The sequence below is a fragment of the Cervus elaphus genome, chromosome 10 (genome assembly GCF_910594005.1).
Source record: "Cervus elaphus chromosome 10, mCerEla1.1, whole genome shotgun sequence".
Classification (NCBI taxonomy): Eukaryota; Metazoa; Chordata; class Mammalia; order Artiodactyla; family Cervidae; genus Cervus; species Cervus elaphus.
This window is the reverse complement of record NC_057824.1, coordinates 28,107,086-28,228,981: the sequence shown is the minus strand read 5'-3', so window position 1 is coordinate 28,228,981 and position 121,896 is coordinate 28,107,086. Positions and strand designations below refer to the sequence as shown.

Sequence of the window (121,896 nt, the reverse complement as noted above, 5' to 3'; positions counted from 1 at the left end):
GGGTAGGGGAGACATAGGATGAGTTTTTCCTGACATCTAGGGGAAGCTGCTCCCCGCCGCAGCAAGAACCTAGAAGCAAAATTCTTTCCTCCTGTAATGTCTCTCCGGCGCCCTCTACTGACAAAATGTAACATAACATTGTGCCAAGTTGTCAAAGGAGACATATTTATAAAGGGCCCAGATCCATCTTTGCAAACCAGGCAAAAAGAATTGATTTGGAGCAAGGAGACTATAAATTAACAAGTAGCACAAATATTTGGGTCCTCATAGCTCAGTCGGTAAGGAATCTGCCTTCAATGCAGGAGACCAGGGTTCGATTCCTGGGTCGGAAGACCCTCTGGAGAAGGAAATGGCAACCCAATCCTGTATTCTTGTCTGGAGAATTCCCTGGACAGAGAAGCCTGGCGGGCTACAGTCCACGAGATCGAAAGAGTCGGACACAACTTAGCGACTAAACCACCACCAACAGCACACGTACTATTTAATGTTCTCCTTTTAAGTGACTGTACAACATGTGTGGAAAACAAATTGAATTAAGAAAATCAACATTCCACAGCTAAGCAGTTTCCAATTTTAATTATTTTTAATAACCTTTTCCATGTATTCATATGTTCCTGCTGTTGCTTAGTTGCTAAGTCATGTCCAAGTCTTTTTCAACCCCATGGACTGTAGACCACCAGGCTCCTCTGTCCATGGGATTTCCCGGGCAAGAATCCTGGAGTGGGTTGCCATCTCCTTCTCCAGGGGATCTGCACAAGCCAGGGACCGAACCCACATCTCTTACGTCTCCTGCATCGGCAAGTGGGTTTTTTACCACTGAGCCACCAGGGAAGCCCATGTATTCATATACTTTTCCTTAAAAAAAAATAGGTTTATGATATATATGATATTTTCTTAGATATCTTTTTGAGTCAACATATCATCTCTTCATGTCAATAAGTAGGTTATCTACATCATTGTTTGGAAAGGTGTGTTTCGACCAAGTTTACCACAATGACCAATTTTTCATTATATTACCGAATATGTAAATCATTTAAAATATTTCATTATAAACAATGCTGATATGACATTCTTATAGTTAAACCTTTAACTTAATGATTTTTTTAGTTTAAATTTCTGGGAGCAGAATTTTGGGGACAAAAGATATGTATATTTTAGGTTTTTCTATTGTTATTACTGAATTGCAAACTGCACTCCATTGAATGTAACTGAAATCTATAAAAGGTGTCATAACAATTTTTTTTTCCATTTATTTTTATTCGTTGGAGGCTAATTACTTTACAATATTGTAGTGGTTTTTGCCATACATTGACATGAATCAGCCATGGATTTACATGTGTTCCCCATCCCGATCCTGGTGTCATAACAATTTGAAATTCAACCAGTAATGCATGAGAGTATTTCTTCTACTCTAAGTAACAGCAGATTAACATTATTAGCAAAAAAAAAAAAACAAAAACAAAAAACCCACACTTAATTTGACAGGCAAAAATCTCACTTGATTTTTGCACTTTTTAATCACTAGTAATGTTGACACTTTTTCATGTGTATCATCGTCTGCACACATTTTTCTTTTTTTATATTGTCTGTTAATGTCATTGTTCATTTTTCTTTTGGGGTATACAACGAAAGAGTCAGACATGACTTAGCGGCTGAAAACAACAACAAATGTTAGAGGATGCTGAATTCTTTCATAAAATATAAATCTGAGACACATGAAAGGTAAAATTACCATTTTATGCTATTTCACCTCTTTACAATGTCACCTAAAATTTCAATATACTCTAAAATCCTACTTAGAACATCTTAACAAAAAGAAAAGAACAATTTAAACATACATTAAATCATAGTTTGAAATCTTAGTAAAGGGACGTCCCTGGTGGTCCAGTGGCTAAAACTCCATGCTCCCAACGCAGGGGACCCAGGTTGGATCCCTGATCAGGGAACTAGACCCCACATGCTGCAATTAAAGAGTTCATATGCTGCAACTGAAGACCCCAAGTGCTGCAACCAAGACCCAGCATAGTCAAAATAAATAAATAAATATTTTAAAAAAAGATTAAATACAATGCTAGTAAATTTTTTTTTCTTATGGATGCATCAGTGTTAAAATATCTGCTTCACATTTTCTAAGACTTCATGCCCAATGCTTCTCCAGTGATGACTAGCTGATGGTCAAATGTGAATTTCTAGAGATGCTCAAACATCAAAGAAAAGTCCTTTAAGCAACAGAAATGCCTGGAAACGTCTTCCTCAGGGTCTTAACTATTAGTAAACTGTTGGTAGTAGTAAGTTGGTTTTGCTTAATTTTCTTCTATTTCCAGCTAGTTATCACTGAATAGATATTTCCAATGTTTTAGAACAAAGATTTCAAATTTACAGCCTGAGGCGTGAATTCATTCATAATTTACTTTCTTTTATGATATCTAAAACAAATATATTATAGAGCCACTTGTTACTATCCCATTTCTAAAGAATGTTAAGATCCCCAAAAGCAGAGGCTTAATCTCTTTTAAGGACTTCCTGGTGGTACAGTGAATAAGAATCTACCCACCACTGCAGGGGACACGGGTTTGATCCCTGGTCCAGGAAGACTCCACATGCCCCAGAACAACTACACCTGTGCCCCACAACTACAAAGCCCGAGAGCTGCAACTACGGAAGCCCCTGTGCCTGGAGCCTGTACTCCACAAGAGCAGCCCCCGCTTGCTGCAACTAGAGAAAGGCTTCTCACAGCAACGAAGACCAAGTGCAACCAAAAATAAATAAATACATTAAAAAAAATCTCTTTCAATCACTGTATTCCTGATTCCTGGAATACTGCCTGGCATACAGTGGACTCTCAGAAAATATTTGTTGAATCAAGGCATTCAGTAACTACTCATTGAACTTCATCCTAGACATTGGCCTGCTCAGACTTGGGAGGTAAAAATCGCCGCTTGGAAGATGAAGTGTCTTTAAGCTCCAGGGGACAGTGAAGGACAGGGAAGCCTGGCATGCTGCAGTCCACGGGGTGCAAAGAGTCAGACACAACTTAGCAACTGAGCAATAAATAAACCCATTAAAACCAGACTGAAAATAATGGAAATGTTTAGAAATAAAATCTGCACATTGTGCCAGTATGTAGATTCATCATTCACTCATCCATTCCTTCCACAATATTTTTTTAGAGCTTACCTGCTAGTCCTTGTGGACAAAATAAGATTAAGACAGACTCCATCTTTACAGAAATTGCATTCGTAGTCTATCAGGGGAGACAGGCATTAAATAACTAATTAATTACAGTTATGCTAAGTACATTGAAGGAGACACATAGATGCCTATAAGTACAGATGACATTGCCCAAAGAATGACAGCCGAGACCAGAGGTTGAAAAGGGTAATACCATACCTATGGGTCATGTGAAGGACACACGCTTTATTCTAGCAGCAAGGAAGGCTTATAAGCAGAGGATCCAGTTTCTCTGTTTAACAGAGAACAGAGTTGTTAACAGAGAGCTTGCATTATTACTGATGGCAAGTTTGAGTACCTGCTGCATGGTAAGGCCAAATAAACATCAATTTCAGAGTTTACATCAGAGAAAAGCCTATTGCAGGGCCAAGCTTGGAGACCGGGTGGCTCATGTCCTCCCTCAAAACCTGAGCTCCCCAAAGGGTTTCAGGGAAGCCGCTACTCCTACGCCCCTCAACCCCCCACCCCACCCCACCCCACCTCACCTCACCCAACACCATTCAGCTTGCCAGATCTTAAGTTTTCAGATCAAGGATTGAACCCTGGCCCTCAGCAGTGCAAGTGTGGAGTCCTAACCACTAGACCAACAGGAAAATTCCTTAGTGAAGCCTTTTCAAAGGCAAACTGAGGACTCCCCTGGTGGCCCATAGGCTAAGACGCCTCACTACCAATGCAGGGGCCCAGGGTTTGATCTCTGGTCAGAGAACTAGATCCTGAATGCCACACTAACGATCCTGCAAGCTGCAAGTAAAAATATTCAGCATGCTGCAAGTGAAAATATTTGGAGTGTTGCAACTAATACCTGGCACAGCCAAATACATAAATATTTTTTAAAAATACAGAACATTTCTATCACCCTCAAAAGTCCCTTAGTACCCCCATGCACTCAATTCCCTTTGACCCCTTGTTGTTATTTAGTTGCTCAGTCGTGTCTGACTCTTTTGTGACCCCATGGACTTAACCCCCCAGGTTCCTCTGTCCATGGGATTTCCCAGGCAAGAATACTGGAGTGGGTTGCCATTTCCTTCTCCAGAGGATTTTCCTGACCCAGGGATCAAACCTGAGTCTCCTGCATTGGCAGGCAGATTCTTTGACCCCTGAGCCACTGGGGAAACCCTTTGACCTCTGGCCCCAGGCTTTCTGTCATTATAGATGAGTCTGCATTGTCTAGAATTTCATATCAATGAAATCACAACGTATATATGCAGTCTGCATTAATTTGTGTTTGGCTTCTTTCACTCAGTTTAATGTTTCTGAGGTTCATCTATGACAGTGACCAGCAAACTATAGCCTATGGGCCAAATCTTGCCTACTGCCTGTTTATTTAAAGACCCAAGAGCTAAGAATGGCTTTATATGTTCAAACGACTTTAACAAATCAGAATAAGAATATGTCATGATATTAAAATTATATCAAATTCAAAATTCAGTGCCTATAAATAAAGTTTTATTGGGACACTGTCATGACTCATTTCTTTATGTACTATCTGTGGCTACATTCATGCTACATAGAGCTGAGTATCTGCAACAGACAAATGGTCCACAAAGCCTAGAATACTTTCTCTCTGGCACCTGACAGAAAAGTTTGCTAATCCCTACTCTATGCTATTCCATATATCAGTGCTTTATTCCTTTTTACTGTTGTATAATATTCCACTCCATTGTATGGCTGGACCACAATCTATTTCTGTTGATGGACATTTGGAGTTTCTCCTAACTATCCTTATTCCATATACCACGTGTTCTGATCTTTTTTATTCCACTTGATTTTTTAAAAATTGCTAGATATGACCCAGTAAACTGATTTCACAACCCATTAATGAGGTGACTCTCAGTTTGAAAAACAAGATGTTGAGATGATAAGTGAATAATGGAGGATGAGAATGTATAGAATAAGGAAAGGACTTTAGGGATGAATGCTGAGGAAATCCAACGATTATATGTTAGGTAGAGGAAGAAAGACTGAGAAAGGGCAGAGAGGAGAGGACAACCAAGAGAGTTTGATACTTTAGGAAGCAAGAAAAGTCTCAATTGCAAAAGGAGGGTGATTATCTGGATCCCATGTAGCTGAGACATCAGGTAAAATGGATTGAGAAGATTCTATGGATGGACAAGATTCGCTTGGGCGAAGGCAGCTAGAACTAGATTGAAATGAGTTGGTCTGACTTCCCTGGTGGCCCAGTGTTTAAGAATCCATCTGCCAATGCAGGTGACATGGGTTCCATCCCTGGTGCAGGAAGATTCCACATGCTGCAGGGCAAATAAGCCCATAGGCCACAACCATTGAGTCCATGCTCCAGAGCTCACAAGTCACAACAAGAGAAGCCACCGCAATGAGAAGCCCACGCACCTCAATTAAAGCCCATGCAGCAACATAAGATCCCATGCAGCCAAAAATAAAGAAACAAACAAAAAAAGAAATGAGTTGGTGGTGCTTGTATCATGAAAACTGAGACCACGAGAGCAACTGGAAGGGATGGGGGTCCAAGGAGGAGTTCTTGTTGATGTGCTTCTTTGATGAAAAAAAAAAAAGCATACAAATGTATGCTAAAGCATACTGAAAGGTTACGTATAACCTGGATTTTACAGATCAGTAAACCAAAACAGCATGAGCTTAAGCAACTTGTCCAAGGAGCTTTCACTTGCATAGCTTTAAGACCCTAGATTGACTTGGGTCTAGAATCTGAGCTATGAAAATATGCTACAGAACTAACCAAGGAAAAGCTGGTCTGGGCATAATTCAATATTTACACCTTTGATTTAAAAGTCTACCATTGAAAGGATAGTTTATAATCTTTTGCAAGCTTCTGGGGAAGAAAATATGATTATTCATTACCTGAGATTTGTGAATAATAAGACATTAATCTATTTTTATGTCAGGTGAGGCTCTGGACATTTGTATGAAGAAAATCACTATGCATTTGAAATATCAACATAAGGACCTTCTAAAAGTAGATGGAAACCTCACATTGATGGACATTCTGCAAAGTTATCTGACCTGTACCCTTCGCTGTTGTGAAACACAAGGTTGGAAGAACTATTCTAGAATGCCTTATTCTAGACTTCTGCCTCCCTGGACTTCACTGGGACAATTGTCAAGATCTGAACAGAGTTTATTGATTAAAGAATATTGTAGTATCAATGTTAATTTCCCAATTTTGGTGCTTGTATGGTTGTGAAGGAGGATGTCCTTCACAAGTATACATTAAATTGTTGAGAAACCAAGGGAGTAGCATCTGCAACTGACTATGAAATGATTCAGGAAAAAAAAATGTGTGGGTTTATTTAAGAAAGAGAGAACAATGAAGCAAGTACGGTAAAATGTTAACATTTGGGGAATTTGGGTGAAGAGTTTTCAAAAATTCTTTGTACTCTTCTTGTACACAAGTCTGAAGCTATGTCAAAACAAACATGACAGACTTCCCTGGTGGTCCAGAGGTTAAGAATTCACCTGCCAATGCAGGGGACACAGTTCGATCCCTGTTCCAGGAAGACCCCACATTTCTCAGGGCAACTAACCTCAGGCACCACAAGTCCTGAGCCTGTACTCTAGAGCTGGAGAAGTCCCCCAGCAAGCAAAGTCTTCACCCGACAACTAGAGCCGTCCCAGCTTGCTGCAACTACAGAAAGCCCACGTATAGCAATGAAGACCCAGTGCAGCCAAAAAATTAAATAAAATTTTAAAATAAAACCAAAAGACAAGAATCTTAAAAATGGAAAGTATGGTGATATGAAATCATAGTTTGGATTTATACTCTTGAAAAACCTTCCTCAGATTTAAAAATGTATATGGTATTTTCAAAATTCACAGCTCTTCCCATTGAGGTCAGAATTAATGTAAGTTAAAGAATTTTAGCTTCCCTGGTGGCTTAGGCAGTAAAAACGTCTGCTTGCAATACGGGAAACCCTGATTCGATCCCTGGGTTAGGACGATCCCCTGGAGAAGGAAACGGCAGTACTCTTGCCTGGAAAATTCTCGTAGGCTACAGTCCATGGGGTCACAAAGAGTCGGACACGACTGAGCGAATACAAAAAGACAGAAAACCAGATACTGAGTGCCTCTTGGTGAAGAGAACACCATCTTTGAATTCTTTTCGGCAGACTTCAAATCTGAATCTGATTAAACCTAGATTCAAACAGCCAAGCTGCAGGAAATACACCAAACAGAGGAAAATCCAGACTAAGGAAAATCTGGAACAATAATCTGGTGTCTTCAACAATTAAATTGCAACGGAGGAAAAATATATAGAAAACCTGTAGATTAAAAGAGATAAAAAGATACGGATATGAATAGGTGTTTTTTGTTTTTGTTTTTAAAGATGAAGCTAAACTGTAATGTTTAGGGGTGCATCTTTGGGTGATAAAACTGCAAAGAAGATGTAAGTGAATGATTACTATAATATGGGAAAGTGGCTCATTTTTCTTGGGCGGGAACTAGGATTGTTTGAGAAGGTGTGATTGTTTACAGGGTGTCTGAAAAGGCTCCTTTCATGGGGGGTGAAGCTTACAGGGTATTAGTCAATGACAATTCATTTCCTTTAAGCTGTTTTCTATATTTTAACAGTAAGATGTTTTAAAGAAAAACTTTGTTAGTGAACTTGGTGTAACTAAGGAAGTAACTTAGGATACAAATTGTCTCAGGGTCGCCACCTGAAGTCGCCTTTAGGGACTGCAGACTTCTCCCTTAAATTTTTAAAGTAGTAAAAATGATTCGAATCTATTTTTTACAGGCAATTTCAGTTCAGTTCAGTTCAGTCAGTCATGTCTGACTCTTTGCGACCCCATGGACTGCCACATGCTGGGCTTCCCTGTCCATCACCAACTCCCGGAGTTTACTCAAACTCATGCCCATCAAGTCGGTGATGCCAAACAACCATCTCATCCTCTGTCATCCCCTTCTCCTCCTGTCTTCAATCTTGCCCAGCATCAGGGACTTTTCCAATGAGTCAGTTCTTCACATCAGGTGGACAAAGGATTGGAGCTTCAGCTTCAACATCGTCCTTCCAATGAATGTTCAGGACGGATTTCCTTTAGGATTGACTGGTTGGATCTCCTTGCAGTCCAAGGGACTCTCAAGAGTCTTCTCCAACACCACAGTTCAAAAGCATCAGTTCTTTGGCACTCAGCTTTCTTTATAGTCCAACTCTCACATCCATACATGACTATTGGAAAAGACATAGCTTTGACTAGGCGGAACTTTGTCGGCAAACTAATGTCTCTGCTTTTTAATGTGCTGTCTAGGTTTGTCATAGCTTTTCTTCCAAGGAGCAAGCATCTTCTAATTTCATGGCTGCAGTCACCATCTACAGTGATTTTGGAGCCCAAGAAAATAAAGTCTGTCAGTGTTTCCATTGTTTCCCCGTCTATTTTCCATGAAGTTACGGGACTGGATGCCATGATCTTAGTTTATGAGTGTTGAGTTTTAAGCCTACATTTTCACTCTCCTCTTTCACTTTCATTAAGAGGCTCTTTAGTTCTTCTTCGCTTTCAGCCATAACGGTGGTGTCATCTGCGTATCTGAGGTTATTGATATCTCTCCCAGCAATCTTGATTCCAGACTGTGCTTCATCCAGCCTGGAATTTTGCATGATATACTCTGCATGTAAGTTAAATAATCAGGGTGACAATATACAGCCTTGACCTACTCCTTTCCCTATTTGGAACCAGTCTGTTGTTCCATGTCCATGTCCAGTTCTAACTGTTGCTTCTGGCATAAGCCCTCTTGGAGGAGGTCATCATTAACCCCACCATAAAGCCACCAAGCAGACAACCCACAAACTGCAGAATAATTATATCAAATAAATTCTCGCACTGTTAAGAAAGTTCTAGGACCCACAACAGATTTTCCAACCTGGGAATCTGACAAAGGGACTGAGAACCCCCAGTGAATTTCACTTTGGAGGCCAGTGGGATTTGATTACAGGCAATTTAATACAAATTTTTTTCATTCATAAGAGAAAACGCACGCAAGTGATAAAAATTCAAAAACTGAAAAAGAATAGAAAATGGAATATTGCCATTTCTTTTCTCTCATCTCTAAACTCCTAGTCCCATTCCTCAGAAGCCTTTACCTTCTACTTTGTAAAAAATATCCTTCTATTTGTTTCTTAATTCAGAAAGAATCTATTTACACCTTACTATTAAATGAGAAATTTATTGCTGTTTGCATCTGCTTTTCTTTCTTCTCTAACTTCTGATTTTTCTTACTTTTATTTCTTCTAGAGGTGGTGTGTGTTTGTGCTCACTTAGTAGTGTCCGACTGTTTGCAACCTTATGGACTCCTCCGTCCATGGGATTCTCCAGGCAAGAATATTGAAATGGGTTGCCATTTTTTACTCCAGGAAGATTGGGATCTTCCTGATCCAGGGTTTTAACTTGCATCTCCTGTGTCATCTCCTACATTGGCAGGCGGATTCTTTACCACTGTGCCACCTGGGAAGCCTCTAGATGCTCCTTTCTGTCTTTAAATATTGTAGTTAAAACTTTGAATCTTGATTTAGCTCTTTTAGAGAGTATCTACTTACTCTCTGGAATGAAGCTGAGGACATTAGTGAGTCCACTTATGTTCCTATTCACCTCACCTCTTCCTGCCCAATTTTTGGTAATTTATTATTTTTACATTGCCATGGTGAATAATGTAAAAGTAGGAAGTCAAAAGATACCTGGAGTAACAGGCAAGTTTGGCCTTGGAGTGACAAATGAAGCAGGGCGAAGGCTAACAGAGTTATGTCAAGATAATGCACTGGTCATAGCAAACACCCTCTTCCAACAACACAAGAGACGACTCTACACATGGACATCACCAGATGATCAATGCCAGAATTAGATTGATTATATTCTTTGCAGCTGAAGATGGAGAAGCTCTATATAGTCAGCAAAAACAAGCCTGAGAAGTGACTGTGGCTCTTGAGCTCCTTATTGCAAAATTCAGGCTTAAATTGAAAAAAGTAGGGAAAATCAATAGGCCATTCTGTTCAGTCGCTCAGTTGTGTCCAACTCTTTGTGACCCCATGGACTGCAGCACGCCAGGCTTCCCTGTTCGTGGAGCCTATTCAAACTCATGTCCATTGAGTCAGTGATGCCATCCAACCATCTCATCCTCTGTCGTCCCCTTCTCCTCCTGCCTTAAATTCCTAGGCCATTCAGGTATGACCTAAATCAAATCCCTTATGATTATACAGTGGAAGCAACAAATAGACTCAAGGGATTAGATCTGAAAGACAGAGTGCCTAAAGAACTATGGATGGAGGTTTTGTAACATGTACAGGAGGCAGTGACCAAAACCATCTCCAAGAAAAAGAAATGCAACAAGGCAAAATGGTTGTTTGCGGAGGCCTCACAAATAGCTGAGAAAAGAAGAGAAGCTAAAGGAAAAGAAGAAAAGAAAAGATATACTCATCTGAATGCAGAGTTCCAAAGAATAACAAGGAGCAATAAGAAAGTCTTCATAAGTGAACAGTGCAAAGAAATAGAGGAAAACAATAGGATGGAAAAGACTAGAGAGCTCTTCAAGAAAATTAGAGATACCAAGGGAACATTTCATGCAAAGATGGGCACAATAAAGGACAGAAACAGTATGGACCTAACAGAAGCAGAAGATATTAAGAGGTGGCGGGAATACACAGAAGAACTATACAAAAAAGGTCTTAATAACCTGAATAACCATGGTGGTGTGATCACTCACATAGAGCCAGACACTCTAGAGTGTGAAGTCAAGTGGGCCTTAGGAAGCATCACTATGAACAAAGCTAGTGAAGGTGATGGAATTCCAGCTGAGCTATTTCAAATCCCAAAAGATGATGCTGTGAAAGTGCTGCACTCAATATGCCAGAAAAATTTGGAAAATTAGCCACTTAGCAGTGGCCAAAGGACTGAAAAAGATCAGTTTTCATTTCAATCCCAAAGAAGGGCAATGCCAAAGAATGTTCACATTACTGTAAAATTGCACTCACTTCATATGCTAGGAAGGTAATGCTAAAGGTCCTTCAAGACAGGCTTCAACAGTATGTCAACTGAGAACTTCCAGATGTACAAGCTGTATTTAGAGAAGGCAGAGGAACCAGAGATCAAATTGCCAACAGCCGCTGGATCATAGAAAAAGCAAGGGAAATCCAGAAAAACATCTACTTCTGCTTCATTGCCTAGACTAAAGCCTTTGACTGTGTGGATCACAACAAGCTGTGGAAAATTCTTCAAGTGGTGGGAACACCAGACCATCTTACCTGCCTCCTGAGAAACCCCGTATGCAGGTCAGGAAGCAATAGTTGGAACTGGATATGGAACAAAAGACTGGTTCCAAATTGGGAAAGAAGTACGTCAAGGCTGTATATTGTCACCCTGATTATTTAACTTATATGCAGAGTACATCATGCAAAATGCCAGGCTAGATGAAGCACAAGCTGGAATCAAGATTTCCGGGAGAAATATCAACAACCTCAGAGACGCAGATGACAGCACCCTAATGGCAGAAAGCAAAGAGGAACTAAGAGCCTCTTGATGAAGGTGAAAGAGGAGAGTGAAAAAGTTGGCTTAAAACTTAACATTCAGAAAACAAAGATCATGGCATCCGGTCCCATAACTACATGGCAAACAGATGAAGAAACAATGGAAACAGTGACAGACTTTATTTTCTTGGGCTCCAAAATCACTGCAGATGCTGACTGCAGCCATGAAATTAAAAGTTGCTTTCTCCTTGGAAGAAAAGCTATGACCAACCTAGACAGCATATTAAAAAGCAGAGATGTCATTTTTACAACAAAGGTCTAAGGAAAAAAGTCTATAGACAAAGGTCTATGACTTTTGACATAGTCAAAGCTATGGTTTTACCAGTAGTCATGTATGGATGTGAGAGTTGGACCATAAAGAAGGCTAAGCTCTGAAGAATTGATGCTTCCAAACTATGGTGCTGAAGAAGACTCTTGAGAGTCCCTTGGATTGCAAGGAGACCAAACCAGTCAATCCTAAACAAAATCAACCCTGAATGTTTATTGGAAGGACTGATGCTGAAGCTGAAGCTCCAATACTTTGGCCACCTGATGGGAAAAGCTGACTCACTGGAAAAGACCCTGATGCTGGGCAAGACTCAAGACAGGAGAAGGGAGTGACAGGGGATGATATGGTTGGATAGCTTCAACGACTCAATGGACATGAGTTTGAGCAAACTCCAGGAGATGGTGAAGGACAGGGAAGTTTGGAGTGCTGCAGTCCATGGGGTCACAAAGAGTCAGACATGACTGAGCAACTGAACAACAGTGATGAATAATAAGTGTATATTCCATATATGAAACTTGGTTGATTCTAAAACTTAAAGACTTAAAAACTACAGTATAATGTGTGTGTGTTAGCTGCTCAGTCATTTCTGACTATTTGCAACCCTTTGCAAATAGTCGTGGACTTTATTGACAGTCATGGACCTGTCAGGCTCCTCTGTCCATGGAATTCTCCAGGCAATAATACTGGAGTGGTTAGCCATTCCCTTCTCCAGGGGATCTTCCCAACCCAGGGACTGAACCCAAGTCTCCTGTGTTGCAGGCAGATTCTTTATCATCTGAGCCACCAGTGAAGCCCATATTGTGGGTATGTAAATATTATTCAGGATATAACAAAAACCATGTGAATGGACCCAAAGGGAAAAATAATCAGAAACTTCCTTTATTTGGTTTGCTTTTTGTCTATTAATCAGGAAAAGTCTATATCAGAACATATAAGCTCAGTTTTCCACACAGTGAGTGGTTTCATGTTCCAACTTCCTACAATATTTTTATCATTGTACCCTCTCTTCGTACTAGCCCATAGAATGCTGTATTATAATTTATCTGTCTATCTATAGGCTAAATGGCTTTGTTTTTCCAGAAGAGTGTATGTGTGTGTGTGTGTGACATGAGTATAAAATGAAAGCTATGCTCATTCTCTCCAGAAAAATGCACTCCTGCAAAATTTGGGGCATAGTTTCAGGAGTTTCACAGACCTCCTCCTAGGTCCCAAAGTAAAAACCTCTACCTTAGTATTTTTTTAACAGAAGGATCTTGGCTTATTCTAGTCAGGGGTAGTCTAGCCCCTGACTGTCCAAGATGGTAGTCAATAAGTATTTGGGTAAATATTGAATGAACCAATTATTATCACTTTTTCATGTTGAGTTTTAAAGTCTACTTTTAAAATAGATAATGTATCAATAAATTTCACATCTCTAGTATTTGTTTTGTAGAATCTACTTTTTAATATAATCCAGATACTTGGAGGTGGCTTTAAAAATTAGGAGTTTTTAATGATACCCAAAGGATGGGGTGTTAAAGGGTGAAATGTATTGAGGTCTGCAACTCTGGAATGTATCACAACATAAAACGTACTGAGGGATAGAAAGATGGATTGCTTACTTCAGACTGAGACAGAGGTCAGCCAGGCTCATCTATCTGTCCATGGGATTCTCCAGGCAAGAATACTGGAGTGGGTTGCCATGCTCTCCTCCAGGGGATCTTCCCAACCCAGGGATCACTCCCATCTCCTGTGTCTCTGACATTGCAGGCAGATTCTTTACCACTGAGGCACTGGAGAAGCCCCAGATAGATGGATACTGATGTAAATACAATATTTATAAAGCCAATATAGATAAATGTTCACTGTAGAATAGGTATATGTGTTCATGGTATAACAACTTTTCTAACTGACAACATGTTTGAAAAGGAGAGTTGTTTAGCTCAAGCAGAGGTACATTTTAAATCTTGGAAGACAGAAATCTATCATTTTTTTGTTTGCAGAGCTGTCTAGAGAACCTTAATGGTTCCCCCTGTACACTCTTTAAATCTACACACAAGGCTTCTTTTGGTAGAACATAATTTTATTAACGTAACTGGGCAATTTATCTAATACAAGTTAGAGAGCTCAAACAATGTAATTACTACACTGAAATGCGATCGTCATTTACACATGCAGAAGAGGTGCACAAAACGAGAGAAAATGAGTTTCTGTGGTCGTAATGTCATCGGTTTTCTAGTGGTGAATTGTTTTACGAACTGCAACTGCGATAGACTAGTTCATTTCAGTTTCTCTCGTTTAGAGGGAAAAATAAGGACATTTAAGTCCTCCCTCATTCCCTGGAAACACCTTATGATTATCCAGCAGGGGTGAAAGCGGTTATAGAGGCAGTACGTGTGGCATACAGGCGCTGGGATCTTACCTAGATTGGCACTGTGAAACGGGGAAAATGATGATCTCTACATCACAAGGCTGATGTAGCATAAAATGGAAGAGCAGCCACTGATCTATTATTATCATTATTATCTATAATTGCGGCCCGACATGAAGAAATAGACTGTGCCGGTTGTATCAAAAGTCGTTCCAGTCTAAAATTCTGCGGCAAGATCTGAGACAAATTCCTCAGCTCCGACCTGCGCCTTTACAGAGCAGCCGGCACTCTCGATGGAGTCCGATACTCGAAACCCTCTGAAGTTCGAAACATTCCTTAGCACCTAGGAAACCACCGACGCGGCGCCCATCTGTGGGGAATGGCCTGTTCCATTCCTGCGGGATGTTGATAGTGGGGGAGCTTGGAAGACTAAGCCCGGAAGTGCCGGTGAGTTACTAGCATCTCCAGCATTTCACTTCATGACGATATCTTGTAATTATCACACTTCTACCCTGACGCCCGCGACAGGCTTTTTGAGGAGCGTTTGGAACGGTATCCCCGACTCTCACCTGGGACCATTTGGGCTGGCCGGCGTGAAGGCCAGAAACAGAAGCCTGGAGGGTCCCGCCCCCACGCAGGCCCCGCCCCTCCGCGCCGCGCACCGCCACCACGCGGGCCCCGCCCCCTCCGCACCTCGCACCGCCCCACAGGCCCCGCCCCTCTTCGCCGCGCCCCGCCCCCCATCCCGAGACCCGCATTACCCTCCCGGCGGCGCTGCCGGGCAGCCCCACCTCATCTCGGCCCTGCCCGCCGCGGGCGCGCTGGACGTCAGCGCTGCCAGCGTGGAAACGGCGGCGGGGCGCGGGAGGCGGAAGTAGCGCCTGGGACTGCCGGGCCTCCTTCGGGCTCCACCGGCCGCCTCAGCCATGGACGCGTCCTTGGAGAAGAAGGTCCGTAGCTTGGGGTGGACGCGGCGCGGCGGCCCGAGAGCCCCCTCCTCCGGGACGACTGTTTGCCGCTCGGGAGCTGCCATTGTGACCCGGGAGGAGGCCGGGGGCTAACGGGCCCGCCTGAGGAGGCCTGGCTGCGAGGGCGTCCGTCTCGGCCCTCGCGGCTGGGGCCTGGTCACGTCACGGGGCCCGGGGGTCTCTAGGGTCCCCGTGGTCCAGGAGGGGTCGTCGGGGCCGGGTTCTGTTCGGGGCTGCGAGCGACCCGGAGCCCAGTCGGGGGCCTCGGGGCCGACCGTGGGGCCTGCCTCCGCTCGGCTCGCCCTCTCGAATGACAGAGCCAGCAGTCTGCGGCCCCAGAAGCGCCTGGAATGAAGCCCCAGTTGTTTCGGAGCCAACTGCAAACCTGTAGGTTTCTGCGGTCTCCGAGTTTGCCTTCTTCAGCGTGCCTAGGAGTCACCTGAGGCCCTTGCTTTAAAAAAAAAAAAAAAAAAAATCCAGATTTTCAGCCTTGAAGTCCGAACCTCAGGGGGGCGGGACTGGGATTTGTGGGTTAAACAAGGTCCCCACGTGATTCTGATGCAGTAGTTTAAAGACCCCTGAGGTCCCGAAAGGGGCGGGGCTTCTGCAGATGGTGAATTTCGTTTGGGGCGATGCTGCTGCAGCACAACTTTCTGGCTCCCCCTTTTTGTGGCGAAGGGAGGCCCTGGGGTCAGTCGGAAATCCACTGGTAGGAGCGTTTTCCTCTGGTCTTCTCTTGGGAGAACAGCAGCGTGGTGTACCTCGCTGACCGCTCTGGCATGTGAAATGGATTCTAATTGTCCCGGATTTAGGGCGGGTAAACGAGAACCAGAGCTTGGGTTTCTTCACGGATCCCTACCTTCAGACCTTGACTTTCTGCCCACCTCCGAACTCCTTCTGTCTACTAAGCTTGGGAGTCTGCTTGTCCAGACCCGGTTTTTCAGTTATGTGGGGTTCAGGAGCAATGGTAGTGTTTTAAGACAGCTTTATTTTAATTTTGAACTGGTAAATATATTTGGTCGTTGTTTTCAATGCAGCAGCTGCTGTAGATTTGTTCACTTGTCACTGGTGAGTTGAAGGGAGTTAACTACAAGTTGAGCCAGAGGTCTTCATGTGCCCACTGTGATTTAGCCTATACGTTGGTTATTTCTCATAAATTGGTTGGAAGGAATCAAGAAAGGGCAAAGATAGTATGTTTTTCTTCCACTGCCTCTGGGATGAATGTTTCTGGCTAGGCACAGTTTTCCTAGGCTTTTGATGAGCACAGTGTCTACCTTTTTTGGAGTTTCAGTCTAAATCAGTGTTTCTCAACCACCAGGCAGTTTTCCCCTCCCCGGGGGATGTTTGGTCAACGTTTGGATACATATTTTGGTTGTCACAACCAGGAATTAGGGAGGGGCTGTTGGTTCCTAGTGAGTAGGCCAGGGATTCCACTAACACTCGGCATTGCTTCAGGACAGACACCATGCCAGAGATTATCAGTAGTGCCAAGACTGAGAACCCGGGTCTACAACATATGTGGACCAGTAGTTGAATACAAACGCCAGTGGTTGAATACAAAAGGATGCTAACAATGTCCCCTCAGTGTTGTTTCCTTTCCAATTTCCTAAAGAAGATGGGAGCAGCTTTGTGTCATTTCAGTTAGAAACCGAAAGAACTGGAGTGTTTTTTTCCTCCAGGAATAGTTCATTACAGGCAAATCTAGGAAAAAGTGGGTTGGAATCCTGTTTTACATACTATTTTTTTGGTATTTGATTAGTATATTGCAGTGTTTGCTCCCTAAGTGTTAATTGATGATAAAAGATCTAAACTCTTCAAATGAAGATCTGAAGAGGTACTGAAACGCCAGCATGCTTAAGCCTGGCGCATTCACAAAAATTACAGTGATCTTTTAGGAATTCAGAATGTGTGGGCTGGAAGTCTCTGCCTTTGGCCAGTGTGGAAGTTCTGAATGTAAGTTTTTCAGAACTAGTACTGTGTCTTATTTTTATATTCCTTGAAGTGATAGAGGGCTTTCCTTGTAATGAACAGTTTCTCTTGGTGCTAAGTGGGCAGAAAAGAAAAAGCATTGCTGTAATATGAATGTTGAGGATTTTGTGTTCTGAAAAATAGTTTGCATCAAAGTAAAACATTGCATTGTGCCCATTATTCTGGTTGCTTTGAGGAATAGACTATTCTGTGTTAAATTCTACATTGCTAGTATGTATAAATTTAAGAACTGTTTGAGCAGTTCTGAATGATCCCATTTAAACTGATCCCTGCATAATTAATACTAGCTACAGAAACCCCAATGTTATTTAATACCCATCCTCTAAAATTTCAAGTAATCTCTCACTCTACACTGTACTGTGCTATCATCGTTTAATAGGATCAGTCAGTACATTGCCTTTGGTCCAAATGTAATTTTGTACCCTTGCTTTTTAAGTAATATTCAGACTGTAAACCTGTGATGACAGAGCCTTTTCCTTGCCTTGATTTTTCTTTCACAATATATCAGTTGTCTTTTTGTATTCGAAATTATCGATGTTCGGAAAAACTAGAGATAGGTTAATTAAAGTGAAAGTGAAAGCCGCTTAGTCGTGTCCAACTCTTTGCGACCCCATGGACTGTACAGTCCATGGAATTCTCCAGGCCAGAATACTGGAGTGGTTAGTCCTTCCCTTCTCCAGGGGATCTTCCCAACCCAAGATCAAACCCAGGTCTCCCACATTGCAGGTGGATTCCTTACCCGCTGAGTTACAAGGGAAACGCAGTGTAATTCAAGGGGCAAGAAATTCAAAACTAGAAGAGGAGGAGCCTCAAACCCTCAATACTGTTAATGTCCGACTCGTAAGGAACGAGGCTCACGGTGTTTACTTATGTTTAATTGTTGATCCAAGTTTAAAAAATGCCACAGGAAGTAATAACACTGATGCTGAAGATCTTAATGAGGTATTCAGCACACCTACATGCACCTGTTAGTAAAAACCTGCTACTTTAAGCTTGTAGAACAGCCCAGACCTTTTCCTGTTGCTTGGAAAAAAAGTCTCATTCTTCCTGGGTATTATGTTTAGACAAGGTGTATTGCAATTTGTTTTGCATTTACTTAAATTCCAGCCTTGAGTAAACTTAGAGCAGATGTCTCCTCCTTGACACCCCTGACGTTGGGCTGGGTCATTCTTTGCTGTGGGGGCCGTCCTGTGCCCTGTAGGGTGTTTAGCTGCATCCCTGACCTCCACCCGCTCGATGCCAGTAGCATCCCCTTCCCCCCAGTGTGGCAACCAAAGCCATCTCAGATTGAGGCAGTTGTCCCCTGGGGATGAGAGGATCCCCTCTGGTTGAGAACCGCTGACTTAGAGAACCTAGAGCTGCATCATCCATCAGCCATATTTGGCTGTTTGAATTTAAATCTAATTAATTAAAATTGAGTAAGTTTAAAATTCAGTTCCTCAGTCACACAAGCCACATTTCAAGCGTTCAGCGGTCACAACGTGGTTTGTAGCTATGGTCCAGGGCAGCGCAGATAATAGCACATTTCCATTGCCACAGAAAGTTCTGTTGGACAGTGATGCAGAGCGGGCCCAATTTATTTATTGTATAGCTAACTCTTGGTTCTAAGAGAGGCAACTTGGAGCCTGTTTCTAACCTGAATGATTACTACCAAGCCCATTTTTGCTCGTTGTACTCATCTTGAACTAAGTGTCCGCTACCCCTTGGACTTGACTTTGGAAAATTCTGTTTCCCACCTCACGGTTTATGAGGAGCAGTAGGAGCTGCATGGTGGGAACATTGCTGATCATTACTGATAAGAACTATCAGAATTTTTATCCCTGCTCTTTACTTAAATGCTCACAGAAGGAACCCTCCATGAGCCAAACTTGAAATGAGCAGTTTCTGTTATATGCCTTTGTGGATCCTACTCTTACAGAGAAAAGGAAGACTTCCATGAAGAGATGATCACTTATAATGTTCATTTAAAGCTGACCTCTGCATTATTGTGATGGAGGGTTTTGCAGATAGGTGCATGGTGCCTAGGGCAGTAAATGATTATTAAATGCTGGGTGTCAGGGAAACATGGCACAGAGTTCCTGATCCTAAACATTTATGACATCTATGGTTCTTGGTTTATTCAAGATTCCAGATGCAATTTATTCAAGATGTGCAGTAGTTAACAGTAGAGCTATTGGTGATCCCCAGGCCTGGGTGTTCCACCTTATCTAGGATTTTGAGTTATAATTATAGATAGCAGTTGCTTGAGCTCAGTGTCATCTGTTTTCACCCAGAGCAGAAACCTACTTTGACTTAAAATTTTTTATTGCTGGTCATCTATGGTCAAAGCCCTGTGCTGAGTTCAGAAAGAGACACAAGATGCCTAAGATATGATCTCTGGAAGAGGTTATAGTAAGGGGCATACAAGTTTAGGCAAAGCCGTATATAGCAAGTGAAAGTTCGCTCAGTCATGTCTGACTCTTTGTGACCCCATGGACTTTACACAGTCCATGGAATTCTCCAGGCCAGAATACTGGAGTGGGTAGCCTTTCCCCTCTCCAGGGGATCGTCCCAACCCAGGGATCGAACCCAGATCTCCCACACAGCAGGCAGATTCTTTACCAGCTGAGCCATAAGGGGAAGCCCAAGAATCGTGGAGTGAGTAGCCTATCCCTTCTCTGGGGGATCTTCCTGACCCAGGAATTGAACCGTGGTCTCCTGCGTTGCAGGCAGATTCTTTATCAACTGATTTATCAGGGAAGTGCTTTGTATAGCAAAGAGGGATAAAAAGAAGCACAGGAATTAAGAGACAAAGGGCATCGAGTGAGTGGCCAGGAAAGTTTATGTGGAAGAGATTCTTTAGGTAGAATACTTAGTTCAGAATCACGACTTTTCTAGGTTTGTTCTAAATGTAAATATAATGCATCTTTTTACTTTATATTTGTGCCTAATGTTACTGCTTAAGTGTGTTAGTCACTCAGTTGTGTCTGACTCTTTGCAGTCCCACGGACTGTAGTCTGCCAGACTCTGTTCATGGAATTCTCCAGGCAAGAATACTGGAGTGGGTTGCCATTTCCTTCTCCAGGGGATCTTCCTCACCCAGGGATTGAACCCGGGTCTCCTGCATTGCAGGCAAATTCTTTACCAGGGAACCTCCTAGTGTTACTGCTGGTAGAACATAAATTAAGAGAAAAGAAGCCATGTTGTCTCTTGACGTTAAATCAGATATTAAAAGATATATATATTTATATGCCTCCAATCACATTGAAAATATCCAAAACTTCCTTTCAGAAATTTAATTTATCTAGCTTAAATCGAATCCATTCTCTCCAAACAATATTTAAGGACTATAAAATTATTCTGAGTGTAATATTTGTTTAATTTCTGTTGTTATCACAATAGTTTTTGTTTTTGTTGTTTCCTCTGTGGCAAATGTTAAGTGTTTAACTGCCTTAATGTTAGATACTTCTTGAGTCCAGCCTGGGGCCCTATCTACTTTTTAAAAAATGTTTTCTAATGCCTGTGGAAAAACCATTGAGTTTCAAATGACTGAGGGGCAGTAAACTTTTCTAAGATCTTTTTGCTATATGCATAAAAAGTAGAAACAGCAAAATAAAGCCTTCAATTTGAAGGTGCAGCTCAGTGACACTGAACATGTTGCTGCTATAAGGCTTTCAGTGACCTAGTGAGACTGAATTGCTTATTAGACTGGACATTGTATTGGGTGGAGTCCTATGAAACTGCTGGTTTTGGCCCCTGGAAATAGCTGAATATTGGCAGAGTCACAGAGTCACAGTTTTACTCAATAAAGGCCTAAAGATACATAGAGGCTTCAAGAATTGATGGTTTCCTTTCCTCAGAATTCTTGTTAAGATAAGGTTGACCACATTAAATCTGCATAATTCCAATTCAGTTTTGGAAATAATTGTATTGATAAGGGCAATGGATATCTTTATCTTTCTGAATTGATCCCCCCACCAAGTCCTAGGAAACACCTTCTTTTTATTTATTTATTTATTTTATGTTACAACATTGTATTGGTTTTGCCATACATTGACTTGAATCCACCACGGGTGTACATGTGTGCCCCATCCTGAACCCCCCTCCAACCTCCTTCCCCATCCCATCCCTCTGGGTCATCCCAGTGCACCAGCCCCAAGCATCCTGTATCATGCATCGAACCTGGACTGGCGATTCATTTCACATATGATAATTTACATGAGGAAACACCTTCTTAAAGAAGCATATCAAAAAAAAAAAAAAAAAAAGAAGCATATCTCAGTGACTTATTTTTTCCAGTGACTATAGCATGCTTTTCTTTAAGCAGTTTTCTTTTTTGTTCCAGAGTAAGTATGTGATTCTATGTGATTCCAAATAAACTAGTAAACTTTTTAGAGCTAGAGCTTGCTTGTTGTGGTATTTTTCCTTTCTTGTAGTTATTGGCACTCATGATAAAATGTCTAAGTGAATTGATTCTCCAGAAGTAGTAGTCTCTTGGAATGCAGTTTTTGAAATTTTTGGATCCCTGGTCTTCCCAGCATGTATGTTTAAAAAATTTTTTTTAAATTTAGTTATGTATTTATTTTTGGCTCTGCTGGGTCTTCTTGCTGAGCGGGCTTTTCTCTAGTTGCGCCAACAGGGGGCTACTCTCTAGTTGTACTGAGTGGGCTTCCTATCTCAGCAGCTTCTGTTGTTGCAGAGCATGGGCCCTTGGTGCACAGGCTCAGTGGCTCATGGCCTTAGTTGCTCTGTGGCATGTGGGATCTTCCCAGACCAGGGATCGAACCAGTGTATTCTGCATTAGCTGGAAGATTCTTTACCATTGAACCACCAGGGAAGCCTGCCCAGCATGTATCTTATGGCAGTGAATTGAATGGCCCTTTTTCCTTCTGTATACATCTGTTGATGCCAGATTTCATCTGGTGTCACTGTGTTTCATCCTTACTGATAGCAGATTTTTTTCCCCTCTTATTATTCCCTTCTTTTTCCTGTCTGTTCTTTTCTGCCTCTTTTCTTGAGGGATTTGTAAGGTTACATACTAACACCTTATGCACCATTTGTATATCCCTTTTCAACTAAAATATTTTGCTTAATGAGCCAGTAAGTACAGGATATCTTCATGTTCTCACACACTCAAGCATAGAGCCCATGATAGTTAAAAATAAAAGATTTTCCAAGAGTGTCTAATTCTTAAAAGACAAACAGACGAAAGTTCCTGGTTCTTAATTAAATTTTTTCCTGTTGGAACTACACAAAAGTATTTAGAAATATAGAAACTGAGGCCCCAGTGAGAAAGTCCGGTTTGCAGGGTGCTCTGTCCTCTTGGAGGGTCCCTGGCATCTTCACTCATGGTTAACCTGTGCTAGACAGCAGGCATTCTCTATGTTTATATCTCTTATGTTTTCACCTGGGAGGAAAATGTATGGTTTTTGGAAACTTGATACATGCATGATTATCACTGTCCAGGATTAAACCTGCTTAGAAAGCTGTGGAAGGCCAAAGAGTAGGTGGAATGTTAAAAACATCAATTCAGAGCTTTATCTGATTGCCTTGAGAAGTAGAAGAAAGGTAGTGATTTGTTTGTTTGTTTGTTTTTAATTGAAGTATAGTAGATTTGGGCTTCCCTGGTGGCTCAGCAATAAAGAATCGGCCTGCAATGCACGAAACCCAGGTTTGATCTCTGTGTCAAGAAGATCCCCTGGAGAAGGGATTGACTACCCACTTCAGTATTCTTGCTTGGAGAATTTCATGGACAGGGGAGCCTGGCGGGCTATAGTCCATGGGATTGCGAGAGTTGGACATGACTGAGTGACTAAACCACCACCACCATACTGGACTTACAATGTTGTGGTAATGTCTGTGTAGTGATTTTTTTATGTCTAATGCAAATATTGGAAACTAGCATTTGATAGTATCAAGGCCTTCTATTTGGTACAATCAGTTGGTGTTCTCATAGGCTTTAGTTTTTCTTCTGTCAGTAGTTCTAGAAATCTCCCAAATGAACATTCCTACCCTGAAAAAAAGTTGATTGAAACTGCAGTATTGTATGCTTCTATTGTTAATGAATGTTATGATTTATATATTTTTAAATTACATTTAGACTTTACCTTTCCGGGGCATTGCTTCTTTTTAGAGGTTTAGCTCTGCATTTTTAAAATAGCTGTTACTCATATACCGTTTGTGAACTTTGTCACATCACTTTACCACTTGTATTGTTATTTGCTGAATATTTCTTTTCAGTTGACTCAATCAGTTTGCCCTCCTTTTTTAAAAATTAAGGAACAATTTATTTACAATAAAAACACACACTTTAATTACACAGTTTGAGTTTTGGCAGTTGTGTATAGTCACATCAGTTCAGTTCAGTCACGCCGTCATGTCTGATTCTTTGCAACCCCATGGATTGCAGCACGCCAGGCCTCCCTGTCCATCACCAACTCCCAGAGCTTACTCCAACTCATGTCCATTGAGTCAGTGATGCCATCCAACCATCTTATCCTCTGTCATCCCCTTCTCCTCCTGCCTTCAGTCTTTCTCAGCATCAGGGGCTTTTCAAATGAGTCAGTTCTTCACATCAAGTGGACAAAGAATTGGAGTTTCAGCTTCAGCATCAGTCCTTCCAATGAATAGTCAGGACTGATTTCCTTTAGGATGGACTGGTTGGATCTCCTTGCAGTCCAAGGGACTCTCAAGAGTCTCCTCCAACACCACAGTTCAAAGGCATCAGTTTTTCAGCGCTCAGCTTTCTTTATAGTCCAACTCTCACATCCATACATGACTACTGGAAAAGCCATAATTTTGGCTAGGCAGACCTTTGTCGGCAAAGTAATGTCTCTGCTTTTTAATATGCCATCTAGGTTGGTCATAGTGTTTCTTCCAAGGAGCAGGCATCTTTTAATTTCATGACTGCAGTCACCATCTGCAGTGATTTTGGAGCCCAAGAAAATAAAGTCTGTCACTGTTTCCACTGTTTCCCCATCTATTTGCCATAAAGTGATAGGACTGCATGCCATGATCTTACTTTTCTGAATGTTGAGTTTTAAGCCAACTTTTTCACTCTTCTCTTTCACTTTCATTAAGAGGCTCTTCTTTGCTTTTTGCCATAAGGGTGATGTCATCTGCATATTTGAGGTTATTGATATTTCTCCCAGAAATCTTGATTCCAGCTTCTGCTTCATCCAGCCTGGCATTTTGCATGATGTACTCTGCATATAAGTTAAATAAGCAGGGTGACAATATACAGCTTTGACGTACTCCTTTCCCGATTTGGAACCAGTCTGTTGTTCCATGTCCAGTTCTAACTGTTCCTTCTTGACTTGCATACGGATTTCTCAGGAGGCAGGTAAGGTGGTGTGGTATTCCCATCTCTTTCAGAATTTTCCACAGTTTATTGTGATCCACATAGTCAAAGGCTTTGGCATAGTCAATAAGGCAGAATAGAACTGCCTTATTTTCTGGAACTCTCTTGCTTTTTCGATGATCCATCGGATGCTGGCAATTTGATTTCTGGTTCCTCTGCCTTTCTAAATCCAGCTTGAACATCTGGAAGTTCACAGTTCACATACTGTTGGAGCCTGGCTTGAAGAATTTTGAGCATTACTTTGTTAGCATGTGAGATGAGTGCAGTTGTGTGGTAGTTTGAACATTCTTTGGTATTGCCTTTCTTTGGGATTGGAGTGAAAACTGACCTTTAAGCCTTGTGGCCACTGCTGAGTTTTCCAAATTTGCTGGGATGTTGAGTGCAGCACTTTCACAGCATCATCTTTTAGGATTTGAAATAGCTCAGGTGGAATTCCATCACCTCCACTATTTTTGTTCATAGTGATGCTTCCTAAGACCCACTTGACTTTGGACTCCAGGATGTCTGGCTCTAGGCGAGTGATCACACCATCTTGATCATCTGGGTCATTAAGATCTTTTTTGTATAGTTCTTCTGTGTATTCTTCTGCTTCTGTTAAGTCCATATCGTTTCTGTCCTATGTTTCTGTCCTTCATGTGAAAGTGAATAATATAATTTCGGGTCACACTTTGGTGGGCCGGTTTCATTGAAGAAAATGCGTTCAAGGCTCATTAAGCACCTTGGAAGCTGAAAGAATTTTAAGTGTGTGTAGAGCTGGCTGTGCTGTGCTTAGTCGCTCAGCCGTGTCTGGCTCTTTGCAACTCCATGGACTGTAGCCCCCCAGGCTCCTCTGTCCATGAGGATTCTCCAGGCAAGAACACTGGAGTGGCTGCCACGCCCTCCTCCAGGGGATCTTCCCAACCCAGGGATCGAACCCACGTCTCCCACATTGCAGGCAGATTCTTTACCGTCTGAGCCACCAGGGAAGCCCTGGAGAGCAGTGGTTCCCAAATCTTTGGCCCTGGGATTTTATTCTGCTGCTGCTGTAGTGTCCATTTTTGAAAGGTTATTACAAACAACCTCTCAGTTAATAAAACTTGTCTATTAACAAATGATTGTTTATTCAGTTACTAATAACTGGATATGAATTTTCAGTGACATCCATTAAAATGGTGTGAGTCTCCATCCCCTAAACTGCAGGTTACATCCTATATATGAGATGTCAGATCAATTTAGCAGATCATGACCAGCAGTTTTTCAGAAGAATGAAATAGAGTAAAATGATAAATATAACATATTTCAAATAATAGGAGTATTACCTCATAACTGAGGTGATATAATTCTAGCCAAAGGCAAAAATAAGTATTTTTTTTAGTTAATTCAAACAATTTATTTTCCAAATAAATTTAGTTTCCTACAACTTTGAAAAGTTGAGTGTTACTTTTAGACCTCCTTTGCTATTTTACCTTGCATTTGACTTTCAATTTTTTTTCTTCTAACATTTAAATTGTGAGAATTTTAGTGGTATTTTAACATTACATATATGCTATTTCTTCTTTTGATAGTGGCAGAATATTTTAATATCCCACACTGAAAGTGATGGAAATCCACTAGTATAAAAGTCATTGTTAAAAAATGCTTATAAAAGAGTGAATGGAAAAAAAAAAAAAAAAAGAGTGAATGGCAGGGCTTGTTTTACAAAATGAGCTGTCTAGTTCTCTGACAGTCACCATATGAGCAATTAAATGGTTCTCCTTAGGAGCTTTGAAATTGCATTAAGCCATGCATCTCTGTTAGACATAATTGAAGCAAAAATATGGAATCCACTTCATTACACAGAATCAGCCGTAGCTGAAATATAATTTACAAATTTGCAGCCTAATGGCTAACAGTTTAATAATGGATTCTGAATTTTCAGTAGTGTACATGTGGTGGTTTTGTAATTAGAAAGTGAACCAGTGGGTATACACACTCTGTATATGCTTTGTTGCACATTTGCGCTCTGTTTTTAAACAGTATAATTGCTCCAAGCCTCTTGAGGGCTGAAGGACCCCAGTTGAGTGGAGACCCTAGGAGTCCAATGCAGAAGAGTGTGTTGGCTCAGGGCCCTTTCCTAGAAAAGCATCTTGAAACACCATGTTCGTGTTGAGCCTGGGTTTTCTTGCTTCAAGACAGCAGAAAAGATGATGGAAGGGAAACAGACTAAACGCCAACTGACTTCAAAAGGGGTGGTTAGATAGTCCATGGGGGTCACAAAGAGTTGGACACGACTGAGAGACTTCATTTTCACTTTCATGTATGGATGTGAGAGTTGGACTGTAAAGAAAGCCGAGCCCCAAATAATTGGTTCTTTTGAATTGTGGTGCTGTATAAGGCTCTTGCCCTGGAGAAGGAAATGGCAACCCACTTCAGTATTCTTGCCTGGAGAATCCCCATGGACAGAGGAACCTGGCAGGCTACAGTCCATGGGGTCGCAAGAGTTGGACACGACTTAGCGACTAAACCACCACTCCCACCCTAAGACTCTTGAGAGTCCCTTTGACAGCAAACCAGTCAGTCCTAAGGGAAATCAACCCTGAATATTCTTTGTAAGTACTGATGCTGAAGCTCCAATACTTTGGCCACCTGATGTGAAACGCTGACTCATTGGAAAAAACCCTGATGTTGGATAAGATCAAAGGCAGGAGAAGGGGATGATGGAGGTTGAGATAGTTGGATGGCATCACTGACTTGACGGTCACGAGTTTGAACAAACACATGAGTTTGAGAGAGTGAAGGACGGGGAAGCCTGGAGTGCTGCATGCAGTCCATGGGTCGCAAAGAGTCTGACATGACTGAGCAACTGAACAACAACGAGTCTGAAAAACCTCAAGTGTCTTCTTGCCTACTCACCTCCTTCATCCTGAACTGTCTTGGAGACAAAGATATCCCTATCTTGTCCAGTAAATTCATCTACGCAATAAACTTTTGGAGGAAGCAGCCCCTTTGTGTTAAAAAAAAGGGGGGGGGGATGGTTAGACTCTGTTGCTTTTTTTTGTTAATAAAGGGGCCTTTTTTCAGGAATTGTTTCTAGTTGGCCCCCAATTTTTAATCAGGTCCCTGTACTCAAGATTTCAATGAGGGAAAGTATGTTGTTTATAGGTAGGAAAAGGTGTCTCTCGTAACAGTACCGTGCGATCTTGAGCATTGAGGAAAGCGCCATGGGCAGTGCCTGCCCCGCAGTGCACTCCTTTTGAATTGTGTGCTGTCTTTGGTTTTACCTTACCACTCATGAACAGCCAGCACTGCAAACATTTGCCTGGCCTTCGCTCGGTGCAGTACTGATTTAAGATAGGAAGTAAACACTGGAGTGAAGGCTGGGGTGACTGTACATCCTGCTTTGCCCAGGACTGTCCCGGTTTGTACCTGTCGTCCTGGCTTAATTATTAACAGTGCTGCCTTGACTCGTAAATATGCTCTGGTTTGGGTAATAAGTTTATGATCATCTAGTTGAGGCTGTTGTAGAATAGAAATCTTATCCATACGAAGAGTCTTCTGATAAACTAACATTTATCTAGGTGAAAACATCAGTCAAACAAGGATTACCTTTAAAATGAGACCTCACTTAGCTCTAATTATGATTTGGAGACAAGAACTTTTTCAAAGTGTAAGTTGCTTTGTTTTCTTATTTGATGAAATTGAAGGGCAGTATTGCCTAGTGGCTGAGGGCACTGGTTCTAGAGTAATTCAGACCTTGTTTTATTTAAAAAAAAAATTTTTTTTTTTTTTTTGGCCACACCTCAGGGCACGTGGGATCTTAGATCCCTGACCAGGGATCAAATCTGCACCTCCTGCATCGGACGCTTGGAGTCTTAACCACTGGACTGCCAGGGAAATCCCCAGACCTTGTTTTAAATTCTGGCTCTGAAGCCTACTAACTCTGTGCCTTTGAGTTTGCTAGGAAGTAATGTATGTAATCACTTCATGGCAAGTCGATGGAGAAAAAGTGGAAGCAGTGGCAGATTTTAATTTCTTGGGCTCCAAAATCACTGCATATGGTAACTTCAGCCATGAAATTAAAAGATGCTTGCTCCTTGGAAGGCAAGCCATGACAAACCTAGACAGCATGTTGAAAAGCAGAGACATCCCTTTGCTAATGATTGTCCGTACAGTCAATGATAAATGGTTTTCCCAGTAGTTGTATATGGATGTCAAGACCATATGTGGGCCATGAAGACTGAGTGCTGAAGAACTGACGCTTCTGAACTGTGGTGCTGGAGAAGACTCTTGAGAGTCCCTCTCAAGGGACAGCAAGGAGGTCAAACCAGTCCATCCGAAAGGAAATCAACTCTGTATATTCATTGGGAGGACTGATGCTGAAGCTTCAATACTTTGGCCACCTGATGCAAAGAGCTGAGTCATTGGATAAGACCCTGATGCTGGGAAAGATTGAAGGCAGGAGGAGAAGGGGACGACAGAGGATGAGATGGTTGAATGACATCACCAACTCAATGGACATGAGTTTGAGCAAACTCTGGGAGATAGTGATGTACACAAAAGCCTGGTGTGCTGCAGTTCATAGGGTCACAAAGAGTCAAACTGACTTAGCGAATAAACAACAACAATGTGTATAAAGGTGTTAATTAGATGATGCCTAGAGTATAGAGAGCAATTGAGTAAATTAAGGATCACAAATCTCATTGAGTCCTTTTTCTGTGCCAGACCCTGTATTAGGTGCTAAGGGTTGAAAAATGTGACATTTTCCCCAGGAACCTGACATAGAATATTAGTTTTTTCTTCCCTGACTAGTGTAAAACAGGCTTCTTCTAAATACTGAATGATGGACATCTTTATTCAACTTAATTCTTCGCTCATTTTGGTTTGTGTCTAGCTGTTGCCCTGCTATTGTTTCTTAACATTTATCACACATGTCCCTTGTCTGGCCCTGTAACAGGTATTGAGGTTGGGGAATGTGAAGAAGAAAGTAGTCACTGTCCTCAGCAGAAGTGTATGGAGGCATGGCTTTTAGTTTTAAGTAACCAATTGATAAATATTTTTCTTAGAGCATTCTTTGACTTAAGGCCTGATATCCTGCAGCTGGGTAACGTTTTATATTTTGGATTATCCTGTTAACAGAACAAGCCCATGCGGGTCTATAGCCTTGGAGTCACATTCTATTCACATTTAACTAAACGTGCTATTTTCCTTACCCATCCACTACCCCACCCCCTGCCCCCACTTCACTCCCTAAAAGAGAGTAGGAGCAAGAACAATTTAAATGTCAGCCTTTCCACTCAATGAATGTGTGCTCTTGAGAGAGAGAGAGACTCAGATGGGGAAATATGAAGCTGCACTTCCCTCCTGCCTCTTTCAGTGTCAGCGTCTTGTCATCACATGTGATTCTGATGTTTAAAAATAAGTATTATCATATGAAGCAGCTTCTTAAGTCAACTACTTTGTCTATTCTTAACTGAAAAATCTGTTCAGTCTTAATAGGAAAAGTTAGCTGTGTTGAACTTAGAGCCAATATGTTGATATCCAATATGCTGTGCCTTCCTGAGGGGTTTCAGAGGCAATATGGCAATCCAAGACTCAGGCTGACTTTAGACATTTTAGGCCTATTGTTGTTTAGCTGCTGAGTTGTGTCTGACTCTTGCAACCTCATGGACTTTAGCCCTCCAGGCTCCTTTATCCATGGGATTCTCCAGGCAAGGATACTGGAGTGGGTTGCCATTTCCTTCTCCACTGGATCTTCCTCACCCTGGGATAAGATCTGCATCTCCTGCCTTGCAGACAGATTCTTTACCAGTGAGCGACCAGGGAAGCCCTTTAGGCCTATAAGAGAAGGCAAAATCAGTGGGAGTCTGAATAGCTGCCTTCAAGAAGCACGTGATCTTGCTGGGGAGAATACCTGTCCTGGGCAGACCACCTGTAGCACAGCTCCCAGTGAGGGGTGTGAGAGATTGGGCAGGTACATGCGAGAATGGCCCCAGGCTCAAGCCTTCCGTCCTGCTGTCCCTGTAAATGTTAGTACAGTCGTTTGTCAGGCAGTGAGTCCAGATGTTTGATTTAGGAAAAAATGGTATCGACATCATTAGAGGGGATGTGAAAAAGTGAAAGGGATTTTATCCATAAGGGTTTCTTGAAAGTGGTGGATCCTGATTTAATAGGTGGTTCAGTTCAGTTCAGTCGCTCAGTCGTGTCCGACTCTTTGCGACCCCATGAATCGCAGCACGCCAGAAATAGGTGGTCAGCAGTAGATAAAAGGCACAGGGACGTTTCAGACGGCACAGATGTTATGAGCATGAAACAGGGAAGAGTAACTAATCAAGCGAACTGCTTGTCTTTGCATTTGGCCAGATGCTCAGAGGTTGGAGTGTCACAGGAGATGTGGGTGTAAGGACCTTGACCAGCAGACCGGGGAGCAAGATCACTTCTCTTGACCGTTATCTTGTTCCTTGTCCTACTCAGAATTGTTAAGGAAGAACAAGGAGACCTTTTAGATTGCTCTCTCACCCACCTTGTGGTTATATTTAAATTGTGATTTTTATTGGAAACGCCTGTTGTTTTTTAAGTGATTTTTCTATCTTTTATAAAAAATCAGGTTGGATGTGGCTACGTGATTCTTTTCTAACCTCTTGTAGAATCAGTGTGATGTAATAGAGGCAGAAACAGATCAGGAAACCAGGATTCTGGCAGCTCTCCGTCTTTTATTAGTTCCATGAGCCTAGGCAAGTCACTGTCTTTCTCTAAGTCTTAGTTTCCTCTCTGAAATGTGACACCACAACTTCCCTGGCCTGGCGGTCCAGTAGTTAGGACTCTGTACTTCCACTGCAGGGGCCACTGGTTCCACCCTTGGTTGGGGAACTAAGATCCCACTTGCCTTGCAGTGCGGGCAAAAATAAGTGAGTTTTATAAATAATTAAAATGTTAGACTGGAAACAGAGGCTTTCATGCTATACTTTTGCTTTTTTGGAAACTTGACTCAAAACCCTGTTGTTAAAAACAGCTGATCTCCTTAAAGGGGAGCAGAGCTGGAAGCTCCAGGCTGCTGCCAAGCCCCTTCTCCCTAAAGTTCTTCCCAAGAGTCTTAAGGCTCAAAAGAATGCAGATTGGCAATTCCTAGACTAGACCCCTAAGGTCCCTTCTTGATTTGACATTTTCTGATACTTACAGTGGGGCTTCCCTGGTGCCTCAGACGGTAAGGAATCCGCCTGCAGTGTGGGAGATGCAGGTTTGATCCGTAGATGGGGAAAACCCCCTGGAGAAGGGAATGACTACCCACTCCAGTATTCTCACACTGGTAAACAGTAGAATTTCTTTAAGAAAAAGAACACAATTTTGAGGAGGTAATGCAATACTGGAGGTAATACTCATTGCACATCTACATAAGATAAACTATTGCTAGGCACAGTAGACAATAGGAAGAAAATGCAGATAAACGCACTTGAAGTACACTTGATTAAGAGGCGACCAAAAGAGAGCTTCTATAATTGTTTATAACTCAACTCATACTACATAGAGATTCAAGGCAACAAGGCTGTCTCCCTAAAAATTGTTTTAGAGATGTTAAGAAAGAGTGAATGTTTTATTTCTGCGAGAATTTAAAAAATTTAGTTCCGTCTATGTTTTGAATGGGAGGTAGATGTACACTTGGTACTAAAATCCAAAAGGACGTGAATGATAAAGACTCCCTCTGAATCTTTGAAGACGTCACTATTACCAGTTTGGGTGAGTGTCCGGAGGTTTTAGAAGCACTTGCAAATTCTTGACTGTAGGAGTTTCATGTGATTGCTGTAACCTGTTAGCACAAACTGGGTAGCTCAGAACAACAGAAATATATTCTCTCTCAGTTCTGGAGGGCAGAAGTTTGAAATCATTGTCGTTGAACTGAAATCAAGGGATGGCAGGGCGCACTCCCTCCAAAGGTGTGTCCCTTGCTTTCTTGTTCCAGCTTATGTTGCTTGCCAACCACCCTGCCTTTATTGGGGGTCCCATCACTCCAGTTTTAAGGGCAACATCTTCAAACCTCCCTCTGTACTGTCTACACATCTCCTGCTCTCTGTGGTCACGTGTGGTCTCCTTCCTGTTCTGTCCTGTTGGTTCATGCTGTTGCACTTAGGGCTCACCTGGATGATCCATAGTTTAATCACATCTGCACAGACTTTGTCACATAAGGGACACACATTCACAAGTTCTAGGGACTAGGATATGAACATCTTTTGGGGGGCTAGTTTTCAGCTCGGTGGTGGTGGTTTAGTCGCTAAGCAGTATCCGACTCTTTGCGACCCCATGGACTATAGCCCTCCAGGCTCCTCTGTCCATGGGATTTCCCAGGCAAGAACACTGGCGTGGGTTGCCATTTCCTTCTCCAGGGGATCTTCCCAACCCAGGGATCGAACCCACATCTCCTGCATTGCAAGCAGATTGTTACCACTGGTCCACCAGGGAAGCCCCATTTTTCAGCCTACTACAGCTGTAAAACAAATAGTGTGCTATTCGAACTTTCCTGGATCTTCTTCTAATAGTGGAAAACTCAAGTAACCTAAAAGGTCCATTAATTCAGGACTGTTAAATAAACTATAATACATCCCTCACATGCAAAAAGGTATAACCGCTAAGGAGAATGAAGTGGACCCACTGATGTGGAACCGTATTCACTGTAAAACAGAAAAAAAGCAATGTGGAGAAGCGCACATGAGTAAAGGGAGTCTTGGAGAGATAGATGTCAAAAGTGGCCTCCCCGGGGGAGTGGGACTTTTTCATGTTATACCTTTAATTGTTGGAATTTTGAAATCAAGCATGTGCTTAATAACCCGAGTATATTATAATAAATCCAGAAGAAAATGGACTTATAGTTTTTTTCTTGGTGAACTCTGTTGTGGAAGTAATAGAAGGTTGTTAACATTTAACCTTTTGAAAAATTTTTTTCCAGATAGCAGACCCTACTCTAGCTGAAATGGGAAAAAACTTGAAGGAAGCCATGAAGATGCTCGAGGACAGTCAGAGGTGAGCCTGTGGAACAGACGTGACCCCATTAAACATGTTCAACCTGCTGCGAAACTGGTGGCACTGGTTTCCTGCTGTTAAAGACACCTCTTGCTTTCAGAACATCATGCTTAGCTGCAGCTGACTTTAAAACTGGTGTTTGTCTTGAGTGGAAGGTGCTTTATCATTAAAGGATTTTGAAATTGAGGGGCAGGACTTATAATTTTCAGTTCTGCCTATTAAAAGTTTACTTAATATATTAACTTGACTCTATAAATACTTCTTACTGTATATTCAGGTCATATAGCACATCAAGTAAACAAGAAATGGGTTGAAGTATTATTATTTTTTTTTTAGTATTCTTTTCCTGAAATTAAACTATACCCCAGCCTGGGGGGGCTGAGATGGGTGGGGGTGGGGGGAATGTGTGTTTCAAATCCCACATCAGTTACTAGAGCTTATGAGCAACATTATCACATGTTCATGCTCCAGTGTTAGAAATATAACAATTTTTTATTTCCCTTAAATTAGAAGAACAGAGGAGGAAAATGGAAAGAAGCTCCCATCAGGGGATATTCCAGGGCCACTGCAAGGCAGGTAGGTGGCAAGGGAGAGAAGCACTTTTCCCACTGTTGAGCAGAGGGAACCTCAGCTCAGTGTTACGGGAGGGGAGTTTGGGGCAGAGTGGATACGTGTGTATGTATGGCTGAGCCCCTTTGCTGTCCACCTGAAGTTATCACAACATTGTTAATCAGCTGTACTCCAGTATTAAATAAAAAGTTAAAAAAAAAAGATAAGCACCTTTACGTGGGGTGTACATTTTCTTTAAACCAAGATTTTACCGTCACTGATTTACAATTCTAATGAACACAAAGCAAATTGAGAGTTCTATGCAATGTGTCATCAGAAAACTGAAATGCTGTTGGCTGGTTGGTGATGATGCTGTACCTACTGTTTCTCCCCCTTCCCCATTCAGAGTTTAACACAACCTCTTAGAAGCATATTCAGACTCACAATATAACTCAACTATCATACTTGTTTCATCCTTGAAAACAGCAATCTATTTGGTAGACTGAGCTTTATTGTGAGAGTTATTTTAACTTGATAAAATTTACCACTGTATTATATAGTAAGGAAAGGAAAATGAAAGGAAAATATCAGCTCATTTATTAGTAGAGTGATTTATTTTTTGGTAGCTAAACGAAATCTGTCACATGTTTGTGGTTTGAAGTGGCAGGGAAAATATCAGGAAAATAGTTATCCAGTCAACAGTTTTTACAGGATGTTAGCACTTAATTTGGAGTTTAAGTCCTGGCCCAGTTTCCTTCGGACAAACTTATTTTTTTTTTTATAACCAGGAAACTGTACATAGGTAAATAGTACAACTCCCTTAAGTTGTCCTTTGACCCGAATATAAACATGTACAAGATTGCAAAAGAACAGAAGAAGGATCCCAGTGGATGGAGGATACTGACTGGAGGTCTTCAATGGGTGAAGTTCATTTTCCAGCTGAGAACAGGAACCAGATCTTATAAGTCTCCTCATTCTGGGCCCTCTGAAGGGAATTGTAGCGTTCTACTCATCTTGCAGAAGTTTCCCTAGAAGAGATACTGCCAGGAACATCTGTAATTCTCAGAATGGGAATGCATTAATGACACATGTCCAGGGTGTTCACACTAATAATGTTAATAGCCACATCTGAGAGCCCACTTCCCAGGCACAGAGCTCAGTGTTTTTCATGATCGAATGGCGTCCTCATAGTTTTGTAATGTAGGGTTTCCTGAAGGTCACCTGGCCTCATCTCTACATAAAGTCTAAGGACCAGAGTCTCTCACATGTGAAGGTCAGAACTGTGAGGAAGATGGGTTTGGGGACATTGTTTTTCAAAAGGGAGAACTTTTTATGTCACCTCATTGATAGAGTGGTAGCATTTTGACATCACATGTTTTGCGAGTCACCTTGCCATTGCTAACAACTGCACCCCTCACGTTCTTCTCATGTTTCCACCTCCTCACGTAATGAGCATTTAAAAACGTATCTTGGACAGAAGTAAGTCTGTTTATACTCCAAGGAAATCTCCAGTTTCTCCAGTTTGGGGAAGAGGTGGTAATAAGCGATGCCTGCGTTTCATGTTTAACTCTATTAGAACAAACAGACAGGAATCCCGCATGGAGGGAACTTAGATACACCAGTGGTGTCTACAGCCATACCACCCTGAACGCGCCCGATTTCGTCTGATCTCGGAAGCTAAGCAGGGTCGGGCCTGGTTAGTACTTGGATGGGAGATACACCAGTGGTATTGGAGTACTCTTGCTGCTTTTGTGATTTTCCAGCAGCTTAGAAGGACTATTTTTGCCCTTATAACATGCTTACTAAGCAGTGTCCAAGACTCAAATGAACTGGTAGAGAAATACTGCTAAAGCTAGTGAAATTTTTAAAAATCAAATTTACATTCAGGTAGAAGATTTAATTAATCACAAGTAAGGGGCTTCCATGGTGGCTCAGATGATCAAGAATCTGCCTCAATGCAGTAGACCCAGGTTCAATCCCAGGGTTGGGAAGATCTCCTGGAGAAGGGAATGGCTACCCACTCCAGTATTCCTGCCTGGAGAATTCCATGGACAGAGGAGCCTGGAGAGCTACAGTCCATGGGGTCGCAAAGAGTCGGACACAACTAAGCAACTAATACTTTAGTATATATGCTGCTGAAGCGAGCAGTGCAACTAATACTTTAATGTACATGTGGTTATATTCAGAATTCAGTTGATAACTTAAGGTTTATTTTTAAAAAACAAGATGGTGTATACTGTATCTCAAAAAACATTATTTCTGTTGTAACAAGACGATATCAAAGCTAGTTTAGACAAGAGAAATAGTGAGAGACTGGTGGTGAGGGGAGCGGGTGGCATGTGTTTTTCCCCTGTCTGTCAACTGTTTTTCTGTTCCGCAGTGGACAAGACATGGTGAGCATCCTCCAGTTAGTTCAGAATCTGATGCACGGAGATGAAGACGAGGAGCCCCAGAGCACCCGGTAATGGAGAACGGTTGGCAACTTCTCTTTGAAAGTATATGTGTTCTTGATTTTGATAATGATTACATTCATACAAGTTGCTGCAATAATAAGCCTTATTTCATTCCAGATTATATATGAAGTTACAACAACATTCACTTCCTTCAGGGAGACTTTGACATGTTTTAGATAATGTATTTTGTAAAAGGAAATCATTTACTAAAACTAAAACCTTGTCATTTTTATGGTCTTGTGTCTTAGGGAGGGGCTGGCGCAGGGGCCAGAGGGTAGCTGCTGTGTGCTTCTCTATTTCTGGCTGCTTCTGTTTCTGGGCTTTTGATTATTGAGAAGTACTGCAGCTGAATTCATTGGTGGCAGGACACGCCATCTGTGAATCATCTGTTTATCTTATTTCCATTTATGCATCTATCAAGCAATTTATCTAGTTTTATTTTCTCTTTAATTGTTTTAAATACAATGTTTTTTAGAATAAGTAATGCATTCTTTGGGTTCAGATTTCAAAAGATAGAAAAGGTATATATGCAAAGGCAGTATTCCTTCTTACCTCTCCCTCCCTAGCTTGTTCTACTTGCTAGAGATAAGTTGCTAGTTTCTTGTGTATTCTTCAGAGATACTTCATGTACACGTAACGTACACCCAAGCCAGATGTCTATGCTTACTGCTTCCAGGACCAAAATACTCTGCACGTTGTTCTGTGTCTTGCTTTTTTCATTAATGTCTTAAAGTTCCTGGAATAGCAGTCCACAAGGAGCTTTCTCCTTTAAGAGCTGTTTAATGTTGCTCTGGGGCTCCCCTGATAGTTCAGCAGTAACGACTCCACCTGCAGTGCAGGGTACGTGGGTTTGACCCCTGGGTCGGGAAGACCCCCTGGAGGAGAAAGTGGCAACCCACTCCAGCACTCTTGCCTGGAAAACCCCATGGACAGAGGAGCCTGGTGGGCTGCGGTCCTCGGGGTTGCAAAGAGTCGGACACGACTGAACATGTACACAGTGTTACTCAGTGGGTGAGCCATATTTTATTTAACTAGTCTCCGATTCATGTTTTACTCTTACAAACATTCCTGCAGCTAGTAACTTTGCACATGTGTCATTTCCTCAAAGTAGTGTTTCTGGAGATTAAAGTCCTAGAAGTGGGATTGCTAGACCGAATAAGTTTGTGTATTTGTAAATTTGACAGATACTGCCACATTTCCCTTCATGGAATTGTGCCCATTCACATGCCCATTCTGTGTGTGTGAGAGTTTTCCCCCCACACCTTTACCTACAAGGGTATTAGCAAACTTAAGGACTGTTGCCAGTCTGATAGGTAAGAAATGATATTTTAGCATAGCTTTAGTTTGCATTTTTCTTAAGAATCAGGTTAAGTGTCTTTTTTGTATGTTTTAAGACCCATTTATATTTCCTTTTCTATGAACTGTCTCTGCTCAGAATCCTGTTGATTTTTTTGTCATTTTCATTATTATATTTATTCTTTATAAGAGAAATTAGTCCATCCTCTTTAATTATATGCAAAACAATACCTAGTTCCCCTTGAATTTGGTGAATTGTTATAAATAGCTATTTAATGCAGGGAATTTATCTTCATCCATTGATTCTTAAATTGTTTTCTGCACATTTTATCTCAGCTCTACTCTCCATAATTCTTACAGCTAGTCTTTAATTTAAGAAACTTTTTTGGAGAAAATTATTTAAAAACAGTTTGTGTAGTTAGTTGGTATTCAATAAAAAGGATATTTATCTCCTAGGACTTGAATTCAGAAAGAAAATTTCTCCCTAAGCTATTAATACCTTATTACACATTGAATTTTCTAAATTTATCTCAATTTCTGCCTTCTAGGCCATTAAGTGCATTTCAAATGTGACAGAAATTTTTGTGGAATACTGTGTCTCTAAGTTTTATTTATTTATGCTTAGACTAATACCTTTTTTAAAATCTAATATATTTTGATTAACAGAATTCAGAATATTGGAGAACAAGGTCATATATCTTTGTTGGGGCATAGTCTGGGAGCTTACATTTCAACTCTGGATAAAGAGAAGCTGAGAAAACTTACTACCAGGATACTTTCAGACACTACCTTATGGCTCTGCAGAATTTTCAGGTAATAAGTTTTTAGTTTCCGGTAAAGGCATTTATGAGTTGGATATGCACTGTGAGAAGTCTCTCTTCTGGAGCTGTGCTGCCTAGAATCAGATCTGCCTCTTCCCTTTCCTTTTGGAAGAATTACTTAACCACTCCATGCCTCAGTTTACTTATCTGTGCAATGGAGATAGCCTTAATATCAGCTGATGACATTGTTGTGAGGATTAAATGAACCAATGAATTAATACGTGTGAAGAGCTAAGAACATGAGCCTGTACTGTTGAATAATGTCCACAGTTTCTTATTTGTTACTATATATAGTAGAACTCTATGTAACCTTACTCTGTATTTTCTAAGTCTCCTATAAATGTGTTATCATACTTCCATGATTTTAAAAAAATAAAAATAAAGAAAAAGAAGATTCCTAGTTGGCACATGTTGATAGAAGATGTAGCAGTGAAATGGAGACAAGTTTTGGGGAGTTTTTCTCTTTTTTTTGCCATGCTGTGTGGCATGCTGGATCTTAGTTCCTCGAGCAGGGATTGAACCCATGCCCCCATTCTTAACTACTGGACCACCAGGGAAGTCCCTGGATTCGAGCATTTTTATTTAAAGTATTAGCTGTGTTTTAGTAGAAAGGAAATGCTGTTATAAGGAAGACGAGTATGTGTTGTGAAATTGATTTGCTTTATACAGTGATAAATACTGTCATTATTAAGGAATTCTAGCAAAGTATGTAGTTGGTAGAAGATACAAGACCAGTGGTATTTTGTGTTTATTTATGCTGTTACTTCTATGGAAAAGGAATGTTTACCTAACGTTGGAACGTTTAATAACTTGGGAGACTCATTTTCAGATGGTGGAAAAGAGCTTGGCCTGGCAAAAGTATGAGTTTGCCTATGTGGCAAAGGAGAAATTTTCTTCTAATAAAAATCCAACACCTGTAATTGAAATTCTCTTTCTCTTTAGAGTTGGAGAAGAATAAAAGGTTCCAAGCAGATAATAGTGAAAGCAAAACTTAGCCTGACTAGCGTTATTGACAGTTTTACTTACTTTGGATGTTTTAGGGCTGACACTACTAAAAACCATGCCTACATTATCCAGTGCCGACTTCCTGGTGAAGTAAGCTGATCCATGACCTTCAGCCTTTTTGTACCTGAGGCATTCCTGTTTCCTACTGGTTTTCCTTAGTTCCTACTGTTCCTGGAGCTCAGTGTGGATGAAGGGTCGTTGCCTTTGTTCTTTATAACCTCCGGCTGCCGTGAGTTGTCAGCCGTCTGAGATGAGGGTGATTCCTATCTCCTTTGACTGGTCTGGGTGACAGTTTCTAGGCTGAGAAAAGATTTACTTCCATGGTTATAAGACTGGGACTTATAAAATCAGAGGTAAGAACATACTGACATATGAGTGTCTCTTAACAGGTATGAAAATGGCTGTGCTTATTTCCACGAAGAAGAAAGAGAAGGACTCGCAAAGATCTGTAGGCTTGCCATCCATTCCCGTTACGAAGACTTCGTAGTGGATGGGTTCAACGTGTTATATAACAGGAAGCCTGTGATCTATCTAAGTGCTGCTGCTAGGCCTGGCCTGGGCCAGTACCTCTGTAATCAGGTAATGTGGCATAAGGGCAGTCGTTTCAAGAAATGATGCTTTGTTCTGTCCTAGGAGTTTTTGACCCATTTCTTTAGCCACTTTTTTTTTCAAGTGAAAAGAAAAATGATTTTCTTACATGTGTGTTATGTCATTTTTATATATGAATGTGTATTAATAAGTTTAGAGAGATATATATGTATTTTTTAGTTACCCAAAGGCAGCCACAGTCAACATTTTACTTTATTTATTTTCAGACTTTGATCAGTCAGAGGGCATGTATGTTTTTACATGGCTATACATGGCTTTTTTCACTTACCGTTGTAATAGGCGCATATCATGTTTTATCAGTTCTTCAGAGTAAAGTATATTTTTAATGACTTCATGATATTCCTTCAAGTGAGTGTATAGTATTTTAACTTTTTTTTTTTTCCTTTTGGGCAATTAGAGTGTTTGTATTCTTTAGCTTTTTATGACCATTTTTGGGAAATTCTCTTGGTTTAGTGCTGTTATGGACATCTTTGTGCATCAAGCTTTTTCTATACTTGGGGTTATATTTCTCAGATGGATTTTCAGAGCCAGTCTGGAATTATTAGATCAAAGAGCATTATCCTTTTCTAGAATTTATGAAAGCTTGATTAGGGTGCTACCTTGAGTCAAGAACTTGTTAAGCCTCTTGGCCAAGAACATTTTAAAGCAAAACCCATAGGATTGGAGGGATTGTCTTCTGTAAGATGGAGGAGTCCCAGGAGATACACAGGGGAAACTCGGGAGTTGAGTTGATTCTGAGCCTTGGTCACTGGTGGCAAGAAATTGTGTCCTCTTCTTCTCTGGAGGAGGGCATGGCAACCCACTCCAGTATTCTTGCCTGGAGAATTCCGTCAACAAAGGAGCCTGATGGGGTACAGTCCCTGGGATTGAAAAAGAGTTAGACACAACTTGGTGACTAATCAGCAACAACAAATATTAACCTAAATGGACTAAATCAGGTCAGCAATACAGAGTATTTTTACCCATTTTCACATCAAAAAAAAAGAAATCCTGCCCTCTTCTTAAGGGTATACAAAATGAGGAATTTTATAATACCTCTGTAGAAACATGAAACAAATTACTTATTGAGTACCTGCTGTGAGCCAGGCTCTTAGGTCTCAGAGCTGTCTTGGGAGAGCAATCGAGTCTTCAAAAGATGTGTGAGGATGTTAAGTGGGAAAGGCAGTGGCAGGTGTTCATGTTTTTAAAAAGATTTACATGCTAATGTGCATTTTTTTATACCTGGAAAAATATATTTGTATACATACATTGTATTTTTGCCTATAAAATATCTGGAAAGTTCTGTACTAACCTGTTAATGGGGTAATGTTAGTCGCTCAGTCGTGTACAAGTCTGTGACTGTGGACTGTAGCCTGCCAGTCTCCTCCGTCCATGGGATTCCCCAGGCAAGATTACTGGAGTCGGTAGCCATTCCCTTCTCCAGGGGATCATCCCAACCCAGAGGTTGAACCCGGGTCTCCTGCATTGCAGGCGAGTCTTTCCCGTCTGAGCCACCAGGGAAGCCCGACAGTGACACATTGGTGGCTGAGTTGAGGGGTCTGCGGGGTGGGGAGAATGGGAAGACATTTTCATTTTTAATTTCTGTATTTATTTATTGTGTGTTTTACTTGGGTTTCACGTTCATAATTTAGAACGAAGATTCTTTACAGGAAAAAAATGTGAATAAAGTGCTTGTTAAATTTTTGGTCTGTAAATGCTTACAGGCCTTAGTTATATAGAGCAGTATGCTCAAGTGTTAAAAAATTCCTGAAACATAATCTCCTTAAGGATTTGGAAGCTAAAAATTAAGAATATAAAATTTATCTGACAATTACCATCTCCATATCTCTGACTTCATTTCTCTTGAGATGTGTACATCTGTTAGTCCATATTTATTGCTTTTTAGGAATGGGTGGGCCCACAAATACATGTTGTTCTTTGAATGTCTTTAGGAGGTGTTATTTACCACTAATCCTTGGAGGGAGGATCCTAAATTACCCCCCAAAACGCTAAAGGCTCAGCTTGTTTCTCCATTTGGAAAAGTTTTTTTGGCATATTCTAAAATACAACAAAGATTAGGTACTCATTTAGAAGATGAGTTGATAGTTACTCATTTAGTTGACTCATTTAGAAAATTTTACATTGTCTTTATCCTCTTAAAAGACAGCTCCTGGAAATTTACCTCCCCCCCAGTTGTTTTCTTTTTTTTGGCTTGACTTTCTAGATACACTTTAACATCTGTATGTTTATATATTAAGTGTTCCTAAGGGAGGGATTGTTTTAAAAGAATGCTGTGACTTAGAACCACAGTCTCTGGGGACGTGAGGGGATGGAGACAAAGGTCCTTCTTGTGAAACTGCACGTTTCTTCCTGCAGCTTGGCTTGCCTTTCCCCTGCTTGTGCCGGGTGCCCTGTAACACTGTGTTTGGATCCCAGCATCAGATGGTAAGTTCTGATGGTGACGTTTACAATGGTAAAATATAGAGATAAGCTCTGATGGTAAGTTCATAAAATAAGAAAGAATTGTGTTTTGAAACTGTATCTTCCTTTCAATTGTGGTTCTGTTCACTGGCCTCAAGATAGTTATTAGATTATTCATGGGTGGCTTAGATCTTCCCATTGTTTCCAGGTTTGAACGTCCGCACAGGTTGACTGGCATTAAGGTGAGCAGCACCTGGCTCTTAAGGAGTCTTATAATCACTGTATCACCTGCTTTAAGTAGAAACATGGAGTTCAGTTAAGCACCAGAAATTCCTTCTAAAGCTTATCCCTTTCAAATGCTTATCACTGTTACCTGGATTTATGAATGGGCAGATTTTGAAAGTGAGGTTGTTTATCATAATCCTTGGGATTGGATTCTGCTTATTTTCAGACATACTGAAGCAAAAGGGATAGGTTTTAGGATTCTGCATTTCTTTTTCAAGGTAGTTAGGTTTTCTGATTTAGATACATCATTGAATAACATTCAGCTCAGTTCATTCGCTCAGTTGCAGTCTTATCCGACTCTGCAGCCCCATGGACTGCAGCACGCCAAGCCTCCCTGTCCATCACCAACTCCCAGAGCTTGCTGAAACTCATGTTCATCAAGTCAGTGATGCCACCCAACCATCTCATCCTCTGTCAGCCCTTTCTCCTGTTGCCTTCGATCTTTCCTAGCATCAGGGTCTTTTCCAGTGATTCACACCAGGTGGACAAAGTATTGGAGCTTCAGCATCAGTCCTTCCAATGAACATTCAGGACTGATATCCTTTAGGATTGACTGGTTTGATCTTCTTGCAGTCCAAGGGACTCTCAAGAGTCTTCTTCAACACCACAGTTCAAAAGCATCAATTCTTTGGCACTTAGCTTTCTTCATGGTCCAGCTCTCACATCCATACATGACTAACTGGAAAAACCACAGCTTTGACTAGATGCACCTTTGTTGGCATGACATTAGAGATACATTTTTGACTGTTTTTGTGGTGGCAGGGAGGCCAGTTTAAGAGAATTTTTTAAATCATAAATGTTTTAAAGTAGAGAAATGTTGGTTTTGTGTATGTAGTTTCTAACTTTAATCTCATTTAACTGAGTTTTCTAGTTAATCTTCAAGTAAAATGATTTTGTTTTCTCATCAATAATTAGAAGGATTGAAAAGGAAAATTGTCAAGAGAAAAACTGATTTGATCAATTTTGAGAGTATCTGCTTCATTCAGAAGTCATCATTTTTCCTTGTATAGCTTTTATGCTGGTTGTCTCATGTTTTTGTGGTTTGTCTTTCAATCCCAGGATGTTGCCTTCCTGGAGAAACTGATTAAAGATGACATAGAACGAGGAAAACTGCCCCTGCTGCTTGTTGCAAATGCTGGTAGGTGTCATGAACCAGAATCTTTCATTTTGGACATACAAGATAGAGGATCGGGAAAAAAAAAGAAGATTGGTCCTTAGCCTAAAAGAGGTCAAGTCTTAAGAATGTAAAATGTCGGTTTGTTTTGGGAGTTCTTGTTTGTGTGTATATACTTTTTCATTTAGGATGTAAGTGCTTTTCTACTCCATCATGTGCTTTCTTTCTAAATTGAATTTTTAAATGTCACACTTTAAATCTCCACTTTTGAGACAGCAAGTTAACTTAGACCGCTTTCTGCTGTGCTCACCAAATTGTATTCAGCATTGTACTTGAAGCTCTAGACAGTGCAGTAAGGCAAGAAAAATAATTACATGCCATACAGATTAGAGAGGAAAAATAAAACTGTCTTTATTTACAGATGGCATCATCGTATAGATAGAAAGTCCTAAGGAAACCACAAAGAACAGTCATTGGAACTAATAAGCAGATCTATCAAGGTTGCAATGAACAATTGAAATTGGATTTTAAAGGCCATTCATAATGACATCAAAAAATCCTTCATGGATAAATGTAACAAAATAATACAAGAAGTATACACTGAAAACTACAAAATGTTGCTGAGGGAAATTCAAGAAAACCCAAATAATGGAACAGTGTGCCATCAACATGGATTGAATAAATTGGCATTATTAAGTCAGATCTCTCCAAAATTAATCTATATATTCAACTCAATCCATACCAAAATCTTAGCACCTTCCAATTTCTTATAGAAATGGATAAGCTGATTCTAAAATTTATATGGTCGTAAAATGGTCTAAGATGAGTGAAAATCATTGTGAAGAAGAACAGCATTGGAAGACCTATCTTGTCTGACTTTTAGAGTTACTATACAACTACATATAAGAGAGCGTGAGCTTAACTGAAGAAAATAGAGTTCAGAAATAGACTCACCCATAGAAATATGGTCACTTGGGGGTTTTTTTTACAAAGATGCCAAAGGTAATTTAGAAGGAAAAGGATAGTCTTATCCATCAGTGGTTTTGGAACAATTGGATATCAATATAGAAAAAATTGAACCTCAACCTTTACCTCATTCTACATGAAGATGTTAATTGTAAATAGTTCATAAACCTGAACATAAAAGCCAAAGCAGTAAGATTTCTAGAAGAACATATAGAAAACCTCTGTGACCTTGGCTGAGGACAGATTTCTTGGGACACAAAGGCAGAACCATAAATTGGGCTTTATCAAAAATTAAAACCTTGGCTGCCCAGGGAACTATATTCAGTATCTTGTAATAACCTTAATGGAAGAATCTGAAAAAGAGTGACTTTGCTGTCAGGTGGCTGAGTGGTAAAGAATGCCAAGCAGGAGACACAGATTTGATCCCTGGGTCAGGAAGATCCCCTGGAGAAGGAAATGGCAACCCACTCCAGGCTTTTGCTATTCAAAAGACCATGTTGAAAAAATGGAAAGGCAAGTAACAGACTAGGAGAAAATATTTTTTTTTTTTTAAACATTTATTTATTTATTTGGCTCTGCCGAGTCTTAACTGCAGCATGTGGGAGCTAGTTCCCTGACCAGGGATCAAACCCAGGACCCCTGAACTGAGAGCATGGTGTCTTTGCCACTGGGCCACCAGGGAAATCCCTAGGAGAAAATATTGACAAAACATTTTCTTGACAAAGGACTCTATCCAAAATATATAAGGAGGTTTTATAATTCAGTATTACGGATATAAATAATACAGTGTTTAAAGTGAACAAGCGATTTGAGTAGAGACTTCACCAAAGAAATACATGAATATATAAGCACTGAAAAAATGCTTAACATCGTTAGTCATTAAAGAAATGCAAATTAAAACAACAGTGAGCTACTACTATATATCTGTTAGAATGGAGAATATAAAAAAATTCAGTGCCAAACACTAGTACAGATGTGCAGTAACTGAAACCTTTAGGCTGCTGTAGAGATCCAATGTTCGTACCTGAAAACAACCCAGATTCCCCTCCCCTGGTGAATGAATAAATTGTAGTATAAACAAATCATGGGTTACTATAGCAATAAATGGAAATAACTACTGAAACACATATCAACATGGATGAATTTCAGAAGCATGCTAATTAAGGGCCAAAGACATAAGACATAAAGGGCCAAAAAGACAAAAGAAGTTACATAGTGTTTGATCCATTTATATGAAATTCTAAGAAGGTAAGACTACAGCAGAGAAAACATATCACAGTTGTCTGGGGCCAATGAGGAGTGAAGAGAAGAGTGAAACTTCAGGGGGTAGTGAGGGAACTTTAGGGGTGATGCTGGTTACACACTGTATACATTTGTCAAAATTCATTGAATTGACTGAAGCGACTAAGCATGCAGCACACACATAAATGAGTGGATTTTATTGTACATAAATTATACTTCAATCAGTAAAGTTGATTATTAAAAAACAATAATAAACAGAAAAAGCATCCATCCATCTTGTTGCCACCAGAAAAACTGTCTCTTCTGCCTGATTTAGTGTATATGTATTTAAATAGAAACAGAACCAGTGTACTATCAATCACTTAACAAATGGGAGGGGCTTCAGTTTACATGTGGTTGAGTGATTTACCAGTGTGACCACGCTGCCGTCAGCAGACTCCGCATCCCAGTGGTGAGCCAGCTGACACTGCCACAGGGTGAAGAGAATCCGAGTGTGGCCTCCGGTCGCTTAAACACAGCATGTGCTTTATGTTTTGATGGCTCATGTCACACAACCCATGCCTTGGCTTTTGATCTTGTTTTGGCTAAACTAAATGTGTCATTTAAGATTTTTTTTTTTTAATTTGAGATGGATTTGGGTTTGGGAGATGGCATTTTCAGCCTTTTCCCTGGCACAGCCCCTACAAGAGAAGCAGTTGTCTTAGTTGTGTTCATTGAATTAGTTGGTGAAGATCTGAAATCTTACTAGGTGGCTTCTGCTAACTGGAAATTTCGGACAGTTGGGAGCATGCTGACTCTTCATTTTACTCATGTTCTATGAGGAGGGTCTTCCCAGCAAAGCCTGCCATGTAAATGTCACCAAGGGGGTGGGTCAGCGTGTGTAATGTGTTTAAGCTGACTTCAGAATGCTTTCTAAATTTAAACACCACCTCATATTGGGTTAAAAAAAATTCATATTATTTTTTATAGAAAGTGAAAGAAAATGAAAGTTGCTCAGTTGTGTCCAACTCTTTGCGACCCTGTGGACTATAGCCTGCCAGGCTCCTCTGTCCATGAAATTCTCCAGGCAAGAATACTGGAGTGGGTTGCCATTCCCTTCTCCAGAGGATCTTCCCAACCCAGGGATTGAACCGAAGTCTCCCTCTATTTTTTATAGAGGACACATCTAAATAAAAATAACCCAGAAAGTGACAAAAAGTAAGGGATATCTCGAGCGAGGGCTTTCCAGGTGGCGCAGCAGTAAAGAATCTGCCAGCCAATGTGGGAGACACAAGAGACGAGTGTTCGATCCCTGAGTCGGGAAGATGCTCTGGAGTAGGAAATAGCAACCCACTCCAGTAATCTTGCCCGGAAAATTCCATAAACAGAGAGGAGCCTGGCGGACTACAGTCCTTTGGGTCAGAATCAGACACAACTGAGTACACATACACATCTTGGACAAATGCTGACGGAACAAAAGTACTACAGCAGGGTTGCTATGAGATAAAATAGACTTCATAGTAATGATTCATGGCATCTACTCAGATATAATACATATAAATGCTTATGAACATAACGTTGAAATATATAAAGGAAAAGTTGATAGAATACTGGTATAAATTGACAAACCCACAGTCTGGGTGGGAAACTTGAATATATTCTGAAACAACAGATCAAGTACATAGAAAATTAGTGTATATAGATATACATAGAGAGGATTTAAATTGACAGCAAGCTTGATTTTTTATTTTTCAAAACTTGAATAATCCTTGAATAATCAGCTTGTAGTGGTTGATTTTAAGCCAGTTTACAAGGTAAATCTCAACAAAACAGATATATTACTTCTCTCAAAGGGAGATAATGTATATAGAAGCTTTTATGCTGTAAAGACTCAGAAAATATTTATGTCCTTTCTTGTGTGTTTTATGCTAGGAACTGCAGCAGTGGGGCACACAGATAAGATTGGGCGTTTGAAAGAGCTCTGTGAGCAATATGGCATATGGCTGCACGTGGAGGGGTGAGTGGAGGGGAGTTTGGTTCCACGGTGGGCCTGCAGAGTGCCTGGGAAGAGCTCACTCTGTCGTCACGTTTGTCTCTAAGGACTCTTTGGTGAAGTGAAAGTGAAGGTGAAAGTCGCTCAATCATGTTCGACTCTTTGTGATCCCATGGTCTGTACAGTCCATGGAATTCTCCAGGCCAGAATACTTGAGTAGGTAGCTGTTGCTTTCTCCAGGGGATCTTCCCAACCCAGGGATTGAACCCAGGTCTCCCGCCTTGCAGGCAGATTCTTTACCAGCTGAGCCACCAGGGAAGCCCAAGGACTCTTTGGGTTGCAGATAATAAAGAGATCTTACTGGCTCCCTTAACTCAGACCGGTGTTAGGATCGGCGGGAGGCACCACGTCAGCCAGGTCCCTTGGCTGAACTTACCCCGCGGTGGCTCCGTCTGGAGGTCGATAGCCTTTCCTGTTCTGGTGCTGAGTAGCTGCAGCAACTCCAGCCGCCTTTCCAGCCTTGTGTCCGGAGGGTCAGAAATCCTGCCAGGAGTCTCATGCTGAGCCAGTCGCTGTGGCCAGGGAAATGTAATTCTCTGATAGTTTAGGTGATTGCGAGGCTGAGGTCTCTCAGAGGAGGTGGGGGTGGATTCCCAGAAGGCCGCTGGAGTGCTGCAAAGAGAAGTGGCAGGGGAGGATGTGGGGCAGCCCTGGGGGTCCATTTCCAGCACATCATACATACATGGTGTGTTGCTTCTTAATATTGTCCCTCTGGGAAGCGTGATGAGATGGATATAATACCTACCAAGTTAGAAAGTAAGACACTTATTACACAGATAAGTAGAAGACATCCCCTGAAACATTTTAATTAAAATGAATTTTCCAGGTTTTCCTGAAATTTGTATAATATGTACCACACTTTATGTTGCTGTTGCAAATGCTACCAACACAGTTGAAAGACATGTAAATGTCAGCATGGAACAGCACAGTCCTGTTTTGTTTTTTTGGCGGCGGGGGGAGTACATACTTAGCGAATAAGCAGCAGTAAATAATTAGTTCTCAGGTCTGTGTTTTTTCTTCCAGTGTGAATCTGGCAACCTTGGCTCTAGGTTATGTCTCCTCTTCAGTGCTGGTATGTTGTTGATTTACTAAATACCGTGTTTTTAAGAAGGACTTTAAAATCGCTTCATCCCTGATGGTTTTTATGAATGGAAAGGGGTGTTGGGTTGACTGGATCCTGATGTCTAACAGGAAGTTGTTCTCTCCGTGGCAGGCTGCAACCAAATGTGACAGCATGGTGCTGACGCCGGGCCCGTGGCTGGGTTTGCCAGCTGTTCCGGCCGTGACCCTCTATAAGCATGACGATCCTGCCTTGGTAAACTTCCTCTCACCAGGAGGGGGTAGGGAGTGGCTAGTAATCATTGCGTCTGGGGGCAAAAGCAGAAAAAGGAAAAAGTATATCTTTTCCTTAATGCTACATCTGTGATTTTTCATTTAAAAAAATTTTTTTTTACATAAGGGAAACTGTGCCATATATATTTTTTCTGTTTATTCTCCCCATACTTCCCCATGTGTATGAAAAACTTTTATCACTGTATAATACTCCCATCATTTAAGTACCACAGTCATCCTCCATTTGTGAACTTGTAGGCTGTTTTCAAATTTTTGTTACTGAAATAATGAGCATCACTCGTGTTTCAAATTACTCCTTAGACTGAATTCCCACAGTGGAATTAATAATTAAGATTATTTTAAGTCTCTTGATCCTCCACATTGTCTAAAAAGTTGTAACATGATGTAGTTCTTAAAACCATAGTGATGGTTCTTGTTCGTGAACCAGTTAGTGATAGGCAACTGCGAAATAAGTTTTCAATGGTTCTTAAACAGTTAAGCCTTGCTCATGTGTTTCTGGCCAAGTATTTGAGGATGCTCAGAACAGCCTTGGAAAGGGGCTACCTCTTGAGTGGCTAAGAGCTCCAGCTCTGGGATGAACCTGTCTGGATTCTCATCCCGGCTTTGCCACATCTTAGCCACAAACCCTTGGAAAAAGCAAAGTCTCTGAGCCAAGTCGCCTAGAATACTTTGCTCATGGAGTTGCTTGATGATCAAATAAATAATGCAAGCTAAGTGCCTGCATAGCATCTGACACAAACTAAGTGCATAGTAAATGGAAAGTGGTTAGTTCTGCTATGTGATTTCATTGACTTTAAGCAATAACCTATATTGACTTTTTTAGACTTTAGTTTCCGGTCTTACATCAAATAAGCCAGCAGACAAGCTCCGTGCCCTGCCACTGTGGTTGTCTTTACAGTACTTGGGACTCGATGGGATTGTGGAGAGGATCAAGCATGCCTGTCAGCTGGTGAGTGGAAACCTGAAGTTCACACAAGTCACAGATACTCCATGGCAGAAACAGACAGAAAAGTCCTTCACTGATTTACCGTGCCTTCAATTCCTCATTGTCTGGATTTCCCTTCTCATAAGCAAGCAGACTCATTGCCCTGCATATATAGGTTTCTTGTTCAAAGTTCTGGGAGAGACTGCTGGGGCTGTCCCAGCATTTGTGTGCAAATGAAATCCGATTAAAATGAATGCCGGTGTCAGCATGGGGGAGAAAAGAAGTCCTGGTGACAGCCAAGGAGTGGAGGAGGATGCGGAGGCCGGGATAAGCGTTCCACTTGACCGACCGACTCTTGAGGGTAAAAGAATATGTTGGCTGGGGGGAGTAAGGCTGGCATGGATATTTTTAACACCCGCTGGCTTGGGCTCCCAAATTGCAAGGCTTTAGGGACAATTCTAATTCTCTGTTTGAGGTGTTCTAATTGTGAAAACTACATAATTATGTTGTAGTTCAGAAAACAAAAAAATGCCTTATGTACGCAGTTTTTGAGAGCTGAGTTCTCCCTAAGTCTACAGCATGATGTCACCTTTCTGTCCCTCTGATTTCCCACCTGTAAAATAGAGGTGATGATGTAATGAAAGATTGTCATGAAGACTTAGTGAGTTCATACATGTAAAGCTCTTACAGTAGGGCCTAATCATATGGTAAGGTATGCAGATAGTTTTAAAAATAAATCTTTGTTTTCCCTGGTTGAGGAGCTAAGATCCTGCATGCTGCATGGGTGCAGCCAAAAACAAGAAAAAAATAAATCTTTGTTTTAAATATATTCTTGGAATTCGTACATCCTTGTGTCATTTTTATATTTAAGAAAAATTAGTATTTCCATATTACTGTAATAGGGGTCCTGTTATAATATGATATTTTAACATGAGTTTCTAATGAAATACGAACATTCTAAATTGAGTAGTTTCATTTTTACATGAAGTAATATTAAGATTCATGCTCATGATGTTTACAGAAGCACATTTTAAAAACATTTTCTCCTGGGGCTCTTGGCTCTCATCTTGAGGTTTGGTTCTTTGGAAGGAGAAGCCTTCATTGCCATGGTAACTTAGTTTGGGGACGCTTGGGGCACCCCAGGGAGAGGTGTTCAGCTCCCTTTGGTTTACAGAGTACAAGAGAATAATGATGACATTAGCCACCAGACACTTGAGGTCCCTGCACTCTGGCATCTACCTGCCGGCAGACACCACGGTGGATCGCAAACCCTCCTGAGGACTGGCCTCTGCTGCTACTCACGCTGCTAAACGCACATGTGAAAAGCCCACAGAGGTTTAGCAGGTGTGGTCTCCCATGTCCCGTCCTGCCTTGTAGTCCACACCAGGCCTCACGTTCCCAGAGAGCAAAAATCAGTGTCCTCCTCCTCTCTTTCTTCCTTTTTCTCCTCTTCATCTTCATGAGAAGCAGTTCCAGAGCATTAAACTCAGTGCCTAGCACTGTGTGCCCCATGGATGCAGGCTCTCATTTGGTCTCTGCAGCTCCCCCAAAATATAAGGTCCAGTGATAGCATATTAAGAATTAGTTTCCAGGACTTCCCTGGCGGTCTGGTGGTTAAGATTCTGCGCTTCCACTGCAGGGGCCTCAGTTTTGATCCCTGGTCAGGGAACTAAGATCCCGCATGCCACTCAGCATGGCCAAAAAAAAAAAAGTTACTACAGTAATATTGACTGTATTCCCCGTGACTTATTTTTTAATAATTGCAAGTTTGTACTTTTTACCTTTTGAGTCCCTTCACCGACCTCCCCCAGCCACCACCTCTAGCAGAGACCAGTCTTCTCTGTAACTATCAGCTTTGTTTTGTTTTAGACTTCACATGTGAGATCACATGGTATTTGTCTTTGTTTGAATTAATTTCACCTGGAGTAATGCCCTTAAGGCCCACCCATGTGTGCATGCTAAGACGCTCATCTGTGCCTGACTCTTTGTGAGCCCTTCAAGGCTCCATGGGATTCTCCAGGCAAGAATGCAGCAGTGGGTTGTCATGCCCTCCTCCAGGCAATCTTTCCGACTCAGGGATCGAACCCTTGTCTTTATGTCTCCTGCATTAGCTGGTGGGTCCTTTATCACTGGCACCATCTGGGAAGCCCAAAGGTCCACCCATGTTGTTGCAAATGACAAGATTTTATTCTTTTTTTATGGTTGGTTATTTTCCATTGTGTGTGTGTGTGTATTATTATATGACCTAACATCTTAACTCATTCATCCTTTGATGGACACTTAGGTTGTTTTCGTATCTTGGCTATTGTAAATAATGCTGAAGTGAACATACCTTGTCAAATTAGTATTTCCCTGTTCTTCAGTGCAGATAACCCACGTGGAATTGCTGGATCATATGGTGGTTCTATTTTTAATTTTTTGCGGAAGCTCCATATGTTTTCCACAGTGGCTGCACCAATTTACATTCCAACAAAGAGTGCACAAGGGTTCCTTTTCTCCACGTTCTTGTGAACACTTGTCGTTTCTTGTCTTTTTGATGACAGCCATTCTCCCAGGTGTGTGGTGACATCTCGTGGTTTTGATTTGTGTTTCCCTGATGATCAGTGATGTTGAGCATCTTTACATGTGCCTATTGTCTGGAAAAATGTCTATTCAGACCTTCTGCCCATTTTTTAATTGGATTGTTTGGGTTTTTTCTATTGAGTTGTATGAGTTCTTCATATACTTTGGATTTTAATGCCTTATTAAATAAATGATTTGCAAATATTTTCTCCTGTTCCATAGGTTGCCTTTTCATTTGTTGATGACTTCCTTTGCTGTGCAGAAGCTTTTTAGTCTGATGTAGTCTGCTTGTTTAATTTTGCTTTTGTTGCCTTGCACTCAGTATTTTTTGAATGAATGAATGACCTCTATGTTGCGAACATAACAAATTCACGTATGTCTCATTAGAAAAAGCTTTTTTGGAATCACTAAATGTAATTGTAACTGGCATATTGGGGAATATATGCAGATGTTGAAATGCAAAAATTGGCAGCCAAATTTAGAAATCATCAAGTTGCAGATGACTTTATCTGCCCAAGATCCTTGTTTGCAGACTTGCAAAGACCCTTATGAAAACTACTTAATATGAAATTACATGAAACTGTTTTTTTGTCATTTGCAGAGTCAGCGATTGCAAGAAAGTTTGAAGAAAGTGAACCACATCAAAATCTTGGTATAGTATATAATTTGATCTGTTTCTTAAAGTCAGTAACTTTTACCTTCAGTAACTTAGCATGATTTTCTCCAAATTTGGTGCATGTCCATGGAATTGTGGCAGCTCCAGTTAACCACCATTCTTTGGGAAAGTCATACATGTCCTGATGACCTAATTCTGCAGTTAGCAGAAAGCCTAGAAATTTGCCCCATACACTGTTTGAACACCTACAGTACTTTTCAAATAATCCATTCACAGTTTTTGTTCTATTAAAATTTAAAATTGCACAAAGATGTAATAAGCACCATTGATTTCACCTGTCCAGGGATTTTTAGAACACCCAGCTTCCTCAAGTGGAAAATTGTTTTGTCTCTCAGAGTACTTTGGGCCACCCTTTGTGAAGCCCTCTGATCCCAGAGAGCATTTGCATGAAGGAGCACTTCTTTGACAATTCTACAGGATATAGTTAACTTTAAAACTAACATTTGAGTTTATTTGGGGTTCAAGTGAGTGTAATTTGTGTCCACTTTAGTACATGGTTCGGCTTAAGTGCCTGATCAGGGGCTGCTCCCTCACTGCCTTCTGAGTAGGAGCTGGGAGCTACTCACTTGACCTGAGGTGACTCCACTCCCAGCTTGGAAGGGGACAGTGGCCCCACCGGAGAAACAGAGGATCCATGTAAGTCAGGAGACTTGGGTTCCAATTTCAGCTCTGCCACGGGGACCCTGTGACACTGACTCATTCTGTTAACCTCCCAAGCCTGTGAGCTCAGCTGTCGGTGAAGGTATGTTGGTTGGACACTCTTTGTTGCAAACAGAGACTAAATTATGGACTGGAATGAGCACGCTGGTGAGGTACAGGCAGTGCTGGGCCTGTGTATTTCCTGTCGCTCCCTTGCTGAGCCCTCTCGGGCTCCTCCTCACACCTCTCCTTCCGCATTCTCCTGCAAACCAGGGGGAGCTGATGTTGCTCCTTAATCGCCAGCTGGTTTGGACTTCTTTGTAAGGCCACATAGAGCCCAGGCGTAACCCTGCTCCCTCCCTCCTTCCAGTGGCTGCTTTACTCAGTAGAGCGGACAGTCACTGGCAGACACCGTGAGGCACTGTGGCCTGTCGGTAATCCATCAACGCCGTCGTCATCATCTTCCTGTCAGTAACCCACCATCATCATCGTCACTGTCACCACGGCAGCTGCTGTTTGTGACGTGCTTGCTGTGTCGCACGCGTGATACTAAGTCCCCCTTCCATGCCTGTTTCATTTAACTGTTACAAGTCTCCTTTGTACATGCTGTTCCCCATACCTGGAAGCACTGTTCCCCTTAATTCTTCTCATTACCCGTTTCTTATCCTTCAGATCTTAGTTTCCACATATCACGTCTTCAGAGAGGCCTTCCCTGAGCCCCAGCCCCACCGGAGTAACACCCACCATCCATCACTCTCTCTGCTCTGAGTTTTTTCCTTCATCATTATCACTGCCTGAAATTGTGGTCTGTATTTGTTCCTTGTCTGTTTTGTCTGGAGAAGCCTTGTAAAGGCAAAGACTTTTGTCTGTTCATGATTTTATATCCTACGCCCAGTGTGGTACCTGGCATACAGTAGGTGTTCAAGTGTGAATAAATACACAGAGTCTGTGAGTTGGATACAGTGGTTATTCCTTTTTTCTTTTACTGGGGAGGAAGCTAAGGCACAGACAGGATAAGGAACTTAGGATAAGGAAGTGGCGAGGCATTGTAGAGCTGGGATGTACTCTTAAAGCCTGAGTCCTCCGCCCATGGACCCTCTATCTCAGGGTAGTTACAGGAGAATGGATTCGTCTGCCTTGGTGGCTCGTTAGGAGGGGCGTATCAGCTAACGTGTGGGAAGGCAGAATGAAGACCGTCAGGCCCCATAAAGTGGAAGCAGTCGTTTATTGTCTTTTGCTCCTTGCTATAGCCTTTATCTGGTGCTGTTATCGGTGCTGACTCGTGAATCATCACAGTAAGCCTCTGGGGTTGAGCGGAAGCATCTCTGTTCTGTGGCTCAGATGAGCTGTGTGTCCGGAGTCCCAGAACTAGTATGTGGCAAAGCCAGGACTTGACCCCAGCGTATCTCAGAAAAGCTTCTCTGCTGCATAGCCGCTCCCTTCTCCCAGCGCCTGTGACCTTCTTCCTTCCCACCTGGAGGGCCCTTTGGAGCCTCGCCCATTGCAGAGACACAGACCCACTTCCCCAGGTCAGCACCCTCAGTGCCAGGGCCAGGGGTGGCACTCGAGACCCGCTTTCTCAGGGTGCTAGTTCAGTCTCCTCGGCAACTGCGCTCTGATGAGGCTGTTGTTTTACTGGGCTCTTATCAAGCACTTGGAGTGGATTCTAAAGTCGGCCTGTGAGGGGAAACTCTAACAGTGTCACCGTTACACCTGAGAATTCCAGAATGCCTCCGTGGGACAGTGAACATGGTTTCATGTTTATGTCTGCTGCCTTTTAAGATTTTCTTGGTCCTTAGTGTTCTGCCACTTTGACCATGATACCTCTAAGTGAGGAATTTTTTTTTCAATCCTGTTTGGGACTTGTGCTGATTTAACATGAGGATTCTTCTTTTTTTTTTTAATTCTGTAAAGTTAACTTTTTCAGATATGTCATCCCTTCAAGAACACAGCGAGCTGCATACTGAACCTGTCATTCCGCCCTCCATCAGTTTCTTGGACGCCTCCATCTCTTTCTCTCTCTGCTGCCTTCTAGTGCCTCCCTTCAGATCCTTCTTTGAGTTCAGTCATTTATTCTTGAGCAGCATCTTATCTGCTGTTTAACCCATTCACTGCGCTTTTTACTTCCAATGACCACTTTCATTCTGCGATATTCTCTTCAGTCCTTTTTCAAGTTATTCTGTTTTTTAATAATCTTTTTAAAACAAGGATTTCTGGTCCTTTGTCTCTCTGTTTAAACACAGTGATCGTCATGTGTTCCCAATGGTTGTTTCAGTCTCAGTTTTTGGGGCCACAAATCGTCCTCTCGATTGTGTCTGCTGACTCTTGCTTCCTGTGTTACATAATTTTTCTGTTATAAGCGAGATTTTTTTCTCTTCTGTGATTGGCCTGGGTGCATTTATTTATGCTGGTTTCCCAGCTTTAGGAGTCCCACAGAGGATGTCATACACAGGTGCAGAGCACACCTGATGTTTTCATTTCTCATGAAAGAATTTTTTTTCTCTCTCTGAAGAGCCTTAGGCAGAGTTAAGTTTTCTTACTGATCAGTGGATGAAGTTTTTCACCTTTTTTGTGAGCCTAACAATGATTTGAACTTCTTTTGGTTATTGATTACATTTAATCAAGCATTTCAGGTATTTAGAATTGATGACTTCAGTGTTAGCTTGGTCTACCATGTGGCCAGAACCAGAATTCTACATATATAGCCCTGTGCGGTATTTCTTATGCACACTGACATTTGCAACACTGGGCTCAAAGAAGTAAGAAACAGAAGACTATAGAAGTGTTGGCACTCAAGTTCTACCTTGTTGTAACTGAGAATAGGAATGTAGAGTTTTGTTACTTTGTTACCATTTACTTTTTATGCTTACTCCATTCTATATAAATGTTAAACCACTCTGACTATAAAGATAACTAATAGATTTATTTGTTTATGTGAAAGTTAAAAGAGATAGTAGATACGAAAGCACGAGAATTGACTCCATAAATAATTGGCAGATTCAAATCTACCTGTTGCTTAATCGGACTCACACACATTTGTTCCTTTGAACAGCTTAGAGGGGAAGATCCTGGGCCTGTCTCCCCAGTTTGCATGCCCTAGTGTAGCCCTACCAGTGCCTTGGGAAATAGGTTTTAAGACTAGAATTGTAGTGCTGGAGTTGTTGAATGCTTGGAGAACCCCTCTGCCTCTACCCCCCACCCCCTTCTCCAACACCACCGCCTGTGGAGGGCATTGCCACTCCCTCTGTCCTGACCCTGAGGGGAAGCTGACGGCTGACTGTATGTACATTTGTTCAGTGGAGAACATGAAACTCGGGCTGGGCAGTCTTAATGCAGTGGCTGTCTTCATCTGTTAGGAAATCTGTTAGTGAAGATGGTTGTCTGATGCCTGTCCTGAATGTTAGTACTGCTTCGGTGATTTAGAGAAACATAGCCTCAGTTCTGGACTGTGGTTATCCACACACCAGCAGGACTTGCCTTCTGCTTAGCGAGTTGCACACGATGAGTAGAAAAGGCTCCAGTCAGTCCTGGTTGCAGTGGCCTCACTTCTGGATTCTTGAAAGCTTGGACTCTCAACACTAATTCTAGTGCCACTTTTTTCTTGTCTTTTATGATCTTTCATGTTGGACCCATGTTTATTCATAACTATCAAAATTTCCTTCTGCTTCTCAATGTACCAGTGTCAGATATTATAATGCATTCTCAGGACTGGCTTATAATTACCTCTAAGAATTTTACTAAACCCTTGATTTTTGTTTCCCTAGCAACTGAAATTAGCCTTTGAACTTGATGTGGTTTTTGGTGGTGGTGGTGGTTGGGTTTTGTGGTTTGTTTGTTTTCTTGGTTTTGGTTTTTTTCCTGTTGCACAGCTTGTGGTGTCTTAGTCCCCTGATCAGAGGCTGAACCCAGGCCCTGGCAGCGGGAGCACTGATTCCTAACCACTGGACCACCAGGGAATTCTCTTTATGTGTTTACTAAGGGCAACATCTGCAGCCTGGTTTCCAAGCTCGCCGTTTGATTTTGTAGGTGTTTGGAATTTACTGTCATGTGGTAATAATTGGATTCCATGTTTCAGGTGGAAGATGAGCTTAGTTCCCCAGTGGTGGTATTCAGATTTTTCCAGGAACTCCCAGGCTCTGGTAGGTGATTTTTAAATGACGGTTATTTTTCTGTGTGTAAGGGCTTTGAGTGTTAAACCACTTCAAGTTAACTAGGTAGCCCAAAATATTTTGATTGCTAAAATCTTGTCATCATTGCAAAAAAGATGTATTAAGGTTCCAGGCCTATTTGCCTTAGCACTGTACTGACAGTTTGCTGTGATTAAACCAGTGGTTTCCAAACACCAGTCCCTGGACTACTGCTGGAATGAATGAGAGTCCCTTGAAAACAGAGTTGGGGGCCCCGCTTCCTACGCGTTGTGACTCAGTAAGCGGATTCAAGAATCTCTCTTTGTGAATAATGTCCCAAAGGCGCCCTGCTTAGCCCAGGGTGCTCTCATGTTTCACCGACAGCCATGGACCCCATTCCAGACTGTTCTCCACATCCTGTCCCTCCCCTGCCCGTAGCCTGCGTGTCTTCCCGTGCTCGATGGATGAGGTCAAGGCTCTGGACCAGGCCTCACGCAGCCTGCGAGTCCAAACCCTCCCCTTCCCCCTGCCTTCCTCCTCTTGCTCACTGCGCTTCAGTCAGACTGGTCCTCTCTGAGGTCCTGGAGCAGGACCTCTGCGCGGCCGACCCCCTCATCCTCCCGGCTCCTGCTCAGCCTTCGGGTCCCCGCAGTGCCCACCCCCTCGTGGAGCCTTCCCTGCCTGTCCTGTCTGAGGTGACCGACTCCCTCATATCGTTTCAGAGCCTCACCTTCTTTCAAGGCCCTGACAGCAGTATTTGGTGATTTCATTTCTTTATGCTGTTTTTCCCATAGAACGTAAGCGCCAACCTGACAAAAACCTTGTCTGCCTCATATCCTAACCCCATGCCTAGTGCAGCGCCTGGCACGAGCGGGCACCTCGGCAGTTGATCGCAGGAGGCCGGTTGTATTGTGAGGCCTGGCGTGCTGCTGGGCCGAGTCCCCTGCACAGGGCTCGGTGCTTGTAGACTAGTTGGTGAACTTATAATTTTATGCTTGGATTTCTGCTCAGAATTCCTTGAGAGAAAAATTTTTTAATGAAATTAAGAATTACATTTGTGTGAATAGATGTAAGTGTATTAATCTTCATAATATTTGAGGCTTTTCTCTCAGGTTCACATTGGGCGCTAAGTGAGACGGGTTGGGGGGGTTGCTGTAGTTGGCTGTGTTTCTGGGAGGCAAACCCCCTCTGTGTTCTGTGTCAGATCCAGGACTTAATGCCACCCCAGCGCCCAGCGCGGCCCCCTCAGCTGTCGGCCGGGAGAGGCACTCCTGTGATGCCCTGAACCGCTGGGTAAGAACGCTGTCACGTGCCCTTCCTGCCACGTCTGGATGGTTGGGATAATGCATGGTCACCTCTGGGAAGACAGAAACTCACGGGGGAGCCCCCGTGAAGCATGGGGCTTTGTCCTGGGCTTCTTAAGCAAAAGCCACAGCCCCAGAGGCTGCACGAGTTCCGGCAGGCCCTCTCAGCACTGTTCCCACAGGCTCTTCACAGAACCGTTTCTGTCCGGCCCTATAAGGCTGAATGACAACAAGCAAAATGTGGCCTGTGGTACAGGCACTGTGGAGCTCTGCTGATCCCAGAAGGCACATGGACCCTCCCCTGCATGCCTTTGGTGGAGGGGCCCTTTGCTTTGGCTGTCTTTTGTCACTGAAATCATGGCATGATTTCAATATAAAGAATATTCTAAACAATGTAAAGGTGTTCACCAGAGCAGCACCAACCCTAGCAAAACCTTGGACATGCCCCCAGTGGTTAGGACTCAAGAGCTTCCACTGCACAGGGCCTAGGTTCAATCCCTGGATAGGGAGCTAAGATCCTGCATGCCGCAAAGTGTAGCCTAAAAAAAAAATAATAATTGGACATGCTTAACCTAGGTGTTTGAGTGAATAAGGTACACCCATGCAGTGAAGTTCAAAACAGGCAGTATAAACCATGTAGCTGCGTGTTCATGGCAGAAGGGAAATGGTCACTGTGAATTGCATGAAGAAATGCAGCTTACTACGCAGCGTGTAGTACATCCTATTTCACAACAGCAACGGGAGAAACACACATAGACACGCGCAGAAGGTGGGGGTTACACCACATGTCAGCAGTCAGGAGGTGTTTCTCAGTGGTGTATTGTGGGTCAGTTTTGGTTTGGTTTGGTTTATCTGTATTGCCTAGATTTTTCTATAGCAAACATTTTTTTAGTAAGAAAAAATGTAAAGTTTATGATTTTTAAAATGAAGGTGCCATAAGTATTCAAAGAAAATCACAGATGAAAGGAAACTCGCCTCCAGAAGCCTCCTGGGTCTGGGCTGAGTGGACGAGGAGACACGGGTGCCCTCCTTGCAGAGTGCGTTCATTCTGCCCCTTTCCCTGCAGCTGGGAGAACAGCTGAAGCAGCTGGTGCCCGTGAGCGGCCTCACGGTCATGGATCTGGAGGTTGAGGGCACATGCATGCGGTTCAGCCCTCTGATGACGGCGGCAGGTAAGCGGTCTCCATGGGGCACCCTGGTGCTGTTCGGAGGGCACCAGTGCCAGGTGGTCAGAGTCTGGGCTGTGGACAGATCGCTTTGCTCTATGAGGCTGTCTTCTCTCCCTGGGGAGGCTTTTCCTTTTCATTTAAGTGCGTTTAGGTAGACAAGGCCCTTTCCAGGGTGCCTCCTCACAAAGAGAGATCTGTGAAGTCACTCCAGTGCCTGTGTGTTGATGTCCTGTGGCCCTTTGTTTTGTGTTCAGGGGTTCTCAGTCCAGAGTGACTTTGGAATCCCTGCAGAGCCCTGAAAAGCCCCAGCGCCCAGCCCCACCTGCAGAGATTCTGGTTGACTGAGTGTACTTGGAATGGAGCCTGGGCGCCAAACAGGCCAGTGAAGGTCGAGGTCACTGTCGTAGGCCTCTTAGAGAGCAACAGAGCTGAAAGCACGTGGACGTTTATGACAGAAAGTCCTGGGGCTTCTTGTCCCCCTCGGCCACTTCATACCTGTGGGGCCTGGAGCGAGTTTCTTGTCTCCAGACCTGTTCCCCACCACCTCGCAGTGGTGATATGAAGATCAAACTGTAAGACGGTGAACATGCGGTGGCTTGGGTGGTGCTTGGCATATTTTATAATAGGCACTTAAAAATAAGCTGCATAGAGATGCATCAGAAGTCTAATTGCGCTTTTTTCTGAGATGATCTAAATATGTTCAGAAAATGCTTGATGGTTTTTCATGAGGAGTTTTCGGCATTTTCGGAAAGGTATTTTCCCACAGACTTCAAAGTAGGGAAGTGCAGGCACCTGTCCCGCACGTCGTGACTGTGGCCAGAGGCCTCGGGACATTCTGGGAGCCTTTGGTCCTGCTGATCAGGGGGTCTGGGCTTAGCCTCACGCACTGGAAAAAGTAACTGTGGACACCTCAGGCTGCACATATTGAGGCTTAGATCACATAAGCTTTTGAATCAGTGGAAGCAGGGGCATAGTGATGTCACCAAGCCTGTTGGATCCCTGAACCCTGCGACTCTCAGGCTCTGACCTTCAGAAGTACTTGGTACTGTCGCCATCAGCACCCTGCCCTGCTGCCCCTCCCCCACACCTCCTAAAACCTCTCTCTTCCCTCTATGTTAATGGAGAGTGAGAACTGTGTGGTTGTCTTCTTGTTTCCAACCTGATGAAATGTTTATCACTTGACCTAAGCAATCTTTCTTCAAGAAAAATCTGATTTCTATGGTAGGATTTCACTGTGTGTTAAATCATAGGGGCTAATGCTATCTTCTGTGTAAGAATAAAATGTGTCTATACCTAGGACGTCAGCTATGTGAATTTTTAACACCTGCTTCTTCCATATCTGGGTTTGTAGTTCAGTCGTGTCCGACTCTCTGTGACCCCATGGACTGCAGCATACCAGGCTTCCCTGTCCTTCACTATCTCCCAGAGTTTGTGCCAACTCATGTCCATTGAGTCGGTGATGCCACCCAACTGTCTCATCCTCTGTTGCCCCCTTCTCTTCTTGCCCTCAATCTTTCCCAGCATCAGGGTCTTTTCCAGTGAGTCAACTCTTCACGTCAGGTGGCCAGAGTATTGGAGCTTCAGCATCAGTCTTCAAATGAATATTCAGGGTTGATTTTCTTTAGGATGGACTGGTTGGATCTCCTTGCAGTCCAAGGGACTCTAAGAGTCTTCTCCAACGTCACAGTTCAAAAGCATCAATTCTTTGGCACTTAGCCTTCTTTATGGTCTGACTCTCACATCCATATGTATCTCATGTATCTCATATCCTCACGTATCTGGGTTTAGTGGCTTTTTTTTTTTTTTTTTTTGACTCCTCAACTGCAGCTGATTGGCTGTACTGAGAACTGCCGATGTTCTGATGGCGGAAGTGAGAGCACAGCTGCCTCATCTCCAGCCATTCCTTAAGCGCTTCCCTGACATTCTGTGCACGTGTCCAGTTTTAGGGACTCGGGGAGAGGATGTGGATCAGCTGGTGGCCTGTGTCCAGAGCAAGCTGCCGGTCCTGACCTGTACACTGCAGCTGCGAGAGGAGTTCAAGCAGGAGGTGATGGCAACGGCAGGCCTCTTATACGTTGATGACCCCAACTGGCCAGGAATAGGAGTTGTCAGGTACGGTAAGACCGTGGGTGTGAACCAGCTTAAAACCTAAGGTGAATATGTGTAGTCACAGCACTAGTGCCTGATGCAAGTTCACCTAGACCTGGGCATTTCAAAGAGCACACCGCACGCGGCCCAGCACGCACTCCTGAAGCAGGAGCTGCCGTGTGTTCTTTCTGCGCCAACTTGGAAGTTACTAGTGCGCCACTGACGCGTGAACAGAGCGCTACACTCACCCAGGAGAGCCACTTCCCAGTGGGGGCAAACCCTGCAGCCTCTGACTCAGTGGGCGTCTGAGTCCCTTCATTCCCTCTCGGGATGAGCGAAGCCTCCTGTTCCCCTTACGAGCGATGGGGCTTCCAGACTACACCCCTCCTTGGACATTTCATGCACCTGGAGACGGGCTCCCCTGGGACATTCTTAAGGTTTGATCCTGAGACCCTCTGAGTGGCTCCTTTGCCCTGTGTCTCCTTCCACACTCTTAGTAACTTCCATCAGCTTCTACCCCACCTGTCATCCTGTGTCTGGAGGGACACTTATTTTAGATTACTGAAGTGCTGTTATGTGATATTGTTTATAGGTATGAACACGCTAATGATGACAAGAGCAGTTTGAAATTGGATCCAGAAGGGGAAAAAATCCATGCTGGGCTCCTGAAAAAGTTAAACGAACTGGAATCTGACCTTACATTTAAAATGGGTAATTACTGCTATAAGCCAGCTGTGGACTTTGGAAGTCATTTTCTAACTGGTTTAAAGGGAGTTGGGCTTTCTTAATTGGTGTAGCTCTTCACAGCATGAGAGAGCTTCCTGCCCCTTCCACAGCCTTGCTGGGTCCCGAATCCGCAGTCGATCCATGTCCTCACCCCCTCGGGGAGGCTGCCCGGTGCCTGGCCATAAGGTGTGCAGGGAATGGCCCGTGTCTGACTCGTGACAGCGGACTTGGGAACCAAGTTGGTCTGTTGTTTCTGCCCACAGGCCCTGAGTATAAAAGCATGAAGAGCTGTATTTACATTGGCATGGCAAGTGATGACATCGATGTTTCCGAACTAGTGGAGACCATCGCAGTCACAGCCCGAGAAATCGAGGAGAACTCAAGGGTCCGTAAATCTGTGCCTCATTCCTTTTTTGGGTTTTCCCTGGGCAACTAGCTGGAGTCATGAAGGAAGAAGCTTCCCTCGGCAATGTCTGTCCATTCATTCTTTCCCCAAGTGTTTAAAGGCCGCCTGTGAGCCAGGCGTTGAGCAGGTACCAGGGCAGTCCCTGCCCTCAGTGAACTCATGAGCCAGCCCGGGGAAGACGCATATGCGCAAGTGAGGTGGTAAATGTGCATTCAAGGAAGATGCGTTCATATCACCTCCGCCCCGCAAGGCCAGGCGGGAGCTGGTCAGAGCTGGTCCTGGGGCTGGATGGGATGGTGCTTCGGATAACAGAACTTCCCGCCAGTAATAGACCTGCTGCTCTCGGCCAGTTGGCACAGAGGACCAGGCTGTTAGGCCTACGGGACACTCTCCACAGCAGATGTGTGAGTCGTTAGCAATCCCTCAAAGGGAGGTTAAAGGGACCAGCAGGAGGCTGGCCTGAGAGGAGGCGGACACCTGTGTCATGTGACTCACGTTTGGTAGGAGGGATGCGAAGAAAAGGGGTTTGAAATGGAGCCTAGGAGCCAACTTTATTCGTTCACGGGTGGGCTTCTTAAAGTTTTTTCTAACCCCGCCTATATCACCTTTGCCTCTGTTTCCACGAATGTTGAGCACCGTGTCTTATTTTTTCCTTCTGCACTGGGTCCTCCTGCAGTGCCGGCTCTCCAGTTGTGGCACGCAGGTTTAGTTGTTCTAAGACATGTGGGATCTTAGTTCCCAGACCAGGGATGGAACTCGTGTCCCCTGCATTGGAAGGCAGATTCTTAACCACTGGACCACCAGGGAAGCCCCTGTTGTGTCCGTTTCCTGTTGGTAGGACGTTCAGATCATAGGGGAAGTTCTTTCTTTTCCCTGGCAAATGAGGCCAGTCACCACGGCACCTAGCACTAGCCCTCCTTTAGCATTTTGACCTCTTCTATTTGATTTTCTGCTATATTTTCACACTGACATGTGAAAGTACCGGTTACTAACACACTTTTGAAAAATGTCCCCAGTGCTGTGTTTATAGTTCTAGAACCCCAGCAAGCAGCTTGAACAGATAATGCCTTTCTTGGTCTTAACACAGCTTCTGGAAAACATGACAGAAGTGGTTCGGAAAGGAATCCAAGAAGCTCAGGTTCAGCTGCAGAAGGCAAATGAGGAGCGGCTTCTGGAAGAGGTGAGGCTCCAGGCTGGGCCCCCGGCTGGACTCAGGCTGGGAGCTGGCCTCCGGACGATGGCCTTGAGCAACGGTTGTGTTTGCAGGGGGTGTTACGGCAGATCCCTGTGGTCGGATCCGTGCTGAACTGGTTTTCTCCAGTACAGGCGTCACAAAAAGGAAGGACGTTCAACCTGACGGCAGGTAGGCCTACCTTCCTCCCGCTCTCTCGCATCTTGGGTGTTTGGCCAGGTGTCCCGGGATGAGGAGCCATGTCTGCGTCCCAGGCTTCACACCAGGCGCTGGGCCGGGACCTGAGAGGAGGCGAGGTTTGTCTGCCTGGGACTCTCATCCTCCTCTCCTGTCCCGGCGGCTGGAGCAGCACAGAGGCACATGCCCGTGCCCCCGCAGACTCCGCTTCCTGGGGTCCGAGCCCACGCAGCGGTCCGTTCAGATCAGCGTTAACATTCTTTGCAGCTCTCATTAGTGTTTCGCCCCCGTCGAGGGCTGCTTTTGCACGGGGCAGGTGAAAGGCTGCAGTCTGAGCCATTTCAGTTCAAACAGCGAGTATTCCCAGCTGCTGCGGTGTGGGGGAGAGGACACTGAACTGCAGGCTCCTCCTCCCCTGCTCTCAGTGGAGTAGGCTCTCGAAACCTGGGCCCTTCCCCAAGAAATGACGGCTACACGGTCACAGGGCAGCAGGGGACAATCTGACTCTCAACCCGCCAGGCCTCAGCCTTCAGCCGAGAGGCGTCCGCTCCTTGTTGCTAAAGGACATTTCCCACCAGGGCCTGGCTCTCCAGGCACGCTCGGGCCACCCAGCAGGGTGGCTGCTTTCACACGCACACAGGATGGCTGGGGGGACAAGGCTGGAACACCCCACGGGGCCAACGCTCATGGCCCAGCCGCCAGCAGCTGGCTCAGGGGAGCTGGAGCCTCGGCAGGAAGCTCGTGGGAACGAGGCTGATGGGCCTCCGCCTGCGCTGGGCGCTCACCCCACACCTCCCTCGCCTTCCTGCAGGCTCCCTGGAGTCCACGGAACACACGTACGTCTACAAAGTGCAAGGCTCGGGGGTCACACCACCTCAGACCCCGACAGGCACTCGCACTAAACAGAGGCTTCCAGGTATGTCAGTCCCCATGCCTGAGTTCACTGCCACTGAAGAAAGGTGTTGGTATTTCCCTGGGGAAAAGACCCTGGCCTCCCATAATGCTTTTATGACCTGCATTCTTCTGTCTTCTTGGTTCTTCAACCAGAAGTTCTATTTTTCTCCATCTAAGAACAGCGGTCCCTGCCCCTGGGCTTCCCAGGTGGCGCTAGTGGTAAAGAACCCACTTGCCAATGCAGGAGACTTAAGAGACATGGGTTCGATCCCTGGGTCAGGAAGGTCCCCTGGAGGAGGGAATGGCAACCCACTCCAGTGTTCTTGCCTGGGAAATTCCAAGGACAGAGGAGCCTGGCGGCCTACAGTCCATGGGGTCGCCGAGTCAGACCCGACTGAAGTGACTGAGTGCACACGCACGCCTCTGCCCCTTGGGCCACTTCTGAGCCTTGGGGAGCCACCTGTGGAGCGTCACGTTCCACCTGTGTCCACTCCTCTGAGTTTCTCCCATCCGGGGTTCCCTCAAAGTCCCTGGCGCTGGGGGCATGTTAGTGTCACATCAGCGCTCATTTCTCGCCTCATCACTTAATGCTTCAGAGCCAGGGACCCCTGGGATTTCTGCTGATTAAATACAGATCCTTAGAGCACAGCTGGCTCCTGCCGCAGGGGTGCCCTTTCCTGAGCCGTGAGTGCTGTTCATTGATCTCCTCTAGGTCAAAAGCCTTTTAGAAGGTCCCTGCGTGGTTCGGATGCCATCAGCGAGACCAGCTCAGTCAGTCACATCGAAGACTTAGAGAAGATGGAGCAACTGTCGGGGGGGCAAGAGGCCTCAGAAGCTAACAGCCCCAAGCGGCACCCAGGGGCGCCCGCCCCTCTGGAAGCCGAGCCGCCTGGAGCCCCCCAGGACGGGGCCCAGGGCCTGCAAGGTGACCACCCGCAGGTAGAAGAGCCAGAGAGCTTAAGATAAAACTCAGTGTTTGCTTGGAGACTGTACTGAATATTGTTTCAGGGAAGATGAAGTTATTCTGAAAATGTGAACCGTGCCACATGCTGATATGAGAGAAATTACTGTTATTTGTGCTTAACTGGGATGGTTGCACAAAAATGTGCCTGAGAGTCAGGCCTCTGGGATGGCAGTTGATGTGTCTGATTTTGTGGGTGTTGTAGAACAACCAACAACTACTGTTTCTGTCTACCCAACTGTAGTAATACCATTTCCCCCACCCCCGTTACCTTAAACATTTTTTATTCACAGAAACATTAGAATTTCAAGTGCCTGCCACTTGAAATACTTGCGCTTCTCTTTCTAAACAGACACATGTAAGACGTTACTAGGTTGTACATAGTACGTTCTTGTGAGACAGCTTTCTAGAACTCTCTGGGTTCCCTGGGGCCCTGCTGCAGACAGACGGCGATCTCTGCCATCTGTCTTGGTGTTTAGTTGGATCAGGTCGCAGTATGCAGCTGGATTGTCCGGCTTCAGGAGCGGGCGCAGCGGGGTTGTAAACAGGAGCGTCCGAAGCCCCCTCCGGCACCCCTACTGCTGCTGCCCCCGAGGCGTCGGTCAGGGCCGTGTCCGCTCACGCGGCGGCAGGTCAGGTTGGACCCAGCACTGCTTCTGTCTGACGCGCTCTGCCGCCAGTCTGCGTCTCCCTTTATATGCTATTTGTAAACAAATTAAAGGACTCCTCTATTCAGAGTAACTGTAAAGACTCTTCTCAACCATATTATATATATATATATATGTATATTTTTAAATACTGGTAAAGCTTTTAAATTGGCACAGAAGTACAGACTGTACTCATTTCTATTTCTACGTTTAATATCTGAAAACTCCACAGATGCTGCTCTTAAGAGCCTCATATTAAATATGCTGTGTAGCACCTCGTTATGTTGAAATTCTAAATTTAAGTCCACCTCTGACCTGTTCTCACGGGAGCTTCTGGAGCATCTGTTCATAGCAGCTCAGCCCTTTGGGCCCAACTCAGAAACAAAATCCAGAGGGGCAGTCTTAGGCTGATCAAGCCAGACGACTGCTGAAGTAACTGAAGTAACCCCTGAACTACTGCCCGTCTCTAAGTACTGCGTCACTTCCTTTATCATCGGCAGCGGCCCCTGTGCCTTTGAAGTCCAGCAGTCAAGCTATGGGAGACCTTAAGATGGTGGCATTCACATGGGGTTGGGGACTGTCGACTTGAAAGCCTTAGTTACGCCATATTAAGCCTATAACTACACTCTGATTTGATGTGATTTCTGACATTTGGCACTTGTCAAAGCACACTTTTCCTTTCCTTTTTTCCTGGTGCGAATGATTAAATAAGTCTTCCCTGTTTCTTTGGTGCGATGAAGTATAGCAGATAAAACGGGGGAAGGGGAAATTATCACCTTTAACAAGATTAATTTTTAAATGTTTTTATATATATTTGAAATTGTTAAATTGGTTTTGCTGAAACAGAATTTCACCCTTGAGATACTATTTGAATGTTGGTTTCAATAAAGGTTCTTGAAATTGTTCCCAGTAGCTCACTTCATAAATCTGAGCATTAATTGGGCATGGTAACGTTACCTTTTGGATAGCAACTTCAAAAGAATAAAGGTTTCTAAAAATACATAATATCAGGTTTGATTTGATGCTTCTAAAGTATTTTGAGGTTAAGAAAAATCTGAGATATATAAATTCTCGCCGAATTTTACTGCATTTTAAACAGACTGACAATTTTTCCTTTATTCACTAATTTAGCAGAATTACAAAGACTTCCCAAGTATCTGAAATAGCTGCTTATAGAACAGTGAGAAAGCCAGCTTCTCCTCAGGCCTCTTAATACTAACCAAGAAGAAAACCTAAACAAATGCCTTTGCCAAAATAAGATTTTATTTTAAAGTCATCTGAAAAACACTGAGTAAGGAGAGATACCTAAGACTCAACAGATAAAGATTCCAAGTTCACATTCTTCCCTGCCCCCCCCCCCGCCAGTGGTCTTTTGTTGTGTCAGAGAGGTGCTTTCTTTGGTAATTCCTATTTTTAGCTTCCGGGGGAAGAGATCTTTTCCCATAAGCCATCTTCATTTTTTTTGTAGAGTAGAGCCTTGTTCCCAGGAAACAGTGTGTTAGCTGGAGAAGGGTGTTTCTTTAAAAACATCAAGGTAGATCTAATATGTTCAACAAAGTGGGGGGGCTCAGCCAGGGGTGACGTGGAAAGGTTCTGGAAAAACAAGATTTGGGGTGAGAGGAGAACCTGCTCTGTTCCCTACTTTGACAAAGCTCTCGAGAGTGTCTCTGTGCTCATTACACATTCATCAGGCTGTTCTCAGATCACTGTATAAATATATATAATTTGTAAAGTTACATAAGACACAGGTGTCCTGGGTTAACGAGAACAAAGCAGATGGCTGCCTGTTGCTCTGCTGTGTAGACATCTACCCAGGATCCACTCACCCCCGACTGACGTCAGGAGCAGCTCAGCAGGGTCTGTGGGTGGCGCCCTCCACAGACACAGTAGGGAAAGCTGCTGCTATCTCGTCTACACGCTCTTCCACAGAGAGGGAACCAGGGGCCAGAGAGGTGCCCAGCCTGTAGGCGCTCACCTCTAGTATCTGCTTATCCTCTTGCTGCAACCAGAAATCCACGTGGGGAAACGGTGTCCAGGAATACGGTCCTATACGAAGTTGCTCTGTCTTTGCATCGTAAATGCTAATCATCTAAAAAAAGAACATTTCAGGGGCAGAATTTAAGGAGTGTTATCAGCAGAAACACCGCCTTTAATGCAAGCTCCCGTGTCGTCTTGAACTTAAGGCATTTATCTGGTAGAGAAGCTTCTTTCAGGTTTTGTCTCACCAAAACAAGCTGCCACTTAACTACTTCCCACCGGTCTGGTCCTGCACTTTGTGGGCAACGGACATCATTTTGTTTAGTTCTGACAACAATCCGGCAGGAAGGTGGTGGTTTTCCATTTTGGTTGGAGACGTGAGGCTCAGACAGATGGGCCTGCTGCCCAAAGTCACCTGTCTGTAAGCGTCAGGGCTGGGCTGCAGACCCCGCATGTCTGACCCAAGGCCATGCCCCTCGCTGCATCCTTGTTCACACCCACAGTCATCTTGGAGCTTAAAACCACACATGCCTGTTGTCCCCTCAAAAGAAGGGAAAAGCCAATTGGTAAAAATCTGCCAAATGATCAATTCCCTGAATTCTCAAATGTGCCAATGGTAGTTTCCAGCTTAACCAGCAATGTTTAGTTTTGGTTACTGAGACTAAAATATGTCCTGAATCTTAGCTAAATCAAGACTCTTCTGCTCCCTGAGAGATTGAGAAAGGAGACGTAACAATGTCAAAGGGCTGGCAAAACAGCCCTCTGGGTCCAGACGTTTCCAGTGAAAATGGCAGCTTTTCCTAAGCAAGCAGACTTCTTTTGGGTGCTCTGATGCGATTTGTTTTTTTCACACTACACGTTTTTAAACGATTTTTTCACTCGTTCCTCAAACAGTGTGTAAGTCTTATTTTTTTTTCCCTAACTTTTAAAATGAAGGTGTTTGTTAGTTAACTAAAAAGACCCAAAGGCAATCAGACTTTTTAACTGATCTGATTATTCTTTGGGGTCATCAACTCATCCCAGCAAACTGCTTTCCAGTGACCTCGTCTGGGGACAACGTGACCTGCAGAACAGAAGAGAGAAACCTCTTCTCCCCGCTTAGCTCTCCTTTCTTTGCAGTAACTTCACTGGTAAGGTTCTTACAAGGTACAAGGGGCTCATTTTGTTTGGATCTGGATGTGGGGGGGGATTCACATACATCCCCAACATCTTCAGGGCAGAGAACCGGGGTCTTGCAATTCTAACCTGAAACATTCCTCTTCTCTACGTGCTGTGAATGTGTGGTGGTTCCTGATCACGGGCAGCTTTCCAGAAGCCATCAGAAACTTTTCATTTCCAAGGTGGATAAAGCTCAAGGCTTTAGAGTTTGATGCCCCCCGTTTCCCTTCACCCTGTAACACAAGATGCTGTCGGACTTACTGGTCCTCCTGTTAAAGCTCGGGCGGCCCGCAGCTCCTCCTCCGGACCTCGGTCTTGGAAGGAGGCTCTGTAGATCTCCGCAGTTTTGACATTGACAGCTGTTGAGGGACGACAGGACGACTCCAATTGGCAAAAGCCACAGGGGCTGGTAAGTCTCACACTCATACCATCACCCGTGATGGGACTGAACAAAGTTACGTGTCAGTAGTCTCTCCCTTTCTGGGAAGGGAGAATGCAACCCTTTGGCCAGGCATCTCCCTGAGAAGTGCCGAGGCCCGAGCTGGACTCGGTAAGAGCTGGTTCCAGACCAAGGGCCGCCCCCACCCGGGAGACGCGCCATCTCTTCAGGCAGCCCGTGGCAAGGCCTCCCTGCTCTGCCCTGTGACAAGGAAGACAAGCCTTGACAAGACAAGGCTGCAAACGTGGCCTGGGATCGGCGCCAAGGTTGGTGGCATGTGTTGGTTATGACTATTTCTGACATACAAAGTACAGAGAATAAAGCAGTGAACACCCTGCCAGATAAACCGAATGTTGTGGATATGGCAGAAGCCCTCCGTAGACACAGCCAGTCTCAGGACTTCCCTGGCGGTACAGTGGTTAAGAATCTGCCTTCCAATGCAGGGCACTTGGGCTCAATCCCTGGTCAGGGAACCAAGACCCACACGCAGCAGGGCAGTGAGGCCCGCAGCGGAAGTGCTGAGCTCAGGTGCCTCAACTAGAGAGGAGCCCAGGCACCGCAGGAAAACTCCTGCGTGCCACCACTGAGACCCAATGCGGCCAAATAAATCCTTACAGTAAAGACAGACAGCCAGTCCCAGCCTGCTAAGGCCTCGGGAGTCCCTGGGGCTGTCACAGGAGGAAGGACACTCTGGGTTTTCTTTAGCCTGATGGTTTCACTTTGCTTTGTAGGCTCTTTGCTCTCCATCAGAACCGTAATTAGTTCCCTGAGTATAAGAAGATTCAAATCACCCCATTCCAGCCCCCAGAGCTCTGGCTCGAGGAAAAAAGCAGAGGGGCCTCTCGGGGGAGCAGAGACCACTGACATTGTGCTGTCCCCTAACTGGGCGAAGCCCGAGCTTTATATTTGCTACCTTGTTCCCCTTCAGTCTAGGATGTGGACATTTTTTCTCTCATAGACATAAGGTCAGAGAAGGTAAGCTCCCTGCCCAGGCTCGCCCAGCAGATCCAGAGAGGAGTCAGGACCTGGGCCCAAGGCGCTGCCACACTCACAGCCGCGGGCCCACCAGCTGCAGAGTCGGCCTTTAACCAGAGGAGAGCACAGACCCTCCACCCAACGCGCTACTTACCAATGCCGTAAATTACTGGGAAGTGGCTTTCATTTTCCTCCCGGTCATTTAATTCTAACACATTAAAAAAAAAGGAATTTTAAGATCTAGTTTTTAAAAAATACTAAATAATTGTTTTCATTTTCTATAAACAGAGGCCAAGAAGGAGCCCTCCCTGCCTGCAAAGGCGGGGGATCAGAACATGAAAGGGCTTGTGTCCCCATTTCCCAGCTGAGCCCCGGGGCGGTCAGCTTATTGGAACAAACTGCCCCTCCAGAGTCCGAGCCGCCGGCCACCCACACGCGTGGCGGCAGCTCTTCTCCCAGGAAATGAAAGAGGCTGCTGAGAATCCCGAGGAGGTCAGAGGAGAGCCCTCAGGGGTGGGGGGTCAGGATCTCAGTGGAGGCTGCGCGGGGTCTGGATGTGGAGGGCAGCGAAGGCCATGCCAGCAGATATGAGAAGAGCTGGGAGAGGGCAGCAAGCCAACGACACGTGCTGACTGCGACTGAGGCACAGACGCTGGGCCTGCCTTCAGGGTGAGGGCAGAACGTCCCCCAAAGCTACAGCTTTGCTCCGGGGAGGACGGCGGGGCTCACCTGTCACACACAGTGTCACCAAATGAATGTCGTCTTCCTGTCTGTCAAATTCACCTACAATGAGAATTTTAAAACTGATGTCAAAAAGTTCCCTTAAGCAGCAGAGCACACACTGAGCAAGTCAAGAGGGGGATGGAGCGTGGGAACCACCACCCTTAGACCACAGCCTGGCCTGTCCATCGGAGGCGGAGACCAATGAGTGGACGCCCAGCACCCTGCCTGCCGAGGGCCAGACGTGCTCCCAGCATCAGGCCCAGAGAAAACTTCCTCCGAGACTTTCCTTTCTTCTCCCTATTCTGAGAGGCTGGCAGGACAAACTGAGTCATAAGATTTTAACCTTTTCCTAAAGAACATTTTTTCCTGATTATGGGTCATAAAAAAAATTTGACCATTATGAAACATTTGGAAAATACAGATGGGTATAAGGAGTATGTGGGTTTTGAAGGTGTAAGTGCGTGGGCTTTTCCTGCTGATAATCCTAGCACTTAACAGTGTATGTCTTGCCATGTTTGCCCGTGCACAGCTGAGCTCAGACACCGTGTAGACAATTTCACATCCTGATTGTTTGTACGTGTTATTTTCCCACGCAATTCAAACCTCTTCGTTAAATATTTTTTAATGGCATGAATAACTATGCCTCTACTAATGGACATTAGATTATTTCCTGTTGTAAATAATCTTATACTGCCCACCTTCGGGTGTAAGTCTCTACGCACATTTCAGATTAATTTTCTGAGAAAAGATTCTCCAAAGAGAAATTACTGGGTCTGTGATGGATCATGATGCCAAAAGGCTTTCCTGACAGGTTCCACCAAAGGTTCCACCAAAGTACTGCAGGGACACGCCCACCTTGCTGCTTCATGGTTAATTACAGAACAACGTCGTTTTTTCTCATGGTAGTATTTGCTAATTTAACAAAGAAAAGATAGGGTTTTTATCTTTGGATAAAATAATAAGGATAATAAAACCCTTATTATCAGGGTTTTAACTTTCTGCAGATTAACATGAACATTTCTGCAGGAGGGTGGTTTTTTTCACACAATTCACAGGCTTACTGTGAGGCATCACCTGCTGTTTTGAGGGGAACCTTGTCCCCATCCCGTGAGCTCTAAACGTTTAGCTCTCCACCCTCCGGTGTTTATGGAAGATTCCGAGCTGAGCAGTTTGGGTGGCTCCCAGCAGGTGCGCCCCTCGTACGTTCTGTACTAATTGGGATTTTCATTTAAGCAAAAATAGGTACACATTTTTATCAGATCTGAGGAGAAACGTGAACTTACTAAGGAGCTGATGAGTCAGTTTCTGTGACAACTGCCTGTCGTCATTGAAGCCTCCCACAAGGTGCGCTTCCAGCCTGGCAAAGAGACGGGAGGGGGTGCTCAGAGGGGGACGGCTCGGCCCGGCAGGCCTGGCTCTGCCCTGAGCCTCAGCTCCCGGCTCCCGGCCCCGTTCACGCCATGGCGCACGCACTGGGGCTCTGCCCGGGGGCCCAGGGGTGCTGTGTCTCAAACACGATGCCACCAGAAGGCAAGAGTAAGAAAGCCTGGTCTGGAAGGTGACGATCACGTCACACTACTCACCCGCCCTGAGCGGGACGCGTCAGAAGCCTCTTAAAAGTCTCGGCCTGACAGGGTGACCCCTGAGGACCCGGGGTGCAGGGCCGGGGAGGGACGGGACTGATCGGGCCCCGCGCGGGCGCACCTCCACCACCAGGAGGCCAGCATCTTGGAGAGACGGGGGTCTCATCGCCGTCTTACAGAGAAGGAAACTGGGTTGGTGTCTGAAGCACATGCTTATCTATGACACCAGCTTTTTCCTCCGAGCGTCCCCCTGAACACTGGCCACACGAGACAGAAAAGTGTTCTTGGGGTTAAATAAGTTTGGGAGGCCTCGCCCACTCCCAGGGGAGCCACCACGCAGAGCAGCAGAGCAAAGCTCCAGGAAACCCTGTAGCTGGAAAAACCGCATCACCTCTGTTAACCCTGTGTTTCCCACGCTCGCTTCTCTGCTAACCCGTCCTCGGCCTGTGACAACCTGGGGACCCGCGCTCAACAGAGTGCGGCCACCTTTCACACTCCCTCAGCTGAGGCAGCACGCTCCCGAGGAAGGCCCCAGAACCTTGCGCGTCAGCAGCTGAGCGCGCGCGTCTGGTGGCCTCGACTCCCCTCTCTCACACCGTGTGCTGAGAACCACGGCCCGGGGCACGGGTCCAGCCACATAACCTGCCAGACTCAGCGTCCTGACAGCACACAAGGTCGAGGCCGGCCCAGCCCGTCACAGACCCTGCAGGGGGAGAGTCAAACTTAAAAAACGGATCTGTGTTCCACTAGGAAACCGCGACGGCGAGGAGGCCTTCCTTAAATCCCTGGGATTTGAAGAACATGTGTATGACTAGACTAGTTCATCCCAGTGAACTGCTGCCCCAGACTTCGAATAAGATGAGAGCCATGTCTGCCAGGCCGGGCGATGGGAGAGAAAGGGGAGGCGACAGCCGGGCTGGGGTCACGGGCACGCCCTTAAGGAGCCACATGGCTCCTGAGAGCCCACCCCGGGGCCGCACCCGGGAAGCAGGTGAGCACGCTCTCCGTCACTGTGAGCAGGCGGGCGCCAGCTCTCGCACACAGTCTGAACACTGACCCTCTTCGTCCCCAGCTTCCTTCTCCTCACAGCCCACCCGCTCCTTTACATCCCGTCCTGCTGACGTCTCCTCCCCGTGGACTGTGAGCCCCCGGGAGGCAGGGCTTTGCCTCCTCCATTCACAGGCCCCTGGCACCTGTAAGCAGTTCTGGTTCACAGGAAACGGTCAACAAACAACTCCTGAGGAAAGGGGGAGAGTCCGCTGCTGGGCTGTCACAGGCATCGGCTGACACACAGGCCTCGAGAACGTCAGAGACACAACTGCAAGGTCAGCGTCAGACCCCCCTTCCAGGACCGGCCCGAGTCCGGGCGCCCGCTCTCCCCGAGCAGCGGCTGAGGCGACGGCGGGCACACGGCAGCGTCCTCCGCACGACGGGGCCAAGCTCCCCACATCACGCGACGCAGGAGTGGGGCGCTCACCTTCCACATCGAGTGTGGTCGGAAAAGGATTTTATGGCGTTCATGATCAAGGGGACCTCAGCTTTGGTGTCGCTTCCGTCACAGTGGGTCAAGCAGGTAGCCCCATTACCTGAAGAACAAGGGTGAAACGACTCATGTTATTCCCGATGAGAACTCGGGGCGCAGCCCAGGTCTACGCCTGTCCACTCGGACCGCCTCATCTTTGAACAGCCTGCAAGAAGGAAAAACAGAGACGTCTGGGCTGCCCAGCCAACCCATCTGACCAGGGCCTCGGGGAGGGGCCATGCAGATGGAAGAGAGGTGAGCGGAGCCAGGAAACGCAAATCGAGACGCTCATGGGCCCACACGGTGGGTCCAGGTGAGGAACCGTTTCCTGCGTGTCTCTCGTCATACCTGTGTGCCTCAGGACCACAATGTGACAAGTGGTGGCATCATCAGAACCCAGAATGGAGATGGAGCCTGTTTAAAAAAGAAATAAAATAAAATATCCACTAGCCTTTGGGGAGAAGGCCCAATTCACTGGTTCCTAACCTACCATCCTTTGGGGAGGTCACTGCAAGCTCTCTTTGCTGAACATACAGAAGGCCCTGGGGTCCCACTTGTTGAACAGACTGACCTCTGAGAAGTCTGGCTCTTTCCTGTTTAATTAAAAAAAAAAAATAAAAAATAGTGATGGAAATTAGTGAGGCTTGAGTAACTAGATAGGTGGAGAGAGCCAAAGTGTGCCCTGGGTGGAAACACACCCTCGTGAGGTCTGAGGTGTGTGTATTATCTGACAGAAAGGCTAAAATAAAAGCGCAGTGGGATAAATAAAAACACTACCATGTAGAACAATGAAGAAAGCCAGGAAGTTCTGGGGGTTTTTCGCCCTAGAGAACAACATTCTAAAACCTATGAAATAAGATGCAAAGATCCTTTTCCACAATTCTTTGCAACTATAAAGAGAATCGGATCAGATGGACTAGTGGAGTGAGTAGTTCAGAAATTACAGCCCTTCTTTACTTTCTTTAAAGATGAGGATGGGTCCAAGCCTTCCCTATGCCCCAACCTAGTAACCCCCTCTCTGGAAACCTGTACTGTGGAAATAACCTCAAATGCCAACGCGCTTATCCCTGTGTTACTGAGAATGTCATGAAGCTGGGGACGACAACAGAAAAGGTAAGCAAATTATGCAGAACCAGCTCACAACTGTTAACTGCACAGTCACAAAAAGTGAAGACTACAGGAAAGGAGTTTTGAGAAATGTAAAACTGAAGAGCGAGACACAAGAGTGGGGAAAAAAAAATTTAAGCTGTAAATATGCTATTAGTACGACAATGCTAAAAATGTAACTACATATAGGGGAAAATACTGGAAGGAAAGCCAGCAATATAACCACGATGGTGCTGGAACAAGGCCAACGCCCGTCATTTAACTGTCCCAGCTGTCCTTCCTCTATTCTCCAAATGCCCCATGAGGTAATTATGCTATTAAAGTAGAAACCAGGGGACTTTCCTGGTGGCCCAGTGTTAGGACGCTGAGCATCCCATGTGGGGGCACGGGTTTGATCTCTGGTTAGGGAACTTAAGATTCTACAAGCCACATGGCACGGCCGAAAAAAAAAAAAAGCTGAAGTAGAAAACCGAAAAGGAGAACTCAAAAATAAGCAAATTAACGAAAAGGTAGGGTAATATTAGGTGTCTACTGAGTTTCTATAAATTCTTATGTAGTAAATCTGGAGCAGGGAAAACTCAGGTGGCCAGTTAATTCTTCGCTCAGTCACATCTGACTTTGCAATCCCGCAACTGTACTCCACCAGGCTCCTCTGTCCATGGGATTTCCCAGGCAAAAATACTGGAGTGGGTTGCCATTCCCTTCTCCAGGGATCTTCCTGACCCAGAGATCAAACCTGGATCGCCTGCATTGCAGGCAGATTCTTTACTGTCTGAGCCACCAGAGAAGCCCAATTAATTCTTTAATGAGAATTAAATTTTTCTTTTTAAAAAATGTCAAATGGATGCATCACTAAAATGTATCCTAATTTCCTTCTTACTTACAACAAGTAAACTCCTCAATAAACAATTTCCTAACCACGTGTACAAATACCGAGCATGTAGGTACTTGTCTAGACCGGGAACATTTTTATAGACTTACACTGGCTGCTGGCCATTCCTCACAGCTGGGGCTAATTTCGGTTAGTGCTGGCTTACTGAACAAAATAAAGAGATAGAAGAGAACATGACAATCCATTCGATGAGTTATAGAGAGTTCTCTTCTAATAAACTTCCACTAATTAGAAGCAAGGCAGCAGTTACAGTGAGGAACGACAGTGAGAAATAGTGAGGAACCACTTCAGACAGGATTAAATTGCGGATTAGCAGATGCAAACTATTACATACAGAATGGATAAACAATAAGGTCCTAATTGTATGTAGCACAGGGAACCAGTCAATATCCTGTAATAAACGATAATGGAAAAGAATATGAGAAAGAGTATAAATACATAAAACTGAATCACTGCAATACAGCAGAAATTAACACATCGCAAATTAACTATACGTCAATTTAAAATATTTTTCTAAAAAAAGAGGAACTAAGGACTGAATGAAGTGCAGGGTGCGATCCGATGGCCGAGTCAGGGAGAAAGAAATGCAGCCGATTGTGCAAAAACTCACCACACCTCAAAGCAGTGAGCGCTCTTCCTTTTCATACCACTTCTCACCTCAATGCAAGGTAAGATAAAGGAGATTGCAGAATTTCCTTTTTTTTTTTTAAAATCATTCCTTGAAGACTCACCTCTTGATTCGTCTCAGGGAGAGGGAGGGAGGAGTCAAGGCAAATTTTTACCGCTCCCTTTCACAACTGGGTCACCACCCAAAAGCAAAGCTATTTCTGAGAAATGAATTATCGCTTGTGTAGCTAAGAACCCCAAATCACAACATCCCTGATCGACACAGCTCCTACTGTTTGCCAGAGAAACAGAAGCGCACGTGACCGGGAGAGAGGACGGCCTGAAAGGGGAAACAGCTACGCTGCTTTGGTCCGTCACTTTCAAAAAGGAAAAGATCAGCTAAAGTTCTCCTCTGAGCAAAAACACACAGTCCTACTACATGAACTCGTATCCTTTCTGAAATAAAAGCAGCATCAGGCTTCTCAAGTGTTTTTTTAATGTTCTGAACACTCAGATTCACACACACACACAAACAAACCCAAACCTTTTCCCTCAGTCTCCACTGCTACTGCTCATCCTCATTTCCCAATTCCTGTCTGAGGGCACTGTCCTCTCATCCCCGGGGTCAGTGTACTTGTTTCAGAAAAGGGCCAGACGGTAAATAGCTTAGCAGACCATGCGGTCTCAGTGCCTCAGTGTGAAATCAACAAAGAACACGTGACAAGTGGCCGTATCCACAGAAAATATTTATGAGTGACACTGAACACTGAATTTCACGAGACTTCATATGTCACGAAGTGACTTCATATTTCACGTGTCAGGAAGCATTCTTTTCTTTCCCCCAATCGTTTAAAAATGTAAAAACCACTCTGGGCTGGTGGGTCATCCACCAACAGAACGCGGCCCGTGGCTGTAGCTGACTGATCCCTGGGTTCACCCATCGCTGAGGTGCACCCCAGAGGACGACCAAGTCCCCTCACCCCTCTGCCAGACTCTGTCCGTTCTTCCTTCAAAAGCGGGAAAGCGAGTAGGAAAGCACTGCCCAGCCCAGCCCTGGGCCTGAGCCTTCCTCCCACCACAGGCCCTACCTCACCTCCGTCCCGTCTTCCTCACACCTGCTGTTGTGGTTGTTTACTCCCTCAGTCTGACGCGCTTTGCGACCCCATGCACTGAAGCCCTCCAGGCTCCCCTGTCCGTGGGGTTTCCCAGGCAAGGATACTGGAGCGGGTAGCCACTTCCTCCTCCCGGGGATCTTCCTGAGCCAGGGATCGAACCCACATCTCCTGCATTCACAGGTGGCGTCTTTACTGCTGAGCCACATGGGAAGCCCAAGAAACGGGAGCACGATGATCCTGCGGCCAAGAACAGGGCCCGGGGTCTCCTGTGTGCGAGGTGAGAATTCTACCCCTGGACCCCATGCCCCTCTCACCTCAATTCCTGCAACTCGTGCCCCCAGCGAAAGGTACAAAGTATGACAATGCTGGGGGGCGGGGGGCGCCCTCTCTGTCCTGGAGTGAGTGACCTGGGCAGAGCCTGAGCCCCTGTGCTTCATCCCGTCCTCTGGGAAACCAGGCCACTGCTTAGGCTTGGGAGGATTAACTGGGAGCAGGCCTGCAGGGAGTGGCTGTCCCTACTCTCCACCTCTGCTCCCCAATCCTGACCCCCAGGCCTGCCCTACCCACTCGATCCTCCCGATGGCTGCCTGCATCCTTGCTTCAAAACACTGGTTCCGTTACAGGGCTTTTCTGCTCAAAAAGCCCTTCCATGGGATAATTACAGGGATTCAGCTCTGTGAATGTTCCTAAAGGGGAAAGAGCAGAAATGTCTCACATGCTTAAAAGCAGGAACTACGTGATGCGGAATTCCACGGGACCATTAAGTCTTAAGACGCTGCGGAACCGGATTCTGAGCATCCAGAGACTGGTAAGAGCGGAGGCTCCGGGCCGCACCGTGCGAAGGCGCTCTCTGCGGGGACGGCAGCATCTGCACCTGCCCTGCATCATCCTGCAGCCCTGTCACTCATGATGTCGAGCACTTGAAACATGGCTACTGTGACTGCGTGTGTGCTCATGTCACTTCAGCTGTGTCCGACTCTTTGCGACCCCATGGACTGTAGCCCGCCAGGCTCCTCTGTACACAGGATTCTCCAGGCCAGAATACTGGGGTGGGTTGCCATGCCATCCTCCTCCAGGGGATCTTCCCGACCCAGCAGTCGAACCCGCATCTCCTGCGTCTCCTGCACTGCAGGCGGATTCTTTAACCACTGAGCCACTTGGGAAGCCCAGTGTGACTGAGGAGCTGATTTTTCAATTTTATCGAATTTTAAATGTAAACTACCACCTGTGGCCAATGGCTACCGTACTGAGCAGCGCTGCTCTAGAGGCAAAGGCAAACCCGCCAGGGTTCACCTCCCGCAGCATGCGAAACCTTGGGCAACTTACTCCACCCTCAGAGTCCCCAGCTATAAAACGGAAACAGCAGTAGCACCTGCCTCCTAGGGCTGGGATGCCTGGCGAGCTCCACAGCACTGCTATTACCGTTGCTGCTGTTATTATTATCCTATGTTAAACATAGATGTGGACGGGCTAGTAACTGCTGCTACTGCATACTCACAACCTACTGCCGCAGGAAAAAAGACCCCTTATAGAACAGGACACACAGCACTCCATCATGTACGTCATATACAAAGAAAAACCTCTGTAAGGATAGTCACCAAAGTGTGAAGCATGGTTGTGGTCACAGATTTCTTTTTTCTTCTTTTTGAGACGTCTATTTTCTTACCAAGGGGATACTACTTACTATTAAACAAATAATAATTAAACCTTTCATTTCTCTAAACTGTGTGTCAGCTGAACGACCCATCTAAACCTCTGCAGCCTAAGTATGACCGACCTCTCCCGGCTTACCTCCCATTCTGCCCTCCTGCCCTCTGTGCCAGGGAAACCAGCCAGGTCACCCGCCCTCGGAGCCCCTCCTGCCCCGCCCCGGGGTCAGGGGGCACAGTCCAGTTGGTCCAGCGGGAATGCCTCCCCTCTCCCCTTAGGCCGCTGCATGTGGAAGGGACCGCCCACCCCAGCCACATTCCTGTGAGGCACACGGGTCCCCACTGCACAGCCTTTCTGGGCCGAGTCTCCCCAGAAGCCAAACCTCCCTTCTAGGGGTTCCTGGTATCTCAGCTCATTCCCCTTCTCTCCACACTCAGGGTGCTGCCCTGGACTAACTTTCATAGAAACTTTCTAACAGACATAAAAATAGTGTCACTACGTTCTTTAGGCAGCTGCCGCTTTTCCCCTCCGTGAGTCCCAGTCCCAACTTCCGCCGTTAATGGTGTGGCAGGGACACAGCATGAGGAAGGAACGTGCTTGATACGATGACTAGTGTCTGCTGGGTGCCCAGTACGTGCTGGCTGATATTACTACGGCTTTCCTGAAATGGAAGTTGAGAATCACACAGAGCTGTCCCCTCTTCCCTGGTCAGGAACATCGCCTCCTCTTTCAGGGGTCATTCTGCTCACTCGTTTGTGAAACACATACTTACAAAGCACAGATTCACTGCCAGGGTCTGCCCTAGGCTCTGAGGATACAAAAGGAAGACACATACTCTGCCTTCAGGAAGCTTACATTCTCGTGGGGGGAGGCGGAGATCAAGGGAAAATAAACAAAACAAGCCTGCTGGACAAAATCATTACACACCACCCAACTGGTACAGAAGAAACCTTGAGAATATCTTTCCTAAGCCCACAGACTTGGCCAGGTTCCTGGGCTTCACTTTGCAGAGTGAAAAGGGGCATATTCCCCTGTATGGCACTTAATGAACAGTTATGGTGTTTGAGCCACTCTGTGGCTAAAAGCCATAAAAACCATCCCCGCCCTATACACATACCCTGACTGTAAGGAAAGAGGCAAAAGCCATAACCAAGGCACATGAGGGGCTCAGCGGGCATTTCTTAAATTCATGAAATGGGTTGAACTGGATCTTGGGCAAGTTTTGGTTCTGGTTTTTTGTTTGTTTTTTTTTTAACAGTAAGAACCGTTTTCCAAACAGTCTCTGCTCTTGCATGGAATAAGGGTTCACAGGTCTATCTAAGGACAAAAGCAGGAAACAAAACAAAAAAACCTTCCATAGGGTGTGGTCTTCAACACAGCCCAGCGGGGCAAAAACACGTAGGGCCCTTTCTTCCGTCTAAAAATACCCGGGAGCCCCAGACCCCGGGGCGAGAAGCCCAGGGGACCCGCCGGGATGCCCCTGCCCACACCCGGAACAACCTCCGGCTTCCTGAAAACCCCAGGACCGTGCTGCGCTCACCGGGGGTGGGGATGCGCGGCGAGGAAGCGACCCAGGGCGCTGCCCAGATTCGCCTAAACGGGTCAAAATCCGGACTGGGGGACTGGGACCGCCCTATCTGTGAAGAAGGGGTCCCGGCGTGTCCTCCAGCCGCGGTGCTGGGCGACCTTGGGCAAGTCACCTAACCTCTCTGGGTCTCCGTCCCCTCCCCTGGAAAAAGAGGGGGGCCTCCGCAGATGTCCTGTGAAGTCCAAAGAAGGTAAAAGCTCCACAGACGCCTCAAGCCCGGGCTCCGGCTGTGCCGACAGCACCTCAGCTGCGCCAAGTTTCGAACCTGACTCCGGGGAGAGCTGGTGGTGGCGGCGGCGGCGGGCTGAGGAGGGTTTTGGCCCGCCTGCGGGTTCCCTCGGGCCCGCCTCGAAGCCCCCCGCCCAGGCCCTGCTCACCTCCAGAAGCGGGTGGGCTCGGACCAGGTCCCCGGCGGACTGCGGCAGCCGCACTCGCCGCCCGTCCACGAGCAGCGGCATCGCGGAGGCGGCCAGCCCGGCAGGCCCAGGGAGGCAGCGGCCTCCCCACCCCCGGGCCGCCCTCCGCCCCCAGCCTCGGGCCGCCCCGCCCCGCCCCGCCCCGCCCCGCTCCGCTCTGCCCCGCCCCCGCGCCGCCGCGCGTGCCTCCGGGAAATGGAGTCCTACGGAGGCGCAGTCCCAAGAGGCTAAGGAAATCTAGAGCGGGGTCGCAGGGCCCCGTGGGAAACGTAGTACAAACCGGAGGGAGCCCGCCTCTTCCGCAAGGGGCGCTGGGAAATGTAGTTCTGAAAGCGTGGAAAGACACGCAGGATGGGGAGGAGCCGCGCTTCTCCAGAGGGCCTTTGCCCTCAGCTCCAGGCTCACAATTCAGCCAACCTGGCCTGAGTTTGGGCACTGGGGTCGCCTGCCTAAGTTCATCAGTGACCTAGAGCAAGTCTGCGAATCTGCCTTGTTGCTTCAAAGGGCTGTATTTAATGATAAACATAAACTGTTTTAAGATGAAAAAATGGAGCCTGAAGTTTGCTAACCCCACACATTTAGAGATCACTAATAATGATCTCTTTCAGATCATGGCTTCCCAGGCAACGCAGGAGACTAAAAAGCAGCGAGTTTGATCCCTGGGTGGGGAAGATCTCCTGGAGGAGGAAAGGGCAACCCACTCCATGACTCCTGCCTGGAGAATTCAATGGACAGAGAGCCTGGTGGGCTACAGTCCATAGGATCTGTAGAGTCAGACGCGACTGAAGCGACTTAGGGGCGCAAGTACGCACAATAATGCTTGGTGCTTGACATTTAATAGGCACTCAGAGATGGGCTAAGAGCCCTGGGAGTAAAGATCAGCAAAATGCCCTACAGACCCTACTGAGGACAGGTACACTGGTGTAAGTCTTCTCACTTTGGAGCCAATACTATTCAAATAGATCCGACTCCACAATGAACAAAACAATTTTAGAAAAGTCATAATAGTGAGATGATCAAGGGGGATTCACTTCACACAGAGCAGAAATTATTAGAATGTCTCTAGGATGCTGCAGTAAGCATTGCCTAGCAGGCAGAGCCTTCTGGCCCTTCTCCTCCAGTTGAGGTTGCTTAGTTCAGTTCAGTTCAGTCGCTCAGTCGTGTCCAACTCTTTGCGACCCCATGAATCGCAGCACGCCAGGCCTCCCTGTCCATCACAAACTCCCGGAGTTTACTCAAACTCATGCCCATCGAGTCGGTGATGCCATCCAGACATCTCATCCTCTGTCGTCCCCTTCTCCTCCTGCCTCCAATCCCTCCCAGCATCAGGGTCTTTTCCAGTGAGTCAACTCTTCGCATGAGGTGGCCCAAGTATTGGAGTTTTAGCTTCAGCATCAGTCCTTCCAGTGAACACCCAGGACTGATCTACTTTAGGATGGACTGGTTGGATCTCCTTGCAGTCCAAGGGACTCTCAAGAGTCTTCTCCAACACCATAGTTCGCTTTCTTCACAGTCCAACTCTCACATCCATACATGACCACTAGAAAAACCATAGCTTTGACCAGACGGACCTTTGTTGGCAAAGTAATGTCTCTGCTTTTTAAATATGCTGTCTAGGTTGGGCATAACTTTCCTTCCAAGGAGTAAGCGTCTTTTAATTTCATGGCTGCAATCACCATCTGCAGTGATTTTGGAGCCCAAAAACAAGTCTGACACTGTTTCCACTGTCTCCCCATCTATTTCCCATGAGGTGATAGGACCAGATGCCATGATGTTAGTTTTCTGAATGTTAAGCTTTAAGCCAACTTTTTCACTCTTCTCTTTCATCAAGAGGCTTTTTAGTTCCTCTTCACTTTCTGCCATAAGGGTGGTGTCATCTGCATATCTGAGGTTGTTGATATTTCTCCCGGCAATCTTGATTCCAGCTTGTGCTTCTTCCAGCCCAGCGTTACTCATGATGTACTCTGCATATAAATTAAATAAGCAGGGTGACAATATACAGCCTTGATGTATTCCTTTTCCTATTTGGAACCAGTCTGTTGTTCCAGGTTGCTTAAGTTGGTACCAAATAGGTAAACATGGGAGAAATGGAAGTTATCTTCACCTTGAAAAGACTTTTCTGTGCTTCCTACGTAACTTTCTCCCAAGGTGGTGAAACAACTAACTTTACATGAACGTTCATCAAATCCTCACAACCATGAAGTAGTTATTAGTAATTTCCACTTCTGTTTTCAAAGTGGAGCTCAGAGAGGCTAGGTAACTTGCTCAGGGTCACATAGTTCCTCAGAAAGAAGACAGGTCTGACACCCTCGACACTTTATAAGTCTTTTCACATCTGTAAGAATTAGCCACTTCTCATTAAAGAAGGCCTGCCCGTAGCAGGCAGACAAAATGATGGACCCTGGGAATCCTACTCCACTGAAAGCCTGATTTTGAGTAAGAGGGATAGAAAAATTCTTTGTTTTCACATAATTCCAAAGGAGATTAAACAACTTTTTTTTTCACAGATGTTCCTTAAAAATCTGTAACTTTTGGGAAGTGTTTGTTCTCCTTGGACCGGTTGGTTGGGATGCCCTCTAGGTGCACCCGGAAGTGATCCTCATCACCAATATGCAACTATTTCTGAGGACTTGCAACCTGGCCTTTCCTGGTGCCCCAGAGGTAAAGAATCCGCCTGCCAATGCAGAAAACGTGGGTTTGATCCCTGGGTTGGGAAGATCCCCTCGAGAAGGAAACGGCAATCCACTCCAGTATTCTTGCCTGGGAAACCTCATGGACAGAGAAGCCTGGTGGGCTACAGCCCATGGGGTTGCAAAAGAGTCAAACACAACTTAGTGACTAAACAATAACTTGCAGACACACTGACAGTTATTTTTGCCTCTTTAATAAAATATCAGTTTAGTAAAGTCTAAATTTCAGTTTTCTATTGCAAAATGGTGCTTTAATACAGTAGATCAATTGAGAAAAAAAACACAGAAATCAAAAGAACATTTGTGTGACAAGCCTCTTTATCGGGGTATCTCTCTTTACCCAAGGTGGCGAAACAACCAACTTTACATGAATGTTCATCAAATCCTCACAACCATGAAGTAGTTATTAACTTCCACTTTGATTTTCAAAATGGAGCTCAGAGAGTGTAAGAAAAAAAGTTCCAAGTTAACCACGTCACTGTTTTATTCTCACAACAGATTTTTTTTTCCAACTCCTCTGAAACTTTAGATTTCTATATAAATATATCCTTCTACATTAAAACTACTCCCCAACCCACAAAGACTCCACTCACCATTAATTTCTATGGACACGTTTCCAATCACTCATTTTATGCACTATACAAAAATCCCATCTTTTTGTCAGCAGTTAAAAAGAGAACCTAAAGGCCCTCAAAGGACTTTCCACCAAGTCACCAAAAGAAAATCACCAATATCCAAACCTTTTTAAAACAATAAAAATTTGTTTTTCAAAAACATATTTACAGACTGAAACTGCAAAGTCTACATTGCCATCAATGTAATATACAAGAGCATACAAAGCCCTAGGAAAGAGAAAAGTATTTCATTATAAAATATTTGTGATCAAGAAAATATCACTTAACTTTAAATAAAGAATAGGAAAAGTGACGGAAAAATAAATATATTTAAAGATGTCCATTTTCACAAATAACAAAAAAGTACACAGATAACAAATGAAGCTAAAATATGCAGGAGCTTCAAAATGACTCTAGCAGCGCTTGCGTAAGTCTGTTATGCAGCAATGTTGTTTAGCCTCCTCTCTCTCAGTGTTTGGTTATAAAAATACAAAAATAGACTCAAGAGAGGAAGATTTCAGTGAGCTGGAATTCATGATACGATGAATAGCCAGTAGACAGGGACTGCGTTGTAACCCTGGTCTCCTGTTGCTAGCAAAACCATTCCATCAAATAACCTAAAATCCCCTCTCTTCCCCCACTTTTGGACAAAGGAATTCTCAGTGACCAACATAACATTCCACTACGAACAAGTAGTTCCAGTTCTAACAGCACTCTTGGGAGCCTCAAGATAAAATACTGTGTTTTATAAAAGTTTAACCCGTCTCTTAGTCAATGTGAATTACATTAACCCAGAACTCCTTTTTTCCTCTTAAATCCATTTTTACACTCACAAATGTACAATCTGTCTGATTCTGCTTCTCTAAATCCTCTCTCTCTTCCCTCCAGGCGTCTATTGGTTTCTGAAGTCCTTGGAGATCTCCTTCAGCGCCAGCTCCAACCTGTAGCATCCAGGACCAGCCCTGGCCACCTCCCCCATCTGTCCTCCTATGTTCCCTGCACCTCACTGAAACTCCAGAACACAAATGCAATTAAGCAGAGGGTACACAGTGTATCCAAAATAGTTAAACTCATTCTGAAGACTTTAAAGAGTGTCCTAGAGGACTGTTCAGTGAAAAGATATCATGTCAACAAAGTCTTGTAAGTATGAGCCAAGCTTTCAACATTTATCATCAACTCCACTGTAAAAATATTGCACATGATACTCTGTCTTTTCCTTTAGTCTCCACAGGAACAAAACAGAAAAGAAAACAAGAAGAAAACAAAAAACCCAACCACATCTGTTCAGACACCAGAGTAAGTCTAACTTGAAAGTAAGATGCCTGAAGCATGTACTCGCTCGAGTTCAAAGAAACACTCAGACAGTATGAAGGCCAGTACTGAAGGGTACTACGGGAGGAACGTCAGCCTCAGTCACAAATCCGTGTGACCAGGGGGGACTGGTCCGGCAGGTATAAGACAGGTGGGGAGCCCACACTACTTGAAGGGCTGCGGAAATGCACGTCAAAGGAGCTCGGTGTAATTCCAACTTCACCTTTCAAAAAATCATCTTCTTCATCTTCAACCACCTCCTGCACAAAAACAGAGATTACAAACAAGATTGCAAGCAGCAGTTTGAAATGCTTTCAGGAATTCCTTTCCTCAGGAATGTGCTACTTCTGGAGAAAAAAAAAGCGAAGGAAAAAAATCTCCATTTTGAAGGTTAACTCTGATGCATACTTCTTTATTACAAACCACTCACACACAATTGCTCATGACATGTTGTGAACATCTCTTTAAAATCTGATTTTTTTAAACAGATTTTAAGTTCAAGGAGGACAGGTAACACGATATATCACTCTTGCTCAATCTAACATAACATGGAATGAATAACCACCTTCCTCAAATGCAAAATTTAAAGAAAAAATAAAAAGCATTCCAATGATAACTTATGAAAAAGAAAGGCATATTAAATCTGATTTTTAATGAAGAAACAAATGTGCCACAAAGAAACAGATGGCGACATTGCTATCTTCACCACCGATTCATGAAGACCTACAAAATTAGTGTGAACTTCCGGGGACGTTTCAGCAGTAAGCAAATTTGAGACTGTTTCTTGGTGGTAACTATCAAGTGGTAAAGATCTAAATTTGTTAAGTCGATTTTTAATTATCCTTCATGTCCCAGAGTTAGTATGTGAAATATCTGGTTTGAACAATTCATTAAAAAGCAAGCAGGACTTCCCTTGTGCTTGAGTGGTTAAGAATCCACCTGCCAATGCAGGAGACAGAGGTTCAATCTCTGGTCTGGGAAGATCCCACTGCTTTGGAGCAACTAAGCTCTCAGGCCACACCCACTGAAGCCCGTGCACCTAGAGCCCACGCTCCACCACAAGAGCAGCCCCTGCACATCGCAGCTACAGGAGGCCCACACAGCAACAAAGACCCAGCACAGCCAAAAATAAATACATACATCTTTAACAAACAAACAAAAAAAGGCAAACACTCTTCTCATAAGAACATAACCTGAGTCTGCTGTTCTGTGACGGCTGAATGAACAAATGTAGTATTCAAGTGTAACACTGCCTTTAACTCCTTTACTGTGATGTGTAGCCACATAGGAGATCCCCAGAAAGTGTACTGAAATCACAACTTTATTTACCTTTTTAATGGGTTTCTTAAACTCCTGAAGCTCTTCCGCACTCATGTCTTCCCATATCTGATAAAGAGGATCGATGAATTTCTTTGACCTGTCAAAAAGATCACATTTCAAAATCAAATTAAATTAATACTACAGCAAAAGTCATATTTATTAGCTCTTTTCTCACAAGATCCAAAATGAGAAAGTAAAAACTATAACTCAAATAATAGTGTCCAAAAATATCCCATGCAGGATCTGTTAACTAATGTGGCTCCTTCTTTGTACGAGTACATCCACTCACATAGATGGAGTATTACACCTACTGTTTCTCATCTTTTCAAGTGAAAACTACTTCGACTGTGCAAAGATTGACAGTGAGTTATAGTATGTTCAAACTGAAGGTGAAACTCTATTATTCTAGAACTTCCTTTGCTTCTAGTTACAAACTGTCATAACAGAAATTCTGCTTCCTTATATACATGAGATGTTAAGACTGGCCTGGGGTTTTCTATAATTACCCATCCAGATAAATCACTTGGCATTTGTTTATATCATGCAAGACTATGGGATGTGGTCTCCAGAAGAAGGAATGAGTCATTTGGGAGAAATTTATGAGCAAAGAAAAGGCAGCATCCTCCTTCTCCAGCCTCTTCTATGTTCAAACCAATAAGTTTCAAGGATAACAAAAACCCCTTGGTATCAATCTGGGCTCCAACTGAGGCAGACCCTCAGCAGCCTCAAACCGGCTTCTCCACACTGGGCCTGGGATACACACAAGGAGACCACAAGACCCCATCAGAGGCTAGAAGAGCCACTCACGACCAAGAAACACTACATGCTGATCCTGGGAAAGGCATACACACACCACATTTAAATTCACCACTGAAAGGTCGACGGTGTAACACCCACCTCTTCAGCACACAAGGATCGAAGGGGAAGAAGGTGTCCAGTGGGTTCGTGCACGTCTGCACCGAGTCGCCCCCAGCAGTGTTTCTGATAACGGGCAGCATCTGGCGGTTGTTCCTCTCAATGAGGGTGTAGCAGAAGACGAGCTGGTATTTGCTTTGGAACAGAACCAACACCGACAGAAGCATTAACGTGCCAATTACTCTGCATGGACACGCCCGTTTCTGTGTGACGACCACCCCAACACACAGACCCTACTCAACTAACAACTACAAGAAAAAACAGTGTAAAGTAGAAAGTAATCCTTTCTGGGAATAGTCCTCTGGGCCTACCATTTACAATTGGCGAAGGAGGAAGAAAATGTACCATCACGTTAAGAATATGAGAGTGGGCTTAGATTATTAATAGGCACCACTCACTGAAAACGAATGGGTTCACAGGTAATTCTTATCATTTACAATATTATGTAGCTGTCTACTTATTTTCACTGTTTGCAAGAGAATTAGTGGGTTGGTGAAAAAAAGGGCTTTGGGTTTCACTGAGAGAAAATACGCATTGTTGATGGAGAGACTTGGCTACTGAAGAAATTAAGACAGGTCCTAAGGAGGACCTCTACATGGGGTTTACTCAATCACAACCTCAGAAAATGGTAAAGAAAGGAATAGGGGGTGAAAACAGTTAAGGGGACAGAAGACCTTGCAATAAAAACCCATCGGACCAAGACGCGGTCAATCCCTTTACGGGTTATGACTTAGCAATTCAAGATCATTCACTGGGCCGCTTCTTTGAGATGAGGACTTAGCTCACTTCTGCTAACTGCCCCGGCTCCCCGCTTCCCTCCCACGGTACTCATTCAGGCATCTGTTCACAGGCTCTCAGGTCATTACTGCAGTCTTAAGTACCATATGGTCATTTCGGTTTCATTAGCCAAGGATCACATTTGACTCTTGCTGGGAAGGTAACATGGCAAAACTGCACTTTGCAGTATCTGGTAAAACTGAAGCTGTGTACTTATATCGCCTGGCGACTGCACTTCTGAGTGACAGGAGTCTGTGCCTGTGCGCCAGGACACATACAACCATGTTCCCAACACTGAAAAACCAAGGCAGCTTAAATCCCAACAAAGAATCAGTTTTTTAAAATTACGAGAACATTACACAGCAGTCAACATCAAAATACAGCCACATGGGTCAACATGGTTAATTCAATAAGTATGCAGAAGTAGCAGCTACAGAATACTACATAAGTTCCTTGACACAAACCTTCATTCCCACCTCTTGCTCGCAGCTTCCCGTCTTACTCCTCACCTCCGCCGTTAACCCCAGCCCCAATCCTCGAGCCTCTGTGACCAGCCTGCCCCTCAGCTGCGCCCCTACTCCTACCCACACATGCTCTACAGGCAGCAGCCTCTGCCTTGCTCCATCCATCCTTATTCTTCCAGAGGCTATCTTCCAGCAACATGCTAGAAACATCCACCCACTGGCACTATTGCTGGTTGGTTTCTTATTCCTTTTTTTTTTACTATCATTTTTGAGATCTTAGGAGAGAGAGAAATCTTTAGACTAGATACCCACTGAAGGAAAAATGAGGCTGCTGATGTCTAAAGGGGACTGCTGCTGCTGCTGCTGAGTCGCTTCAGTTGTGTCCGACTCTGTGCGACCCCACAGACGGCAGCCCACCAGGCTCCACCGTCCCTGGGATTCTCCAGGCAAGAACACTGGAATGGGATGCCATTTCCTTCTCCAGTGCATGAAAGTGAAAAGTGAAAATGAAGTCGCTCAGTCGTGTCCGACTCTTAGCCACCCCATGGACTGCAGCCTACCAGGCTCCCCTGTCCATGGGATTTTCCTGGCAAGAGTACTGGAGTAGGGTGCCATTGCCTTCTCCCTAAAGGGGACTAGGGGAGCAGAAATTATCTTTGTCTTCTAATAGCACCATCTGTTGAGGACTTTAAGCTATCATCTGACCCCGTGGGCAGAGGAGTCTGGTGAGCTACAGTCCATGGGGTCGAGAGGAGTCGGACACAAGTGAGCGACTAACACTTTCTTCTTTCTGTCCTCAATACCCTAATTAGAGGCCCAAGGTCGCCAATTCACTTTCTACACAAAGCAGGATAGTTCAGTGAATGCTGACAAAGGAGCCAGCCTGTTGGCATTCAAACCTCAGCTCTGCCACAGTCTACCCATGACTTCTCCCAAGACAGTCAATCTCTCTGTGGCCCCACCTTGTCATTTACAAACAACGGTTAGTAATACAGTCACAGGACAGTGTGAGGAACAGGCAAGTTCTGTGTAAACTGCTTATCAGAACCATGCTTGGCACACAACACGCCATGCATTAGCTGCGGCCACAAAGCCTCCACTGAACCATTTCCCCATTTGCTGGATGTTCATCTCATGTCTAGTCTATTTTTATTACTATTATAGGAGTCATTCTAATAAACATCTGTGGTTTGTACCTCTTGGCTTGTGAGCTTACTTCAAAGTACCTGAGCTTCTGCTGAATGATCCTCTTTAGATTAAAAAGCAGTAGCAATTTCCAATGCCACCAAAAGTATAAAAACAACACCTTCAATGCAGTGTTTTCTGCAGGCACTGGGTTACTGGTTTTTAAATCTTTTTGTTATGAATTGTGTTAAGTAAAATCACAGGAATTTAATGGAATTTTACAATACTAACATAAGTTTACTTTTAAGTAACTTCCAGAAATAAAGCAGAAAGAACTTACTTTGTGATTGCGGCAAAAAAGTTAACGACCGAGGGCAGGCAAATCTTCAGAGGATTCAGCTGACTCATCACTATCCGTTCAAAATTTAGACTCTGAAGGTACCTCAAACCTTTGATTAAAAACCAAGAAAAAAATATTTTTTAAAAGATACAAACACAATAGTCTAAGCAGCACTCATTATTCTGTATCTCAAAAAAATACAAATTTTAAAAGGGTATTTGCACAAATGCTTTAAAGGTTCATGTAGATATTCCAATAGTGCAAAGCCCAAAAAACATCCTTTATCTCAACCACACGCATTTACGACCAAACCAACTTTTCTAAAGAAAAGAGTTTACTCTTTTAAAGACCCAGGAAAGTAGAGACACTCCTAGTGGGCTATGAGCTTGTAAGACAATTTGGAACTCAGACACATCAAGCTCAGCACACGCTGACTGCAGAGAGGGACACACAGACACGTGACCTGACTTCTGCTAGCAATCGTGGAATCATTAAGCAGCTGGGCACAGAGAATTCTCCATTCCCTTGAGGTAATGACTGTACAGTATGCGATTTCTCCTTCCTGAATTCCACACGTATATACACACCGATACGACAGTTAACAAAACCAACAGCAAGACTTACGCATCTTAAATTATCAGTAAAGTTGAGCCTATTTTTCAAGTGTGCATTCACTGTATTTCGGGGTTTTTTTGTTTTGTTTTTATAACAAAACTATGGAGGCGGAAGGAAAAATTAGGTAGATACTATACTGTCTTAGAATCAATGACTATACTTCTCTCCTATGTTAAAAAGACCACCACCCTTATTCTAAGAGGTGAGCAAACCAAGTTGTGCCTAAGTATATTTTTTGTTAGGAGATTCTTTGATGTATATATTTTGATAAAAGTGACTAAAAATGCAATAATGTAAAGGCTTACAAGAAATAGATCCTCTTTAACTAAGACTCTTAGCATTTATTTTTACAGAGAAAAGCACTGATTTTACTTACCTCGTGATAAAACCTTGTCCTACTACCGTTCATACACCTATTTTTAAGCCCCCTATCTTTTCAGCAGTAGTCATGATATAAGAAAGTGCATGTAATGCAACATGTACAAGCTTCAGTTTAGAGCTGTGATTCTCAACTAAAGGCCACTGTGCCCCCAAGAGAACATCTGGTAGTGTCTGGAAGATAGTTTTAGTTGTCCGAACAGAGGACACACAGGGGTAGTACTGGCATCGAGTGGGTAGAGAGCACAAGAAGCCGCTAGTCGCCCTGTTATACACAGGACAGCCCCCACAACAAAGGATTATCCAGCCTAAGGTATCAGCTGTGCAGAGTCTGAGAATCTCTGGCTTAGAGGAAACAGCCTATTAAACCATGTGAGTTATTCATGAAACTGAAACAACTTAAACTGAATTAACTGATGCTGTTCTTGGGGACTACTTTCAACTGTAATACACTAACCCAAGAAACAAGCTTCATCTGGTAGATTCAAATTTTAACTCTTAGAAATTAGCAAAACTGAAAACCAGTAAATTAACTCAAGTCTTTGGATACAGCAGCATACCTGGAATGACCTCAAGCTTCAGGGTCACCCTCACCTGGTTTTAATTTCTCATCCTGCCAGTAAGTTACCTCCCTGGGGTTTGGTCTCGTCTGTAAAGCAGGGATGACGTCCACAGTTCACTGGGCCGTTGCAGGGATGGGATGGGATGGGAGGGGATGGGGGCGGCACGGGGTGGGGGCTGAGGATCAGAAGCGCTGAGCCCGGTGCGGCCACAGCGCAAGAGCTGAGCCACACCTCACATCTGACAAGGACTCCTGCTGCGACCTTCTAAAGCGGAGCTTCTCAATCACAAATCCATCGACTGTTAAAAAGAAGGCTTATGGGACTTTTAGGGGCCCACAAGCTGCTAGAAATTATTTGTAAAAGCTTGAGTGCACATGCAGTTTTCTAACAATTTTTGTCAAAAAAGTAATAAATCTTCATTCTGAAGGGTAACTAGTACATAGGAAAATCCAGTTTCATATCCATCAACCCCACATCACTGACCTTCCTTCAGGTTTCCACTTAAAAGCTGCTTGTGTCTAAAAACAAAAGTGTAGAACACAGCTTGGCACGCTGAATAAAATGGTCCGTGGAGAGCGACGTCACAAAATGCCTTTGTTCCTGAATCCTGGTTATTAAGGTATATGTGCAGCCAGTTAACCAAAAGATCTAGGCATGATTTTACAGTACTAGAGAAAAGAGAAACTCAAGTCAACTTCACTTGCTTCATAACACACTACAGTGACACAAAAACACACAACTGCTCTCATTGCAAACCAAGAAAAGTCTGTCCATTGGCTTCTTTATCTATTACCCACGGGCACAGAGGAGAAGCAAGCAAAGGAAAGGATGGGCAGGTGGAAAGGCAGCCTTCCGTTACAAAGTCAAGAATGTGGACCTGCCATGAACAACAGGAAGGCCCCAAGGCGGCCTGAAGTGTCAAGAGTTGGAGAAGAGTTTCTCCTGGTCAACTCAGAAGGGCTTTTCCGATGGCCTCCCAGTCCTCCTGAGGGAAAATGGTCAAAGAGGAGGCATGTCTACCCACATCTCAGAAGAGAAAAACCGCCTAGCTGACTTCACTATCCCCTGGGGGTTCTGATGAAATCCTGTGGTCAACAATTTAGGACAGAATGCCCAGACAGCTTTTAGTTGTCAGGGAAGGGTTTTCTTTTTTTTTTTTTTTTAAGGGAAGGGTTTTTAATAGTGTTCTGGCCCAAGGATATCTTCATGGATCACTAGAAGAAATAGGCCCAGAACTGGCCTCCTAAATAGATCCATTACCTTCAAAGGGGATTTTTTTCTTCAGCTTTAACAGATACAATTGATTCGGAATGCAAATGAAAAATGACAAACCTATAAAAAGAATCAAAACAGTATACAACACTGTACACCATTCGTGAAGACAAACGGATCTTCATGTTCAAGTGCAACGATACAGGTGACAAAAGCTTTGCATGTGAGGTTTTACAGTTTAAAAATGAGACATTTTATTCTGAAATTGCCTCTTGGAAATATAAACATCTTGCACAGAATGGAGAAACAAATTTTTCACTTTAAAGACAGGCCACAAAAATAAGGCAGTTATTTCTCTGACTTGCGACAATACTATATTCTTTTTTAAAGCATGATAAGAAAAGCACTTGGAAAATCAGGTTACTTACATAAGAGGAATAAATTTAGCTCTTGCCAAAAAGCTCCCAATATAATTTGCAGCAGCTTGCCTGATGATAGCAGGATTATTTGGATCCTGCAATTTTTTCCAGAGATGTTCCAAAAATGCTTCCGCAAATCCCTATAAAAAGAGAAGGTGTTGGTCTCCTCTTTTTCTAATGCTTCAGATATTCTAGCTAGCAGAATTCTAAGATTTTTAACTCACCAACATGGGAAACCTCCAGTATCTCAGATATACTGCTAAATAATGAATAGGGTTATCATGGTTCTTATTTTGAAAGCACTCTGAGATAATACTATCAAAAACAAAAGGAATTCCCCAGCTTTAAATAATTCAATGGATGTCAAAACCAGCTGAGCATCAGAATCAATTCCACAGACTTAGGGCTTTGGAATCCCACACATTCATGACAGGACTCTGGGATCCAGCAATTTTTAAAAGCTCTGTTAAGTGAGAATTCTCTGGCAGTGCAGGGGTTAGGGCTCAGTGCTCTCTCTGCCAGGGTGCAGCCACAAAAATAAATAAATAAATAAATAAAGCCCTATGATTCTGATATTTAGCCATAACTAGAAAGCAGTGACTACCCACACTCACATGGGAATCCCTTTTGCCCTACCCTCCCAACTGCACATAACAAACTTAACCAGAAACAGAAATGTGGATTAAAGTACAGTTGATATTTGACTAATTATGCTAACTGCAGGGGGAAAACTGACCAATTCACTTCTTTTCAACAAAGAATACAACCTCTAACTTCTCTCAAACAGCTCTTTTCAAAAGCTACTAACATATGCTTTGGGGCAGATTGAGTTTAACCTTCCCACCCATGACCAGTACTCTCCTAGACTAGGACTAGGAAGCTATGAAATAGCGCAAAGAAGAGTCCTGTGTTCTTTTGTTTTGCTTTGTTCTCAAAATAGAAAAACAAACTCTAAAGTTTTAAAATTCTGGATTAAAACTTTAGTTTGGGCTTGTTAATATCAACTGAAACAGAATTTTAAAAAATTAAGTTACATACTATACATGAGGTTTTTTAAAAATTGGAACATAATTGCTTTACAAATGTGTCCATATGAGATTTTAGTGAAGGCTTGAATTAAAGGGAAGGACACCACCGAGTGGACCAAACGCAGATGACGTTTTTCAGAGCACAGCTTCAGCTGAGAGGCAACAACGCCCTCTCCTCCTTCCACAGGTTGAGAAGGGCTTTCTATTTCACTAGAGGCGCTAAGGAAGATGAGCTCATGACAAAGAAACATTCAATTCATGGTCCCTCTTCAACATTTCCCTCCACCCCTCATTTTTTTAAGGAAAATTTGGGGCAAGAATAACAAAAGCTACGATAACGCAAATGACATACTCACCAATTTAAAGCTACAGAGATAAAACATGAAAAATTGCACATGGCAAGAGGCATGGGTGGGCAACAGGAGCTTGTCAAAGATGGTTATGAGATCTCGATACAAATCTTTTGTTTTGTTGTTATCAATCTTACCTGTGAAGAAAATGTGGCATTTCAGTTTTATAAAGACATTATTTTCAAGCCACCAGTTTCATTTACCACATTTTTAAAAAAGCAAACAAGACCATTAAGAAATACTTCATCCATGAAGTTAACGGGGGGTCGGGGGGTGGGGGCATAGGATGCCATCTTTATCTGGTACAGAGTTTCCATTTTAATTATAAAAATCCAGGACTGGTAAGGAAGTGGGCCCTCATCTCACACATAACACTGTGATTCTACACATTGGAAAACTGCCATTTACAAGTTCTACTGCTAGGAATTTATCACAAGCAAACAAGTGACAATATAGGTAGAAGTAGATTCATTACACTGTTACTCATAATGGCAAATAAAGCAGGGGGAGGAAAAAAATAAGGAACCAGTTAAATCCATATGATTAATAACTATTTTTAGAAGAACCGTGAATTGTATGAGAAAATGTTCATAAGAGGTAAAAAGGGAAGATTATAAAATACTATATATAGTGTGATTACCCAAATCCATTGAGAAAAACACATACACCCATGCAAATAGAACAGAACAACAACAACAAAAAAAATGCTAATAATGGTTCTCCAAATAGGAGTGTGACCACATAAAACTGTCTTTTTTAAAAAAATCCTTTCCTGTATTTTCCAAATCTTCTCTAACCAACATGTATTACTTTTATAGCAGCAAAAAAGTTAAAGTAGTAACATACTCAACTCAGATTCAAGCGCTACTGTTCTGAGTGGTTGAGTTTCATTCTTAAACCTGAGAAATGCAAATAGAAAAAACCTGCTTTTTTCGAGGCAAAGTGTCTTGACTAAAAACCTAAAAATTCCATTAAGGCAAGAAACACATCAATTTGTCCACCAACACCTGGAACAACCAAAAGTACCCAGACTCTAAATTTCAAACGTAACACCAAGTGTGTGCATGCATGCATGCTAAGTCACTTCAGTCGTGTCCGACTCTTTGCAATTGCATGGACTGTAGCCTGCCAGGCTCCTCTGTCCGTGGGATTCTCTATGCAAGAATACTGGAGTGGGTTGTCATGCCTTCCTCCAGGGGATCTTCCCAACCCAGGGATCAAACTCACGCCCTCTTAACATTTCCTGCATTGGCAGACACATTCTTTACCACAAACGCCACCTGAAATGCCCCAGATATCTACTATGTGCGCATATGCTTGGTCATGTCCAACTCTTTGCGATCTCATGGACTGTAGCCCACCAGGCTCCTCTGTCCAGTACTGGGGTGGGTTGCCATTTCCTTCTCCAAAATATCCACTATACCAATTTTAAAAGTCTCCAACTTGAGGTCCACCTTATACTGTCCAAACTCCATATATAATTTTTCAATACAGTAGGCAGTGAAAAGATCACCAAGGGCTCTGAAGACAAACACAACTGAGTGTGGGTCCCAGGCCCACAATTCTCAAGCTACATCATGTTGGCAAACAATCTCTAAACTTTCTTTTCCTCATACTCAAAACAAGGATTTTTATAGTGATTTTCCATCAGGATGAAAAATACCCAGCACAGCGCATCACAGCTGTGACTACTACAGGTTGTTACCGTCCACATAGCAGACATCCTTAATGTAGGACAAGAGTAAAGACAGCAGAATGTCCAGGCGTTCAGCCATAGGATGCACCATCTGATCGAGCCTTCCCGGATCAGCCTTGGTTTCGTGGTCAGCTTCTTCATCTTCATCCTTTGAAGGTAAAGTAAAAACTGACATTATAAAAACTCAGTAAAAGTAGTTTAGGGAGAAAACTCTGAGGTAACTGTTTCCTTTAAAAGATAAAGAGAAAACCCAGAAATCTTTCCAGGTAGGGGCTCTCAACCAGAGGCATGAATCAGAACCACCCTTGGAATTCAACATGAAAGCACAGATCCAGTCTCTGATTCTCATTTAGAAGAGCCACGCAAACATCACAGATTTCCCCCAGTTTCTGGCACAAATTATTGGTGCCAGGTTTCCTTTCCTGGGACAGGGCACGCACCCCCTCAGCTGCTATGAGCACTGGCTGCCAACTCACAGCTGCCCCCTTCTCCAGAGAACTGCCTTGGCCCCTCCCAACCCCCCCAATCAGACCGAGTAACTGACAAGAGGTCACGAGAGACCACCCCCTGGTCTCAAGGTAGGACTGACTCTGTCCTGTAACTCATGCCCCAGAGCTCCTGGGCGGGGGCGCAGATCAGGCTGCAGTAACTTTCCAATCGAAACCCAACTCTCACTTCCTTCCTTTCCCCGCCCTTTCCTGCTTCCCCACACCCTGTGTCCCAAGGGCACCTGAATCTCCATCTCAGGCTCCTCCCAGTGAACCCAACTCAAGACACGACTCCAAGCAGAGAAGCACTGCGTGAAGGTACACAATTTGTAGACACAGAAATCCCACTGATGTGCTTTTCTATGTATCACTCCTCTACAAACAATACGTGGTGTACACAAACAAACTTAAGGAACAGACGGAAGAATAAAAGGGAAACAGACTTCACCAAACCCAAATCCAAAGCCTTGGAAATGAACTCTACTAGTCGATAAGCAACAAGGCAGCAAACTACCCATTGAAGGAATCATTTTCAAGCTTGCCGAACTACTGCTTTAACCGAAAGCCTTGAAAAAGGTGAGGAGCCATTAGCCGTCTCTTGCCACCCTCTGGGACTGTGAGCTGTGTGTGTCTGACTACAGTCACAGATGCTGACCATGTTAAACAGGGCTTCTGTGGCATCAGCTCCACCACCAGTTTGAGCTGCTGCTTCCTCAGCATCCTCAATATCCTGCCGGGATGCATTCACCTACATCATGACAAAGAAAAAAAAAAAAAAAAAGAATAAAAACATGTAAAATACAACCACGGTATTCAGCAACTGGAAATTCACCTAATGTACGTGTTCTAAAGATATCCACACTAGCGCCCTATACAGCACTGTAACTCAATACACAATTATGGCACGAACCTATAAATGAAACTCGGTCATGAGAGAATTGACAAGGTTGTAAATCAAGCACCCTGCAGCACATATTTTCATAAAAATCAATACGAACTGTGCTATGTTGGTCTGTATCAGATAGCTTCAAAATGTAACATTTACCCCACACTTACTAGGCACAGGCATATGCATGGTGTGTAAGAGCACACGATCAATCAACTGAGAAAATATTAAATGAAAGTCAATTTTGAATTACTGAAAATTTATTTTAGCATATAACCCTCCAGGTAGCTTGTTTAACATACCACTCAAATATGCCTTTTTAACATATTTATATACATGACCTTCTTCCTAAATGTACTCTAAAATGTTCCATAAGCATACATCAGAGAAGGACTTTATAAAGATTATGGATGCAGGTGACCAGAGAGGTTTGACTCCAAGTGAACAATGCACCAGCCCACCCAACCTCTGGTCTTTCCTGGAACTCCCTCCCCGCTACAGGATCAGCATGCTTCCCATCAACCCCTATCTCCTTAGTCCACAAACCTCCTCTCCTCAACCCTGAAACATGCCTCTCACCCCTGCTTCATCCTCTCTCTACACCACAAACCCTCACCAGGTCTCCAGCAGCCCCACTTTCTAATCAGCCATGCTCTCTGCAGCAACTGATGCCTCTGAAACACCAAACCCAAGGACTCTGCTTTTCCCAACCTCCTGAAGAAGGCCAGCAACGTCTCATGCTGCTGAGAGAAGCCTGCCTTCCTCCAGATGATCCTCCCTGGGTGTCCAGACTCTTGCTTTTCCTCCCACTTCCAATCTCACTTTCTCTCTCTCGTATTGGGTTTGCTCTCAGTCCTCAACCTGCAGCTTCAATTGCCCGGTGACTGTTCTCCACTCAGCTCCCTCACCCGCACCTCAACCCATCCAAAGATGAACGCATCATCCTGCAACTTCCTCCTGACGTTTTTTAATACTGTTATGGCAACACCAGGCTTTCGTTCCACACGGACCTATCTTTGAGGGATTCCTCTTCCTTACCCCTCATTCCTCTACTTCCAATCCGGTCAAGGCCCTTTCCTCCCTGTGTCACCAGAATCCACCACTTTCTCATTCCCTCTGCAACTTACTGTAGGTCACTTCCTAGGAATGTCTTCCCAACTTCTGACTACAACAGGTTTTCTCGCTCATAATGCATGTGTTCCAGTCACAGAATTTACCACAATACTTTTCCACTTACATGACTATCTAGTTAATGCCTTGTTCCCCAACCATGAGAGATAGGACTGTCTATAAACAATAACACACCAATGTTCAAAGGAAATGTTTAAGAAATGTTCAATGAATCAAAGGTGGAACTGTGGCTTCTCTTCTATTGTTGCTACTATTGCTTCAATTATTATAACAAATTTTATAACATAATATTTGGGAAAAGAAAATTGAAGAGAAAACAGGTTATCCAATACTTACGTCCAACTTGAGTAGCTTTTCAACAACAAGCTCCAGAATTTCATGCCTCAAGGTCGGAAAATACACACTAATCCTGAGTAGGTTATGAACATAACATTCCTAAAACATAAAAAAATAGAAAAAAAGATTATCAAGCAACACAGAAACTACAGTTTATATACACAATATCAGCATAATTGTGATTTATATACTCCTACAGTATTTTTAAAACAAGTTTGTTGATACACAATTCACCTACTTTAAGTGTACAATTCAATAGTTCTCAACTATTCAGAGTTGTGCAACCATCACCATAATCAATTTCAGAAAATTTTCATCACCCTAAAAAAAAAACCTTGTATCTTCCAGTAATGTACCTCCTCCCAGCCCTAAGTAACCACTGGTCTACTTTCTTTCTCTATGAATTTGCCTAGCATAGATATTTCACGTAAGTAGAATATTACAACATGTGGTGTTTCAGCATAATGTTTTCAAAGTTCATTCATGTTGCAGCAAGTAAACCATTCACGTTTATTATCGACTGATATTCCAATCTGCAGGCATAGCACATTCCATTTATTCCTAAGCTGCTAAACACTTGGCTTCCATATTTTGGCTACTACGAGTAAAGCTGCTTTGAACATTCATACAAAAGTTTTTAGGTGGACACATATTTTTATTTCCCTTGGGAGCAGTGGAAATGCTGGTTGATATGGCAATTCCACCTTTTATGAGGAACTGTAAGGCTGTTTTCCAAAGCAGCTGCACCATCTACCATTTACATCCCCACCAGAGCATGGGGGGTTCTGGTTTCTCCACATCTTTGCCAGCACTTGTTATTATCTATCGCTTTGAGTACAGCCATCCTAGTAGGTAAGCAGCAGAATCTCATTGTGGTTTTGACTTGTATCCTCCTAATGACTAATGTTTAGTTTTTCATGTGCTCCTTAGCCATTTGTATATCTATCGTGGAAAAATACCCATTCAGACTCTTTGTCCATTTTTAAATTGAGTTATTTGACTTTTTATTATTGAGTCAGTTAAGAGTTCTTTAAGGGGAGTTCCCTGGTGGTCCAGTGGCTAAGACTCTGCACTCCTGATATAGGGGGGCTGGGTTCGATCCCTGGTCAGGGAATTAGATCCCACATGCCACAACTAAGATTCTATGCAGCCAAATAAATAAAAATAAAATGTTAAAAAAAAAAAAAGAGTTCTTTACATATTCTAGATATAAATCCTTTATCCAATATATGATTTGCAAATATTTTTCCATTATTTAAGTTGTCTTTTCATTTTCTTGAAGACTATGAAGCACAACAGGTTTTAATTTTGATGCAATTCAATTTAACTGTTCTTGCTGTGGCTGCTTATGGTATATCTAGAAATTGTTGTCTAAGATCACAAATATTTTCACCTACATTTTTTCTAACAGTTTTATCCAACTTGAGTTCAATTTTGTATATAATGTGAAGAGAAGTCCTATTTCATTCTTGGCATATGAACATACTCCTGTCCCAGAAGCAACTGTTGAAAAGACTATTTATTCTCTTCCCCACTGTCCTACACAGTCAGTCACTACACATTGATCTGGCACCCTGTGACTACACTGAACTAGTGTTCTTGTGAATTCCTTAGCATTTTTCTGTAAATAAGATCATGTCATCTGCAAAAACAGACAGTTTTACTTCTTCCTTTCCAGTCTGGGTGCCTTTTTCTTTTTCGTGCCTAACTGCCCTGGCTAGAAACTCTAGAATAATACTGATCAGAAGTGGCAAAAGTGGACATCCCTGTTTTGTTCCTCATTGTGGGGGGAAAGCCTTCAATCTTTCACTACTGAGTATAAAGACAGTTTCGAATTTTTCACAGATTTGTTTCACAGATGCCCTTTATCAGGCTGAGGGTGTTCTTGTCTGTTTTTGTCACAAAATGGTTTTGGTGTTTTTCATCTACTAAGATGATCATACAGTATTTACCATTTATTCTATTGATACAGCCTATTATACTAATTGCTTTGGGAGTATCAAATCAACTTTGCATTCCTAGGACAAATTTCAGTGCATAATTCTTTTTTGTATGTTGTTAGGCTCAGTTTCCCAGTATTTCGTTGAGAATTTTTGCATCTATGTTCATAAGAGATACAGAATTTATAACACTCCAGTTGAAGCACACTCTCACAAATATCAGCAAAAGCTATTAACTTTTTATTTAATACCTGTAATACATTATTTAGGAAAAAATATTCTGTATTTAGAAGGAAACCACTGTTAGTTATTGAAAGCTACACAGATGATCTAAATATTACACAAAAGACTTCCAAGACTCCATTAACAGAAGGTTCTGCCTTCAAATAAGGCATGTTTACAACTGGTAATAAATGAACTGTTATCTTCCAGCAATTCCTATCTATGTTAACATTAAGTTCTATCTAGATATTTCTGAAATGGACTCTGCCTTTGACACGCACACAGGAATAAGAGAAAAGGCACTCAGAACCCTCAGTCAGTGGCTTGCTAAGAAAGGAATCTGAGTCCAATTCTTAGTCTTGAGTTTAAAATTCAGCAGACAAAACTTTGAAGAAAAAGACCCGAATTCACCTAAAACTAAACCACACAAAACAACTTTTCCATTATTTCCCCCATGAAAAGATTTCTTACCAATGTTCTCTCTGATTTTCGAACAAATGGAAATTTTTCCACCAGTATTGGCATAAGAAACCATGGTGTGCTATTTAAAAAAAAAAAAAAAATTCAATAAATCCATGATAACGAGACTTTCTCAGAAGGTAACATTTCCATTCTAAGAGCAAATATGGATACAAGAGGCAAAAGGTGACTCCTACCTCAAGCAACTGTAAGTGAAAACACCTCAGAGAAAATCTGTAACAACTTAGGGAAAAATAAACTTCTGCTGAGTTTGCTATCATCAGCATATTAAAGGAGGATCCTTTTTTTCTACAAAAGTTTTAACAAAGAGCTTCAGTTTAAAATCTAAACACTTCCCACTACACATGTTATTTTTAAAAGGAGAAAAAATTATCAACTTGGACTTTTTAAAGTTAGCTTATGTGCTAAACTTACTGGGGGAATTTGAAGTTCACCCCTCCAAAAGAAACCTACATATAGAACAAACTTTTATTCGTAAGACAAGACACAAAACACATAGGGGTTTCTCACTGAAAATTTTTGGATATTGTGAAGTTAAAAACAAACGTCCAACCACTATAAAAAGCTGGAGAGTAGACTTGGCATACAGGTTTTGAAAAATACTTGAAGACAATGCATAGAGAACTGAAATGCCATTTTTTCTAAACTGTGATATGACAGCAACGAGATACAAAAACATGCAGCATACAACTTCAGGTTTGATGCTATGAACGTTTATAATTTTCTATGAACTGATCATAATTTTCTTGAGACTCAAACACCACAATACAAAAATAAGTAACTGAAGTATACTCACGATGGGACATATCTTGCTATTATCTGTAAGGCTCTGTGACAGGTGTCAAAATTTGCAGGAAGATCTACAGGTGAAAAGGGAGAGCATGAGCATTAGTAGAAAACTGAAAACTGAAAAACTACCTGCTTAAGGCTAAAATCGCCTGCTGACCAAAACTGAACCATCTGTCAGTTAAATAATCACATGTCAGCAAAATAATAATCTCAAAACTTTTCTCCAAGACTATCAATGAAGACTATAAATAATGCCAGTAGTGGCAACTGATTGCATAGTAATTAGTTAAATATAACTGATATTCTTTTTGTTAAGTATAACAAAAAGACCCCATCAAAGGTTGTTCTTTGTTACCATCTGCCTGTGAGACTAAGTCCTGGAGGAGCCAGGATACTTGAGCGGTCAGCACGCATTTGCTCAGACACAAGAGGTGGCCTTTGCTTAATCCTCTTTGTACTTACTCTCATCCTCATCATCAGAATCCGAAACATCTACGTCACCTTCTTTAATAACCACTCGGGCTTTTGAGGAGAAAAGAAAATATGTTATACTTTTAACATGGATCTAAACAAGCAACAGCTACATAAAAAGAGCAATTTTTCTGTTGTCCAAACTTAATACAATAAAATTTACAATGTGGTCATGAGGTTTAAGCAGCTAAAAATCCCTGAGTTCCAAGACTTCACCAGAAGCTCACTAAAGTGAATTAAATCCATAAAAATCACAGCAACAAATAAATCTAGACACTTCCATGGAGGTTGTTACAGGAAACAGACAAGTACCAGAACTACTGCTGCTCCAGTAAGCATCCTGGACTCGTCCATGGTGGCATAATCTCCAAAATACAGTGGGAAGGTAGCCATTTTAACAGGGATATTTTTTTTTTTTTCCTGAGTTTGAAAATTGTAATTTATTGATGAAAGTGAAGTCGCTCAGTTCTGACTCTTTGAGATATCCCATGGACACCAGGCTTCTCCGTCCATGGGATTTTCTAGGCAAGGGTACTGGAGTGGGTTGCCGTTTCCTTCTCCAAACAGAGATATTTTTAAAAAGAAAACTTGAAGCAAGCAGAGAGCAATGACTTACGAGGTACAAAATGAGAAGCAATCATGCTGAGACATGGTCTAAGGAACACAGTCTGTGCTGATACAAGATTACCAAGGAAGGATAAATACTCCTCTACCACTGTCTGACTTCTATTCAACCACTGCAATCTCTAGAGATGGGAGGGAAAGACAAAAGAAACATTTTACTGATGTAATATATCCTATTTTCAATACATACAATATATACTATTTTCAACAGATACTATTTTCAAAGTACTGAATTACATGTAACAGTCATTGAAATATGGTGAACTTACCAACAGAATATTAATAAGCTGCTCAAAGTCTTTCGTCAAGTACATGATGGAGGAACGGAATTCAAGCAGCCAGTTAATGATCTGGTCATCCTTAAGTTAAAAAAAGAAAAGTATTTTCAAAATCACAAGACCTCTAAAATAACAGAGAAATGATATTATCTGGCATTGGTCATCAATCAGCAATATTTAAATTAGGGGGGAAAAGTCACAAACTTGGACTTAAGCCAAAATTGGGTTGAAGATTTCTTAGTTTGTATCAAAACAGAAAAAGATGTTACAATAAATTTTACTTTTTTCTAAAAACAAAGAAGAAGAAGTAAAATAGTAATTGATATCAGGGAAAGGAATCAAGTGCAATATTTAATTCTAATCATTTTTGCTTGCCCTAGAAAAGTGAGAACACCTCAAATGTTAAATGTTGACACCTGTGACTTTTTAAAAGTGAAGAATTGTAACAGATCCAAATATTCTAAGGCCACAGAGACCACCAGGTACCTCTACTTTCTCTATACTCACGATGACCTGCAAGCATGTGGATAATATTCAGTCTAAGGTGATTAACAAGAGTCATCAATCAATGTAACTTTTTCTTAACCGAACTTGCAAATGGGTCTAAATTAATCAAAATAAAGTCACAACTCATTTGCACTACAGTAACTTCACAGTGTCCACATTCATTAAGGATAACAAGACCTGAAGCAGAGAGCCCAAGCTAAGTTACATACAAAATTAGCTCTAGTCTGTCACTTTCCCACTAAAATGAGTGCAACAAAATCACAAGGACAACATTTAATGCTCCAGTTTTCAAGTAAACCAGTCAGAGACTGTGGTACTGAACAATTATTAGAAGCAAATTATATCAACACTCCTCTGAACTAACATAAACATAACTGATGTGATTCTTAGTCTGTAAATTCTTAGTCTGTGATTTTTAGGTCTGTAAAAATTCCCTGGAGATGTGCTGATATGAAATACAGTAGAACACAAAGAATGTGCACCCAGAGAAGAAGGCACAGGTCACAGAAAGCTTTAAAGAGGAAGTGACGCTTCCACTGTCTTTAAACAGACTGAGTACTCTCACGGGTTCTACAGTTTACAAAGGTGAAAGCATGTCTTCAGAAAACCAAGAGCAGTTCAGTCTGGCTGGAGTATACCATGAACAAGCAAGCCAACAGATAAATCTGGAGAGCAAAGAGGGACCAGACATATCAATGAAGTCCTTGTAAGCCACATTTCTAATTAGAGATCTGCTGGTAGTGTGGGGCATGGGCTGAATGAAGGCACAATTATGTGCTTAGACAAAATCTGGGAAAGTTCATTAGTGAAGATGACATTTCAGTTGGGTCTCAAAGAGTGGTTTTATAATTACAGTAATAATAATAATAAACACTAATACAAGACTAGGTGCAAGGCACTATTCTAAGACTTTTAACATTCCACGCAATAGGTAGAACTACCAACGGTTCATAGCTGGGGACAGCTAGGCACTGAAATGCAGTCATTCGCCCTCAATCACAAAGCCAGTAAGAGAGGGAGGCGATGTAACCAGAGCCCATGCTCAGACAGGCAGCAAGCAAAGTGGATACTGAGAACCTCTCACAACCAGAAAGAAAAGGCAAATGCAAAGCCATAAAGTGGCAAATTCAAGAAACAGAGTATCTAGTGAGACTGAACACTCCAAGTCTGCTTCAGGCCATGCTAAGGGGCTGGTCCTCTATTCCTCAGTGGGCATGAAGCAGGGCAGTGGCATTTTTAGAATGTGCTTTAGAGATGACTCAGATGCACTGTTAAGGATATAAGGGGTGGAGGGGACGTGTATGCGAGACAGACAATCATTTAAGCACATAAAGCCCGTAGAAGTAGATTTGAAAGAGAGAAAATGCTAAATCCACAGCACCTGTAACACCTGTGGGTTTGCAGTTAAGAAACAAGTCTGCACAATGTTGTAATTCAATTATATTTTGATAAAAAAATAAATTATATTAAAATTTAAAAAGAAAGAACAAAGCCTGAAGCCCACAAGAGCAATCTGATCTATAAATGCAAATAGCTATATTATGAGGGCACAGATACATCCCAAAGCAACGAGGACATAAGGAATCACACAGGAAGAATCTGTAAAGTGAAGACAGGGGGTAAGCTTGGAAATCCAATCAATGCCAAATTTATGAAGAACCTGTCAAGAGAGTGATGAGAGATAAGCAATAAGAAGACAGGAAGATCAAAGAAACTGAAGGAAAGGTTTTAAGAAATGGGCAGTCAACTGTACAAATTGCTACAAGGAATTACTATGGGGCTGAAAGAGAAAGTCCACTGAAATCAGCATGTCGGAAATCCCTGGTAACCTTTGTCACAGTAAACACGGCAGTGGACTTCACAGTGGATTTAAACATGAATGAGAAGGTACAGACTGTCAACATGAACAATTACAAAGTCCTCTCAGTCAGAGACTGCTCTCACTGGATCCTCGAAAGACCTCTATGCTTAAAGAACTTATTTCTCTGGTTTTACAAGGAGGGAAACAGAGGAAGAGAGGTTAAACAACGTGCCCAAGATCACACACTGGGGACACAATGGAGCTGGGATTCTATCCCGGGCAATCTGACCACCACCGCCCATGGTAACAGACCATTCTTCCCACAACTGGGCAGTAAAGGAAGAAAGGGGGAATAACATTTACATGACGGGTACATATCTCGAACCATTTCCAAAAACACTGAAACAGAGTAGTAGGTTGAAATACAAGTCATCGTTTGTTGGTTTCATTTTGTTCTCTTAGCACAGGAGAGACATGAGAGTTGCATGCAGCATGGAAGACAGGTTCGAAAAAGGGAAATTAAAGCAGGGTTTCCCAACCTCAGGACTGCTGGGATTTGGAGCCAGATCATTCATTGTTGTGAAGGACTGCTACGTGTGTTGTATGGTTTTCATCAGCACCCCTATCACCCACTCACTGCATGGCAGTACCACTGTTCCCTTATCAAAAATGTCCCCAACTCATCACTAAATTCCCTCAGGGGTCAAAGTGCCCCTGGTTGAGAACCATTAAAGCAGGATCACAAAGTAAGTTCTAGAGAATGGAATAGGACAAAAAGTGTGAATTAACATCTCTACAAAGTGGTAACAAGTTTGCTAATAATCAAACACAGAATTAGTTACCTTTATCTCTGGATCTGACAGCTGGTTCTTCAACAACTCAAAGTCATTTGTTTCCCCCTTAAGAAGAAGGGGAAAAAAATGAATTTTTGCTTGCTTGGGTTTCCCTTTTAAAGACCAACAGCAGGACTTTAAACTATCACAAAAAGAAAACTGTAACACTGACATTTCAGTTCTGGATTACAAAATCCTGGCTATAAAATTTTTTTAAATCATGTTACTGTAGCTAGGGGGACTTGGAAAGAAGAAAATGACAACAGGCCATTCGTGTTTTGGTACACTTGTGTACACCTGTGTATTGACATCTGACCACGATAGTATCCATGCATATCGATGGATATAAATGCAGGTCACACATGAAAGTAAACAGAATGCACATTTTCCCACCATCACTGAGACACAGTAGAATCGCTTCTAAACTAACACAGAAACAAAGCCCAAAGATATCCCCATTAATAGAGATGGTTTATTATCCCAAAGCAATGCTTACGTAACTACTTGAGAAATAAAATGCTCTAATCTAATGGGTTTTTTAAAATTATACCACTTGCTAAAGATTTTAAAGGACACTAGCTAAATAAAGCATCTGAAGGTATAAAACCGCTGAAAAGGGGCTACTACTCTAATTGTGGGCTGACAGCACCATGCTATTGTTAAACTGATTTGACTTCAATATTGATATCGAAAATCCATCTTATTTGTCTACTGGTCTTTAGTATAATAGCTATAATTGTATTCTGACCACCAAAAATCAAACCTCAATACATCAATTACATTTCAATAAATCTGAGGGAAAAACCCACCAAACCTCTCACTATCCCCTCTTACCTTTTTGTACTTCAGTAACACTTCTGTCACAGTTCCACCAAACCGAACAGTTTTTCTTGGGGGAGAACTGAAGAAATCATTCTCTAATGTGAGCATGTCTGAAAGCCTACAGAACCCAAAGTATCAAGCCATTAAGTACATGACAGGAAACAATAAAATTTATAATATCCAACATTATTCAGTGAGACCACTGCTCAAGTCCCCTAACTGGCCTCCCTCCTCCCACTTGAATCCCCCATCAATGTATTCTTCATTCAGTGATCTAAAAATCTTTCAAAAACTAAAGACAGGCTTCCCTGGTGGCCCAGTGGTTAAGACTCTGCCTGGCAATGCAGGAGACATGGATTTGAATCCTGGTCCGGGAAGATCCCATGTGTCGAGGGGCAACTAAATGAGCCGCCACAACTACTGAAGCCTGGGCCCCCCAAAGCTTGTGCTCTGCAACAAGAGAAGCTACTGCAGTGAGAAGCCTGCGAACCACAATGAAAGCAGCCCCTGTCTGCTGCAACTAGAGAAAGCTCACAGCAACCCAGTATTTTTTTTTTAAACTTAAAAAAGACAGATCATGCTACTCTTCTGCTTAAATTCTCCAAAGGTTTCCTACTTCACTTAGAATAAAAAGATCTAAATTCCTTATCGTCTTCAAGGTCCTACATTAATCTAGCCCCTACCTATCTCTCTGACCTCACTTCCAACCATTACATACTGCAGCCAGAGTCCTTTCTGCTATTCAAGTTCACCAATCAGATTCCCATATAACTTATTATTCCCTCTGTCAGAAACACTCATTCTCCGTGTGAATGAACACTCATTCTCCAGTGTGAATGAACACTCATTCAACCAGCATACATGGTTGGACCCTTGTCTTCTTTCAAGTTGAAGCTCAAATGTCAGAGAGGACTTCCACATCAGAAATCTTAAGTACCCATCCTCTCCCCCTCCCCTACCATCACCCTGTTTTATTTCTTCACAGTAGTTACCACTATTTGAAATTATTGTTGATTTACTGTCTTTCCCTCCTTAGACTTTAAACTCAGTTGAGAGCACGGACTTTGTCTCTTTTGATATACTGTCCCCAACTATAACATCCAAAGTAGGTACTTAAAAAAAAAAAAATTATGATATTATGCCAAGAGTTTCACAAAGTTTGTTTCTTTTAAACAGGTCAGTGAAAAAAACATAACATCCTGCTAAAGACTCTCATGGAAGGACAGTTATGACCAACCTAGACAACATATTAAAAAGCAGAGACATTACTTTGTCAACAAAGGTCCGTCTAGTCAAGGCTATGGTTTTTCCAGTGGTCATGTATGGATGTCAGAGTTGGACTATAAAGAAAGCTGAGCCCCAAAGAATTGATGCTTTTGAACTGTGGTGTTGGAGAAGACTCTTGAGAGTCCCTTGGACTGCAAGGAGATCCAACCAGTCCATCCTAAAGGAGATCAGTCCTAGGTGTTCATTGGAAGGACTGATGTTGAAGCTGAAACTCCAATACTTTGGCCTCCTTATGCGAAGAGATGACTCAGTGGAAAAGACCCCGATGCTGGGAAAGATTGAGGGCAGCAGGAGAAGGGGACGGCAGAGGATGAGATGGTTGGAGGGTATCACCAACTCAATGGACGTGGGTTTGGGTAGACTCCCGGCAGCTGGTGATGGACAGGGTAGGCCTGGCGTGCTGCGATTCATGGGGTCGCAAAGAGTCGGACACGACTGTGCGACTGAACTGAACTGAAAGACTCTCACAGTTAAACCCCAAAGTGTTTTATGGGAGTTACGGGTTTTAAAAGTTGCGCTAGATATAAAACACTGTTAAGCAAACGTGCGTCAAAATAACCTTCAAGCAAACAAAAACTTAAAGACACAATCTGCCATCGGTGGCATCATTTGGTTAATAATCCAAATAGCCCAAGTATCTTTTTTTGAATCTAGTCGAAGCAGCAGGAGGGAAGAAGAGTAAAGGAGTATAATGTAGTACCCAGGCCTGGAAAAATATGAGGGAGCCCAGTGGGGAGAAGAGGGGACTCTGGAACCGAGGAGGTTCCTTTTCCCAGCCCCTCTCCCGCCTTTATTACTCATCTAAGGGGCACGGGCTCACTCCTGACGACCTAAAGCGACCCTCTTCCCTCGGCTCCCACACATCCCATGAGCTCTGGCCCAGACCCTTCAGCTCCGCTCCCCTAATCCCGGTCCAGTGCTCTGGTCCCGGACGCGCAGAAGGAAGTGTTCTGGATTCTTACCCGGTCCTCGACGAGCCCAGCGTCTTGACCGCAGAGGCCGAAGCGGCCGCATCTCCGGGCAACCGCGTGTGAAGCAGAGGAGCCGCCATCCGCCCGGACAAACGCGACAACTGCGGCTTGTGCCGGAAGTCTTTCTCCCTCTAGGCCCGCCTCCATCCCGGAAGACTCGCGTGAGAGCGACGGGCTTCAGCCAATCAGGAGCCCCACGCGGGAAGAGCTGGGTTAGCCCGGTCCAAACTAGAGCGCCGCCAAGGCGTAATACCCGCCGTGAATCAGGCTCCTTCTTCCTCTTGGAGGACTTTCCCCGCCAAGCGAGCGGCTGACGGCGGCTGTGGACTCCGCTGGTGGCTCAGCGGTAAAGAATCCGTCTGCCAATGCAGGAGACTTGGGTCCGATCCCTGAGTCCGGAAGGTCCGGTGGAGGAGGGCATGGCTATCCACTCCAGTGTTCTTGCTTGGAGAATCCCATGGACAGAGGAGCCTGGAGGGCTATAGTCCGTGGGGTCGCAAAGAACGCACTGCTGAAGCGACTTAGCCAGTGCACTGTACCGAGCCAACTTTGACTCAGAGTTGGACCTTTGCCAACAAAGGTCCGTCTAGTCAAAGCTATGGTTTTACCAGTAGTCATGTAGGGATGTGAGAGTTGGACTATAAAGAAGGCGAACTGTGGTGTTGCAGAAGACTCTTGAGAGTCCCTTGGACAGCAAGGAGCTCAAACAAGTAAATCCTAAAGGAACTAAGTCCTAAATATTCATTGGAAGGACTGATGCTGAAGCTGAAACTCCAGTACTTTGGCCACCTGATGTGAAGAGCCGACTCATTAGAAAAAGACCCTGATGCTGGGAAGGACTGAGGGCAGGAGGCAAAGGGGACGACCGAGGATGAGATGGTTGGATGGTATCACTGACTCAATGGACATAAGTTTGTGCAAGCTCCGGGAGATGGTGAAGGACAGGGAAGCCTGGTGTGCTGCAGTCCATGGGGTCACAAGGAGTCGGACATGAATGAGAGACTGGACAACAACTGTAACGAGACTGGAGAGTTGCCTGGGAGGTGTCTGTCCAGCCCTGAGTTTCCCAGAGAAGGGGCGGGGACACTGGGAGGGGCTAATCAGTGGCTTGGTAGGTCGACTTTTAACTTTTTGGAGTCAGAGCCTCCCTCAATCAAACTGAAGAACCCAAGCCTAGCGGGCTAAGGTACATAGGGCCGCAGAGAATTGGACACAACCGAAGCAATTTAGCATGCAGGCACTCATAAAACAGTAAGAACCTACTGTATAGCAGAGAATGCTACTCAGTGTTCTGTGGTGACCTGAAGGGGAAGGAAATCTGAAAAAGAGTGGGTATATGTATACATATTGCTGATTCACTTTGCTGTACAGTAGAAACTGACAACATTGTAAAGCAACTACACTCCAATCAAAATCAATAATAAAAATGAAGAACTGGAAGCCCTGTGATTAATCTAAACCCACAGAAAGATGGGGTGGGTCAGGATTTGAACAAGTCGGCTTGACCCAGAAACCTGCTTCTTCCTACCTACTGGGCTATTCTCACAAACACCCAAGCTGATCTTACCCTCCTGGAAACGGGGTTGATGACACATCTTACCCCAAAATCTCAGAGCTATGATAATTCTGGGATTAGAAATCAAAAAGTGAAAGAAGACAGTTCCCAAAAGGCATTAACCCTTAAACTTAAAATTTTTAAAGATTACTGAGTCAGCCAGACCAGCAAAGCAGGGAAGGGTCTTCCTAACATAGGGAACAACAGGTGCCAAGGCAGGGTGGGTGGGAAGGAGGCAGAGGGAAAAGGGGATGTCCCTCCCCTCACTTTCTAAGAAGGGGGAATTGTTGCAACCTTTGGAAACTGCATAGAACTATATCAAAAGGGCATAAACTATGTACAGCAACTTTTAAAATATAAAGCACTGTTCTGTTTTGGCAACAGTGTAAAATCAGTAATTGTCCTTCTGCTGCCTCCATATGGGCACACCATTTCTTGCCTCACTGCTTCAGATTTCCTGCAGAATGCTGGGCAGAAATCATCCATGTCCCAGGAACCAAGGAAATTGCGTGGTAGCTCACAAAGATGTTCAAGATAGCTGTTTAAGTGGGAATCTCTTCCCCTATACCCACAAAGCAGAGCTAAAAAGAAAAAAAAAAATCGCAATTCTTTGCACTCTCAGTTGGTAGAAGTTTAACTGTACTGTCAAGGAATTTGACAGTTACTTTATTCCTTCACTTGTAAAAAGTCTAATATGAATTAAAGAATATATGTTAATGTAAGTTATTAAACATAGTAAAGTGAAGACCTGTGAATGTACAACCAACTTATGAAACAGCCTGTATTATTGATGTTTCCTATGTGCTCCTTCCAGACCCCCACCGTCTGCCTGCTTCCTCTCAAGGTAACCACTATCCTGAGTTTTTAAAAAATCATTTCAACTTTTATTTATGCAATTACCATATGTATTCCCAGACAACAAACATACTATTTATTTTCTCTTGTCTTTCAATGATAAAATTACTTCAATGTGGTATTATACTGCTGTTTCTTTTCAATCAACATTTTGCTTCTAGAATCCAATCCTGTTGTGTGTAATTGTGTTTCTCCTACCATATAGCATGGGCTTCCCTGGTGGCTCAGTGAAAAGGAATTCACCTGCAATGCAGGAGATGCGGGTTTGATCCCTGGGTCAGGAAGATCCCCTGGAGAAGGAAATGGCAACCCACTCCAGTATTGTTGCCTGGGAAATCCCATGGACAGAGGAGCCTGGAGGGTTACAGTCCATGGGGTCATAAAGAGTTGGACACAACTTAGCAATTAAACAGCAACAATCATGATTTATCAATCCATTTTCCTGTCTCTAATATTTAGATTTTTTCCTTTCCCAGCTCCTTCCTACTCTTACATATATTGTTATGAATACTCTTACACAGTCTCCTGACTCATAGGTGCAAGAATTTGTCTTAGGGTAGAGTTGCTCTTGGAGGAATACTAGACACAGTCAAAGAACTTTCCTAAGTGGTTGTGCCAATATACACTCCCTGCAATACTTTGTCTGTAAGCTTGAACACAGCTTCTTCCTTATTTTCATAAAGCACAGTTAAGACAAGGCTTCCGTGTTAAATTTTTTTTTCAATAACACCTGAGCACAATACAGGAAAAATCCTAAATCTAAGTGGCATAATCTTCTGTTGGAGTTCTTGGGTCATGTTCCTTCATTATGGATCCTCTACTCACTCTGTTTCATGGGCCAACTCAGCGTGACAGGATAAAAGCCTCCTTTATCCAGTCTTGCCTTCCTCAGACTCTCATGGCTTTTTGTCTCCAACTCTTAAAAAAAAAAAAAGTACCAGTAGGAATAAAGATCCCTCCTTTCTCCAACTGCAACAACAACAAAAAGCAAACAAATAAAAACATGTGCTTGCAGAGATACAACCTCGCCTACAATGTAGTCATCCTTTTGTATCACTGGGTATTATGATTATTCATAATTGCTCTGAGCTTCTTCACTCTAGAGTGAAATTTTACTTTCATGTACCCAGATGACCCATTAAACTGTTTTTCAAAAGAGCAGTCTTCCTCTAGAGATGAATTTTACACTCATCCCCAGAGCAGTTCTTTTGGGTAAAGCCACAATCGTGGCTTGAAAGTAACAGAAGCTATCTTTAGCTAGTTTAAGCAGAAAAGAAGAATTTGTTCTAAGGTTACAGGATATCTTAAAGCACCAAAAAAGAATTTCTCACTGGCCAAACTCGAGTCAGGGGCTTCTCTGGTGGCTCAGTGGTAAGTATCCACCTGCCAATGCAGGAGATATGGGTATGATCCCTGGGTTGGGAAGATCCCCTGGAGAAGGAAATGGCAACTCGCTCCTGTATTCTTGCCTGGGAAATCTCACACACAGAGGAGTCTGGCAGGCTACAGTCCATAGGGTGGCAAAGAGTCGGACATGACTTAGTTACTAAATAACAACAATAAGCCCTCCTCTAACCCAGTCTAGAGAGATGAGGTCATATGGTACGAAATGGCTTCCAATGAATTTTTGCTGTAGATGAAAGCGTCACTATCAATGCTCCAGAAATGTTTTTCAAATCATTGAATGGCAGGGATGTTCCAAATGAATAATTTCTAAATAGCAAAGCCAATAATAAATATCTCATTTGTTCCTTTCCCCTTTCCAAAGAGTCAAAAGTTATTTTATGAGTCACTTATCTTTATAAAAACATCATTCATTAATACAAGATGTCAACTGTATATCTTTCATGTAGTTAATGAATATTAATAATGTATATATATTTACTAATTAATATACCATATTCACATATTATGTATGCAATTATAAATAAATATTCATATAATTACATGTATGTAATATAAAGTTATATACAATATAATGTATTTAATATATGATTACATAATATAAGTATATCCAAAGACCATTAATTTAGAGCTTTCCTTGTCCCGGAGAAATATAAATCAGTTTCTCAACCTTGGCACTGGTGACATTTTAGACCAGATAATACCTAATGAGGGGAGGAGACTGTCCTGCTCATTGTAGGATGTTTAGCAGTATCTCTGGTCTTCACCCACTAGGTGATAATAGCATTCCCCTCTGGGCCACGGTGACGAGCAAAGGTCTCCAGACATAGCCAAATGCCCCAGGGAGACAATATTGCCAAAATTAAGAACCGCTGGTATAAATCACGATCTTAGTGAACACAACTGTGCTCATTTCACACACTAGAAAGGTAATGCTCAAAATCCTTCAAACTAGGCTTCAACAATACGTGAACCAAAAAATTCCAGATGTTCAAGCTGGATTTAGAAAAGGCAGAGGAACCAGAGATCAAATTGCTGACATCTGGTGGATCACAGTAAAAGCAGAGGAATTAAAACAAAACAAAACAAAACAAAACTACTTCGCTTCATTGACTATGCTAAAGCCTTTGACTGTGTGGATCGCAACAAACTGTGGAAAATTCTGAAAGAGATGGGGATACCAGACCACCTGACCTGCACCCTGTGAAACCTGTATGCAGGTCAAGAAGCAACAGTTAGAACCAGACATGGAAGAACTGACTGGTTCCAAATTGGAAAAGGAGTATGTCAAGGCTGTATACTGTCACCCTGCTTATTTAACTTCTATGCAGAGTAGTACATCATGCGAAATGCCAGACTGGGTAAACACAAGCTAGAATCAATATTGCAGGAGAAATATCAACAACCTCAGATATGCAGATGACACCACACTAATGACAGAAAGCAAAGAGGAACTAAAGAGCCTCTTGATGAAGGCAAAAGAGGAGAGTGAAAAAGCTGGCTTTAAACCCACCATTCAAAAAACTACCTTGGCATCTGCTCCTATGACTTCATGGCAAATAGATGGGTGAAACGTGGAAACAGTAACAGATTTCATTTTCTTGGACTCCAAAATCACTGCAGACGGTGACTGTAGCCACGAAATTAAGACACTTGCTCCTTGGAAGTAAAGCTCTGAGAAACCTAGACAGCATATTAAAAAGCAGAGACACGTTTTGTGAAGAGGCGAAGACTGAGTGATTGCGACCGCGTTGCCGACCTCCAGCAGTAATCGGCTTCTCCACGTAGAACTCAGGGGTAGGAGATTCAAAATCGAATCTCTTCTCCCTTCCCCCTCCTGTGACAATTTTTTTGATCTTCAGCTACGTTTTTCAGCTTTGTGAGGCACCATATCATCAGAGACAATGGCCAGCAATGTTACCAACAAGACGGATCCTTGCTCCATGAACTCTCATATATTCATCGGGAATCTCAATACCCTTGTGGTCAAGAAATCTGATGTGGAGGCAATCTTCTCAAAAGACAGCAAAATTGTGGGTTGCTCTGTTCATAGGGGTTTTGCCTTCGTTCAGTGTGTTAATGAGAGAAATACCTGAGCTGCTGTGGCAGGAGAGGATGGGAGAATGATTGCTGGCCAGGTTGTAGATATTAATCTGGCTGCAGAGCCAAAAGTGAACCGAGGAAAAGCAGGTGTGAAACGATCTGCAGCAGAGATTACGGGTCAGTACCAGAACACCCTTCTCCATCCCCTCCACTCAGCTCATCTTCTGCCTTGGACTGCGACTTTCAACAGGATTGTTATGACAGGATGTACAGTTACCCAGCACGTGTTCCTCCTCCTCCTCCTATTGCTCGGGCTGTAGTGCCCTCAAAACGCCAGCTGGTATCAGGAAACACCTCACGAAGGGGCAAACATGGCTTCAATTCTAAGAGCGGACAGCAGGGATCTTCCTCTAAGTCTGGAAAGTTGAAAAGAGATGACCTTCAGACCACTAAGAAGGAGTTAACCCAGATAAAACAAAAAGTGAGTCCTTTACTGGAAAGCCTGGAAAAAAGATTGAAAAGGAACAGAGCTAATAAGGAGTGGAGATGAAGAAGGGTAAGTCAGAAGAGGAGCGGAGCGGCAGCTCCCTGAAGCAAGATGAGACTAATGTGAAGATGGAGTCTGAGTGGGGAGTGCAGATGACTCTGCTGAGGAGGGGGACCTACTGGATGATGACGATAATGAAGATGGGGGGATGACCAGCTGGAGTTGATCAAGGATGATGAAAAAGAGGCTGAGGAAGGAGAGGATGACAGAGACAGCACCAGTGGCGAGGATGACTCTTAAGCACATAGTGGGGTTTAGAAATCTTGTCCCATTATTTCTTTACCTAGGTGCTTGTCTAAGATCAAAATTTTCACCAGATCCTCTCCCCTAGTATCTTCAGCACATGCTCACTGTTCTCCCCACCCTTGTCCTTCCCATGCTCATTAATTCATATTGCCCTGCACCTAGTCCCATCTTCACTTCCTTTGACCCTCCTAGTAGTTGTGTTAAGTCTTTACCCTGTAATTTTTGCATTAATTTTGATATGTCTTTATGACTTAACAATAAAAAGGATGTATCAACTGTCTCCAAAATAATCTCTTGTTATAGAGGGCGTACAATTCTTTCAATTCATACAGTAGCTGCTTCGCTAAGTACAAAGGCAATCTCATTAGTTGAGTAGAACCGGACAGCAGCTTTGAGTTAGAAGTATGTGTGTTATACCCCACATAAGAGTGCTATGTGGGGCTGTTCAACACAAATGTAACAATGTATTTTTGTAAATGAGAGTTAGCATGTTAAATGCACCCTCTAGAAAAATAACTAGTGACAGTGTCAGACTTTATTTTTTGGGGCTCCAAAATCACTGCAGATGGTGATTGCAGCCATGAAATTAAAAGACGCTTACTCCTTGGAAGGAAAGTTATGACCAACCTAGACAGCATGTTAAAAAGAGAGACATTACTTTGCCAACAAAGTTCCGTCTAGTCAAGGCTATGGTTTTTCCAGTGGTCATGTATGGATGTGAGAGTTGGACTATAAAGAAAGCTGAGCACTGAAGAATTGATGCTTTTGAACTGTGGTGTTGAAGAAGACTCTTGAGAGTCCCTTGGACTGCAAGGAGATCCAACCAGTCCATCCTAAAGGAGATCAGTCCTGGGTGTTCATTGGAAGGACTGATGCTGAGGCTGAAACTCCAGTACTTTGGCCACCTCATGCGAAGAGTTGACTCATTGGAAAAGACCCTGATGCTGGGAGGGATTGGGGACAGGAGGAGAAGGGGATGACAGAGGATCAGATGGCTGGATGGCATCACCGACTCAATGGACATGAGTTTGAGTAAACTCCAGGAGTTGGTGATAGACAGGGAGGACTGGCGTGCTGTGATTCATGGGGTCACAAAGAGTTGAACATGACTGAGCAACTGAAATGAACTGAACTGAACTGAATAGTCTTAAGATTTGTTTTTTAAAGTTGATACTGTGGGTTATTTTTGTGAACAGCCTGATGTTTGCGACCTTTTTTTTTCTCTCAAAATAAACAAGTCTTTATTAAACCAGGAATTTGGGGGAGGGGGGAAGCAGAGACATCACTTTGACAACAAAGGTCCATATAGTGAAAGCTATGGTATTTCTAGTAATTATGTACAGATGTGAGAGTTGAACCATAAAGAAGGTTGAGCACCAAAGAATTGATGCTTTTGAACTGTGGTGTTGGAGAAGACTCTTGAGAGTCCCTTGGACAGCAAGGCAATCAGACCAGTCAATCCTAAAGGAAATCATCCCTGAATATTGGAAGGACTGATGCTGAAGCTGATGATCCAGTACTTTGACTACCTGATGTGAAGAACTGACTGATTGGAAAAGATCCTGATGCTGGGAGAGAT

At 43.5% G+C, this 121,896-nt stretch overlaps 3 protein-coding genes and 1 pseudogene across 5 annotated transcripts; 2 read left to right on the top strand and 2 right to left on the bottom strand.

Moving 5' to 3' along the window:
* The first annotated feature begins 15,133 nt into the window (after positions 1-15,133).
* PDXDC1 (pyridoxal dependent decarboxylase domain containing 1) lies at positions 15,134-69,138 on the top strand. The gene is made up of 23 exons (XM_043914383.1): positions 15,134-15,302; positions 33,542-33,615; positions 34,126-34,191; positions 36,545-36,625; positions 38,580-38,726; positions 40,129-40,318; positions 42,704-42,772; positions 44,093-44,171; positions 48,267-48,351; positions 49,411-49,459; positions 49,601-49,702; positions 50,564-50,689; positions 53,829-53,879; positions 58,618-58,681; positions 59,874-59,962; positions 61,040-61,145; positions 63,083-63,254; positions 63,823-63,941; positions 64,220-64,341; positions 65,450-65,542; positions 65,629-65,725; positions 66,543-66,647; positions 67,338-69,138. Exons 1-23 carry the CDS (start codon positions 15,279-15,281, stop codon positions 67,589-67,591), a joined length of 2,364 nt encoding a protein of 787 aa, XP_043770318.1. The 5' UTR covers positions 15,134-15,278; the 3' UTR covers positions 67,592-69,138.
* Positions 69,139-69,474: 336 nt separating this feature from the next.
* NTAN1 (N-terminal asparagine amidase) lies at positions 69,475-84,122 on the bottom strand. Of its 3 annotated transcripts, XM_043914384.1 has the most exons (10): positions 83,946-84,122; positions 77,101-77,203; positions 76,959-77,024; positions 76,566-76,674; positions 74,789-74,862; positions 73,512-73,565; positions 72,937-72,990; positions 71,630-71,727; positions 70,209-70,322; positions 69,475-69,826 (listed from the first exon to the last, which is right to left on the bottom strand). In XM_043914384.1, the coding sequence occupies exons 1-10, from the start codon at positions 84,024-84,026 to the stop codon at positions 69,647-69,649; spliced, it is 933 nt and encodes a 310-aa protein (XP_043770319.1). In that variant the 5' UTR covers positions 84,027-84,122; the 3' UTR covers positions 69,475-69,646. The 3 variants fall into 3 exon arrangements, with proteins under 3 accessions (XP_043770319.1, XP_043770321.1, XP_043770320.1); XM_043914386.1 differs by lacking the exon at positions 77,101-77,203 and having other exon boundaries at positions 83,946-84,121; XM_043914385.1 differs by lacking the exons at positions 76,959-77,024; positions 77,101-77,203 and having other exon boundaries at positions 83,946-84,076.
* Positions 84,123-86,852: 2,730 nt separating this feature from the next.
* RRN3 (RRN3 homolog, RNA polymerase I transcription factor) lies at positions 86,853-113,814 on the bottom strand. Its single transcript, XM_043914382.1, has 18 exons — positions 113,659-113,814; positions 111,422-111,527; positions 110,597-110,653; positions 107,438-107,527; positions 107,161-107,290; positions 106,536-106,595; positions 106,081-106,144; positions 105,276-105,345; positions 102,643-102,741; positions 100,945-101,037; positions 99,811-99,949; positions 98,112-98,242; positions 96,737-96,867; positions 95,580-95,764; positions 93,541-93,649; positions 90,817-90,969; positions 89,929-90,016; positions 86,853-88,859 (listed from the first exon to the last, which is right to left on the bottom strand). The coding sequence occupies exons 1-18, from the start codon at positions 113,745-113,747 to the stop codon at positions 88,698-88,700; spliced, it is 1,956 nt and encodes a 651-aa protein (XP_043770317.1). The 5' UTR covers positions 113,748-113,814; the 3' UTR covers positions 86,853-88,697.
* A 5,363-nt stretch (positions 113,815-119,177) lies between these two features.
* Positions 119,178-120,589, top strand: LOC122701440 (annotated as a pseudogene).
* The last annotated feature ends 1,307 nt before the right edge of the window (positions 120,590-121,896 follow it).

Excerpts from the sequence above, each read along its gene's own strand:
- PDXDC1 (XM_043914383.1), top strand. The coding sequence starts at position 15,279 with ATGGACGCGTCCTTGGAGAAGAAG. Across the intron at positions 58,682-59,873 it reads CCAGGAACTCCCAGGCTCTG|ATCCAGGACTTAATGCCACC; the intron begins GTAGGTGATTTT and ends GTTCTGTGTCAG. Across the intron at positions 63,255-63,822 it reads CCAGGAATAGGAGTTGTCAG|GTATGAACACGCTAATGATG; the intron begins GTACGGTAAGAC and ends TATTGTTTATAG.
- NTAN1 (XM_043914384.1), bottom strand. The coding sequence starts at position 84,026 with ATGCCGCTGCTCGTGGACGGGCGGCGAGTGCGGCTGCCGCAGTCCGCC. Across the intron at positions 73,566-74,788 it reads ACTGACTCATCAGCTCCTTA|GTGAATTTGACAGACAGGAA; the intron begins GTAAGTTCACGT and ends TTCTCATTGTAG. Across the intron at positions 72,991-73,511 it reads GGTGACACTGTGTGTGACAG|AATTAAATGACCGGGAGGAA; the intron begins GTGAGCCCCGCC and ends TTAATGTGTTAG.
- RRN3 (XM_043914382.1), bottom strand. The coding sequence starts at position 113,747 with ATGGCGGCTCCTCTGCTTCACACGCGGTTGCCCGGAGATGCGGCCGCT. Across the intron at positions 102,742-105,275 it reads GAAAATCAGAGAGAACATTG|GAATGTTATGTTCATAACCT; the intron begins GTAAGAAATCTT and ends TTTATGTTTTAG. Across the intron at positions 93,650-95,579 it reads AAGTGGAAACCTGAAGGAAG|GTTTGAGGTACCTTCAGAGT; the intron begins GTCAGTGATGTG and ends TTTTAATCAAAG.